Source organism: Bufo bufo, chromosome 8, assembly GCF_905171765.1.
Source record: "Bufo bufo chromosome 8, aBufBuf1.1, whole genome shotgun sequence".
Taxonomy (NCBI): Eukaryota; Metazoa; Chordata; class Amphibia; order Anura; family Bufonidae; genus Bufo; species Bufo bufo.
In genome coordinates this window covers 132,408,643-132,552,821 of record NC_053396.1, presented here as the reverse complement: position 1 = coordinate 132,552,821, position 144,179 = coordinate 132,408,643, and the positions used below count along the sequence as shown (strand labels likewise).

Below are 144,179 nucleotides of genomic sequence, written 5' to 3'. Positions count from 1 at the left end.
TGCAATAGTAGGGGGCGATAGTAGGGAAATTTATGGACAGTCCGTAAAAGAATGCAACTTTTTTCCTGTGTCCTTGAAAAAAAATTTTTTAGGTTGGTGGTTCTTGAAAGTATACCAATAAAACTTGGCCTGATACCGCAACAAAATCAGCAATTATGTGTCACGGATGTAGTAGGGGAGAACACCAAAAGACAACAAGAAGGAAGGGAAAAGACACTAGGCCTCACCGCTAGGGAAGGAAAAGGGTCATCACCTATAAAAGCCTGCTCCTGGCCCTAACTTCTATACGTATGGGCACCTCTCGATGGTAGAGATGCCCATACACAGGAACCTAGAAAACCCTGGTGGCCCTCGGATGCCCTAATGGTAATGACAGGGCAGAGACTACCCGCTCCTTCCCTGGAACCAGCGTCTCGCTGAGGCCTAGTAAACAAAGGTGGGGGGGGGGGAAATACAAAATACAACAAATGGAACACTTAACTTCTGAGGCTGATGGATGAACAGGACTTCAACTAGAACCACACTCCAGCTCTTCCAAAAACCAAATGAAGCTATCCAGAGCAAGGAGTGATGGGTAAAGTCAGACTAAATAGGGGGAGGTGAAGGTCACATGATCCACACCTGAACAGGAGGTGTGGACATACAAGCAACACACAGACAAAGTGAAACCAAAAGAGGCTGTCAGATCACTAATGTGCAGATAATCTTTCAGACCTTCTAAAACCTGACCGGTGTGACATTATGTCTGACTAGACACATACCTATGCCATAAATCAACCTATAAAAGAAGCTACCAGACCGCATGAAAATATAATGACAATATATTAAGCATGATTCAAAGAACAATACATAATAAAACAAACAAAACAAGTGCAGGGACAAGGCGACATCACCAGAGGAGAGCACACTGGCAACAATTCATACTGCTTCACATGATAGTAACAAAATAAAGTGCAATTGTGTCAATATGATAGATCATCAAGGCAGAATATATTACCCATGCTGTGCCTCCTCCGGGATGGCGCCAACCCCGACGCACGTTTCGGCGAAACTTCGTCTGGGAGTGGCGTCATCACCGCGAGACTTACATTAAATACCCCCACCAACCAATTCCAATGCTAGTTGCATTGGCGTGCCCACCTGGACCAAATATATCCAAATAACATCCGCTGAGCATTAATTACAGGTAAAGGACCTTTGGTGACGTCACTCTGGTCATCACATGATCCATCACATGATCTTTTACCATGGTGATGGATCATGTGATGACCGGAGTGACGTCACCAAAGGTCCTTTACCTGTAATTAATGCTCACCACAGGTCCTGTTCAGCAAAGGAGACAGAAGGAGATGCCGGGCTACGCGATCAAGTGGACTAAGGTGAGTTCAATTATTATTTATTTATTTTTTAACCCCTCCAGCGCTAGTTTACTATGCATTCTGTATTCAGAATGCTATTATTTTCCCTTATAACTATGTTATAAGGGGTGTAAGGGATCGCCTCTTATTCTGGGGTCATTCTCACAGATACGACTTTAGGACACCAGGTTTCAGGTCCAAACCGTGCATTTATTGTGCACACTCCAACCAATACAGGTTATCATGAAGTCGCAGCTTCACCTAACACATGTGACATCCACATAAAATAATAAACACTTGCCCGGCTGGGCTCTAACTAACACAGAGTTTCCTGACTCACCTAAGTCCTTGTTCACACCCTGTGAACACATGCGGCTTTCTCAGCCAATGTCCCACAGCCTCCTGGCTGTACAGAGCACAGTACGCCCACTGTCTCCAGTCCAGTGTCTCAGAACGCATGGGGAATAGTGGTCTCTCAGCCCTCCTGGTTTGGACCACACAGAGCCTCCAGGCCTCTGTCCACAGGCAACACACTCCCCCCTTGCTGACACTCTGGAAGGTGCTTTATGCCAGGCTGAGTGCTCCAGCTGGTCTCACCTGTGGTGGAACAGGGGTGTGGACCGCACTATTCACCCCTTCCTTGCCTCTAACCTGAGTGAGACCTGTCACTGTCTCACAGGGGAAATAATACAATCTACAGAACACCGATCCCAAGCCTGAACTTCTGTAAAGAAGTTCGGGTTTGGGTACCAAACATGCGCGATTTTTCTCATGCGAGTGCAAAACGCATTACAATGTTTTGCACTCGCGCGGAAAAATCTTGGATGTTCCTGCAACGCACCCGCACCTTTTCCCGCAACGCCCGTGTGAAGCCAGCCTAAAAGGTGGAAGGTGATTAATTACATGCATGACAACACCAATTAAACACATAATAATAAATATACACAACTTGATTAAAAACCATTAAAAACAATAAGCAAGTGCTAACCCAGGAAATGCTTACAGGAAGGACGGGAAGCCAGTGGACTCATTGAGTCCATTTGGGCGTAATGTATTCAATTTCCAAATCCATTTACATTCCAATTGAGCAAGTTTCTTTGATATGTTTCCACCACGAACATTTTTATGCAATCTATTCCCCGGACCTTCAAGCCTTTGGGATCACAGGCATAATGGATTTTGAAATGTCTGGCGATAGTTTTTTTTTTTTACGAAGCCTTTTCCTGGCGAAAACACGCGTCGAGGTACAGCTCTGTCCAGCTCTGTCCAGATATCCGGTGCTTCCACATGTTTATGGGTAATTGATGCATTCTTATGTTTACTGCTAGTGTCCTTATGTATTAGTTATTTTCTTATTATGCTACCGCTGCCGTGTCCTCGCTCTGCTTATACTTTATATTCGTGACCTAGCCTTGCTTTCTAACCACTGCAGGCTGGCCATCACTATTTTCATGGGCCGGTTTGACACGGTACTGGTGGCAGTTAATATTATGTACACTCTGGATATGCATCTAGCCATCTGTTATTTTGGGTAATTTTATATTAGACCCACCAGAGTGTGGTTTAGTATCCTTGGATTCTCTGGTTTGCTCCCCTGTCAGTACGGTGCATGTGAGGGTGGGGATTGTTGCCCCGATACACGGGGCGTCCCATCCTCCCATGACCTTGTGCCTTATGTCATTATATGTATATTTCATGTATTAATAAAACTACATATATTTTATATGAGTGTTTTCCTCATTCCTTTTGGGGCTATTGGTTTGTTTTTTTGGACCTAATGATACTTGGCAGCGTAATTATTATAAAGTATATATCATTTTTATTTATTCATTTTTATTTTTCATTCGTCATATTTTTTTTATTTTGTTATAAATTTTTATATTTTTCATTTTTTCCCCCATATATTTTTCTCCAATCATGTTTTTCACATATCACATGGTCATGATAATATAAATAAGTATTCATTCTCAATCATGTTCACGTATCATTTCACGCATCACACATAATTTTATACATTTATAGTATTCGTGCATTTTTTATATATATTTTTTTTTTATCTTTTTCACATGTCACTCTCACTTTGATTCATATAATTAAGCATTCATTTATTAATTTTGCACATCACGTCTACATATTTATATAGGGTACTTTCACACTTGCGTTGTTTGATTCCGACAGGCAGTTCAGTTGCCTGAACTGCCTGCCTGATCAGGAAAACTGTATGCAAACGCATGTCATTTGCAGACTGATCAGGATTCTGATCAGTCTGACAAATGCATTGCAATACCGGATCCGTTTCTTCCGGTGTCATCCGGAAAAATGGATCCGGTATTTATTATTTTTCACATTTTTAAAGGTCTGCGCATGCGCAGACCTGGAAACCGGGTCCGTTTTACCGGAACACTTGATACTGGATCCATCATTAATACATTTGAATGGAAATTAATGCTGGATCCGGCATTCAGGCAAGTGTTCCGGAATTTTGGTCGGAGAAAATACCGCAGCATGCTGCAGTATTTTCTCTGGCCAAATACCGTAAGAGGGACTGAACTGATGCATCCTGATGCATACTGAACGGAAGGCTCTCCATTCAGAATGCATTAGGATTAAACTGATCAGTTCTTTTCCGGTATTGAGCCCCTGTGACGGAACTCAATACCGGAAAAGAATAACGCTAGTGTGAAAGTACCCTAATCTTATATATTTTTATACAATCATGTTCACATTGGTAATGCGTTTTTTTCTGAAATTGATCATGGATGTTTTTTAGGTTGCTTATTTCATTAAGGTTCACTAATTTTGGTTGTGATGTGGTGTGTGTATAATGTACACTACTCCCTCTATTTAATTCTTCCTCTTTTTTCTTCCTTTTCTCTTTTTTTGTGCTGCAATGCAGGCCTGCCCATGCGCCATTTAATTTTTTTGATGCCGCTGACATCATCTCTGTAATCTTGCGGGATGTGTCGGGGCCATCATGTGACCTGGTGAAGATCACATGACTTGCTCTGTCACGTGATGCTTCACGTCACAAAGCAGTGGCCCGGGATGTTATTTTGATATTTGGTCTAGGTGTGCACGCCAATGCAACTAGCATTGGGATTGGCTGGTGGGTGTATTTAATGTAAGTCTCGCAGTGATGACGCCACCCCCAGACGAAGGTTCGCCGAAACGCCCGTCGGGGTTGGCGCCATCCCGGAGGAGGCACAGCATGGGTAATATGCCTTGACGATCTATCATATTGACACAATTGCACTTGCACTTTATTTTGTTACTATTATGTGAAGCAGTATGAATTGTTGCCAGTGTGCTCTCCTCTGGTGATGTCGCCTTGTTCCTGCACTTGTTTTGTTTGTTTTATTATGTATTGTCCTTTGAATCATGCTTAATATATTGTCATTATCTTTTGGTGGTTCTTGAGTAGATTATTTTGACGTTAATTACCATTGTTTTCCAGCTCCCAGTAAATGCCGGTATGTTTAGCTGTAGACGTGGATCACCTGCCGGCTCAATACGATTACAGCAAAACCAATCCATCCTTCATATAAGATAGGGCCAGGGGCAATCCATAGTACTCAGTATATTGGGCAGACTAGATGGGCAAAATGGTTCTTATCTGCCGACACATTCTATGTTTCTATGTACAGTTTTTATTTATTTTTATTACTCATAAACCTGACTTATTTTTAGTCTACACAGCTGTATGAGGGCTTGTTTTTTGCTGGACAAACTGTAATTTTTATTGTACCATTTTTGGGGTACATACAGCTTTTTGATCACTGTTATTCAACTTTTTAGGAGGGACAAGGTGACTACAAATGGCGAACTGCATGTTTTTTTTGCCCCCCCCCCCCCCTCACCCCCCATTATGGCTTATACTGTGCAGGAACAGTTTTTTTATATTTAAGTAATTGTCCGCTTTATCCTATCCACAAAACAAAAGAGAACGGAAATGGAAACAAAATACGTTTGTGTGCATGATCCCTAAAAGAGATCTATTAGGGTGAATGGAATTCAGAACACTCCCTGCTGATCTGTGCCTCATGCACAGCTTAGCAGGAAGCTTACTATGGCAGGCCTGGAACCTTCAGCAGCGCCCAGGCTGCCATGATAACTGATCAGAGGCCCGCAATTTCACTGCAGGGGCTCTAACTTCATAGATGTCAAAATCTCTGTTGAATGCAGTATCTGAGGGGTTAAGTGATCCGTTTCAGTGTGATCGTTGTTCCCCGTCATTGCGGTTGGGTACCTGCTTGGCAGCCCGCTCCATACAATATTCTGCGCATAATGTTAAAGAGTTAACAGGAGGCACATGGTATTATTATTTTAAACCTTCATGTGCCTCATTAATAATATCACCATCATTAACCCCATGTTGCCCATTAAATGAGGACATGATGGGGTCGCTTGCTATTAATATGAAGCACATGATGGAGGTACTAATAAAACCATGTACCGTCACATTAATATAGACACACAGCATGAGCCACATAAAACTGCATCTTTCTGGATGCTGAAAAGTTAAAGGACCTTTGATGATGTTATCATCAGGTGATTAGTAACAAGTGGATGTTATTGGTCACATGGCGGTGACATCATCAAAGGTCCTTTACCTTATGAGCATTCAGCATCACAAGGACGCCCTAAGTTTTCCTCTCCCCTGCCCTCCTATTCTCCTTCACTCCCTGACACTTTCCCATTGGGCCAAGTGTATTAGTTGGCATATGATAACACGGCAAGCCCGCTATGTTCTTTCATAGTGACTGACACTAAGCAGTGTAATGAAACAGCTTAGTATCGTAAAATGCCAATCCTGCCAATGCCAATCGAACCGGGTATCAAAGTATTGGAAAAGATTCGAGACTTCGGTACCCGGTGCAACCCTATTCAGGACACTTGCATGCAATAAACCCGCTGATGTTACACAGAATTCAGTATCCTCAGATGGTACAGTTCTCAAGGCTGCAGAGGTAATCATTAGTTGGTTGAAGCAGTTTTTCTTAGGGCTCATGCACACAAATGTATTTTATTTCCGTGTCTGTTCCGTTTCCGTATGTCCATATTTCCGTTCTGCAAAAAAATAGAACATGTCCTATTATTGTCCGCATTACAGACAAGGATAGTACTGTTCTATTAGGGGCCAGCTGTTCCGTTCCGCAAAATATGGAATGCACACGGACGTCATCCGTATTTTTTTGGGATCCTTTTTTGCGGACCGCAAAATACATACAGTCCTGTGCATAAGCCCTTACTCTGCACTTTACTAACTGACTTGTATCTTAGCTTCCAGATGTGGGGTGTAATACTTTAACCAAAAAGGGCATTTCTCTCTGCGGCAGGCATACACTTCTGCTATATTATTTCTACAGATTGCTAATCCACTCTTCCACCTTGGAATGTGGAAACATACACAGGTGAGCCAAACTGTGTGGATTGTACCAGGTCCAAGATGAGCTGGACTGACTTTCCTGTGCCTCCTTCTCTTAGCACTTGCTAGGCAGGGTTAACTTAGACCACACCGACTAGAGAAGGTGACTATCCATCCTCTTTTTGCTGGATATGTCCTCTTTTCAGGGCATAAAAAATCGTCCACCCAGAATTTACCAATTATTAAAATTGCCCAGGATTCTGAAGGGGATTGGTGGGCGAAGGGGTGGGGGGATGTTTGTGAGTAACTGCCAGGCGGGAATTACTTATGAGCAATTCCATTGTGGAGCACTCATTAGTACAGCCCCTTTAATGTTTGTGTAAGAAAGAAAAATACCTCTTCCACTTGAACGGGCTGACATTCACTGTGCACTGGAGGGAAAAAGACTGTGTTAAAGTGGAAGAGGTGAGTATTATTATTATTATTTTTTGGTCGCAGAAAATTGAAGGCACTATGGAGACACTTATGTATACTGAGGAAGTACTATTGGCGGCTTTTTTTATACTTGGAAACATTATTGGGGGGCATTTTATATACAGTGCACTATTGGCCCAGTAGTGCCCCCAGCATAAATTGCCCCTCAATGGTTCCCCCCTGTATATAAAATGGCCGCCCAATAGTATTTACAGGGGGCACTATTGAGGGGCATTTTAAAGAAATGGGAGGCATTTCAAGGGGACATAGATACTGGAGACAATATGGTGGCTATTATTTATAGTGGGGGATTGGCATGTTAAAAAAAAAAATTAAATTCATCTGTTTTTGAAACGACCATGACAAATGGAAGCAAAATGGTCAATAAACCGTTCCCTACCAGCGCTGGAGTGAAGTTAAATCTTGGCAATAATGTCAGTCACGGTCATTAAAGCCTTTAGATGCCTTGATGAAGTGAGATCACGGAATCTAAAGGGTGAAAAACCTGGATGCTTCCGGGCTTCTTACCAATATCCTCTGCAGCCAATGAGGATGCCGGTAATTGGTTTCAATACGCTGGGTCTCTCTGAAGAGACCAGGGGTATTGAAGCTTCAATTCTTATTTTGGCCTGCAGGTGGCAGACCAACATAAGAAATAAGCAATTCTGTACAACTCATGGGTCTAAAACACCCGTAAGGGTTCAGAATTAAAAAAATTAAAATAAAGGATTTTGTAGGCTCAAATACAAACTTCAAAATCATAAAAAAGTTTTAAAAAAAGTTAAAAAATATATAAAGAATTAAAAAAAGTTTAAATCACCCCCTTTCTGTAGAATAAAAAAATAAATACATATGCATCATTGCATACAAAAAAACGTCCGTACTATTAAAATCTAAAAAAAATTTCCAATACGGCGAATGACGTAACGGGGAAAAGGGTCAAAATGGCCAATTTGCCATTTTTCTATCACCTCTCTTACCCAAAAAATGTAATAAAATATGATCAAAAAGTCACACACACACACACCAAAATGATATCAATAAAAGCTACAGATTGTCCTGCAAAAAATGAGCCCCCACATAGCTCAGTAGATATAACTATAATAATGTTATGGGGGTCAGAATATGGTGATTTTTTTTTTTTTTTTCAAAGTTCACATTTATTTTTACACTATTTAGACATAAAAATCCTTTACATCTGTAGTATCGTTGTAATCGTACTGACCCAGAAAATGAAGGACACACGACAGTTTTGCCACAAAGGGAACGCTATTGGGAACAAAACCCAAAAACAGTGGAGGAATTGCATTTTTTTCCCAATCCCAATTGGAATTTTTCCACTTCTCACTACATTGTATACCATATTAAATGGTGGCATTAGAAAGTACAACTTGTCCCCCAAAAACATAAGCCCTCATACAGCTATGTGAATGGAAAAATAAAAAAGTTATGACTCAAGGAAGATAGGAAAGACAAATGAAGAGTTAAAACAGGCAAATGGCCAGAAAATAGATGCACACATGGATGCAGAATGGCCATGGAAAATGATATGAAGAAGTATATAAGGTTAGACTGATGTCCTGATAGGTGAAGTGCAAAGTGTAGCGGACTTTGTCCAAAGCACATGTACAAAATTTCCTCTGCACTCTTCAGGATATGATGCAATTAAACGCTCAATTTTTATTATGAAGTAAATTCCACATTCAATCCACAAAGCAATAATAGGTAGTAAAGATAATGTGACGAGATTCTGACATTACGGTTCGCTTGTGGACCTTGGTCACAGTCTCACCGAAAGGAAAAAGATGAGTAAGTAACAATCTAGCTAAATTAAATGTACATGGTTAGTATTACACCAGGATAAGGTAGTCAAAGGGACAGGTGTTAGATTTACACTGCTCACAAAAAGTTCGGGATATTTGGCTTGTGGGTGAAATTTTAGGATGAACCTAAAATGCACTCTAACCTTTACAGGTGAACTTAATGTGGCTTTCTCTAAACTTTTGAATACACATGTTCAACTGTTCAATGTGTTAGTACTTTTTGCACAACTTGCTGTTCTCTAGCAAGGAGCTTAACGGCAAAATTCACAACAGGTGTTCAATTGGTTTGGAATTGTACTGGTAATTGGAATTGGTATTTAAATAGTCCTCTTCATCATGCTGTTTACATTTTGAGATCATGAGACCAAGACGACTTAACAACTGATCAATTCGCTATTGCGAGGCTTCAAGTAGGATGTTCTCAGACGTAAGTGTCCACTGAGCTTACAGTGTCACAGAGTGTCATCAGCAGGTTGCAACAGAGATACAGAGAGACTGGAAGAGTCACAGAAAGGCATAGAAGTGGACATCCTTTGGACACATCCCACACTGATGACCGCTTTATTGTGAACAATGCCCTGCGGAATTCGATGATGAATACCACGCAACTCCAGGTAAATTTAAGGTAGGTGATAGGCACCAAAGTGTCATGTCAGACCATTCAAAATTGGTTACATCAGCGTGGTCTGCGTGCTAGATGACCTGCAAGGTCACCTGATCACAGGCGTCATCGTCTTGCATGGGCCAGGGAGCATCTACGCTGGACGAAGGACCAGTGGACCTCAGTGCTGTTCACTGATGAAAGTCGATTCATGCTGAGCAGAAATGATGGCTGCCAACGATGTTGGAGACATAGAAACATAGAATGTGTCGGCAGATAAGAACGATTTGGCCCATCTAGTCTGCCCAATATACTGAATACTATGAATAGCCTCTGGTCCTATCTTATATGAAGGATGGCCTTATGCCTATCCCATGCATGCTTAAACTCCTTCACTGTATTTGCAGCTACCACTTCTGCAGGAAGGCTATTCCATGCATCCACTACTCTCTCAGTAAAGTAATACTTCCTGATATTACTTTTAAACATTTGCCCCTCTAATTTAAAACTATGTCCTCTTGTAGCAGTTTTTCTTCTTTTAAATATTCTCTCCTCTTTTACCTTGGTGATTCCCTTTATGTATTTAAAAGTTTCTACCATATCCCCTCTGTCTCGTCTTTCTTCCAAGCTATACATGTTAGGCTTTGTTCACATCACCGTTCTGGCTTTCAGTTCTACTGCTCCGTCTAGGAGCAGGAGAACGGAAAGGACAGAAAAGGCACATAACTGACGCCAAACTGAGTCAAACGGACCCTAAGGACCCCATAGACTATTATGGGGTCCGTTATGTTTCCGCTCAGAAGATGATTTTTAAGCGGAGACAAAAGTTGTGCATGCAGGACTTTTGTCTCCGCTTAAAAATCATCTGAGCGGAAACATAACGGACCCCATTATAATCTATGGGGTCCTAAGGGCTCAGTTTGGCGTCAGTTATGTGCCTTTTCCGTCCTTTCCGTGCTCCTGCTCCTAAACGGAGAAGGAGAACAGAAAGGCTGAACGGTGATGTGAACGTAGCCTTAAGGACCTTTAATCTTTCCTGGTAAGTTTTATCCTGCAATCCATGTACCAGGTTAGTAGCTCTTCTCTGAACTCTCTCCAAAGTATTAATATCCTTCTAGAGATATGGTCTCCAGTACTGAGCACAATACTCCAAATGAGGTCTCACTAGTGCTCTGTAGAGCGGCATGAGCACCTCCCTCTTTCTACTGGTAATCTCCCTATACACCCAAGCATTCTGCTAGCACTTCCTGCTGCTCTATGACATTGTCTGCCTACCTTTAAGTCTTCTGAAATAATGACCCCTAAATCCCTTTCCTCAGATACTGAGGTTAGGACTGTATCACTGATTTTATATCCTGCTCTTCGGTTTTTACACCCCAGGTGCATTATCTTGCACTTATCAACATTAAATTTTAGTTGCCAGATTTTTGACCATTCCTCTAGTTTTCCTAAATCCTTTTACATTTGGTGTATCCCTCCAAGAATATCACGCCTGTTACAAATCTTTGTGTCGTCAGCAAAAAGACACACCTTCCCGGGGCGTGGCCAGCTATGCAGGAGTGAGGACGCGTGTGCTGCGAGCTCCTCCACAGCACCGGAGTTAATCCACCACCAGCGACCCCTTAACGATGGGCAAACTCCCTAAAAAGACCAGGACCCGCTCTGTGGCCCCCCTGACATCTTCACAGGGGGACATACCCAGGCTTTTTGCCAGACAGCCTGCAACACCGGGCCCCGACATGCCTGAGCGTGCCGAGCGCTTTCAAGATGGCGCCGCCGGCCCTGATTTAGCTCCGGTCACAGCGGTACTAGCAGAACCTGGATCTGGGGAGCGCTTACCGGATCGACGCAGAGCCCGGTCCGCATCTGTGCCGTCATTGAACAGCAGCCCCGACCAGGACCAGACGTCTCATACCCAGGAGGAAGAGGACACTGGACCGCACTTGGAGCCCCCATCTCCAGCCCAGGGGGAAGGCCTGACAGCAACCACGCTGTCTCTCTGCTGCCCGGCGATTCAGGTCAGTGAGGAGGAGTTCCCCCCGTTACAGAGGGCTCCTCAATCAGCTTCTCACCCGGCTGCCCGGGGTCATGGAACCCCCACCCAGCCTGCAACCTCACTGTGCCCAGGGGTGGGTCTCTCACTGGGTCCCCCTGGTCGGGCGCCCCAGCCAGCTTCATGAGACATTCTCTATCACAAGGGGACACTTCTTACTGGGGGCAGCCTGGAATGGCTAATAAAACGGCCCCAAAATCACCACAGGTTGTGGCCTCTTCCCCGTGCATGCTGCGGAAACCTCCCTCACCTCGGTCTCCTGAACCGTCCCTAGCGAACTCCCCGCACTGGTCCACAGGCTCGTCATGGGACGGGTCCCATCCACGCTGTGATGGCACTGCCTTATCAGGCGCACAGACCCTGGTCGCCCCTGCAGCGCCGGCCTCATGGGGCTCACCACCATTGCCCCAGAGATCTGTGTCTCACGCTCCTCTGTCTGATGAAGACTCTCGGCCACCCACCATGGCAGACTTGCGCAATCTGATGTGCTCGCTGCCCACCAAGGCAGACCTCTCTAGTTTTGCAGCTAATATTTTACAAGAATGTAAAAGAGAATTCACACAAGTGCGCTCTGAGATGGCCTTGATTGATACAAAGGTGGACACTGTTCAGCAGGAGCACGATTCCCTGTCTGCAGATGTGCAGGTATTGAAAGACAAACTACAATCCCATGATGCACAATTACATGCCTTGCAATATCATCTGGATGACGTCGAAAATAGAAGCCGTCGCAACAATATTTGGATCAGAAGCCTCTCTGAGTCAATCACACAGGCGATACTTCTTCCTACCATTGTAAAAATTTTCAATGACCTCCTGGGACGTCCGCCAAGCTCCAACATTGAAATCGACAGAGCCCACAGGGCATTGAGGCCTCCTAATCCTGACCCCTCAAAGCCAAGGGACGTTATCTGTAGAGTCCACTTCTATGCCATCAAGGATCAGATTCTGCTCAAAGCACGACAGATGTCGTCTCTGTCCTATGACGGCGTCCCCTTTATCTTGCTACAGGACTTATCCCGCTATACTTTAACCCAGCTTGCTGCTTTGCGCCCGCTTTTACACCTCCTCAAAGAGCGCAGTATCCCTTACCGCTGGGGCTTTCCCTTTGCACTACTTGCGGGCCCCAAGGATCAAGTCGTCACCCTGCGTTACCCTACAGATCTTCCCCACTTTCTGCAGCAGCTGGACTTGCCGCCGGTTGATCTGGGGCCATGGCCATCTCTTCTCCCACCTGCCTCTGAGTCGACGGGACGACAGCGTCCATCGCCTGCCAAAAAAGTATCCAGATCCCCTGCCCCGACCTCAAGAGGACGACGCCAGAAGGGACTAAGCTACCCTAGCCGCAGATCCCCGCCTCGCCTTATTACCCGAGGGGCTTCCTACTTAACCTGGCTGGGACTACCGAAGCTTTAGCTTACTGAATGTTGCTTATTGGCTCATAGTTGTTTGCCTATTCTCTTTATGTGTCTCTATGTTCCAAACCTGCTGGTGCTTATAAGTTTCTATTTGCATTCACCAGTGTTGTGGGGGGTGAGCTCTTGTTTGGCTGACTCTTTTTCCCCCAAATAAGTAGGGACTTTCCCTTGGGGTGTCTGCCCCAAGCGACAGCCTCTCTGGACCTTAGGGTCACCTAAAACCACTCCACCTTCCCTTTTCAGAGTTTGCTTCTTGTTTGTTTACCTCTAACAGTTTTTTCTTTTTGTTTTTTGTCGATCGTTTCCCCGTTCCTCCCTTGTGTTTCTCCTCCCTTCCCCTCTTCCCCTACAGCAATGGGGTCACTGAAGATTGCATCATTCAACGCGAAGGGTCTCAACACTCCCGAAAAAGGGCCCAGGTACTCCACCACTTCCATCGCCAAAAGGTACATGTTGTCTGTTTCCAAGAAACGCACTTTAAGGAAGGTAGCGCCCCGAACATACGGCATCGACACTACACAACCTGTCACTTTGCAAATAATGTGGTGAATAAGACTAAAGGAGTCGCCATAGCGATACAGCTAGACGCCTTTTAGACGTATCATACAAACGTATGGTTCAAATTTGCAGGAGTAAATTCTATGAATACGGGAATAAAAGTGAACGTATGTTGGCGAGGGCCCTAAGGGGAAGGCTGGCAGCTTCCCATATTCCCGCTATCAAAAACGCCCAGGATCGTATGGTCCACACAACCACTGATATTGCGGCTACCTTCCACTCCTTCTATTCAAAACTTTACAATCTGCCCCAAACATCCCCTCAAGTGGTGGGTGAGTCTCCCGGCTTACCGCTTCTACTCCCCAAGCTCTCTGCGCTTGACTCGGCCACTTTGGAGGCCCCATTCACAGAGACTGAACTCCATACGGTACTCAAGTCGCTCCCGGGTGGCAAGAGCCCGGGCCCTGATGGGTTTACGGCTAGGTTCTACAAGGCCTTCTCCTCCAACCTCTCCCCTATTATGCTCCGGGTCTTCAATGGAGTGTCTCCTGGGCTCCCCTTCCCGGCGCAGACCATGGAGGCGCATATTACGGTTATCCCGAAACCGGGAAAGGACCCGCACTTGTGTGCCAGCTACCGTCCTATCTCTCTTTTAAACGTTGATCTTAAGATCTTCGCCAAATTAATGGCGAACAGATTGAACACTTATCTGCCTTCCCTGGTTTGCGCTGATCAGGTTGGGTTTGTGCCGGGGAGGGAGGCCCGGGATAACACTCTTAAAACCCTGGACATCATCCACTATGCCAAATCTAAAAAGGTCCCCATGATGGTGCTTTCCCTAGACGCAGAAAAGGCCTTTGACCGGATATCTTGGCGAGCCATCCATGAGACCCTCTCACATATAGGCCTGGGTCCGATATTCCTGATAAAAGATCCTGAAACTGTACCAACATCCCACCGCTAGAGTTAAGGTAAATGGGGCCCTCTCCCCTCCCTTTCCAATCCATAATGGGACACGACAGGGCTGCCCACTGTCCCCCCTATTATACGTCCTAGTCATGGAACACCTGCTGGCCTCTATACGTGCCAACCCAGACATAACTGGAATAAAGATAGGATCACAGGAATATAAGTGTGCGGCGTTTGCTGGCGATCTCCTTCTCTACATAACCAACCCACGTATCTCTCTGCCATCCTTATTGCGGGAGATATCTAAATTTGGTGCTTGGTCCAATTTTAAGATTAATATGTCCAAGTCAGAGGCCCTAGATGTCACTTTGCCAAGCAACCTGACCCCCGCTCTTAAGGCCTCTTTTCCCTTTGCTTGGCCACCTAGAGGCATAACATATTTAGGGATTAAAGTGACAGCGGATCTTTCGCGACTTCATAAATTGAACTTTGCACCCCTCCTCCTACAGTTCCAAAAAGACCTAGACGGATGGCGCAAGCGAGACTTCTCTTGGTTTGGTAGGATTAGTATAATAAAGATGACCCTCTTGCCAAAACTACTGTACCTTTTGCAGACTATCCCTATCCACATCCCGTCCCCTTTTTGGTCCCAACTCCGCAGATCCTTCACGCAATTTGTATGGGCCCCAGGCCGACCGCGGATAAAATGGGAAATTATGACTCGCACCAAGGAAACAAGAGGAGTGGGTCTCCCTGATTGTTGACTATATTATCACTCTGCAGCCTATGCCCGACTGTTGGACCTGACGCGTACTGATACTTCCAAGTCGTGGGCGCAAATTGCAAAGGACACTTCATTGTGTTCGGTAGAAACCCTCCCATGGCTAGTGGGCTCTCCGCGCCCAGCGCTGTCGCATTTGTCCTTCTCTGCCCATCATACCCTTGCAACCTTAGCATCTATTGGTCGCCCAACCTCACTGATTGATCCTAAAGGCCCTATGGTACCAATCACTGATCACCCTAGATTCCCTCCAGGGCTCTCCCCTAAACACTTTCTTCAAGGCACAAGAACCCGTCCGATCAGGTTCTGCCAGGTTCTTACTGGTCCCGCACTTAAACCCTTGTCTCAGATTTTAGAGGCCCCGCTAACCCGTAATTCCTTTGAATACCTGCAGCTCCAACACTTTTACACCTCCCTAAGCAGAACCCACACTTTGGCCAGGAAACTCACTGAGTTTGAGCGGATGTGTGTCTCTCCCTCAGTGATCCCACACCCCATATCCTCGGTATACAAGCTACTGATACACCAGCGATCCTCATGCCTTCCTCCATATTGTCAGGCCTGGGAGCGGGATCTGGGGAATCAATATACCCCAGACCAGTGGAACAGGTGCTTCCTTCTAGCTCACAAATCAACGGTTTCGGCCAAAGCTCAGGAAACGAGCTACAAAATTATATCTAGATGGTACAGAGTACCAGCATTACTCCACAAATGGTTTCCGACGGTATCGGACCGTTGTTGGAGATGTCTTAAAGAGGAAGGCACGATGATTCATGTGTGGTGGAACTGTAGTGGCTTACGACCCTTCTGGAACTTCGTTCATAGAATAATCAAGGAAGTCACAGGTGTCCCCATCCAAAATTCTCCAGAAGCCCTCTTACTGTTCGACAGTGTCTTGAATGTCCCGGCATATAAGAAATCCCTCCTAAAGTACATGGTTCAGGCAGCAAAGGCAGTGATTCCCAGGCACTGGAAATCTTCCTCTCCCCCCTCGCCCGAGGAGTGGTTTGATGAAATTGCTTTGTATCAGAGGCTGGAAGACCTCATTAGTATTACACCCGCAGACACCGCACGATATGTGAAGGTATGGGGCCCCTGGGAAACCTTTCGCTCTTCAGCCGCATTTCGTGATGCGCAGGTCTAACCGTTTCAGCAGAAAATGTACCCTCCCCTACTCCTTTCCTTCCCTTTGCTCCCTTGTCCAATGTCTTGTTTGTCTATTTGTTTTTATAATTTGTATATCCGTCTAAATGTGTCTAATTCATATTCTTCCATGATTTGCATTGTGTATTGACGGGTGTGTTTTCCCACAACAGTTTTGTAGACATCATATTTGAACTGTTCACACTGTTTGAATCTACGTATGTCTCTATTTTTGGCTATATCCGAAAAATTTCAATAAAGCCTAAATGAGAAAAAAGACACACCTTCGCATCGAGGCCTTCTGCAATTTCACTGATAAAGATATTAAACAATATGGGTCCCAGAACAGATCCCTGAGGTACCCCACTGGTAACAAGACCATGGTCTGAATATACTCCAATGACTACAACCCTCTGTTGCCTGTCCCTCAGCCACTGCCTAATCCATTCAACAATATGGGAGTCCAAGCCCAAAGACTGCAATTTATTGATAAGCCTTCTATGTGGGACAGTATCAAAAGCCTTACTAATGTCTAGATTTAAAGTCAAAGAGAGCGCTATGCATCAGCCACTGTTGTCACCAGATGAGCTTTTGGAGGTGGTGGTGATGTTGCAGGGTGGGAAGGTGTGTCTAGTCAATACAGAACTGCCCTACACTTTGTGAATGGTACAGTGACATGCCCATACTACTTGAATAACATTATTAATACAGTAATTGTGCCTCTGCATGAACAACACACACCTAATTTCATCTTCATGGATGACAATGCCCCAGCTCATTGAGGTTGCATTATTAGGGAACAGCTGCTGGAGACTGGGGTACCTCAAATGGAGTGGCCTGCACTTTCTCCAGACCTGAATCCCATTGAAAACCTATGGGATCAGCTGAGTCATAGAAACATAGAATGTGTCGGCAGATAAGAACCATTTGGCCCATCCAGTCTGCCCAATATACTAAATACTATGGATAGCCCCTGGCCCTATCTTATATGAAGAATGGCCTTATGCCTATCCCATGCATGCTTAAACTCCTTCACTGTATTTGCAGCTACCACTTCTGCAGGAAGGCTATTCCATGCATCCACTACTCTCTCAGTAAAGTAATACTTCCTGATATTACTTTTAAACCTTTGCCCCTCTAATTTAAAACTATGTCCTCTTGTAGCAGTTTTTCTTCTTTTAAATATTCTCTCCTCTTTTACCTTGTTGATTCCCTTTATGTATTTAAAAGTTTCTATCATATCCCCTCTGTCTCTTCTTTCTTCCAAGCTATACATGTTAAGGTCCTTTAATCTTTCCTGGTAAGTTTTATCCTGCAATCCATGTACCAGTTTAGTAGCTCTTCTCTGAACTCTCGCCGTGTAGAGGCTCGTAACTCTGTACCCCAGAACCTCAATGACCTGAGGGCTGCCCTTCAAGAAGAGTGGGATGCCATGCGTCAGCAGACAATAAGTAGACTGGTGAAAATCAGGAGACGTCATTATCAAGCTGTAATTGATGCTCAAGGCCACATGACAAGTTATTGAGACATTTACATTTTTTTATAGGGGTGTACCCACCACTGTTGCTGGCTTTTCTTTTAATACATTGTTTTAGATGAGGAATTCACCATTTCATGCTTCTACTTAACTGTCCTACTTTAATGATATAATATCATTGGAGCGGGAACTTTTTAAGTTTTTTCCATAAATTTCACCCAAAAGCCTAATATCCCTAACATTTTGTGAGTAATGTATATTGGTAAAGCTATACAGTGGAGGCCTGTCTGGTGGTAGCGGGCATAATGTAAGCAGTTTAGATGATAACCATAATATGGTATAAATGATCAAAAGTGTGGAGTAAATAAATAAATGGTGGCATACTCATTAGACAACTTGTACAAAAAAATTTGAGTAATTAATAAACCACTAGATAAACAGTAGATTGAACATCAAAAGTTGCTTGTAAATATATGACCATGGAGGCTTTGGCGTTAATGGCTGAATGCAGTAAAAAGAAGATTGGGGGCAACCCCAGGAACCGGCTTGAAGAAGCTTACCAGGAGGAAGACGAGTAGAAGAAGTGGAGTGCCTGTGGAACAGCAGAGCAGGGAAATGGTGCATATAGTGCTGGAGTGATAGAGTTAGCGAGGCTTGGTGTTCATGGGTAGCCACTGCACCTGCATGACAAAGCTAGATTGTCACTTACTCATCTTTTTCCTTTCAGTGACTGATTGATTTCAGTGGAGTCCTGTTTTTTGACAGTCAATATTCACTGGCTGTTAAAAAATGACCATGTGAACATAGACTTTGATTGGATCCAAAAACTTTAACTGTTGTGTGAATTTAGCCTTAGGCTACTGACACACATCGCAGCTGTGCCTTATTTTTTGGTGCTGCAAAAAAAAAAGCAACCAACAAGTGTTTTTTCAAAAACATACCTGCATTTATGGTGTGCTTTCTTCCAGAAAAGGGAAAACTCACAGCAAAACTGAATAACATGAATTACAAACTACAGGGTGGGCCATTTATATGGATATACCTTAATAAAATGGGAATGGTTGGTGATATTAACTTCCTGTTTGTGGCACATTAGTATATGTGAGGGGGGGAACTTTTCAAGATGGGTGGTGACCATGGCGGCCATTTTGAAGTCGGCCATTTTGAATCCAACGTTTGTTTTTTCAATAGGAAGAGGGTCATGTGACACATCAAACTTATTGGGAATTTCACAAGAAAAACAATGGTGTGCTTGGTTTTAACGTAACTTTATGCTTTCATGAGTTATTTACAAGTTTCTGGCCACTTATAAAATGTGTTCAATGTGCTGCCCATTGTGTTGGATTGTCAATGCAACCCAATTCTCCCACTCTTCACACACTGATAGCAACACCGCAGGAGAAATGCTAGCACAGGCTTCCAGTATCCGTAGTTTCAGGTGCTGCACATCTCGTATCTTCACAGCATAGACAATTGCCTTCAGATGACCCCAAAGATAAAAGTCTAAGGGGGTCACTGGATATGCGAAATTGCTACATGATGATGTGTTTCCCTCTTTATGCACTGAAGCTGGCACGTTCCCTGAGTTTTTCCAGCAAAATGGTGCACCCACCACCACATTATGGGTGTCAGGTCCGAGCATTCCTAGATGAACAGTTTCCTGGAAAGTGGATTGGTCGTCGTGGGCCAGTTGAATGGCCCCCAAGGTCTCCCGATCTGACCCCCTTAGACTTATCTTTGGGGTCATCTGAAGGCAATTGTCTATGCTGTGAAGATACGAGATGTGCAGCACCTGAAACTACGGATACTGGAAGCCTGTGCTAGCATTTCTCCTGCGGTGTTGCTATCAGTGTGTGAAGAGTGGGAGAAGAGGGTTGCATTGACAATCCAACACAATGGGCAGCACATTGAACACATTTTATAAGTGGTCAGAAACTTGTAAATAACTCATGAAAGAATAAAGTTACATTAAAACCAAGCACACCATTGTTTTTCTTGTGAAATTCCCAATAAGTTTGATGTGTCACATGACCCTCTTCCTATTAAAAAAACAAAAGTTGGATTCAAAATGGCCGACTTCAAAATGGCCGCCATGGTCACCACCCATCTTAACAGTGACCTCCACAGTGCCCGCCCTTTAACATTGACCTCCACAGCGGCCTGCCCCCTTAACAGTAACATCCACAGCTTAACCCCTTAAGGACTTAGGACGTACCGGTACGCCATGTTTGCCGAGTCCTTAAGGACCCAGGGTGTACCGGTACGTCCTAAGTTTAAAACTAGATTGTAGCGCTGCGGGCGGTGATCGGAACAGGATGTCCGGGCATTCAGCGGGCATCCTGTCACAATGCCGGGGGGGTCCCGTGACCCCCCCGTGTCGGCGATCGCCACAAACCGCAGGTCAATTCAGACCTGCGGTTTGCGGCTTTTACCTTATGCGGTGGCGGTGATCGGAGGTGCCATCGGGTCCCCATGTGGCTGTAGGGGGGACCCGATGGTATGGAAGGAAGCGCGATGCCTTCCTTAGGCATCTGCGCTGCCTTCCGGTGACGAGCCTGTGATATCCAGCCCCCTGGATCTCACAGGCCGGAAGCTGTATGAGTAATACACACAGTATTACTCATACAGCCAATGCATTCCAATACAGAAGTATTGGAATGCATTGAAAAAGGGATAAGACCCCCAAAGGTTGAAGTCCCAAAGTGGGACAAAAAAGAAAATAAAAAAAAGTTGAAAAAATAAAGTTTTCCCCCCCAAAAATTGAAAGTTTTAAGTAAAAATAAACAAAAACATAATTTTCCCCAAATAAAGTTAAAAAAAATTGGTAAAAAATAGGGAGAAAAAATAAAGTTGACATATTAGGTATCGCCGAGTCCGTATCGACTGGCTCTATAAACATATCACATGACCTAACCCCTCAGATGAAGACCGTAAAAAATAAAAAATAAAAACTGTGCTAAATAAACAATTTTTTTGTCACCTTACATCACAAAAAGTACAACAGCAAGCGATCGAAAAGGCATTTGCCCACCAAAATAGTACCAATCTAACCGTTACCTCATCCCGCAAAAAATGAGCCCCTACCTGAGACAATGGGCCAAAATTTTTTAAAACTATGGCTCAGAATATGGAGACACTAAAACCACATTTTTATGGTTTCAAAAATGATATTATTGTGTAAAATTTACATAAATAAAAAAAGTATACATATTAGGTATCACCGCGTCCGTATCGACCGGCTCTATAAAAATATCACATGACCTAACCCCTCAGATGAACACCGTAAAAAATAAAAACTGTGCTAAATAAACCATTTTTTGTCACCTTACATCACAAAAAGTGTAATAGCAAGCGATCAAAAAGTCATATGCACCCCAAAATAGTGCCAATAAAACTGTCATCTCATCCCACAAAAATCATACCCTAACCAAGGTAATCGCCCAAAAACTGAAAAAATTATGGCTCTCAGACTATGGAAACACTAAAACATGATTTGTTTTGCTTTAAAAATGAAATCATTGTGTAAAACTTACATGACGGTGGTATTGGTTATCAGCCGTCCGACCCCTAACCATACCCCACTCTTTTTTCTCCAAACCCCGTATCCAACCCTCACCCATACCTCATCTCCAACATGCCCCAAAATGACACACGGACACCAGGCTTGGAATAAATCGGCCACAGCAGCCGTCTCTTATTAACATATAAACATAACATATAATAAATAACAATTCTCCCCCCCCCCCCGAGGGGAGGTCCTTGAAGCCCCCAAACAACCGCAAATACCCCACTGGGTGAGCCATCTTGCTTCCAGCCGTTGCCCTCCAGCTCAGAAGCACCACTGAATGGCCCCTTTTAAATCCATCACCACTGGGAGTCCAGCCCCAACCATGGAGCCCTCCCAGCATCCTCCTCTGTGAATCAGACCAACTTCAAGGACCTCCCCCCGCCACAGCCACCGTGACACAAAAAACTACCCCCCCCCCCTGCCCCAATACCCCGTAAACCTCCACCCCAACCCCTTAAATAAAGGGAGGGTGGGCGGGAGCTCTTTTCAGGATCTGACAAAATGGCCCCTGGTCTCCCCTCAGCTTCCCTATTTAACCCCTTAACCACACCCCTACACTTAAACCACCCAATCCCCCACTTCCACAGATTCCTTCTCCCATCCCCTCTAAACTCCACCTAACCTACTAACTGGGGTCTCCCTAAAGCAAACCCCCGTCATGATGCCCTCCCCTAAGGATGCGCCCCCAGTCCGGCCATGACTTTAAAAAAAAAAGTATACATATTAGGTATCTCAGCGTCCGTAATAACTTGCTCTATAAAAATATCACATGACCTAACCCCTCAGGTGAATACCGTAAAAAAATAAAAATAAAAACGGTGTAAAAAAAGCAATTTTTTGTCACCTTACATCACATCACATCACAACAATACTGCCACCCTATCCCGTAGTTTTTAAAATGGGGTCACTTTTTTGGAGTTTCTACTCTAGGGGTGCATCAGGGGGGCTTCAAATGGGACACGGTGTCAAAAAAAACAGTCCAGCAAAATCTGCCTTCCAAAAACCGTATGGCATTCCTTACCTTCTGCGCCCTGCCGTGTGCCCGTACAGCAGTTTACGACCACATATGGGGTGTTTCTGTAAACTACAGAATCAGGGCCATAAATATTGAGTTTTGTTTGGCTGTTAACCCTTGCTTTGTAACTGGAAAAAAATTATTAAAATGGAAAATCTGCCAAAAAAGCTAAATTTTTTAATTGTATCTCTATTTTCCATTAATTCTTGTGGAACACCAAAAGGGTTAACAAAGTTTGTAAAATCAGTTTTGAATACCTTGAGGGGTGTAGTTTCTTAGATGGGGTCACTTTTATGGAGTTTCTACTCTAGGGGTGCATCAGAGGGGCTTCAAATGGGACATGTTGTCAAAAAAAACAGTCCAGCAAAACCTGCCTTCCAAAAACCGTATGGCATTCCTTTCCTTCTGCGCCCTGCCGTGTGCCCGTACAGCAGTTTACGACCAAATATGGGGTGTTTCTGTAAACTACAGAATCAGGGCCATAAATATTGAGTTTTGTTTGGCTGTTAACCCTTGCTTTGTAACTGGAAAAAAATTATTAAAATGGAAAATCTGCCAAAAAAGTTAATTTTTTTAATTGTATCTCTATTTTCCATTAATTCTTGTGGAACACCAAAAGGGTTAACAAAGTTTGTAAAATCAGTTTTGAATACCTTGAGGGGTGTAGTTTATAGAATGGGGCCATTTTTGGGTGGTTTCTATTATGTAAGCCTCGCAAAGTGACTTCAGACCTGAACTGGTCCCTAAAAATTGGGTTTTTGAAAATTTCTGAAAATTTTCAAGATTTGCTTCTAAACTTCTAAGCCTTGTAACATCCCCTAAAAAAAAAATATCATTCCCAAAATGATCCAAACATGAAGTAGACATATGGGGAATGTAAAGTAATAACTATTTTTGGAGGTATTACTATCTATTATAGAAGTAGAGAAATTGAAACTTGGAAATTTGCAATTTTTTTACAAATTTTTGGTAAATTTGGTATTTTTTTATAAATAAAAATGATTTTTTTTTTACTTCATTTTACCAGTGTCATGAAGTACAATATGTGACGAAAAAACTATCTCAGAATGGCCTGGATAAGGCAAAGCGTTTTAAAGTTATCACCACTTAAAGTGACACTGGTCAGATTTGCAAAAAATGGCCAAGTCCTTAAGGCGAAATAGAGCTGAGTCCTTAAGGGGTTAAAAGAAAAGGGGTTTTGTGTGCAGGTTCTGAACGTTTTTCTTTTAAAAGCTGCAGTCCCAAAAACAGGGAGTAGGTCTGTTCTCCCTATAAAATCTGAACAGTACACAAAAAAGTATGGGTCCGCACTAAATGTCTCTTAGGTAGAGGATTGTTCACAAGCAGTTACTCTTCCAGAGGCCGTTCCTTTTTAATCCCAACCTCTTCAGTCACTGAACCAACCGGCAGCAGAAACCTTTTTTTGTCACTTCAAAAGGAAACAGATATAGTGCAGACCTGCAAGTATAAAACTTCTCTGTATTTTATTGTACTTACAAGATCATTTCTTGCAACATCACATATACAATAAGTATCTCTGCCCGACCCGGGTTTCGCTACCAGCTTCTTCTGGGGCATCACACAACATCCATAGCGCTCTCCCATTTAACAGTGACCTCCACAGTGGCCGCCCCTTTGTTAGTGACCTCCACAGTACCCTGTCTCCTTAACAGTGATTTACACAATAACCCTCCCCCTTAACAGTGACCTCCACAGAGCTCCATTACCTTAAAATGTGACCTCCACAACACCCTGCCCCCTTAACAGTGACCTCTACAGCACCCCGCCCATTAACACTGACCTCCATAGCGGACCGCCCCCTTAACTGTGACCTCCATCGTTTCCTACCCCCTTAACAGAGACCTCCACAGCGATCGCCCCTTTAACAGTGACCTCCACAGCATCCTGTCCCCTTAACAGTGACCTTCACAGCGACCTGCCCCTTTAACAGTGACCTCCACAGCATCCTGTCCCCTTAACAGTGACCTTCACAACAACCTGCCCCTTTAACAGTGACCGCCATAGTACTCCGTCTCCTTAACAGTGATTTCCACAACACCCCCCCTCCCCTTAACAGTGGCCTCTACAGCAATCTGCCCCTTAACACTGACCTCCATAGCGGACCGTCCCCTTAACTGTGACCTCCACAGCAGCCTGCCCTAGGGTGCCCAGAGGTCCGATTTAAGGATGGACAGTCTGGCTTTAAGACTTCCTGTCCTCCATCCGGCGCAGGGCCTGGACGGACACAGGGACGTGTCCTTTTGAACAGCTAACTCTAAGACAGCAGCACAGTGCTGTCTGAGCGTGAGCTGCAGGGAGAAAGTCACCCTCCCTCCCACCCCTGCAGCTGACAGAGGTTGATTTTTACCTACCTTCGGCTGCAGAGTGGGAGGGGACGTGGCCTAACCAGATCAAGGCTTAGCAGGACCTGGGGGTGGGGTTTTTAAGTCCGTCTTTTGAGGGTGGCCTGATCAGCTGCAGTTAACCCCTCAGGTGCCGCACCTGAGGGGTTAATTGCAGGGGATTACAGCTCCCTGTCATAGAGGTCTGGTGCTGGCTATGTGATATTGCTGCCGGCACCCAACTCTGCCAGCACCCCACTCCCAACACCCAAGTATTTGTATTAATAGATTACTTATCTTCATTGGTGGCGCAGTGGCCACAGCCCCTCCCCTCCTCCACCCCTCTCTCTCCCCATTGGTGCCTGCGGCAGCAGCAGCACAGAGGAAAGGGAGGGACTGCTTCTTTCTCTCCTGTGCTGCTGAAGGAACATGGAGCGCGCTGAGAGCAGCGCGCTCCATGCTTTCTGATACGAGGCTGCGGGGTAGCACAGCCTAATATTGGTAAATGGCAAATCCCGGTATCAAATCGATACCGTTACAAGAATATTGATTCGGTATCGATAATTCGATACCTGTTGCAACCCTAGTCCTCACCACTGACTATAGACTATATACTGTATGTGTTCTCACTACTGACTATATACTGTATGTGTTCTCACTACTGACTATAAACTATATACTGTATGTGCTCTCACTACTGACTATATACTATATACTGTATGTGTTCTCACTACTGACTATATACTGTATGTGTCCTCACTCCTGACTATATACTGTATGTGTCCTCACTACTCACTATATACTGTATGTGTCCTCACTACTCACTATATACTGTATACTGTATGTGTCCTCACTACTGCCTATATATTGTATGTGTCCTCACTACTGACTATATACTGTATGTGTCCTCACTACTGACTATATACTGTATGTGTTCTCACCACTGACTATATACTATATACTGTATGTGTCCTCACTACTGACTATATACTGTATGTGTCCTCACTACTGACTATATACTGTACGTGTCCCCACTACTGACTATATACTATATACTGTATGTGTCCTCACTACTGACTATATACTATATACTGTATGTGTCCTCACTACTGACTATATACTATATGTGTCCTCACTACTGACTATATACTATATACTGTATGTGTTCTTACTACTGACTATATACTGTATGTGTCCTCACTACTGACTATATACTGTATTTGTCCTCACTACTGACTATATACTATATACGTCCTCACTACTGACTATATACTGTATGTGTTCTCACTACTGACTATATACTGTATGTGTCCTCAAAACTGACTATATACTATCTACTGTATGTGTCCTCACTACTGACTATATACTATATACTGTATGTGTCCTCACTACTGACTATATACTATATGTGTCCTCACTACTGACTATATACTGTATGTGTCCTCACTACTGACTATATACTATATACTGTATGTGTCCTCACTACTGACTATATACTGTATGTGTCCTCACTACTGACTATATACTATATATGTCCTCACTACTGACTATATACTATATGTGTCCTCACTACTGACTATATACTGTATGTGTCCTCACTACTGACTATATACTGTATGTGTCCTCACTACTGACTATATACTGTATGTGTCCTCACTACTGACTATATACTATATACTATATGTGTCCTCACTACTGACTATATACTATATACTATATGTGTCCTCACTACTGACTATATACTATATACTGTATGTGTCCTCACTGCTGACTATATACTGTATGTGTCCTCACTACTGACTATATACTGTATGTGTCCTCACTACTGACTATATACTGTATGTGTCCTCACTACTGACTATATACTGTATGTGTCCTCACTACTGACTATATACTGTATGTGTCCTCACTACTGACTATATACTATATACGTCCTCACTACTGACTATATACTGTATGTGTCCTCACTACTGACTATATACTATATACGTCCTCACTACTGACTATATACTGTATGTGTCCTCAATACTGACTATATACTGTATGTGTCCTCACTGCTGACTATATACTATATACTGTATGTGTTCTCACTACTGACTATATACTATATACTGTACGTGTCCCCACTACTGACTATATACTATATACTGTATGTGTTCTCACCACTGACTATATACTATATACTGTATGTGTTCTCACCACTGACTATATACTATATACTGTATGTGTTCTCACCACTGACTATATACTATATACTGTATGTGTTCTCACCACTGACTATATACTATATACTGTATGTGTTCTCACCACTGACTATATACTATATACTGTATGTGTTCTCACCACTGACTATATACTATATACTGTATGTGTTCTCACCACTGACTATATACTATATACTTTATGTGTCCCCACTACTGACTATATACAGCATGCTGTAGACTTTAGATATAACTTACGACACTTCCTGGCAAAAGTTATAGTAAGTCCGGTGGTCCGCTTGAACTGCGCCCCTTTTAATGGCACTTCATAGAAAAGTGCTGAGAAGCTTAAATGTTGCAAATTATTGTTCACATATGGCATGCGTTATAATCGCACTTTTTTACGTCACTATTGTATTGTAAATACATTGATAAATGTCCCCCGCTGTGTCTGTGTACACAGAAAATGGGTGGTAGATTAGCAGGAATGGTGGGGGACCTGCAGTTCAGACCCCCATCATCTGTATTGATGGCCTAAAACAGCTGTTCTGAAACAACAACTTCCAGAATCCTCCGACAAGAAAAGCTGAATATGTGTGCATGCTGGGAGTTGTAGTTTCACAGCAGATGGATGCCAAAGGTTGAGGATCTGCTGCTTACAATGTCGATGTACGGCAATGCACGATGCAGTTTTGTTTAGTACATCGATGTGTCTTAGGCCGAGGTCACAAGGCGATCTTGGACACAACAAATGTTGTGCGACCAAGGACCGCGGTGTGGCAGTGCAGGGAAGTAGCTGGGGGAAGGAGGGGGGGAGCATTCTAAAATTTACTATGGGGCCGAGTCATTTCTAGATATGCCCCTGCAGCCAATAAGGAACCCAGACTTCTCTGCTACAGGACGGGGAAGGAGACGACAAGGGAACTTGAAGGACGGGGCAGAGCAAGAGAGAAACACAGAGGACAAGCCAACAGGGAAGTGGCGTCAGGCTGTGTACTGTATGTAGGGTGGCCAGATGTCCGGTTTTAGGCCGGACAGTCCGGCTTTCAGACTGCCTGTCCTCTGTCCGGCGCAGGGCCTGGACGGACACAGGGATGTCCTCCATTTCTTTCAGCAGCTCACGCTCAGATAGCAGCACTGCGCTGAGTGTGAGCTGCAGCAGCTGACCGAGGCTTCTCTCACCCCAGTCAGTCACTAGAGCCGCAGACATGGCTCCCTGTGGCTGACTGAGGGGAAGAGAAGCACCCCGGCTGCCCCCAGCAAACCTTCCCATCTGAAAGTTCTCTCCCCCACCCTTTTTTTGGGCTGGCGATGGGGCCGTGGCTTCACTGAGCAGGGTGGTTTAGCAATTTAGGGGCGTGGTCAGTGAGGTTCGGCTTTCTGGGGTGAAGCCAGTGGCCAACCTGACTTTATGTGTCACTAATGATGGTTGAACATCTGCCGGGACGGTTCGCGAACCGCAAGTTCGCGGCGGGTCCCATTCATTTTAATGGCAGGCAAACCTGAAAAACCTTCAACTCATATTTGCAGCCAAGAAATAATTACTAGAAGTGCACAAATAGTCCCACAACATGGACAGTGACATACCAGATGTATTATTCGAATTTGCGATCTCCATTCATAATTTATTTCAATGCGAAATATCGGCAATATAATTTTCGCATACGCGCATGCGCAAATGCACTATACAGTACCTAAATGCACTATAAAGAAAGTATATTGGTATATAACACCCCGCTTCAATCAGTTTTTTTGGGGGGGGGGGGGACTGGTATATCACACCAGTAGAAATGATTTGTTCCAATTACGCTTGTCCCTCTATATACCTGCAGTATCGCAGCAGAACCGCACACAACTGCAGCACAATACAAATGCACTATAATATACTTTCTAACATAGAAAGTATATTATAACATTGTACAAGGAAAGCAATCCATTAGAATATACATAAAGATAAAACGTAATGTTACTATAAGGGGTCCATTCACATGTCCGTAAGTGTTTTGCGGATCCACAAAACACGGACACCAGCAATGTGCATTCCGCAATTTGTGGACCGCACATCGCCAGCACTATAATAGAAAATGCCTAATCTTGTCTGCAATTGCGGACAAGAATAGGACATGTTCTATTTTTTTGCGGAAACGGAAGCACAGATGCGGAAGTGCGGATCCGCAAATTCGGATGTGGATCCGCAAATGCGGATGCGGACAGCACATTCCGGCCCCATTGAAAATTAATGGGCCTGCACCCATTCTGCAAAATTGCGGAACGGATGCGGACCCATTTTGCGGACGTGTGAATGGAAAAGATATCCCTCAAAATGAAAATTAATTAAATTATTAAAGTTAAAGAGGACCTTTCATCAGCATCAAGTATGTAAACTGAATATACATACATGGAGAGCGGCGCCCAGGGATCCCCCTGCATTTTACTGTTATCCCTGGGCACCGCTCCGTTCTCCGGTTACAGGCTCCGGTAAAGTCATAGTTAGGCTCCACCCATTTGAGCCTGCCGCGGTCTCCTTCTCCTATGCTGTAGCGCTGGCCAATCGCAGCGCTCAGCTCTTAGCCATGCTATGAGCTGAGCGCTGCGATTGGCCAGCGCTACAACATAGGAGAAAGAGACGCCGGCAGGCTCAAATGGGAGGAGCCTAACTATGACTTTACCGGAGCCTGTAACCGGAGAACGGAGCGGTGCCCAGGGATAATAGTAAGTGCAGGGGGATCCCTGGGCACCGCTCTCCATGTATGTATATTCAGTTTACATACTTGATGCTGATGAAAGGTCCTCTTTAAGCAAAAAGCATAGATGTGGTAGGCAATAACAAGTGCTCGGCGGCACTAAATCAGGTGCTCGGCGGCACCAAAACAGAAACCATATGTACTACCACAATCCGGGGGGTTCCAGTGCACATCCATGAATCCAGGAGGGAAAGCAAAAACCATCTATCCCTGGGCTAGATGATGATGTGGTATTGAAGGACAGGGTGGGCAAAGAACTGTCCCTGATATTGCCCTACAGGGGGGTGCTATTCTGGCCCTAATAGCCTAACCACAGACCACCCGCCCTGATAAGAGCGACTCCGTCCGGAACCTTACCCTATATACAAATGGCCCTAGTAAGCCCCTAGCCCCTAGGCCCCTGACTTCCAGGTGATCACTATATAGATCTATGTGTTTTTGACTCATTATAAAAGTATATTATAAGTATATCGCACCCCTCTGTGTATCACACATATCGATAGCGCACCTATACTAGTGCTTGAAATGACTTTTGTGGCCCTATTACCTAGCGTTTGGTGTCCCTAACAGCCTGTCCCTGCTCCACACAGCAACCTCTCCCTACACTGGCAAAACACTGAATGTAAAATGGCGGCCAGATCAGGTTTATTTATAAGGTAGTGTGTGTGTTCATGTGCTGAAATGTCTCAATTGGCTGTCCTGTACCACCTGATAGATGTGTCATGGGTCAAAGTTCTTCACAATGTAAAATAATATGGCGGGCGCAAATTTCTCCATATGTTCGCATGTTCGGCGAACCGCAAACACGCAAAGTTCGAAATGACCGCCGGGCGAACCGCAAGGCCATCTTTATGTGTCACCACTACTGACTATATACTGTACTATGTGTCCTCACTACTGACTATATACTGGATGTGTTCTTACTACTGACTGTATACTGTATATACTCTATGTGTCCTCACTACTGACTATATACTGTATGCTGTATGTGTTCTTACTACTGATTGTATACTGTATATACTCTATGTGTCCTCACTACTGACTATATACTGTATGCTGTATGTGTTCTTACTACTGATTGTATACTGTATATACTGTATGTGTCCTCACTACTGACTATATACTGTATGTGTCCTCACTACTGACTATATACTGTATGTGTCCTCACTACTGACTATATACTGTATACTGTATGTGAAACACAGAGAGAGAATGCACCAAACAGATATGCTACTGACTATACTGGGAAGTCATAAATGCAGGTATTAAAAGCTGAGACTTTCGCCAATATATTCCAGTCAGGAAAATATCGGAGCCCATCATGCACCACGTCACGGTGACCGTGACGTGGTGCATGATGGGCTCCGATATTTTCCTGACTGGAATATATTGGCGAAAGTCTCAGCTTTTAATACCTGCATTTATGACTTCTCAGTATAGTCAGTAGCATATCTGTTTGGTGCATTCTCTCTCTGTGTTTCATATGATTATTTGCTACATTCTGTGTAGTTTGCTCTTGTGGTGCATGTGGACCGCGCCGACATCCTCCATTGTATGCATATTTTGCTGGGGATAGTCGATTACTGCGGTCCGCATGCGGTGGGGCTGCTCCTCCAATGAAAGACACGCCACAGTGTTAGGGGCTGAGCAGCTCCTCCAGAATTGCCACTATATTTCTGTGTTTCTGTATACTGTATGTGTTCTTACTACTGACTGTATACTGTATATACTCTATGTGTCCTCACTGCTGACTATATACTGTATGTGTCCTCACTACTGACTATATACTGTATGTGTTCTCACTACTGACTATATACTGTATGTGTCCTCACTACTGACTATATACTGTATGTGTCCTCACTACTGACTATATACTATATACTGTATGTGTCCTCACTACTGACTATATACTGTATGTGTCCTCACTACTGACTATATACTGTATGTGTCCTCACTACTGACTATATACTCTATGTGTCCTCACTGCTGACTATATACTGTATGTGTCCTCACTACTGACTATATACTGTATGTGTCCTCACTACTGACTATATACTGTATGTGTCCTCACTACTGACTATATACTGTATGTGTCCTCACTACTGACTATATACTGTATGTGTCCTCACTACTGACTATATACTGTATACTCTGTGTCTTCACTACTGACTATATACTATATACTGTATGTGTTCTTACTACTGACTGTATACTGTATATACTCTATGTGTCCTCACTACTGACTATATACTGTATGTGTCCTCACTACTGACTATATACTGTATGTGTCCTCACTACTGACTATATACTGTATGTGTCCTCACTACTGACTATATACTGTATGTGTCCTCACTACTGACTATATACTGTATGTGTCCTCACTACTGACTATATACTGTATACTCTGTGTCTTCACTACTGACTATATACTATATACTGTATGTGTTCTTACTACTGACTGTATACTGTATATACTCTATGTGTCCTCACTACTGACTATATACTATATACTGTATGTGTCCTCACTACTGACTATATACTATATACTGTATGTTCAGAAAGTTGGACCGACACTCAAAACATTCCGAGAATTATGTGGAAACATACAAATTTATTATATGGTAAAACCGCAATGTACCTAGGCACTATACATCTAATTGATAAAATAATAATTGATACAAATATATAATTGATAAAAATTCATAAATTAAAACATCAATTGATCACTCTAAGTCGAATTCTACTTTGGTTCTCTATAGAAACGTGTCTGTATAGGTAGAAATCCTGGTGGCAGGTGCCATGTAATCAGTCTGTATGTATAGCAAACCTCTCAACTTTTATACTCTCTTCATCATTAATTGTTCACATCGGGTTTAGCATGTGTTGGTGATAATATTCGGTAATTAAGGATTTGTGGAGTGTCCGATTTTATATTCTTCATAGTTTCAAATATTATACCAAACATGTCTCATGCAGAGAGAAGGGTATATGACACATACAGTAAATACAACAGTTGTAGATTATTTATAATGGGTATAATATACAGTTCCTTATTCAGACGTTATTATCGCGTTATTCACGCTTCTCGATTTTATCTTTTACTCATTTCTGGGCTGATTTTCTTACAGTCTGCCAGCTCTATATTCACACTTCTCGATTTTATCTCTCCCTTATTTTTAGACTTGTGTCTTTTCATTCTAGCAGCACTATAGCTATATAGTTGGACATGTAGTTCTTCTGTTGTTATGTTTTAACATATAAGTATTTGGTCCCCTTGTGTGTTTTCAGCGGAGATCTTTCAAGAAATGTACAATTCTTCTAATCTCTAACAATTTAGATTTAAGTGCGTTTTCAGTGCGTTTTCTCAATATACCTGCGTTTTCTGTAGTATATGTGCAAAAAGTTTTTTACTGGTGCTCTATATATGGTGTTCTTTCAAAAGAAGTGGAATTGGTCTGTTTTATCCAATTTGCATCTGTGATACATTTGCAACTAAGGTGAAAAGAAATGTACCAAAGTGAGAAAGTGATATCTCTATAATTCTAGTGTATGTTTGAAAACTCCTTCCCTATTCATGTGTGACGGTGTCACTAATATAGTGATATTTTTAGACCCATAGTGGATTACTACCAGAAGGGATTAGGCAGTATCAGTGATCGTGTATAAAAAGTGTCTGCAGTGAGATATGTGTTGGACCAACGATTCAATTAAACCCAAAAATCTCTAAGTCTGAATTCAGACCTGCTGGGAGAAGGCTGCCAAAGTCATAGATTCTACTAGACTCGGCTTGGGGCATTCTCATAATATGATTGCCCCCTCTCTAGTGTACGTCTACCCTCTCAAGGGCCACAAAAAATGCCCCTGAAGTCACTATTATGTGAAATCTAAAAATGCTTCGATAAAGAATCTTTTTCCTTCTCCCAGCAGGTCTGAATTCAGACTAACAGCCGGTACTGACCTGAGCGCTCTGTATGCGCGATTCTCCGGGCGTCTGACATACGCGGCTCCGAAGTATGCGAACGCCCATTGTCGCGCGTTCCCGGAAGTCTATGTACGGGTACGCGCGACAAGACGCCCCAAAGAAGCTCCTGAACTTCTTGGGGCGTCGGGCGTTTTACAGCGTGATTGTACGCGCTGTAAAACGCCCAGGTGAGTACCATGCCGATAGGTAAGCATTGGTTTCTCCTTGTTGAGCGTTTTACAGCGCGTAGGAACGCGCTGTAAAACGCTCAGGTCTGGACCGGCCCTTAGAGATTTTTGGGTTTAATTGAATCATTGGTCCAACACATATCTCACTGCAGACACTTTATTTATACACGATCACTGATACTGCCTAATCCCTTATGGTAGTAATCCACTATGGGTCTAAAAATATCACTATATTTCAAACACACACTAGAATTATAGAGATATCACTTTCTCACTTTGGTACATTTCTTTTCACCTTAGTTGCAAATGAATCACAGATGCAAATTGGATAAAACAGACCAATTCCACTTCTTTTGAAAGAACACCATATATAGAGCACCAATAAAAAACTTTTTGCACATATACTACAGAAAACGCAGGTATATTGAGAAAACGCACTTAAATCTAAATTGTTAGAGATTAGAAGAATTGTACATTTCTTGAAAGATCTCCGCTGAAAACACACAAGGGGACCAAATACTTATATGTTAAAACATAACAGAAGAACTACATGTCCAACTATATAGCTATAGTGCTGCTAGAATGTAAAGACACAAGTCTAAAAATAAGGGAGAGATAAAATCGAGAAGTGTGAATATAGAGCTGGCAGACTGTAAGAAAATCAGCCCAGAAATGAGTAAAGGATAAAATCGAGAAGCGTGAATAACGCGATAATAACGTCTGAATAAGGAACTGTATATTATACCCATTATAAATAATCTACAACTGTTGTATTTAAAGTATGTGTCATATACCCTTCTCTCTGCATGAGACATGTTTGGTATAATATTTGAAACTATGAAGAATATAAAATCGGACACTCTACAAATCCTTAATTACCGAATATTATCACCAACACATGCTAAACCCGATGTGAACAATTAAGCACAGATGAAGAGAGTATAAAGGTTGAGAGGTTTGAGACCACAGGTGACCCACTGAGGAAGAGATAAGCTACCTCGAAACGCGTCTGGACGGAATACCTGTGCGTTAAATCCACTACACAATATACACTCACCTAAAGAATTATTAGGAACACCTGTTCTATTTCTCATTAATGCAATTATCTAGTCAACCAATCACATGGCAGTTGCTTCAATGCATTTAGGGGGGTGGTCCTGGTCAAGACAATCTCCTGAACTCCAAACTGAATGTCAGAATGGGAAAGAAAGGTGATTTAAGCAATTTTGAGCGTGGCATGGTTGTTGGTGCCAGACGGGCCGGTCTGAGTATTTCACAATCTGCTCAGTTACTGGGATTTTCACGCACAACCATTTCTAGGGTTTACAAAGAATGGTGTGAAAAGGGAAAAACATCCAGTATGCGGCAGTCCTGTGGGCAAAAATGCCTTGTGGATGCTAGAGGTCAGAGGAGAATGGGCCGACTGATTCAAGCTGATAGAAGAGCAACGTTGACTGAAATAACCACTCGTTACAACCGAGGTATGCAGCAAAGCATTTGTGAAGCCACAACACGCACAACCTTGAGGCGGATGGGCTACAACAGCAGAAGACCTCACCGGGTACCACTCATCTCCACTACAAATAGAAAAGACATTCAAATGGTAGAGTCCGAATTTGGCGTAAACAGAATTAGAACATGTATCCATCCTCTGATGGCTACTTCCAGCAGGATAATGCACCATGTCACAAAGCTCGAATCATTTCAAATTGGTTTCTTGAACATGACAATGAGTTCACTGTACTAAAATGGCCCCCACAGTCACCAGATCTCACCCAATAGAGCATCTTTGGGATGTGGTGGAACGGGAGCTTCGTGCCCTGGATGTGCATCCCTCAAATCTCCATCAACTGCAAGATGCTATCCTATCAATATGGGCCAACATTTCTAAAGAATGCTATCAGCACCTTGTTGAATCAATGCCACGTAGAATTAAGGCAGTTCTGAAGGCAAAAGGGGGTCCAACACCGTATTAGTATGGTGTTCCTAATAATTCTTTAGGTGAGTGTACATGGCCATGTACTAAACTTCACCGTCAAGAAGCAAAATATTGCTTTACTTACGAAACTTACAGACGGACCAAGTCTCGCGAGAATTGGGACGAGATCCCGAAAGACGCTGCAAAACGAAACTAAAATTGCTGGAGCGTGGTGGAGCTCTGGGACGCCACTGAAAGAACCTCTACACTGTCGTGCATTTTCATACGTATACAATATTATCTAATGACATTATAATCAAAATGAACGCTCATCTCATTGCCTTTAAGAATAAGACCAGCCTGAACCAAAGTTATATTATGTGGCTGAGGAAGCCAAGATGAGTTCATGGCAAGTTCAGTCTATATAAAAAAATAAAAAATTGTTAACATAAACGGACATTGTATTAAAAGTTATTGCTTAAGATATGAGACCATCTGTAAGGAGTATACCAACTCCCTAAAACATGTCTGTCTAGAGGGAACATGGTTACTTGATAAGGACTCATGTCCTTGGAGCACACCTGGTGTATGAGGTTCAATTTATATATTCATAATTATATATATATATCTCTGCATGGTATATTTAGTTTACAACATATGTTAATCAATAATTCATATAATGTGTTATCTATGTGTAACAATGTATATGTTATACCATGTATTTACCATTTAGAAGGTATTGTAGAAGATACAAAAACAAGTAAGTTTAAGTTAATTGGATTCCAAACAATAGTTATTCATGGATATAGATAAATGAAATATACAAGTTCCGATGCCAAGCATCAAAGCCGCTCAACCTATATTTCAAAAAGATAGGAGAAGACAGTCAACTCCAACAAGTCCAGGATATAGGTAATTAAAAGTGTAAGGAAAAGACCTTCCTCAGTGATTTATATGGAAAGGTCAAAGAGGTCCTGAGAACGTATTATTAGATATTTTATTTTAATGCTTAAAAGTTGTGATGTTCATCTACAGTACCGCAGTGCCATCTGGAGGCAGATGGGCAACATTATATTATTTCATTATTTGTCCTATACCATTTTAGGAGTTGAGATAACGTCATGAGGTTATTAGCATGCGATACACCCACCCTACCTGATTGGGAATCCATAATCTAAAGGGGATGATTCTTAGATAAGGGGGGGAATAATTACTCGTGTGCGGGGTAGCATGGAAAGGGTAGCAAGAGAAAAAAAAGAAAGCTAGAGAAAAGATCCATATATCCATTGATCCAGCTATTCATTCAAAGAAAAAAGAAAAACTTTACCAGAAGAAACTTGGATTATTCCTTTTGGATTACTAGGAAAGTTCTTCAGAACTGGTCCCATCTGAACTCTGTCTACCTTTGACCCGGTAACGTATATTTTGCCTACTACTCATGATATTAATAAGATATTTCTCTCGGTATATAGCCAAGAGTTCCCATATTGTGGGAATATATAGTGTTAGGTGCCTCCATAATGCTGATTATTCTCTTAGCAAAGATGCATATTGTTAATGGAAGATCTGACATTATTTGAAAAGAGGACCAAATCCTTGGGAAGTTATTTTCCTTAGTCTGATTGCCGAGTTGAATATTTTATCATATTAATATCATATATTTTTGATTGGTCATAGGAAAACAGAGTCAAGGGATAACAGTTATTTTCCTGTAAATCCGTGTTTTATTGTTATAGCCTGTTTGATAACAGAAGATCCTAAGTTTCTCTTGGTATATGAGTCAGTTTGTTAAAAGTATGACACTGGTTGTCATGAATCAATAAATCATACTGTGCTGATCAGATAGGGGTGTGTTCACACCACCGTGTGGTACATTTTGGATGTTACGTTGTAACTTCATCATTTGTTTTGCAGTTGTATTGTTTTTATATTCTTTGTTTTTATAATAAATGATTATATATTTTGCATATACAATTGTTCCTTTGTTTCACTGCTTGCACAAATCAAATTAAGATACTTGATAAAAAGAACTTAGAGGCGTTTTTTATGTCCGCCTGAAGGATAATATATTTTTATATTTTTTTTATTATCTCTTTTATATGAAGATTCTTTTTCATATAGAAGATATATGACAACACGCAAAAAGGTTTTTTGATCAGCGCAACGTATCGTGAGTACCAAATGTGTACATTATATTTTCTATAAAATGGGTGGAGCCTATTGACTCTGAAAGTTTGGGACTACGTAGGAATTGTGTCCTTCCACATAAAGACCAGAAGTCCTATATATATACGGACTGATTACATGGCACCTGCCACCGGGATTTCTACCTATACAGACACGTTTCTATAGAGAACCAAAGTAGAATTCGACTTAGAGTGATCAATTGATGTTTTAATTTATTAATTTTTATCAATTATATATTTGTATCAATTATTATTTTATCAATTAGATGTATAGTACCTAGGTACATTGCGGTTTTACCATATAATACATTTGTATGTTTCCACATAATTCTCGGAATGTTTTGAGTGCCGGTCCAACTTTCTGACTATACAATTGAGAACAAGGGGTGTTTCTTTTTGACCTGAGCACCAGTCGTGGTTATCCACAGTGAGCCACCTGTATACTGTACTCAGTATATACTGTATGTGTTTTCATTGCTGACTATATACTATGTTTCACCACCACTGACTATATACTGTAGGTGCCCTCACTACTGACTATATACTGTATGTGTCCTCACTACTGACTATATACTGTATGTGTCCTCACTACTGACTATATACTGTATGTGTCCTCACTACTGACTATATACTGTATGTGTCCTCACTACTGACTATATACTGTATGTGTCCTCACTACTGACTATACTGTATGTGTTCTCACTACTGACTATATCCTGTATGTGTCCTCACTACTGACTATATACTGTATGTGTCCTCACTACTGCCTATATACTATATACTGTATGTGTCCTCACTACTGACTATATACTGTATTTGTCCTCACTACTGACTATATACTGTATGTGTCCTCACTACAGACTATATACTGTATGTGTCCTCACTACTGACTATATACTGTATGTGTCCTCACTACTGACTATATACTGTATGTGTCCTCACTACTGACTATATACTGTATGTGTCCTCACTACTGACTATATACTATATACTGTATGTGTCCTCACTACTGACTATATACTGTATGTGTCCTCACTACAGACTATATACTGTATGTGTCCTCACTACTGACTATATACTGTATTTGTCCTCACTACTGACTATATACTGTATGTGTCCTCACTACTGACTATATACTGTATGTGTCCTCACTACTGACTATATACTGTATGTGTCCTCACTACTGACTATATACTGTATGTGTCCTCACTACTGACTATATACTGTATGTGTTCTCACTACTGACTATATACTATATCCTGTATGTGTCCTCACTACTGACTATACTGTATGTGTTCTCACTACTGACTATATCCTGTATGTGTCCTCACTACTGACTATATACTGTATACTGTATGTGTCCTCACTACTGCCTATATACTATATACTGTATGTGTCCTCACTACTGACTATATACTGTATTTGTCCTCACTACTGACTATATACTGTATGTGTCCTCACTACAGACTATATACTGTATGTGTCCTCACTACTGACTATATACTGTATGTGTCCTCACTACTGACTATATACTATATACTGTATGTGTCCTCACTACTGACTATATACTGTATGTGTCCTCACTACAGACTATATACTGTATGTGTCCTCACTACAGACTATATACTGTATGTGTCCTCACTACAGACTATATACTGTATGTGTCCTCACTACAGACTATATACTGTATGTGTCCTCACTACAGACTATATACTGTATTTGTCCTCACTACTGACTATATACTGTATGTGTCACCACTACTGACTATATACTATATGTGTCCTTACTACTGACTATATACTGTATGTGTCCTCACTACTGACTATATACTATATACTGTATGTGTCCTCACTACTGACTATATACTGTATGTGTCCTCACTACTGACTATATACTGTATGTGTCCTCACTACTGACTATATACTGTATGTGTCCTCACTACTGACTATATACTGTATGTGTCCTCACTACTGACTATATACTGTATGTGTCCTCACTACTGACTATATACTATATGTGTCCTCACTACTGACTATATACTATATACTGTATGTGTCCTCACTACTGACTATATACTATATACTGTATGTGTCCTCACTACTGACTATATACTATATCCTGTATGTGTCCTCACTACTGACTATATACTGTATGTGTCCTCACTACTGACTATATACTGTATGTGTCCTCACTACTGACTATATACTATATGTGTCCTCACTACTGACTATATACTATATACTGTATGTGTCCTCACTACTGACTATATACTATATACTGTATGTGTCCTCACTACTGACTATATACTATATACTGTATGTGTTCTCACTACTGACTATATACTGTATGTGTCACCACCACTGACTATATACTATATGTGTCCTCACTACTGACTATATACTATATGTGTCCTCACCACTGACTATATACTATATGTGTCCTTACTATTCACTATATACTGTATGTGTCCTCACTACTGACTATATACTATATGTGTCCTCACTACTGACTGTATACTGTATATACTGTATGTGTCCTCACTACTGACTATATACTGTGAACTCTATGTGTCCTCACTACTGACTATATACTGTATACTCTATGTGTCCTCACTACTGACTATATACTGTATACTCTATGTGTCCTCACTACTGACTTTCTACTATATACCTTATGTGTCCTCACTGCTGACTATATATTATATGTTTCACCACCACTGACTATATACTGTATATGTACTCAATACTGACTATATACTATATGTTTCCTCCTCACTACTGACTATATACTATATGTGTTCTCACTACTGACTATATACTATACTAGCTGAAGGACCCGGCTTTGCTTGGGTATATTTAATCTATTTCATTTAATGTTTGTGTGTGTCGTTAAAAGATATCAACACTATCCACTATAACAGTGACCTCCACAGCCCCCCACCCCTTAACACTGCCCCCCCCAGAGAGGTGATGGACCATGTGATTGGACCATGTGATGTGACATCACCACAGGTCCTTTAGCCGGCAGCTCATGATTAAAGAAGTAAGAAGAGATCGGCAACTACGCGATCAACAGGAGGAGGAGAGTTAATTTTTATTTATTTTTTTAACCCTCAATTGACCTTGTACTAAGCATTCTGTATTAAAGAATGCTATTATTTTCCCTTATAACCATGTTATAAGGGAAAACAATTACATCTACACAACCTTGAACCCAAACCTGAACTTCAGTGAGGAAGTTCGGGTCTGGGTACCACATTCAGTTTTTTATCACACGCATGCAAAACGCATTGCACTCGCGCGATAAAAACTGAACAACTGAACGCAATCGCAGTCAAAACTGACTGCAATTGGGTACCTACTCATGCGGGTTTGCCGCAGTACACCCGGGACGCATCCTGAACAAATCCGTCACGCCCGTGTGAACTCAGCCTTAGACAGCAGCACTGTCTGAGTGTGAGCTGCAGGGAGAAAGTCACCCTCCCTCCCACCTCTGCAGCTGACAGAAGTTGATTTTTACCTTCATTTTTTCAATCCCTGTCGGCTGAGGAGTGGAGGGGGCGTGGCCTAACCAGATCAGGGTGTGGCTTAGAGGGACCTAGAAGTTGATTTTTAACGTAATTTTTTCAATCTCAGTCGGCTGAGGAGTGGGAGGGGGCGTGTCCTTTTGAACAGCTCACTCTAAGTGTCCATTCACACATTCGTGGTGTATTGCGGATCCGCAATACACCCGGGCGACACCCCCATAGAACTGCCTGTTCTTGTCTTCAATTGCGGACAAGAATAGGACATGTTCTATTTTTTCCGGAGCTGCGGACCGGAAGATCGGGGTCGCGCTCCGGAAATGTGGATGCGGAGAGCACATAGTGTGCTCTCCACATCCATTCCTGCCCCACTGAGAATGAATGGGTCTGCACCCGTTCCCGATATTGCAGAACGGATGCGGACCCATTTGTGGACGTGTGAATGGACCCTAAGACAGCAGTACTGTGCTGTCTGAGTGTGAGCTGCAGGGAGTGTGAGCTGCAGGGAGAAAAAATCCCACCCCTGCAGCTGACAGAAGTTGATTTTTACCTTCATTTTTTCAATCCCCGTCGGCTCAGGAATGGAAAGGGGCGTGGCCTAACCACATCTGGTTGTGGCTTAGCGGGACCTAGAAGTTGATTTTTAACTTCATTTTTTAAATCTCAGTCGGCTGAGGAGTGGGAGGGGGCATGGCCTAACCAGATCGTGGGCGTGTCCTTTTGAACATCTCACTCTAAGACAGCAGCACTGTGCTGTCTGAGTGTAAGCTACAGGTAGAAAGTCACCCTCCCTCCCACCCCTGCAGCTGACAGAAGTTGATTTTTACCTTCATTTTTTCAATCCCCGTCGGCTCAGGAGTGGGAGAGGGCGTGGCCTAGTGGGAGCAATTATCCTGGTGACAGATTTCCTCCTTGTTATGGAAACCTGGAGTAAAACTGTGTATGTGGAGACTGGAGGACCTGTGAGCTTCTATTGGCTGATAAGGGTCATGTGACCAAGCTTCTATAGGCTAATGCATTTTTTTAGGAATATCTCAGGAACGGTACATCCTAGAGAGCTGAGACCTGGTCTAAAACCTTCTTGGACACCTGATGTACCTGTGTGCCAAATTGTGTGATTGTAAATGCGACGGTGCAGATTACTTTAGCGGACACACACACACACACTCAGCTTTATATATTAGATTACTGTATGTGTTCTCACTACTGACTGTATATTGTACGTGTCACCACTACTGACTATATAATATATACTGTATGTGTTTTCACTACTGACTATATACTGTATGTGTTTTCACTACTGACTATATACTATATACTGTATGTATTTTCACTACTGACTATATACTATATCCTGTATGTGCTCTCACTACTGACTGTATACTATATCCTGTATGTGTTCTCACTACTGACTATATACTGTATGTGTCCTCACTGCTGACTATATACTATATCCTGTATGTGTTCTCACTACTGACTATATACTGTATGTGTCCTCACTACTGACTATATACTATATACTGTATGTGTTCTCACTACTGACTATATACTGTATGTGTCCTCACTACTGACTATATACTATATATGTCCTCACTACTGACTATATACTATATCCTGTATGTGTTCTCACTACTGACTATATACTATATCCTGTATGTGTTCTCACTACTGACTATATACTGTATGTGTTCTCACTACTGACTATATACTGTATGTGTCCTCACTGCTGACTATATACTGTATGTGTCCTCACTACTGACTATATACTGTATGTGTTCTCACTACTGACTATATACTGTATGTGTTCTTACTACTGACTATATACTATATCCTGTATGTGTCCTCACTACTGACTATATACTGTATGTGTCCTCACTACTGACTATATACTATATCCTGTATGTGTTCTCACTACTGACTATATACTGTATGTGTTCTCACTACTGACTATATACTGTATGTGTCCTCACTACTGACTATATACTGTATGTGTCCTCACTACTGACTATATACTGTATGTGTCCTCACTACTGACTATATACTGTATGTGTTCTCACTACTGACTATATACTATATACTGTATGTGTCCTCACTACTGACTATATACTGTATGTGTTCTCACTACTGACTATATACTGTATGTGTTCTCACTACTGACTATATACTATATCCTGTATGTGTCCTCACTACTGACTATATACTATATACTGTATGTGTCCTCACTACAGACTATATCCTGTATGTGTCCTCACTACTGACTATATACTGTATGTGTTCTCACTACTGACTATATACTGTATGTGTCCTCACTACTGACTATATACTGTATGTGTCCTCACTACTGACTATATACTGTATGTGTCCTCAATACTGACTATATACTATCTACTGCAGGTGTCACCAATACTGACTATATGCTGTAGGTGTTCTCACTAGTGACTATATACTGTACGTGTTGTAAGGGATCGCTCTCACACAGTGGGTCGCAATCACAGATTTCTCCTCTGCCAATGGGGTTCAAGTCCAAATGGTGCTTTATTCTGGCACTTCAGCACCATCACACACATACACATAAACCAAAATAAATACCTGCCCGTCTGGGCTCTAGCTAATACAGAGGTCTTCTCCCTGATTTACCTAAAAAAAAACGCAGTTTACACACAGGGTCTCCGGCTCCAACCCTCTCTGTAGGGTCACTTACTCCCCAGTCATACACTGAGGGTTGTCTTATCCCTCCTTGATTATTGCCTAGCTGACCTCACCTATGATCTCCTCAGCTAAAGGTAATGCCTGTAATGGACTAGGGGTGTGGACTGAGAAACTCCCACTACCAACCTGTCTCCCAGTTAAACAAAACGATCTCCAGCAAGCTATGCCTTGCCAAAGCAGCACCATTTCTGGATTTCAGTTATCTCACCCAGCTAAACTGAACCACCAGGTAAAATACTCCCACCATACCTCTACTGTGCACTTTATCACAGTGTCCTGACTACATACTGTATGTATCCTCACTAGAGATGTTGCGAACATAACATTTTCCATTCGCGAACAATTTCCGCAAATGTTCGCGAACGGGCGAACCGGGCGAACCGCTATAGACTTCAATAGGCAGGCGAATTTTAAAACCCACAGGGACGCTTTCTGGCCACAATAGTGATGGAAAAGTTGTTTCAAGGGGACTAACACCTGGACTGTGGCATGTCGGAGGGGGATCCATGGCAAAACTCCCATGGAAAATTACGTAGTTGACGCAGAGTCGGGTTTTAATCCATAAAGGGCATAAATCACCTAACATTCCTAAATTGTTTGGAATAACGTGCTTTAAAACATCCAGTGTGTGTATACGATCGGGTATGATGTTGTATCGATCAGGTAGTGTAAGGGTTATGCCCGCTTCACAGTGACAGACCAAACTCTGACAGACCAAACTCCCCGTTTAACGCACACGAAAACAACCGCAAACAGTCCATTTGCACAACCGCAAACTCCCCATTTGCACAAGGTTGGATACCAAGCTAGCCATGTCCCGTTCCTTGTCCTCACTGATGTCATTGAAGGTCTCTTCCTCCACCCAGCCACGTACAACACCAAGGGTCCCCGAAAGGTGACAACAAGCCCCCTGGGACACCTGCTGTGGTTGGTCTTCCACCTCCTCAAAGCCACCTTCCTCCTCTGACTCTTCTTCAGACTCCTCTCTCTGCGTTGCCGCAGGTCCAGCAATCGACGATGACAAGGCTGCTTCTGGTGGTGATGGTGACCACAACTCTTCCTCTTCATGCTCATCTACGGCCTGATCCAGCACTCTTCGCAGGACACGCTCCAGAAAAAACACATATGGGATGAGGTCGATGATGTTGCCTTGGGTTTGACTGACCAGGTTTGTCACCTCCGCAAAAGGACGCATGAGCCTACAGCCATTGTGCATGAGCGTTCAGTAACGCAGCCAAAAAATACCCAGCTCCACAGAGGCTGTCCTCTTTTTTTTAAATTAAAAAAATCTTTTCTTACCAGTTAAATCTCTGTTTTGTCCCCTATCAGGGGCCGGTGTATGGAATAGATTTTAGGAATCGGGAGATGGAAAAAGATGGTTGGTCGGTCCTCTTACTTCCAATTTGGGGCACTGCGTGTGCGCCGTGCAATGTACTGTGCCACCCTATATGAGTGGTGTGTTAAGTAGTACTATTCCTATCAGTTTAATCCCTGTTACGTCCCCTATCAGGGGACATGTATCGAATAGATTTTAGACAACCGCAAAGAGTTGTCAATAGTTGACACACTCATGACATCAAATTTATTCCTTTTTATGCGTCAATCTTGGTGTAGTGATGACTGTGCTCATGCGCACGTTTGGGAGATTGCAGGCGATGGTGGTTTTTCAAAGCCTATGGTTGTGCTGAGGTAGTTCAGTGACAGTTAAGTGACCCAGAAAACAATGATTCTGCAGTGTGGGCCCATTGTTGGCCTAGTAGGCTTTAATAATCACCTTAGATGATCACAAAGAAAATTAATGTTTTTTCTATGCAAAATTATCCAGCCGATCGCTTTTGGTCTGTTCACAATGAAGCAACGACCTTATCATCTGGGGTGTGCCAACATTGTCAACACACTCATAGAGGTGATCGCTTCATTGTGATACACAAGCCCCTTCACCACAACAAGGTAACGATCACGAAGGGGAATTGACACATGTATGTGCCTTTTTTTTTTGTTTTGTTTTTGCAGCCACAGTGCAGCACCAGAGGCCAGAAAAATTAGGCATGTACACATGCCTGAAAAATTAGGCATTGTTGCAGCCGCTGCTGTAGCAGCGGCCGGAAAAATTGATGTTTTCCAGGCAGAAAGTGCACTAAAACATTGCAGCTTGAACCCTAGTTGGTGGCGGAGAAGTCACGCAAATCATCCGGCATGCAGAGATTAAATACAGCAGCGTGTGGACCATTTTTAGCCCAAGGCATCTCATCAGGCCTTTTTTAGTCAAATGCACCCCCCACTGTCAGTCCCTTCGGGATCCATGCCTCATTCATCTTAATAAAGGTGAGGTAATCTAGACTTTTTTGACCTAGGCGACTTCTCTTCTCAGTGACAATACCTCCTGCTGCGCTGAAGGTCCTTTCTGACAGGACACTTGAAGCGGGGCAGGCCAGAAGTTCTATCGCAAATTGGGATAGCTCAGGCAACAGGTTAAGCCTGCACACCCAGTAGTCAAGGGGTACATTGCTCCTCAGAGTGTCGATATCTGCAGTTAAGGCGAGGTAGTCTGCTACCTGTCGGTCGAGTCGTTCTCCGAGGGTGGACCCCGAAGGGCTGCGGCAATGCGTAGGACTTAAAAAGCTCTGCATGTCCTCCATCAACAACACGTCTGTAAAGCGTCCTGTCCTTGCCGGCGTGGTCGTGGTAGGAGGAGTATTACTTTCACCTCTTCCCCTGTTAGATTCCCGTTGTGCTGTGAAATCACCCTTATACGCTGTGTAAAGCATACTTTTTAACTTGTTTTGGAACTGCTGCATCCTTTCCGACTTCCGGTAATTCGGTAACATTTCAGCCACTTTCTGCTTATACCGGGGGTCTAGTAGCGTGGCCACCCAGTACAGGTTGTTCTCCTTAAGCCTTTTTATACGAGGGTCCCTCAACAGGCATGACAGCATGAAAGACCCCATTTGCACAAGGTTGGATGCCGAGCTACTCATGTCCCGTTTCTCATCCTCACTGATTTCATTGAAGGTCTGTTCTTCCCCCCCAGCCACGTACAACACCATGGGTACCAGATAGGTGACAACGAGCACCCTGGGATGCCTGCTGTGGTCGGTCTTCCTCCTACTCAAAGCCACATTCCTCCTCTGACTCCTATTCCTCAGACTCCTCTTCCAGCATTGCCGCAGGTCCAGCAAGCGATGATGATAAGGCTGTTTCTGGTGGTGATGGTGACCACAACTCTTCCTCTTCACGCTCATCTACGGCCTGATCCAGCACTCTTCGCAGGGCATGCTCCAGGAAGAAAACAAATGGGATGATGTCGCTGATGGTGCCTTCGGTGCGACTGACTAGGTTTGTCACCTCCTCAAAAGGACTCATGAGCCTACAGGCATTGCGCATGAGCGTCCAGTAATGTGGCAAAAAAATACCCAGCTCTGCAGAGGCTGTCCTAGCACCCCGGTTATACAAATACTCGTTGCCGGCTTTTTCTTGTTGGAGCAGGCGGTCAAACATTAGGAGTGTTGAATTCCAACGTGTCGGGCTGTCACTGGCATGTTGTTTCGCTGCTGAATATCGGAAAAGTGCGCCATGGCCGTGAAGGAACGCCTGAAATGGCCACACACCTTCCTGGCCTGCTTGAGGACGTCCTGTAAGCCTGGGTACTTATGCACAAAGCGTTGTACGATCAGATTCAACACATGTGCCATGCACTGCACATGTGTCAACTTGCCCAAATTCAATGCCGCCAATAAATTGCTTCTGTTGTCACACACCACTTTGCCGATCTCCAGTTGGTGCGGGGTCAGCCACTGATCCACCTGTGCGTTCAGGGCGGACAGGAGTGCTGGTCCGGTGTGACTCTCTGCTTTCAGGCAAGTCAACCCCAAGACGGCGTGACACTGTCGTATCCGGGATGTTGAATAGCCCCTGGGGAGCTGGGGGGGTGCAGTTGATGTGGAGCAAGACGCAGCAGCAGAAGAGGACTCAGCCGAGGAGGTTAGCAAAGAGGATGGAGTAGGAGGAGTAGAGGAGGTGGCAGCAGGCCTGCCTGCAAGTCGTGGTGGTGTCACCAACTCCTCTACAGAGCCACGCATTCCATGCTTGGCAGCCATCAGCAGGTTTACCCAATGCGCAGTGTGCGTGATATACCTGCCCTGACCGTGCTTTGCAGACCAGGTATCAGTGGTCAGATGGACCCTTGCCCCAACAATGTGTGCCAGACATGCCATGACTTCCTTTTCCACAATAGAGTACAGGTTGGTGATTGCCTTTTGTGAAAAAAAAATTCGGCCGGGTACCTTCCACTGCGGTGTCCATTTAGCTACAAATTGTTTGAAGGCCTCAGACTCCACCAGTTTGTATGCTAAAAGCTGGCGGGCTAAGAGTTCCGACAAGCCAGCTGTCAGACGCCGGGCAAGGGGGTGACTCTGTGACATTGGCTTCTTACGCTCAAACATTTCCTTGACAGACACCTGACTGTGGGCAGATGAGCAGGAACTGCTTAGGGTGAGAGGCGGAGTGGCGGGTGGTTGAGAGGGGGCAAGGAGGGGACAGCAGTGGTTGACGTGGCTGAAGATGCTGGACAAGGAGGAGGATGGTGGCTTTGAGTTTCTGTGCTGCTTGTACTCATCATGTGTTGATCCCATAGGCGTTTGTGATGTGAGATCATGTGCCTTCGCAAAGCAGTTGTACCTAGGTGGGTGTTGGACTTCCCACGACTCAGTTTCTTTCGGCACAGGTTGAAAATGGCATCGCTGTTATCAGAGGCAGACACACAAAAAAAATGCCACAGTGCTGAGCTTTGCAATGACGGCATTCTGGTGGTGGCAACAGCATGCGTTGATTGGCGTGCTGTCTGGCTGACCCCGGGTGCTGATACATGCTGTCTGACTGTGCCACTAGCTCCTTGCGATGACCTCCCCCTGCTTCCAACTCGTCTCGTCCTCCTCTCTGTCTCCCCATCTGAACTTTCCCCCTGTTCTTCTTCTCTTCGAGCGGGCACCCACGTGACATCCGCGGACACATCGTCATCATCATCCGCTTCACTTGTATCTGACAACTTAGCAAAGGAAGCAGCAGCGGGTACAACATCATCATCATCACACCGTACGTCCATGTGTGTAATGCTGCCTGACTGAGACATATCCCTGTTATCTACATCCTCTGGCAATAATGGTTGCGCATCACTCATTTCTTCCAACTGATGTGTAAATAACTCCTCTGACAGATCAAGTGAAGTGGCTGTGGTGCTAGTGTTGGTGGTGGCGGCGGGCAGGCGAGTGGTAACTTGAGAGGTGCCCGAAGCTGAGCTGGAGGAGGATGGTGCGTCAAGGTTCCGAGCAGAAGCAGAAGAAGATTGGGTGTCCTGTGTAAGCCAGTCAACTATGTCCTCAGAACTTTTCGAGTTCAGGGTACGTGGCCTCTGACCACTGGGCATTTTTCTAGGGCCAATGGAAATCACAGCACCACGACAATGACGGCCCCTGCGGGGCGGCCTGCCTCTGCCTATCATTTTTTTTTAGATTAGTGGTACTATGTGTGCAAGGTACTGTGCCATCCGATATGAGTGGTGGGCAGTGGGCACAGTACAGTCTGTGGGCCTGACACTCACTGGCAGGCAACTGCAATTATATTACAGAGAAAATATTAAATGACTTTTTTATCTGCAAGGTACTGTGCCACCCGATATGAGTGGTGGGCACTGGCAGTGGGCACAGTACAGTCAGTGGGCCTGACATACACTGGCAGGCAACTGCAATTATATTACAGATAAAAAATTAAATGACTTTTTTATCTGCAAGGTACTGTGCCACCCGATATGAGTGGTGGGCAGTGGGCACAGTACAATATGTGGGCCTGACACTCACTGGCAGGCAACTGCAATTATATTACAGAGAAAAAATTTAATGACTTTTTTATCTGCAAGGTACTGCGCCACGTGATATGAGTGGTGGGCAGTGGGCACAGTACAGTCAGTGGGCCTGACGCACACTGGCAGGCAACTGCAATTATATTACAGAGAAAAAATTTAATTACTTTTCTATCTGCAAGGTACTGTGCCACCCTATATGAGTGGTGGGCAGTGGGCACAGTACAGTAAGTGGGCCTGACACACACTGGCAGGCAACTGCAATTATATTACAGAGAAAAAAAATTATGACTTTTTTATCTGCAAGGTACTGTTGTCACCGCCTATGTTGTGTGCTGTGACACTGTTACTACACTTGCGGTTGCCCGTGGCAACGTGTTGCTGTTAGAGCATGCGGTGGCAGTGTCTCGGCCTTCTGGGTGATTGCCGTGACATGGTTGCCACGCATGCTGTTGCCGGCGGCAACGTGTAGCTTCCTATGCTTGTGTGTGCACTTCCCCTTTAAGTGGCTTCCTTCCCTTGTCTGGTGTTGGAAGGGTTAACTCCCTTCCTAGTGTTTTGTTAACACTGGGTTTATGTGTGTGGGTGTGGCTGATTGGGCTATTTAGCCTCTGCTGGATTCCTGAAGCTGGGGGGGTACTCCAGCCATGGTGTATGCTGGAGCTATCCTCCTGGTCTTCATTTTCCATCTGTCCAGTGAGGACCACCCTTGTGGTCATAGATGTTCTTATGGTGTCTCACGTTTATTGCAGCTATGGATGTCCTGGGTTCCTGTGTGGTTTGTGCTGTGTCCTTTTAATGTTGGTGTGGACACCAGCACTTGTGCATGGGTTCCAGTCAGTGTGTCTGTGGCAGGTAAGTGTGTTACTGGTTTCACTTACCTGCCATCTCCTTATAGCTGTATGTGTTCCCCTCTTCTTGCAGCTTGGCCGGTGGAGACTCCTGTTCGTCCGTGTTGTGGAGGAACAGGTCGTCTTACCCTGCTCCTAGTCCATGGATTTCCTGAGGGTTAGTAGGGCCCCGAGGTTCCGGAGTATGAGCCCTCCTACCATCTGGGTTGGCTCATACGGTTAGGAGTCAGGGTCAGAATTAGGGACGCATTAGGAGGTGACCGGACTTCCCTGATCCCGGCGTCCTGGCCTAGCAGCTACCCATTATCCCTTTGATACCGCACGGTGGGGGGTTTCCCCACTCCCTGCCGTGACAACTGTGCCACCCGATATGAGTGGTGTGCACACAGTACAGTCTGTGGGCCTGTGGCCTCTCACACATGGGCAGGCAACTGCAATATATATATATATATATATATATATATATATATATATATATATATATGAAGCAGACTGATGTACCCGCCCTAAAAAGGGCTTTTTGGGGTGCTGTCAGGACGCTGTCCTTACAGTAGATGAGTATTTGAGGACTGGAGTGGACACAGAACACTGGCCTAGCTAACGCTTTCCCTATTAAATCAGCTGCACTCTCCCTGCTCTAACACTGCAGCTTCAGAATGAATCTAAGATGGATGCTGTCCTTGCTTTTTGATAGGAGGTGGGAGGGTCTGGGAGGGAGGGTATGCTGCTGATTGGCTGGAATGTGTCTGCTGACTGTGAGGTACAGGGTCAAAGTTTGCTCAATGATGACGTATAGGGGGCGGACCGAACATCGCATATGTTCGCCCGCCGCCGCTGTTCGCGATGAATAGTTCGGGACATCTCTAATCCTCACTACTGACTATATCCTGTATGTGTCCTCACTACTGACTATATACTATATCCTGTATGTGTCCTTACTACTGACTATATACTATATACTGTATGTGTCCTCACTGCTGACTATATACTGTATGTGTCCTCACTGCTGACTATATACTGTATGTGTCCTCACTGCTGACTATATACTATATACTGTATGTGTTCTCACCACTGACTATATACTGTATGTGTCCTCACTGCTGACTATATACTATATACTGTATGTGTTCTCACCACTGACTATATACTGTATGTGTCCTCACTGCTGACTATATACTGTATGTGTTCTCACGACTGACTATATACTATATACTGTATGTGTCCTCACTACTGACTATACTGTATGTGTCCTCACTACTGACTATATACTGTATGTGTCCTCACTACTGACTATATACTATATACTGTATGTGTTCTCACCACTGACTATATACTATATACTGTATGTGTCCTCACTGCTGACTATAAACTATATACTGTATGTGTCCTCACTGCTGACTATATACTATATCCTGTATGTGTCCTCACTACTGACTATAAACTATATACTGTATGTGTCCTCACTACTGACTATATACTATATACTGTATGTGTCCTCACTGCTGACTATATACTGTATGTGTTCTCACGACTGACTATATACTATATACTGTATGTGTCCTCACTACTGACTATATACTGTATGTGTCCTCACTACTGACTATATACTGTATGTGTCCTCACTACTGACTATATACTGTATGTGTCCTCACTACTGACTATATACTGTATGTGTCCTCACTGCTGACTATATACTATATACTGTATGTGTTCTCACTGCTGACTATATACTGTATGTGTCCTCACTGCTGACTATATACTGTATGTGTCCTCACTGCTGACTATATACTGTATGTGTCCTCACTACTGACTATACTGTATGTGTCCTCAGTGCTGACTATATACTGTATGTGTCCTCACTACTGACTATATACTGTATGTGTCCTCACTGCTGACTATATACTATATACTGTATGTGTTCTCACTGCTGACTATATACTGTATGTGTCCTCACTGCTGACTATATACTATATACTGTATGTGTTCTCACTGCTGACTATATACTGTATGTGTCCTCACTGCTGACTATATACTGTATGTGTCCTCACTGCTGACTATATACTGTATGTGTCCTCACTACTGACTATACTGTATGTGTCCTCAGTGCTGACTATATACTGTATGTGTCCTCACTACTGACTATATACTATATACTGTATGTGTCCTCACTACTGACTATATACTGTATGTGTCCTCACTACTGACTATATACTGTATGTGTCCTCACTACTGACTATATACTATATACTGTATGTGTCCTCACAAGTTCTCAGTCAGTATGTCTTTGGAGTGTGGGAGGTTTGCTCACATGAACTAAATCCATATTGGAAAAATCCAACACTTATCCAATACATATTTGCAGAGGATTTGTAGTTTGTCATTCTGTAGATCCGGCTGTGAATTATCTCCATTCAGTGGAGCTAGTCCATGTATAGTCCTGTCCAGTTTTTAGATATTGATGACCTACCTTATCAGATCAGCTCTTCTCAGCAGCCACTAGCTCCATCGTAGAACAGCTCCATCCACTGTGTAGTGGCCATGCCAGGTTACTGCAGGTCAGCTCCTGCCGCACCTGTCCACATGGGTGGAGCCGTGCTTCAGGCAACGTCTTCTGTGTTTACTTCCAGCAGCCACTGAAAACAGCACTTGGGGGGGGTGCGAGGTGCTGGACCCTCACAACCCCTATAAGACAAATGTATTTGTTTAGACCCTTATATAGCACTGACATATTAACAATGCCTATCCTTGTCCACAAAACGGACAAGAATAGGAAATGCGGAACGGACATACGGATGCGGTTAGCACACAGTGTGCTGTCCGCATTTTCTACGAACCCATTGAAATGAATGGGTCCGCATCTAATCCGCAGATCAAAAATACAGTTGTGTGAATAGGGCCTCAGGTCCCTAACGGTGTGTTGCAAACACGGGGAGAACATACAAACTCCATGCAGATGTTATCCTTGGTCAGATTCAAACCTAGGAGCCAGCACTACAAGGCATCCGTTCTAACCCCGGAGCCGCCATGCTACATGATAGACATACCGCTCCTGAAACACATGGAAAGTACATACGGCCTCATTTATCAAAACTGTCTAACATAGCAACCAATCAGAGCTCGGCTTTCATTTCCTAAAACTGAAAGCTGACCTCTGATTGGTTGCTATGGGCAACCAAGACAGTTTAACCCCTTAGTAACCACTAATACTCCTTTTTACTGACGTAAACAACGGGGGTTTTAGCTAAACTGCTGGCTTTAATCAATCATTACATGTTCCCAAAATGGTGCATTACAAACTATAACTTATCCTACAAACAATAAGATCTCATACAAGTTCATTGATGAAAAAACAAAAAGAGTTATAGCTCATGGAATGCGAATAAAAGAAAAAAGTGTGTGTAGTCACTAAGGGGTTAAATGAGGCCAATAGTGGTAGGTTGCTCAACCACCTTTGCAGGGATGCCTGCGCTCTGTGAAACTACAACTCCCAGCATGCAAACACGCTCGGCTGTTCTCACAACTCCCATAGAAGTGAATGGGAAGTTGTAGATTCAGGACACCTGGAGTGCCGAAGGTCGCTGATCGCAGCTCTAGCGCCCCCTTCTGGTAATGACACAGCACTTTTGCATAAGACTTTCTTTCTGTGAACGGCTCAACAATGTATCGCTTTGAATGGATACGGAAGTTCTTCATTTTTCTCTACAAAGTATTCGAAAATATATTGTCTTACAGCAGAGGAAGTGACAACAAGCATCCTATGGACCCCGAACATGAAGAATGTAGGGAGAATAATGTCCAGCCTGGACGAGCAACACTCCGCAGAGGGGTAAGTGCAGCTCAGCTGTTCATGTGTTCTTGGATTTGAAATTTGGAGAAGGGATGGCGTGCGCTTGTATAGAAAAAAAACACCATATTGTGCGTAATGTTCCACATTTACACAATTATACCGTACGTTATATCTGTCCGGTGTCAACACTCAGCCTTGTGGGAGCTGCTGAACCAGTTTGTTTACAGCAGAGAGTGAGTAAACTGACACCTTCTACTGAAGGAGACATACCTGGAACTTACACAGTTATATGCAAGGGGGGTAGAGGGCCTCATGCACACAAACGTATTTTCAATCCGTGTCCGTTCCGTGTTTTCTTTTGCGGACCGTATATGGAACCATTTATTTCAATGGGTCAGCTTAGATTCCGTCATTTTGTTTGTCAGCTTACGGGCAGCAGGTCGTAGGGTTAACAGGTTGTTTTTTTTTTCGTTTTTTATTGTTGTTGTTTTGTGGTGTTGTTGTGTTGTTTGCAGTGGTCTACGCCATCTGCAACTTCAGCCAGTGCAGGCTCCTGCATGTCTGTGCCACATGTTTTAGGGCACATCCGGTCACGGTCTGCACATTGAAGCTGGCGTGACTGAGCCGGGTGAATGTGGAGGCACTAGACCAGCTGCTGCAGCTTCATCCGGTTCAGCCATTCCGTACATTCCTGGTGGAAGGGTTTCACGGGGGTTTCACACTGGGCTCATCAACCTGCCCCAGCAGACTCATGAATGCCCCAACTTGCAGTCGGCTTCTAAACATGCTGGTCTGGTGGATTCACTCTTGGCAGTTGCTCTGGACAAGGGTTTCATAATTGTCCTTTCCAGTCCCCTCCTTTCTGCACTTGGAGGGTGAGCCCGGTGGGGGTGGTGCAGGGAAAATATTCCAATAAATTTGTTTGATTCATGATTTGTCTGCTACACATTCTTCCCACGTTCCTAGTCCCAACTCGTTGATTCCGTCCGAGGAATTTTCCTTGAAGTATACTTCCGTAGACCAGGCTATCCAGGTCATTCTTCAGACAGGCATGGGGGCTTGGCTGTCCAAAGCAGATGTCTCTGATGCGTTCAAACTGCTGCCCATTAGCCCATCTCTCTGGCAGTGGCATGGCATCAAATGGAGAGATGCGTACTATTCCCCACCAAGTTGACGTTGGTTCCTAGAGCAGCCCCAGTCTGTTGACAGGTTAGCGCAGGCACTGGAATGGATTTTGTTGGAACAGGGTTGCCAGAATGTCATTCACTACCTGGATGATTTTCTGTTGATCGAAGAACCCTCACAGGCACCTGTTGACTTGCAGGTTCTCTTGCAGGTCTTCAAGGAGTTAAACATTCCAGTGGCCGAACACAAAACAGAAGGGCCTGCGCAGGTTGTCACGTTCTTGGGGATCTCTCTGGATTCACGTGCCATGTCAGCCAGTCTGCCACAAGACAAACTCGACATAATCAAATCAGGTGTCCGTTCCTTGCTCATGTCTCAGGTTTGCACCAAGAGAGAATTGCAGTCTCTGTTGGGCATGTTATACTTTGCCATGAGGATCATTCCTCAGGGTAGATCATTCATTTCAAGATTGCTAGTCTTATTACAACAGACCAGTGATTTGGACGCATCAGTGCATCTTAATGCGAACGCCCGAGCAGATCTGTTCATGTGGGACAGATTTCTCAGTGGGTGGAACGGCATTTCCATGGTTATTCCGAGGGCCACTTCTGATTCTCCACACGTATTTTCAGACGCGGCTGCCTCGGTAGGTTTCGCGGCCATATTTGGCTCACATTGGTGCGCCGGCTCATGGCCCACACACGTGCTACAGGTGCCGGGGTTTTCTCAGATGTCGGCATTGTTCGAGATCTCTCCTATCGTAGCAGCTGCTATAGTCTGGGGGCATAGGTGGTCGGGTCACACGGTGGTTTTCCACACTGACAACATGGCGACCGCAGAGATCATTAACAAGGGCAGATCTAAATCGTTACTCATCAGGTCTTTCATGCGTAGATTGACCTGGATAGCTCTGGGACAGGGGTTTCATTTTCATGCCCTGTTTTTGGACGGGGTCAGCAACGTTGCAGCTGATGCTTTATCTCGTTTTGATTTTCTCGCTTTTTCTTACAGAACCCAGAAGCAGACTCAGTGGGCACCCCGGTACCGGACTGGCGGCTGCTGGTCTTGGATTAGACTCTCTGATTGGGGTCGCCAGTTCACTCATTACCAAGTCTTTGTCGGCCAGTACGTTGCGGTCGTACCGCCGAGCGTGGGTGGTTTTTCGAACTTTAAGTTGGCATATCCTAGAGGTGACACAGGTCAGGTCAAGTATATGGTGGCTTTCGTGTCTTATTGTCATTCGGTATTGGCTTTATCCTACAACACCATTAGGCTATATTTGGCTGGGGTGCAGCATTTTTTTTGGCACTTCAAGAGCCAGACAGACCCTCTATATTTTCAGCTCACCCGATCAAGGCCATCCTCAGAGGCATTCAAAAAAGCCAGGTCACGGTCAAGTTGGTCCGTCGACCTATCAAGGGGGACACGTTTCATAGCCTGTCGGAAGTTCTCACATTGTCACCATTCGGAGTCCTTCCCAGCCTGGTGATCAAGGCGGCGATGTACTTGGCGTTTTACGGGTTTTTAAGACCAGGTGAAGTGACACAGGCCAGACAAGGGGCGGTGGCTCTCCGCAAGGGAGATTTAGTCAGGATGGGCAGTAACTCATTTGCAGTTGCCTCACAACAGAACAAGGCAGGTAGGTCCCGGCCATGTAGTTAAAGTTCTTCCAGACCACAAACGCATGGTGTCCAGTGACAGTCTTGGACAACCTCTTGCTGGCCCTCAGTCTTCACAGCCCCACCGACCCATTACTTCCATTCCCTGTTGGTCCACTGACGTCCAGCCAGTTCATCAAACATATTCGCATCCTGTTGACCAGTGTAGGATTGAATCCGGCTCAATTCTCGGGGCATTCTTTCCGCATCGGTGCGGCATCCGCAGCGTCCAGCATGGAGTCCCTGTGCATATCATTGAACACTTGGGGCGCTGGCGCTCGGGGTGCTTTGTACGGTATATCCCGGAGCCACAAGCGGAGCTGGTCCAAGCATTCAGTACATTGGCAGAGTAGCACCTCAGGCCAATCCTTCCCTCACTGGTGGGTTTTGCCCCCTTTTTCAGGCATACCGACCTAGTGAGGCCAAGGCACACCTCAGGCCAATTAGGTAGGGGGGTGGTGGTTGGGCATCTTCCAATCGTTTAGGTCCTGACCACAAGTGTTAAGGCTGGCCGCAGGCTAGCCTGGATTTGTGGGAGGGGCCGGTACCTGTCTTAAGCAGTCTGGCTCTCCCAGGCAGCACGTCGGCATTCGGACGTCCCCTGCCCACCCATTCCCATTCTTCATTCAGTCATTCAACCATCACATTCAGGGTATGCCCCCTTTTTCAGGCATACCGACCTAGTGAGGCCAAGGCACACCTCAGGCCAATTAGGTAGGGGGGTGGTGGTTGGGCATCTTCCAATCGTTTAGGTCCTGACCACAAAGTATTCATTGTAAGTATTATTATGTACAGATTAAAGTGTGATTAATGAATTAATGCAATCCTAGGAGCAGGGCCGGTGCAAGGATTTTTGCCGCCCTAGGCAAAGATCCATTTTGCCGCCCCCTCATGTCACTCGCTCACCGACAGAGACACACACACACACACACACTCACCCACAGACACACACACACACACACACACACACACTCACCCACAGACACACACACACACACTCACCCACAGACACACACACACTCACCCACAGACACACACACACTCACCCACAGACACACACACACTCACCCACAGATACACACACACTCACCCACAGACACACACACACACTCACTCACCCACAGACACACACACACTCACCCACAGACACACACACACACTCACCCACAGACACACACACACACACACACACACACACACTCACCCACAGACACACACACACACACACACACACACTCACCCACACACACACACTCACCCACAGACACACACACACACTCACCCACAGACACACACACACTCACTCACCCACAGACACACACACACACACTCACCCACAGACACACTCACCCACAGACACACACACACACACTCACCCACAGACACACACACACACACTCACCCACAGACACACACACACACACTCACCCACAGACACACACACACACTCACCCACAGACACACACACACACTCACCCACAGACACACACACACTCACCCACAGACACACACACACACACACACTCACCCACAGACACACACTCACACACTCACCCACAGACACACACTCACACACTCCCCGACAGACACACACACTCACACACTCCCCGACAGACACACACACTCACCCACCCACAGACACACACACTCACCCACCCACAGACACACACACTCACCCACCCACAGACACACACACTCACCCACCCACAGACACACACACTCACCCACCCACAGACACACACACTCACCCACCGACACACACACTCACCCACCCACAGACACACACACTCACCCACCCACAGACACACACTCTCACCCACAGACACACACGCTCTCACCCACACACTCTCACCCACAGACACACACTCTCACCCACAGACACACACGCTCTCACCCACACACTCTCACCCACAGACACACACGCTCTCACCCACAGACACACACGCTCTCACCCACACACTCTCACCCACAGACACACACACTCACCCACCCACAGACACACACACTCCCCCACAGACACACACTCACACACACTCACCGACAGACACACACACACACACCGACACACACACACTCACCGACAGACAGACAGACACAGACACCGACAGACACACACACAGTCACCAACAGACAGAGACACACACACATAGAGACACACACACACACACACACACACACACACAGTCACACAGTCACACACACACAGTCACCGACAGACACACACTCAGACACTCACTGAATGACGTACACATACAGTACAGACCAAAAGTTTGGAGACACCTTCTCATTCAAAAAGTTTTCTTTATTTTCATGACTATGAAAATTGTAGATTCACACTGAAGGCATCAAAACTATGAATTAACACATGTGGAGTTATATACATAACAAACAAGTGTGAAACAACTGAAAATATGTAATATTCTAGGTTCTTCAAAGTAGCCACCTTTTGCTTTGATTACTGCTTTGCACACTCTTGGCATTCTCTTGATGAGCTTCAAGAGGTAGTCCCCTGAAATGGTTTTCACTTCACAGGTGTGCCCTGTCAGGTTTAATAAGTGGGATTTCTTGCCTTATAAATGGGGTTGGGACCCTATGACGGATCTCAATACCGTAAAATATTAACGCTAGTGTGAAAGTAGCCTTAATCTCTCATCTTTCCTTAATTAATAATTGTCCTGGATGGTTTTTTTCCGGGAAGTCACGGGTAGGCTTTATTCACATGGTGCATTTCTTTTGTTGTTGATGAGTGTTACACATATTCACATATTGGAGAACCCAACAAAAAACAAAGAAGAGTAATCATGTGTGGGAACACTATACACCTCACCGAGAGGAAGCGAGGCGAAACGTACGTTGGGGTTCTGTGCCCTCTCTGGTTCCTGGTCTGTATATCTACTCACTTAGTGCTCCCTTTGTTCCCCCCCCCCCCTCTCTTTTCCATCAATTGTCGTTATGAGAGCCAATGTGCATGTTTAGAAGGATTACATCTGCATCCCTGTTGGATTAGATCTCTATTCCCCTTATTGATGCCAATATAATTGATGCTAAATCATATGGATGTTATGGACTTGGGTATTTGGGTCATAACAGGGATCCTATTGAGTATATTCACCCCTGTTGATAAAGTATTCATTGTAAGTATTATTATGTACAGATTAAAGTGTGATTAATGAATTAATGCAATCCTAGGAGCAGGGCCGGTGCAAGGATTTTTGCCGCCCTAGGCAAAGATCCATTTTGCCGCCCCCTCATGTCACTCGCTCACCGACAGAGACACACACACACACACACACACACTCACCCACAGACACACACACACACACACACTCACCCACAGACACACACACACTCACCCACAGATACACACACACACACACTCACCCACAGACACACACACACACACACTCACCCACAGACACACACACACACACACTCACCCACAGACACACACACACTCACCCACAGACACACACTCACCCACAGACACACACACACACACTCACCCACAGACACACACTCACCCACAGACACACACACACACACACTCACCCACAGACACACACACTCACTCACCCACAGACACACACTCACTCACTCACCCACAGACACACTCACTCACTCACCCACAGACACACACACTCACTCACCCACAGACACACACACACACACTCACCCACAGACACACACACACTCACCCACAGACACACACACTCACCCACCCACAGACACACACTCCCCCACAGACACACACTCACACACACTCACCGACAGACACACACACACACACACACACACACACACACACTCACCGACAGACAGACAGACAGACACAGACACCGACAGACACACACACAGTCACCAACAGACAGAGACACACACACATAGAGACACACACACACACACACACACACACAGTCACACAGTCACACACACACAGTCACCGACAGACACACACTCAGACACTCACTGAATGACGTACACATACAGTACAGACCAAAAGTTTGGAGACACCTTCTCATTCAAAGAGTTTTCTTTATTTTCATGACTATGAAAATTGTAGATTCACACTGAAGGCATCAAAACTATGAATTAACACATGTGGAGTTATATACATAACAAACAAGTGTGAAACAACTGAAAATATGTAATATTCTAGGTTCTTCAAAGTAGCCACCTTTTGCTTTGATTACTGCTTTGCACACTCTTGGCATTCTCTTGATGAGCTTCAAGAGGTAGTCCCCTGAAATGGTTTTCACTTCACAGGTGTGCCCTGTCAGGTTTAATAAGTGGGATTTCTTGCCTTATAAATGGGGTTGGGACCATCAGTGGCGTTGAGGAGAAGTCAGGTGGATACACAGATGATAGTCCTACTGAATAGACTGTTAGAATTTGTATTATGGCAAGAAAAAAGCAGCTAAGTAAAGAAAAACGAGTGGCCATCATTACTTTAAGAAATGACGGTCAGTCAGTCAGCCGAAAAATTGGGAAAACTTTGAAAGTAAGGGCTATTTGACCATGAAGGAGAGTGATGGGGTGCTGCGCCAGATGACCTGGCCTCCACAGTCACCGGACCTGAACCCAATCGAGATGGTTTGGGGTGAGCTGGACCGCAGAGTGAAGGCAAAAGGGCCAACAAGTGCTAAGCATCTCTCCTTCAAGACTGTTGGAAGACCATTTCAGGGGACTACCTCTTGAAGCTCATCAAGAGAATGCCAAGAGTGTGCAAAGCAGTAATCAAAGCAAAAGGTGGCTACTTTGAAGAACCTAGAATATGACATATTTTCAGTTGTTTCACACTTGTTTGTTATGTATATAATTCCACATGTGTTAATTCATAGTTTTGATGCCTTCATAGTCATGAAAATAAAGAAAACTCTTTGAATGAGAAGGTGTGTCCAAACTTTTGGTCTGTACTGTACACTCACTGACAGACACACATACACTCACTGACAGACATACACCTACCCACTAAAACACACACACAGAAACTCACTGACAAACACACAGACACTTACCAACCGACAGACATCCACACTCACTCACTGACATACAGACACTCAATGACAGACACACATACATTTACTGACAGAAAGACAGACCTACATACACTCACCTCACTGACATAAATACACAGGCAGACACTCACTCAGTCAAACACTTAAACACTCACCTCCCTGGGGTCCAGTGTGGTGCAGCTCCTCAGTCCTCCAGCGCGCCATTTAGTATGCGAGGGCCGGAATGACGTCATATTCCGGCATCACAGAGGGCGCACGAGGGAGGAGTGGGGAGCTGCTAGAACAGCCTCCCTTGCCGCCAGCCTCCTCTCCTCCGGTAATTTACTAGCAGAGCAGGCACCTGCCATCAGGGTAAGCAGATGCCTGCTCTGCCATATTTAAGAAGGACCTCCACCTCCTGGCCCCCCTGTAACGGCGCTGGGGGCGGCTCAAGAGCTGCTCGCCCAGGGCTGCAGCCCCAGTCAGGTATGTTGTTTTGATATAATGAAATAATGTATTTATACACTGCTCAAAAAAAATAAAGGGAACACAAAAATAACACATCCTAGATCTGAGTTAATTAAATATTCTTCTGAAATACTTTGTTCTTTACATAGTTGAATGTGCTGACAACAAAATCACACAAAAATTAAAAAATGGAAATCAAATTTTTCAACCTATGGAGGTCTGGATTTTGAGTCACACTCAAAATTAAAGTGGAAAAACACACTACAGGCTGATCCAACTTTGATGTAATGTCCTTAAAACAAGTCAAAATGAGGCTCAGTAGTGTGTCTGGCCTCCACGTGCCTGTATGACCTCCCTACAACGCCTGTGCATGCTCCTGATGAGGTGGCGGACGGTCTCCTGAGGGATCTTCTCCCAGACCTGGACTAAAGCATCTGCCAACTCCTGGACAGTCTGTGGTGCAACGTGACGTTGGTGGATAGAGCGAGACATAATGTCCCAGATGTGCTCAATTGGATTCAGGTCTGGGGAACAGGCGGGCCGGGCCATAGCATCAATGCCTTCGTCTTGCAGGAACTGCTGACACACTCCAGCCACATAAGGTCTAGCATTGTCTTGCATTAGGAGGAACCCAGGGCCAACCGCACCAGCATATGGTCTCACAAGGGGTCTGAGGATCTCATCTCGGTACCTAATGGCAGTCAGGCTACCTCTGGCGAGCGCATGGAGGGCTGTGCGACCCTCCAAAGAAATGCCACCCCACACCATTACTGACCCAATGCCAAACCGGTCATGCTGGAGGATGTTGCAGGCAGCAGAACGTTCTCCACGGCGTCTCAAGACTCTGTCACGTCTGTCACATGTGCTCAGTGTAAACCTGCTTTCATCTGTGAAGAGCACAGGGCGCCAGTGGCGAATTTGCCAATCTTGGTGTTCTTTGGCAAATGCCAAACGTCCTGCACGGTGATGGGCTGTAAGCACAACGCCCACCTGTGGACGTTGGGCCCTCATATCACCCTCATGGAGTCTGTTTCTGACCGTTTGAGCAGACACATGCACATTTGTGGCCTGCTGGAGGTCATTTTGCAGGGCTCTGGCAGTGCTCCTCCTGTTCCTCCTTGCACAAAGGCGGAGGTAGCGGTCCTGCTGCTAGGTTGTTGCCCTCCTACGGCCTCCTCCACGTCTCCTGATGTACTGGCCTGTCTCCTGGTAGCGCCTCCATGCTCTGGACACTACGCTAACAGACACAGCAAACCTTCTTGCCACAGCTCGCATTGATGTGCCATCCTGGATAAGCTGCACTACCTGAGCCACTTGTGTGGGTTGTAGACTCCGTCTTATGCTACCACTAAAGTGAAAGCACCGCCAGCATTCAAAAGTGACCAAAACATCAGCCAGGAAGCATAGGAACTGAGAAGTGGTCTGTGGTCATCACCTGCAGAACCACTCCTTTATTGGGGGTGTCTTGCTAATTGCCTATAATTTCCACCTGTTGTCTATCCCATTTGCACAACAGCATGTGAAATTGATTGTCACTCAGTGTTGCTTCCTAAGTGGACAGTTTGATTTCACAGAAGTGTGATTGACTTGGAGTTACATTGTGTTGTTTAAGTGTTCCCTTTATTTTTTTGAGCAGTGTATTACACATTCACATATTATTATACATTATTTCTGTGTAGGCACCACTCCTGCTTTTGGCTCACAATTAGAATTGAGCGAACTTGTGTTTCAATTTCAGCGTACAAGGTTCGGGTTATCTAAGAATTCCGTTATGGATTCCACTACCACGAAGCATAACTTATAGTCCGTGGTAGTGGAATCCATAATGGCATTCTTAGATAACCCGAACCTTGTACTAAGAACTTAAAACCACAAGTTTGCTCATCACTACTCACAATTACTGATCAAACACTGAGGGCTCATGCACACGTCTGTAGCTTTGGTCCACATCTGATCCGTATTTTTTGCTGATCGGATGTTGACCCATTCATCTCAATGGGACCACAAAAGATGCAGACATATCTGCATCCATAAGTCCGTTCCGCAGCCACACTAAAAAAATAGAACATGTGAATAGAACATTATTGCCCACTTTGCAGACAAGGATAGGACATTCCTGGACATGAAAAAAAAAAATGGTGGCAGGCTCTTGGCTGGTATCCATGTTTTGCGGACCGTAAAAATGGCAACAGCTGTGTGCATGAGCCCTGACTGTGTGAAAGCGGCCTATGGTCTTATTCACGCAGTACCAATACCAAGCACAGCCTCTATACAATGAACGGTGCTGTGATTGGTAACCTGCAAGAAGGCGCAGAGCTCGCCAGAGTCTCTTCAAACAGCTGATTCGTGACATTGCCGGATGTCTGAATGCCACCGATCAGCTATTGATGACCTGTTGTCACGGCTGAGGACTGAGGATGGGGAAAACCCTCAGCCGTGTGATGCCACGAGATGTTAGTGGCTGCTCGGCCAGGACCACAGAATTAGGGAGCAGGTCACCTCCTAACGCATCCCTAATCTGACCCTGACTCCTAGCTGCATGAGCCGACCTTGAAGGTAGGAGGGCTCATGCTCAGGAACCTCGGATCCCTAAACTAGGAGCTGGGTAGACCACCTGTTCCTCCTGGATGCGGAGAAACAGGAGTCTAAAACTGGCCGAGCTGCAAAGGGATATAAACATAAAACAGACTATGGATATGGCAGGAGAGTGAAAGACTTCCACCCCTACCTGCCACAGACACACTGACTGGATCCCTGGACACAAGTGCTGAAGTCCACACACAAACATAAAAGGACACAGCACACATAAACACACAGGAACCAGAACCATAGCTGCAATAATAACAGACACCACATAATAACATTTGTTTATGACCACAAGGGTGGCCCTCACTGGCAGATGGTATAAGGGACCAGGAGGGTGCCTCCAGCTTACAAACAAGGCTGGAGTACCCCCCCAGACATCAGGTCTCAACTGAGGCTATATAGCCCAAAATGGCCACACCCACACAGACACACCCAGTGTTCACACACACAGAAGGGAGTTAACCCTTCCTAGACCTGGCATGGGAAAACAGGCACATACAGGGGAAAGTGCACACATAATTAAACCCCAGTGCACACCAGACATACAAAAGACACACCTATCAAAGATAGGTTGCCAGGTGCAACCGCATGCACATTGCAGCAAGCTGCCAAGCACAAACATGTTGCCAGCGGCCCTCACCATGTGATTGACAGAAACCAAACCGCAGGCAACTGCATGCGGATCAGGAGTCACGACCATAACCATGGTCGTGACACCTGTCCTGAGGATAAGTCATCAATATTCTTTTCCTGGTAGACTCCCTAAATGGGACACAACAGCTACCACCATTGTACCTCGTCACACCAACGACTCCTTTCTCTATAGCACTAAGCTCAAGTGACAGGGCCAAGCAGTGGCGATGTGATCTCACCTGGCCCCGCTTTCTTGCCTGTGCGCCGGCGCTTCAGTAAATGTGGCATGTGCAAAACCACCCTAAGGCCCCTTTCCGACAAGCGAGTGTTACGCTCCGGACTCGCAGCTCAGCACCGATCCTGAACTTCCAGCACTGCCTGGGTCGCATATTTATGATGTTATGTAACTGAACCCAGACAAAACTGACTGAACTTGCTTGCAAAATGGTGTGAGTTTCACTGAACGCACCCTGAACACATCCAATCCGTATCGTTCGTGTGAAAGAGGCCTAAGGGTTACATAGCATCATAAATCAATATAATGCTATGCGACCCCGGCAGTGCTGGGAGTTCAGGACGGATGCTGCGCTGCGATTCCAGAGTGTGAAACCCGCTCGTCTGAAAGGGGCCTAAGGCTTGCAATGGCTGAAGTAAGTACTATGCAGCAGTAACAAGCATCGGGGCTGTACTGCCACCTCATGGGCTAGAAAGCAGGGTACGGGGAGATTACATCACCACTGCCTGGCCTTGTCACTCAAAGCTGGGGGGCAAAGCTAAGAGCAATATATTTGCATATATTTTTCTGTACCATATTGCGTGGAGCCAGTTGGTGAATCTACAGATAGGTCTCCTGAAGTGGGCTTCACTTCTTCCTCCTTGAGCTTCTTTAGCTTTACATGGTTACTGTTGTGTCTCTCCCATATCCGCCATGCTTAGGTGTGTTTCCCTAAACGTCAAAAGTCTCAGCTCTAATGCTAAGAGACATTGGTGCTTACTGATTTGCAGTCCTTGCGGGCAGACGTTGCCTTTCTCCAGGAGGCACACTTTTATGCTTCAGCTAATTTTAACTTTGCACACCAACATTTCCCCACCACATATTCTGCTTCCATGGGTAAGAAATGGGTGGGGGTGGCAATCCTGTCTGCATGTCGGTGCCCACTAGAGGTATCATCCTCCATCACTGACCCGGGGAGTATTATTCTGCAATGCACTTACCAGGGTTCCCTCTTACCTTATGTAATATCTACGCTCCTAAGGTGGGACAAATTGGTTTTCTGAGATGGGTTCTTGTGAAACTAGACAGATTGCCACCTGTCCCCCCTCCTTCCCTTCCTTGCTTTAAAGGGGTTCTCCAGGAATTAAAAAAAAATGAAAATACTTAAATATTATTTCATTATAAATATATTACCAAATACCTTTCATTAGTTACATATGATCCTGAATACAGTTTAATATGATCTTCAGTTGAATCTCTGTAGGAATGGAGTTCATTAGGAGACATGAAGTATAGAAAGGATAGTGGGGCGGTAGATAATGAGCAGCAGCACTTGTATGCAGTCTCCATTACCACAGCCTCACATTACCTGTCCTGTCCGTCCTCCCTGTACTTCATATCTCCTCATGAACTCCATTCCTACAGAGATTCAGCTGAAGAACTTATCGGCTATATTCAGGATCATAATCCCTGACAAGCAGAGCAGAGAGGAGGATGAGGCATCTCTTTAGCTAAGTGTTGTAAAGTAACTTATCCTGCTGTGTGATTAGGACAGGTTTTGTGTGTACTAATAGGACGGCAGACATTTTATTTCTTCTAATGATTGCTCGCTAGACAAAATGAACCATTATAGCTAATGAAATGTATTTGGGAATATATTTATACTAAATTAATATTTAAGTATTTTCATTTTCTTAATTCCCAGAGAACTTTAATATGTCCTTTTCTCTCCGAATGGATATGAATATCTACCTCTTCATTTTTGGTGTCCAGAGCTCAAACACATCTCTCAATGGCGTTCCGTCGACTTATCCGTTGTTATCATCTATATGATTTATGGAGGATTAATCACCCTACAGCTAAATCCTTTTCCTTCTAGTCACCTACCCATATTCTCATTCGAGAATTGATTACTTTTTTGGTAATGTCACTGCTTTGCGTTGGCTAGAGATGGCTGATATGGGGCAAATCACTTGGTCAGACCATGCCCCAGTCATTATTTCTTTGAAATCTGCTTTTACACATGTACGGAAATGCCACTGGAACATGAATGATAGTATGTTGCGCAGAACTATTTCAAAAACTTAGGTCCAAAGATAATATTGGTTCGGTTACCTCTCTGTTTGTCCTCTGGGAGGCACATAAAGCCGTGATCCAGGGAGAATGTATCGCTATAGGTTCACCTTTAAAAAATTATTCTGTTCCACCGACTGGGGACTTGTGGTCGGGGGTCAGAGATGTTGACTCAGGAGTATGGAGTACCTAACAGCCCTGTTGTCTGACAGGGTTGATCACTTCAATAAGGTTGTGGAAGAATGGGATGCTTATTAAACATTGTGTGCTAAGAGACAACCTACATATGAAATATAAAGCTAGCGGGATTAATACTCTCTCACACACAATCTGCTATAGTTTCTGGGGCTTCTTCGCCACACCACCTTGTCCCCCCGTCTCGTGTATGTATTGTTGTACCTACTGTAGTTATAACTGATTAATGGCTATGTAGACTTATCTGATGGGCTAAAGCTATGTGTAGCTATGTGTCCTCTTTCTCCTTTTTTACTTGTGCCTACATAACTTGTATGTTTGGATTTTGCTATTATAATTAATGGGTCTTTTTGTTGGACCTTTCTTTTTGTGTCTAAACAAATAAATAAAATAAAAATAAACAATTCAAAAAAATATATATGGGTGTCTACAGTATGATACCAGCTCCACAACTCTGGGGCTTCTCAGGCACTTGGTGAGATGGAACTCCACTTCCGACATTAAAACCGGATTCTTTATTTAAATGCGAGATACAAGCAGATAAAAACTTTCACACTTTTCGGGCTACTCTAGCCCTTTGTTAAAACCATTATAGAAATGTATTTAAGAAAGCACTGTAAGGATTTTAATTAAAAGCATATACACTGTTTACAGTCAATCTACCAAAAACACAACTGAGTTTAAGGGGTTTCCAACTGCAGGGATGATGTTAAAGGGAATCTGTCACCAGCGACCTCCCTATCAACCTGTTTGCATAGACACATCATTGTGGTTCTTGGGTGTGCAATGAGCCGGGGCGTGGTATGGTGGCCAATGATGCAGTGGGTCAGGATATGTGTATAAAAGTCTATGGTTTGTTCGTGACGCCAATTGCAGCTTGCGCAGGGTACTGTTGCAGGGCCCTTTAAGATGTTGTAACTCACGTACCAGGTGAGGAATGCCAGAGTGGGGATAATGTCTCTATGTAGTGTCAACGGTGTCTCCTACCTTGGTACGGCTGGACTCCTGGATCCTGGCTCACTTGCAATAAATTGAGTGTTGTTTGTAGGAGTAATTGAGGAACTTTGGTAACAGTAAATGAGATCCAGACTGATGATATAATCTAACTTGTCTTTACTGAATGCAGCATAAATCCGTATGAGATACAGTATTAGTCTTTAGGTCCCAGCAGGCTTCTGGCAATGTATGGCAGGGATCAATATCTCTTCTGATTCTATACTATATGCCTGGAGAATCTGGCAGGTATCTGTCTTCTGCTCTGTCTATCTTCTGCTTGGTGTGGGCCTGACTAGCTGAGGAGGAATTTGGCCTCTCCTGGTCTCTGGATAAGTTACTCACATTTCTGCTCGCAGGGAATGTTTCTTCCTGGAGATCTGTAGTTCTGGAGGTGCTGCTTGCTTTCTACCAGCACTGAGGCTGAGGGCTCAGTCTGGAGTTGGGGATCTTTGGTCTCAGCCGAGACAGATCCTGGCTTGGGATCCCTATTTCTGGGAGCTCCTACCAGCACAGCCTTCCCCTAGCCGGGGTGGCTGGCACACTAACTATACTTCCTTCTCCTCCCGATGAGACAGGACAATGAACTATTCCAGTCTAGATATACTAAACTGAACTAAGACCTGCTGAACACATTGCTGCCACCTGCTGGTGTACATGGAAATTACAGCAAACATATATATCAGGTTTAGAAAATGCACATAATGAAGAATGCAATGTTAGATTACACAAGATGACAATATACATACACTTAACAGGATGTAGCGGGGAGAAAGAGTTTAGTAACATAACTCTGGGATGTTACATTCCCCTTTACTTTAAGGTAAGCCGTCCTCGGCTTGTGCTTAGGAGGGTGAGAGAACCAGCTCTGGGTACCCAATAAATACAAAGTGCTGCGTGAATTACATATAAAGACATACATAGACAAAACATAAAACGGCTTTCCCCAGGTTCCTGCCCGATAGAGTAAGGTGTCCAACACACAGTTTCCTTCTCTTGGTATAACCAGGTAACCTAAATACTGCACAAAGCAAAACCTGTATGTTATTATGGCCATCAAACATCAAAGAAAGCATGGGGATGTCTTTACTCCGTAATCCCACCATTATGTAATGGAATGCCCACAAATGAAATGGTGGCTTTATCATGTATTCCCTTCCCTGCACCATAGCCTGAAGAAATTTGGCTTAAAGCACGATCACTATGATGACTGTGGGGTAGCTAAGTTGTGGCTCTAAGGCTTGAGGCGCCTTACCTTAGGCAAAAAGGCTCAGAAGGGGAGGTATTTATCGTCTCCGTATACTATTGGCAATGTCACAGGAGGAGGGTAGTACGGTCCCATGGATCTCCTGGAAATGAGACACCTCAGGATGGGAACAATCCCGAACATTTAACAAGCGGGAAGGAGCAGCCTAGGGCTTCTAACGATTCCCAAAGCAGCAGGGGTACCTGTGTAACTACTGGATCTGCCAAGACTTACCACTTGGTCCTACCCTGGGTACCTATGGGTATATATCAACGGGTGTAGGCCATTAGTTTTCAGCGTCCGTATGAAGACAGTCCGTATAAAGGGGGGAGAGAACAAGAGCTGTTAAATACGGCATACTTAGTAAATTGCTACATTTTAAGTTAAGTGCAATCATCACAATAAGTGCATTAAGTTCACATTGTGGCACCTAGGAGAGAATACAAATAGGCATGTTATCTTAAATGTTGCATAACAGGTAAACTGGAAAAATGAGTGCAAAAATATTATGCAAATATCAGTGTAACAATACGCTCAAATATCACTTGAGTCCTTTTTCTTGAAGCGCTTGACTGTGGACAGGAACAAACGTCCATAAGTCACTTGTAATCCACGGAAACAATAAAAATTAATTGTATTCCACACAAGGTAGTGGGTGATTTGCACAATGGGTAGTTTTCCTCACAGGAAAGTCTGGAAATCTTCCTCCTGGATCCCATGTTTGAGGAGGCAAAAGTTCTTCTTTAACCTGGGTGCTCCCAGCAGCTGTAACTCCAGCAGAAACTTCATCTGCAATCTGCTGGTGGCTTTCTGTGGAAGAAATTGGAATTGCAGGATCACCTTTTTCTGGAAAATCCTCTGTAAGCCTTGGCCTTTTTCTGGTAGGTGACAGATTCTCAGGACAGCAATAAAGGATAGACCCTTGGTCTTTCATAGCAAGAAGCTCTGGATTCTGTGGTGGTTCCGGAGTACATGGAGCAGTATCAGTGGATTCCTCCTTATCCTCACACACATCAGGGCAGTGCTCCTGTTTGATGGGTTCAGGCTGTACAGTAGCAGTAGTAGTAGTAGGCCCAGAGATTTCTGTAGCGGCAGTGATAATAGCCACAGACTGGCTCTTTTCTGGCTCTGCTACTCCAGTAGTCAGGGGCAACAGTGGTAAAATCCGCCTGGCAGATGGCCTGCTGCTGCCTACTGGAGGGCAGGGTCGTAGCTAGAAATGCATGGGCCCCATAGCAAAAAAAAATTATGGGCCCCCCCCCTCCTGTGCCATCCACAGATCCCCCTCCCCTAAATAGTGCCATCCACAGATCCCCCTCCCCTAAATAGTGCCATCAACAGATCCCCCTCCCCTAAATAGTGCCATACACAGATCCCCCCTCCCCTAAATAGTGCCATCCACAGATCCCCCCTCCCCTAAATAGTGCCATCCACAGATCCCCCCTCCCCTAAATAGTGCCATCCACAGATCCCCCCTCCCCTAAATAGTGCCATCCACAGATCCCCCCCTCCCCTAAATAGTGCCATCCACAGATCCCCCTCCCCTAAATAGTGCCATCCACAGATCCCCCCTCCCCTAAATAGTGCCATCCACAGATCCCCCTCCCCTAAATAGTGCCATCAACAGATCCCCCTCCCCTAAATAGTGCCATACACAGATCCCCCCTCCCCTAAATAGTGCCATCCACAGATCCCCCCTCCCCTAAATAGTGCCATCCACAGATCCCCCCTCCCCTAAATAGTGCCATCCACAGATCCCCCCTCCCCTAAATAGTGCCATCCACAGATCCCCCTCCCCTAAATAGTGCCATCCACAGATCCCCCCTCCCCTAAATAGTGCCATCCACAGTTCCCCCTCCCCTAAATAGTGCCATACACAGATCCCCCTCCCCTAAATAGTGCCATCAACAGATCACCCCTCCCCTAAATAGTGCCATCCACAGATCCCCCTCCCCTAAACAGTGCCATACACAGATCCCCCTCCCCTAAATAGTGCCATCAACAGATCACCCCTCCCCTAAATAGTGCCATCCACAGATCCCCCTCCCCTAAACAGTGCCATACACAGATCCCTCTCCCCTAAATAGTGCCATCCACAGATCCCTCTCCCCTAAATGGTGCCATCCACAGATCCCCCTCCCCTAAATAGTGCCATACACAGATCCCCCTCCCCTAAATAGTGCCATCAACAGATCCCCCCTCCCCTAAATAGTGCCATCCACAGATCCCCCCCTCCCCTAAATAGTGCCATCAACAGATCCCCCCTCCCCTAAATAGTGCCATCCACAGATCCCTCTCCCCTAAATAGTGCCATCCACAGATCCCTCTCCCCTAAATAGTGCCATCCACAGATCCCTCTCCCCTAAATAGTGCCATCCACAGATCCCCCCTCCCCTAAATAGTGCCATCCACAGATCCCTCTCCCCTAAATAGTGCCATCCACAGATCCCTCTCCCCTAAATAGTGCCATCCACAGATCCCTCTCCCCTAAATAGTGCCATCCACAGATCCCCCCTCCCCTAAATAGTGCCATCCACAGTGCCATCCACACTCCCCTAAATAGTGCCATACACAGATCCCCCTCCCCTGAACAGTGCCATCCACAGTATCAGGTGCCTCTCTCTCCCCCCCCCCCCCATGTGCCAGTATCAGGTGCCAACCCCCCCCCCCCCCCCAGGTGCCAGTATCAGGTCAGGTGCCAACCCCCCTCCCCCCATGTGCCAGTATCAAGTGCCCCCCCCCCCTCCCCCCATGGCAGTAACAGTCGGGTATTAAAAAAAAAAATAATAAACACTTCTACTTACCTCCATGTCAGCGATGCGATGCAGCCTCTTCCTGTGTCCCTCCCTGTATGTCCATATATGGAGTCACTGCTTGTATTTCAGAAAAGGTTTCTGCTGGGATTCGAACCCACGACCTTCTGTATCAGAGGCAGAGCACCTACCCTCAAGACCATAATAGCTGCCTTGCTGCTGACTTTTTTTTCAGTCAGTTGCAATGCCTTCTTTATGGCTGTGAGGGTTAATGCTTTGCCTCTGATACACTGATACATTGGAGGTTGTGGGTTCGAATCCCAGACACATCAGGAGACTTTAGTATATACAGTAAGATTAGAGCACATTAGCGAGGGAACATTAAGACCGCTGCTGTGAAGGGGCCCTGAACAGTAAGACATCGATATTTAACTAACTTGAAAATAAACTGTCGGGCCCCGAAGCAGCTGCTTCCCCGGTAGTTACGCCACCTCCTGGCTGCCTGTGTGTAGTGTCTGTGTGTGTTAATAAAAAAATAAATAAAATAAAAATAAAATTTGAATGCGGTCGGACGGGCCCCCTAGTGGCGTAGGGCCCCATAGCCACTGCTATGGTTGCTATGGCGATCCCTACGCCACTGCTGGAGGGACTGGGAGTCTTCTTCGCTGTTGTTGCAGCAGTTGAAAGTCTCTAGGGGCAATGACAATGGCCACAGGGCCATGGGCGTCCGCAGAAATTTTTCCAGGGGGGGGGGGTATAATTTTATTGACATTTAAACGGGCACGTGTATGAAGCCTAACTGCAGATATAAGAGGGTGGAACGGAACCCCGTTTGTGTACAGGGACTAAACTTTAAAATAGGAAGCCACCACAAAAGGAAAGACCAATTCTTATCATTTCACTTGAATGTCTATTAATTCTATATTATTTTTGCACCCTTTGTTATAGTCTTAGCAATATGTTAATTTGCATTTTGTCGCCAACAAATGAAATGTTGTGTTCTGTACCTGAACGCTTCCAGGCTTTTGTCATATGTAACTTACAAGCAGATGGTCTGCAGAATACCAGGCCTACCACCAGTATTACCGCCTGCCTGCCTGCCTGGTCACCCTGACCAGGCGGGCAGGCGGTATATGATTGAAGGGGCAATACTGCCTGGTATATGGACAGCAGAGATGGCATCCTCTGGGCAGTACTGTCTATGGTCATCCTTCACCAGCACCCTGACTGCCACCTGCTTGGCCTGGCTCTCATGGCACTTCACTGCCTGCTGCTTGGCTATCAGTGACTCACCCCACACCTAACACTCAGGGTCAGGGAGTGACTCAGTAGTCACACTGTGACACTATACAGTACTGTCTATGGTCAATTCATCCTTCAGAAGCTCCCTGACTGCCACCTGCTTGGCTATCAGTGAGTGACAGGATGAATTGACCATAGCCAGTACTGCCCAGAGAATGCCATATCTGCTGTCCATATAATACCAGTATTGCCCCTTCATATACCGCCTGGTCACCCCACACCTAACACTCAGGGAGTACTGTCATCAATAAAAACAATAATAGGTTTAATCGTGGCTGACCCACACATCTGGTTCATCAATCGGTCTGGAGATTTAATTTGTGGACGTTCATACAGAAGAAACTGTATATTGTGTGGCACAGTGTATGCTGTATGTGTATAACATAAATATATTTTACATGAAAACTTACAGTTACTTGGCCCTTGGGGATCTCGGACGCCACTTCCACACTTTGGCCGGGGGCTCGGCGGAGCTGATGGGTTTTATCCTAATGAGAAAGATTTCATAATAAGGATTTGGAGAAAAGGCAGAGGGATAGCAGAGCAGAGAGAGGCTGGTGCTGCTACTAGGGGGTCATACCATGGGGGAGTAATAAAGCCCACCATAATGCCCCCCCCCAGTAGTAATAATTCTCCTTATATTAGACAGTGCAAAAATACCCCCTTGTAATGCCCCCAGTTGAGCTAATGTCCCCATAGTGCCCCCATAATGTACCAGTATAAAATACCCCTATATAGTGCCCCCAGTAAATGCTGCATAGTGCTCCTCTCCCCCTTCCTCCTAGTGCCCCCATAATGTACCAGTATAAAATGCCCCATATATAGTGCCCCAGTAGATGCCCTCAGTGTCCCCCATAATTTGCAAGCATAAAATACCCCTTCTTAGTGCCCCCCGTAGATGACCCCATAGTATTCCTCTCCCCCTTCCCCATAGTACCCACCATAATGTGTCCCAGTATAAAATACTACTGTACAGAGCCCTCCATATAACATACCACTTCTTTGTAGCCTCGCCCTCAGTAGAAGCCCCTATAGTGCCCACCAATAATGTGTTGGCAAGAAGTGCCCCCATAGTGCCCCCCAATAATGTGCCAGTAAGAAGTGACCCCATAGTGCAACCTAATAATGTGCCAGTAAAAAGTGCCCCCAATGATGCCCCCCGGGCCCCGGCCTTAATGTTACATTTCTCCCCCTCCATGTCACGTCACATTATTTCTCCCCCTCTCCATCACGGCAGCACACTTCCCACCCGTGACCCTCCCCATGGCACATTTCTCCTCCTCAGGCTCGGGCCCCTCCATGGGCCAGTGTCAGCAGCACATCTCTCCCCCCCCTCCCCCCCCCCCCAGGCACATTTCTCCCACATCCCATGTCTGCCACTGGTCTGGCCCATGAGATGGAGTGGGAGAAATGTGCCGGGGGGGGGGGGGGGGGGGAGAGATGTGCTGCTGACACTGCCATCATCCACCATGTCTTTTTTAATAGTACTGGGTTAGTTGCGGCGCCAGGGAGCGCGTCTGCTCCTACCTGATGTCCGGTGCCTCCTGGTGGTGCGCGGGGGCCTCCGCGGTAGGTGACGTCATCGTGGCTGTCGCTGAAGCTGTAGTCTGCTCTGCAGGAATCGCGGCTTGCTTCTGGGCCGGGATGTCAGTCGCTGGGGCAGACGGTAAGATGGTTGGTGCGGTCGTCTCCTCCTGTGTCTTGAGAGGGGCGACATCTGCTTCCACGGGAGCGGGCTGGAGTGCGGTGACCATCTTGGCTTGTTGTTGGGAGGTATCCCCTGCCTCCGGACTTGCAGAACGGGTGGCCGCAGCTGTAGTGGCAGTGCTGGGTATCATTGGAGACACACGTTTCTCGCCAGGGGGTTCCTCTGTAAAAGGGTCATCATCCCCGAAGACGAGCTGGTCCCACTTGGGTTGCGGCACTCTCGACGTCATCTTCCTTGGCTCCTCTGTAACAATCAGTGCAGGACATGAGGGTGGAGCCCAGAGGGAGGAGTCTTCATTCCCTTGGCTCACAATAGAAAGTTCATGGTGGGCAGTCTTTAGTTTTCCCGCTTCTAGGGGGGTGTATTCGACATCTTTGCTAAGTTTTCCCGCTTCTGGGGGGCGTATTCGATAATTCCGCGCTCTTGAGAGGGCGTTCTTGACTTTTCGCGCTTCTGGGCATCAAGAAGAAGCGCCATTTTGCGAATATGGCGAATTAACCCTTTGACTGCTGGAGCGCATGTTTAGCGCTTTCTGGCACCGCAACAAGGCAATAAAGTCAATTTTCAGGATGTAACCCTGTGACCTGACTCTTGGGTGACGCATGACTTCTGAAGCCAGAACCGGATGTTGACATGGGGAGACCCAAGACCTGCAGAGCTGGCAGAGAAGTGATGGAGTTGGAACCCAGTGGAAGGGATCAGGTAAAGTATAATTATCACCATGGGTCTGGCCTCAGGGGCGGATTGGCTATAGACCCTACAGAGATATTTCTTGTTGGGCCAATTCCACAAGGGGCCACTCAGCACTCCTCTCTGCCACTCGTTGGTCACATAATGAGCTCTCAACAGTAATTAATGATGTGAAAATCAGGTACTTATGGATCTGGCCAGTGAACACACATGCCCTTCTGAATTCAACTGCTGTGGCACCCATCTCACCCCCTAAGCCCCCTGCTCCATATCTTAATCAAAGACAACTGGAGGAGGAGGACATAAAATGGCATCTATTGATGGCCACCACAGAGGGACATCTTTTGGGGCAGTATATTGTGCTGCACTTTCATATTTGGTTCTGCTGGGATGGTATTTTGCACTATTGTATTGTTGGCCACGACTACTTGTGTTGATCCACCTTCTGTTAAGTTGGACCCGCCTACAACATGAGGCCACTTTCAGATTTTGTTTTCCAGGGCTACTTTAAGTTCCCAGTTCGCCCCTGTCAGCCATGTTTGGGGATTTGTAGGAAAGATCCCCAGGAGTGAACAACCCTTTTAGGGTACATTCACACAACCGTATGAATGGGTCCGCATCTGTTTTGCAATTTTGCGTAACGGGTATGGACCCATTCATACAAGCAACAAAATCATACATGCAACAAATATAGAGAATGTACTCTTTTTGTCCACAATCATCAACAAGAATAGGCATTTTCTATATAGTGCTGGCTCTGTGCATTCCACAAAATGCGGAGTGCACACAGCTGGTATCCGTGTTTTGTGGATACGTAATTTGCGGACCGCAAAACATGGCACGGTTGTATGAATGTAGCCTTAATGTGATTGAGCTGAGACTGAAACTATAAACTGCTAGTGGTGCTTGGTCAATGAATACACAACCATGGGTGGTGCCCCGTTGTTTTGGGTTCTGCAGTAGGGTATATGTTTAGGCAGGGTCACATTAATACTGGGTGGCATCGACCTTTGCTGTGATACAGGCTGATGCTCTGGCATGGTATCCTCCTGTGGTATGTCAGTACAAGCTCTTTCACCTTCAGCCAAGGTGGGTGGTGGCTGCCATCCAGTCCCATTCTTGATGGAGGATAGATCTGGTGATGGAGCTGGCCAGGGGAGTTGCTGGATACCCTGAAGAGCATGTAGTGTAGTGTGGGCAGTGTGTGGGTGGATGTTATCTTGTTGGAACACCATGTCTTCAAGTAGATGGTTTGTAATGGTCTTGGCGTTCACTGCAGCCAATTTGCGATGCTGTGGGTGTCCTTTAAGATACAGTAGCTCTTCTGTTTTGACTGTCCAGAACCCTCTCTATGTGTGTGAGTTCCCCCCTCTGGCCACTGTCAACACCACCAATGCATTACATAAACTTCTGATCCATCTCTTTCCAAGGATCTTGGGACTTTGATCACTACATGTAACAGCCAACAGCACTGCCATATTTTAAAATAGGCTTTTTATCTTAAAGGAGTTATCACATCTTTGGGGGTTTGAGGCACCCCCTGTCGATCAGCTGTTTTAGGGAGAACCCCTGTAACTCCTTCTAGATGTTCTTTTTGTCATTTTCCAGCAGTGTAAAGGGTCCATTCACACGTCCGCAAAATGGGTCCGCATTCGTTCCGCAATTTTGCGGAACAGGTGCGGACCTATTCATTTTCAATGGGGCCGGAATGTGCTGGCCGCATCTGCTTTTGCGGATCCGGACTTCCGGATCTGCACTTCCATTCCGCAAAAAAATAGAACATGTCCTATTCTTGTCCACAATTGCAGACAAGAAAAGGCATTTTCTATCAGCGTGACGGCGATGTGTGGTCCGCAAAATGCGGAACGCACATTGCCAGTGTCCGTGTTTTGCGGATCCACAAAACACATACGGACGTGAGAATGGATCCTAATATTGAATCAATTTCTCAAAAGTTATTCAATGTATGAATCGGATTATTAATTTGTATGATATGTGTTTAAATAGGAAGGAGAAGACACCGTTGACTTTGGCTTGGCTGGTGACCTGAAAAAATCCTTGGATAAAGGTATTTTGTCTTTACTCTTAAAGCTTCCTTAACATTTCCATTTTTCTTATGTTTTATTGAGACAGGAAGATGATTCGAAAAATGATAATGATAATTTTATGAGATTAAAAGATGCAGTTCATTTTACAGTCTCTCCAAACCAAGGACCAATTCTGAGTCCCACTGTCGAATGGCCAGAATATTACACAGTTTATGATCATGTAGATGGGTTTAACCTTTATATCCCCAATGCAAAACTGTGTGCATGTCCCTTTTAACCACCTTAAGGACTCAGCCCTATTTCACCTTAAGGACTCGCAAATCTGACCAGTGTCACTTTAAGTGCTCATAACTTTAAAACGCTTTGACTTACCCAGGCCGTTCTGAGATTGTTTTTTCGTCACATATTGTACTTCATGACACTGCTAAAATTGGGTCAAATTTTTTTTATTTGCATAAAAAAATAAAAATTTTACCAAAAATTTTGAAAAATTAGCAAATTTCAAAGTTTCAGTTTCTCTACTTCTGTAATACATAGTAATACCCCCAAAAATTGTGATGACTTTATATTCCCCATATGTCTACTTCATGTTTGTAGCATTTTGGGAATGATATTTTATTTTTTGGGGATGTTACAAGGCTTAGAAGTTTAGAAGCAAATTTTGAAATTTTTCAGAAATCTTCAAAATCCCACTTTTTATGGACCAGTTCAGGTTTGAAGTCATATTGTGAGGCTTAGATAATAGAAACCTCCCAAAAATGACCCCATTCTAGAAACTAAACCCCTCAAGGTATTCAAAACTGTTTTTTCAAACTTGATTAACCCTTTAGGTCTTCCACAAGAGTTAATGGCAGATTGAGAAACAATTTAGAAATTTCAATTTTTTGGAAATTTTTCCAATATAATCAATTTTTTCCAGGAGTAAAACAAGGGTTAACTGCCAAACAAAACTCAAAATGGGTTGCCCTGATTCTGTAGTTTGCAGAAACACCCCATATGTGGTCGTAAACTACTGTTTGGCCAAACGGGAGCACATAGAAGGAGGGGAACACCATATGGGTTTTGGAAGGCAGATTTTGCAGGACTGGTTTTGTTTATACCATGTCCCATTTGAAGCCCCCTGTTGCACCCCTAGAATAGAAATTTCAAAAAAGTGACTCCATCTAAGAAAGTACACCCCTCAAGGTATTCAAAACTGTTAACCCTTTAGGTGTTCCACAAGAGTTAATGGCAGATGGAGAAACAATTTCGAAATTTCTATTTTTTGGAAAATTTTCCATTTTAACCCTTACTTTATTACTGGAAAAAATGCGTTAACAGCCAAACAAAACTCAAAATGGGTTTCCCTGATTCTGTAGTTTGCAGAAACACCCCATATGTGGTCGTAAACTACTATTTGGCTAAACGGCAGGACATAGAAGAAGGGGAACGTCATATGGTTTTTGGAAGGCAGATTTTGCTGGACTGGTTTATTTACACCATGTACCCTTTCAAGCCCCCCTGATGCACCCCTAGAGTAGAAACTCCATAAAAGTGACCCCATCTAGGAAACTACGGGATAAGGTGGTTGTTGTTTTGGGACTATTTTAGGGGTAAAAATGATTTTTGGTTGCTCTATATTAACAAAAAAAATAAATTCTAAAATTGTTTCTACATTCGCTATTTAGTTTTGTGGAACACCTAAAGGGTTAACATAGTTTGTAAAGTAACTTTTGAATACCTTGAGGGGTGTAGTTTCTTAGATGGGGTCACTTTTTTGGAGTTTCTAGTCTAGGCTACATCAGGGGGGGCTTCTAATGGGACATGGTGTCAAAAAAGAAACTGTCCATCAAAATCTGCCTTCCAGAAACCTTATGGAGTTCCCTTCGTTCTATGCCCTGCCGTGCGGCTATATAGCCATTTACGACCACATATGGGGTGTTTCTGCAAACTACAGAATCGAGGAAATAAATATTTAGTTTTGTTTGGCTGTTAACCCTTGCTTTATTACCGGCAAAAAGGATTCAAATGGAAATTTTGCCCAAAAATGGGTGTTTTGGCACCGTTTTTATTTTATATTTTTAGCACAATTCATCCGAGGCGTTTGGTCAAAAGTTATTTTTATAGCGACGACTTTTACGCACGCGACGATGCCCAATATGTATGGCTCTCAGACTTTGGAGACACTAAGCAGGCATCCTAAAACTGCGGCCCTCCAGATGTTGTAAAACTACAATTCCCACCATGCCCTGCTGATGGCTGTAGGTTGTCTGGGCATGCTGGGAGTTATAGTTTTACAACATCTGGAGGGCCGCAGTTTGAGGATGCCTGCACTAAAACTAATATTTTTTTCCGTGTCTCCAAAGTCTGAGAGTCATAGTTTTTTATGTTCTCTAGTGGACTGTTGGGGATTATAAAAATTTAGTACTCCATGGAAGTGTGATACTCCCTGAAGCAATCGATAACGCAGAGGCCCGGATGATCGGGGCACGTGTCGCACTGAGTGGTGGTGTCCTTCCGTATCCCCCTCTTGCGACACACTCTGCACTTTTTTTGGGTTCGTCCCTTCTTTCCAGTATGGGGGACCACACCTGGAAAGTGTTGGCCAGGGACGATCCGGGCGCCTCCAATTCCCGAGGTACTCCGGCCTGCTCTTTCCCGGTCCGAAAAGATCAGGTCTTTTAAGGACTGCCTCATAGAACTGGAGGAATGTCCCTGTGCTGCTAGTGCTTCGGGATAGTACAAAAGAGTTGTACATGGCAACCTGCACCAAGTAGACCGCAACTTTTTTGTACCATGCCCGGGTTTTGCGCATGGCGTTATATGGCTTGAGGACTTGATCAGAGAGATCAACTCCTCCCATATACCGATTGTAGTCGACGATACAATCGGGCTTGAGGACCGTTGCCGCGGTACCTCGCACAGGGACAGGGGTGGTGCTGTTACCGTGGATTGTGGACAGCATAAGGACATCCCTCTTGTCCTTATACCTGACCAGCAACAGGTTTCCACTGGTAAGTGCACGGGTCTCACCCCTGGGGATAGGTACCTGGAGGGGGTAGGCAGGGAGGCCGCGTTGATTTCTCCGCACGGTCCCACAAGCGAACGTGGATCTGGCGGCAAGGGACCTGAACAAGGGAATGCTGGTATAAAAGTTATCCACGTACAAATGGTAACCCTTATCCAGCAGTGGGTACATAAGGTCCCACACGAGTTTCCCGGTAACACCCAGAGTGGGGGCATTCTGGGGGTTGAATCCGGGAATCTCGCCCCTCGTACACACGAAATTTGTAAGTGTACCCTGAGGTACTCTAAAAAATTTTGCATAGCTTCACGCCAAACCTCGCCCGCTTTGTGGGAATATATTGGCGGAAAACGAGTCTCCCCTTGAACGCAACGAGAGACTCATCAACCGCGACCTCCTTTCCAGGTACGTAGGCCTGCTGAAATGTGGCCCCAAAGTGTTCGATGACCGGCCGTATCTTATACAGCCATTCATAGGCAGGATCACCTCGGGGTGGACATGCTGCATTATCGGAATAATGCAGACATTTCCGGATGGCCTCAAAACGGGGACGTGTCATGACCATACTGTGCAGTGGGGTCTGGTATAGGACGTCCCCACTCCGGTATTGCCTGACCCTGGGTTTTTGGACTAGACCCATATGCAGCACGAGGCCCCAAAATGTCCTCATCACGGCTGCACTGACCGGCGTCCAGCCACCGGGTCTAGCCAAAAATGAGCCTGGGTTTTGAGCGACGAACTGTTGGGCGTACAGATTCGTCTGCTCCACCATCAGATTCACCAGTGGGTTACTGAAAAAAAAACTAAAATAGTCAATTTCAGTAAACCCCACTGTGGGAATCTGGATTCCAGGATTGCCAGCAAAATCCGGAATCTCAGGCTCAAAGTCCACTGGGGGACACCAACTAAGTTCATCGGCAGGGGGCTCCGGTGGGCTTATTTGGTGGGCCGGGAAACCAGTACGAACCCCAGGGAGGCTCGTACTAGGGTGGGCCACAGGATCCCTAGCTAGTGGGGCCCCTGGCTCCGCCTGGCGGCGGCTCCGCCGCCTTGGGGGCTCATCGTCATCAGATGAGGATGAGGAGGATGCGGATGATAAAAGGAACGTGGGGTCATCCTCATCCTCACTGGGGCTCTCAGAGTCGCAGGCAATCTGGGCGTATGCCTCCTCGGCCGAGAACACCCGGCGGGCCATGGGTGTGTGCGTGTATGTGTGCGTGTGTGGAAAACTTTATTATATGTGCGTGTGTGTGGGGGCAACGGGTGTTGGCGTACTAAAAAAGGCCAAAAAAAAAAAGGGCAAGTGGGGTGATCAGCGGTGGGGTGGTGGGGTGGGCGATGCAATAACAGTGGACGGACGCTAAAAAGTGCCGGCCAGTCAGCCGAAAGAAAGTTTTGAATAAAAGTGCTTTTTTTTCCTAACTAACTTTTCCCTTCTTTCCCTGCCTAACGGTGCCTCTCCCTCACTGACCCTAACCTACCTGGGTGGCGATGGGTGCAGGAGGGTGATGGATAGCGATTAGGGGGGACTCAGGAGCTGGTGCTGGACGATGCTGCCGGGTGCTCGTGCAGAACAGGAAGAGGAGGGGAGAGAGGAGCGCAGGAAGTTTGAATCTCGCGCCTCTCTCCCCTGCACCAATCAGCACCCTGGACAGCAGTGTTCAGCACCAGGGCCAGCACCGCCTCTCCAAATCTTCGGACTGCGATTGGTGGTGTATAATTACGCCACCGATCGCAGTCTTTTTCCGGTTCATCGGGTCACAGGACACCCGAATGGACCGGAAACGCAGAAAACCGCAGGTCTGAATTGCGTCCTTAAGGGGTTAAGAAGTTTATTATTATCGTATGTTTATTTTCAATGTTATTTGCTCTATGTCTACCATGTTTTTTTGTGCAGCTGCATGAGAATCTCCAGTGGAAGATGGAGCAGGGTGGGTGGCAATCTGGTATTTTAAGGGCATCTGTCAGCAGATTTGTCCCTATGAAACTGGCTGACCTGTTACATGTGCACTTGGCAGCTGAAGGCATCTGTGTTGGTTCCATGTTCATATGTGCCTGCATTGACCTGCTATGCCCACTCTTAACAGTGCAGTATGGGCACTTCTGCTTCTGCTCTACAGCTGGGAGTGCCTTCCCTTCCGGGGCACCTGTGTTGCCAAAATGGCTGCACAGGTGGTATGTCAGCCAACCACTTGTGGGGCCCCCAGCATATGCTTGGTTTGTTGTGTGTTGGTCCACCACGGTCTAAAAATGGGGATACACGTAAAAGGTGTTGTGAGCCTATGGCATTTATCATGCAGAGAAAGTGAATACAAGGCACTTACTAATGTATTGTAATTGTCCATATTGCCTCCATTGGTGGCTTGACTCATTTTTCCATCACATCATACACTGCTCGTACCCAGGGGTTATGACCACCCTGCCATGCAGGTATGAGGTGGATGGAATGGGAGCTGCTGCCCGTGCATGCCTATGGGCAATCCCACGGTCCCGGCCACCAAAGAGGGCAGTGCTCTTTCTTATAGTGTGCAAGCACGACCACCACTGCTGCTAGATTGCAGGGTGGCCGTATCTTCTCGGGAAGAGCAGTGTATAATGCAATGGAAAAATGAATCCAGCCAGCAAAGGAGGCAATATGAACAATCACAATACATTAGTGAGTGCCTTGTTTTAACTTTGTCTACATGATAAATTTCATGTGCTGAAGTGAGACCACCCCTTTAAGTAACCCCATTCATTGGACAAATAAACAGAATTAATCGCCTGCAAAAAAAAGTATATAGTCTTTTGGTTTTGACATTCTTTTAACATGAAGATGGAACAACTTCCCCTTTTCTTATTACAAAAAGTCTACAGATATCTCAAAAAACATTCATTTGCACGGAAAAAAATCTTTTTACTGGGTTCCTGTAAACTGGCGGCATTATTTTTTTTGCAGAGCTTTGTGGTTGCCAGTCCTATAGGAACATTTCTTGTAGTCTGTCTTAGGTCATTAGATGTAAACTTTCCAGCAAGCGTCATGTTTGCCCATAAGGAATAGATGCTGCATTTACAGAGACACCGGGTAGATTGAAGGATGGATGTTGATCAGTAGACAGAGGTTAGCATCAGGATTTCTGATTTTAGCATCTCCACATTTTATTCAAATAACCAGATTTTATTCTACAAAAGTACAATTCGACAAAGAGAAATATAAATCGACTGCACTGCAGTAGGAAATAACTTTAACGGAAATGTGTCACCAACATTTTTTTCTGCCAGTTAAAACCAGATAGTAGCACATATCCTTGTTTGCTAATCTGTTTATATTTTCTGATTTGCAGATTTTTTATTCTATTTTCTGAACATGATTATGGGGGCGGCCATCTTGTCTAAACTGTTCTTTACAGCATTTAGAAAGCATTAAGAAAATTGCTTTACGGCAGCCACATGGGCCATAGACACAATGGTCTACCATCTAGAACCTCATTGACTTCTATGGGAGAGTTTTGTAGGCATGTGACCTGTGCAGAGGTCCTTGTACAAGGAAACAATAGATAAGCTCTGACAATCACCTATTGTGAATGGTGGATCATGTCTTATCTATACACAGAGGTGATATCATTACAGGCAGGATTAGAATGGCAGATAACTGCAGTAAAGTGATCTGTACAGACCTATTATTAGGCTAAGCGTTCAGTGCAAAAACTGCAGGATTTTATGTTTTTTTTGTTATAGATATTGACATGGAAAATTAAAATAACATCATCAAAAATTCTTTAAAAATGTGATTAAAACAATAGGGCATTTTTTGATGACACATTCCCTTTAAATCAAACACAGTGAGGTCTATTCGACCTTTTCAGGAGACAATGCAGCGACAATAGCAGGAATCATGTTTTAACGATGTGAGGGACTAGAATTAAACAGTGATGGTGGGACTAGGTGTCTGCAACTCTGCTGCTGTCAGTATCTCCAATGAGTAATTGGTCTGTTACAGATTTCATCTCCTGTGCTTGTCACAGCCTTGGAAACCTACTCAAAGGGCTAATCGGCCGCTCTTGCCAATGCCCTATTTGACCTCAACTGGAAACCATTAGAGCGCAATCCATGTGAGCAATGCAGCTCACAGATATCCCTGTGTCCTCATGCTACCGGTGCATAGGGACATTCTCCCTCAGTGTGAAATTGAATGGGACATGGTTGGATGTGTGTGGGGGTCATGGCAGGGAAGACATTTTTGTGAGGCAGAGAAAAGTAGTAAGTCTGGTCTACCCAAAAAAGAGGTATCTGGCTGTGACTGGATTTTCAGTCCTCAACATGTTGAATCATACATTGGTTGTTAACGCCATGCCAAGACCATTGGGCCGGAACAAGACATAATACTTCATTCTCTCACTTACACTTTTCAAAAAAGTGAAGCAGGCCTTACTAGTGAGGTGCTGACACCAGATGTCAGTGGGGTGCCGTTTTCACCATGGTAATCAGGTGCCGCTCAGGTCTTTCTCTGGCTACTCCAGTCTCATAGTTGATTCCTTTTGGGCTTATTTTAATATTCGTTCAGGAGATGAAAGATATGTTATTTATTTTTTTTGGGACTACAACCAAGGATGAGGTCTGGGTATTGCCATGTTCTGTCTGGTGATCTAGCTGAAGACGATTGATAGGTCCTGCTGTAAAGAACCAGAAAAATATTCTATAAGTATTTTCTTTGGTTGTCTCTGGACCAAATTTGGTCCTTGCCTTCAGGTAGGGACTTGATCACATATGTTGGAAAAATGCATTTCATTGATTGAAGAGCTCATTAGAAATAAGAGAGATGTCTAAGATTGTGATCATGATGAAGGCCACTGTTAATAGTGACTGCCCAGCTTACTTCATTATTTTTGTCGTTTTTTGTTTTTTTTTACAGTATCAGAAGCCATTTACAAGAAGTGTGTTGCAAATTGGCATAGTCCACCTGAGGAGTTACAAAATCAGCCGCTGTATAAAGAGATTAACTCTGGGATACAGAGTGTCTTTTTTAACATAAAGAGCAGGGCACGCCCCTTGGAAGAATATAAAATAATGATATCTGTGGCTTCTGGTTTGATTGCTCATTTTCAAAACAAGAGAAGAAATAAAGTAACTTACAGGTGAGAACAAAGAACAGGTTGTCATGTGTGTCTTGTCCTCCCCAATACTATGGTGGGAACCAGAAAACGTGCACAGACGATGCAATGTGAAGCCAAGCAGACTATACACAATGCATTTATACCAATTAGGAAAAAGGAATATAATGATAATGGGAAGGTTCCAGTAGGGCAGGGTGGAGGTATATGTGATGTATGTTCTGTTGTGGAAATTTTATTATGCAGACATTTTACTTTAGGATGTGGGTGTGTTTTTATAGATTGTCATCTGTCTCCCTGTGTCTGATTTAGCCAGGGAGCGCTCTAGCAGAGGGTACTTTGGCTGAATCGGGACCAGTGGTAAAACAGTCAGTATGAAAACCTTCCCGTGGGCTTGGAGACATATCTGCTTTTAAGACATGCATATCTCCCTTGTCTGTATACTAGTACCGTATACTGACAATAGCCATACAATGTCTCGCAGATAATTTCAAACCTATGGGAACCAGTAGAATGATCTTTATTAGATACTGATCACCTTTGAGCAGTATTGAATGAGGTCCATGCTGACAGTGATGGGGGGTGGGCGGCCACCTGGCTGATCGGACAATGGACATGACTCATCCTTCCTTATACAGGGATGGGGCGTGTGCATTGTCTGCCCAGCCACATTGATTGCCCCGCCCTGTCCTTTGACATCACTTCCTGCATGTTATCACTTCCTGTATCCTTGTCTTGGGCCAGCCCCTTTTAAATAAAAGTACAGGCTGGGCATGGAGAAGGAGGAGTTGCTCAGAATTTTCAACCAAGATGGTAACAAGTGTGTCGGTCTCTGAAGGGGGGACTCACCTTTTTCCTTACACGAACTTTGATGCGAGCTGATTACAACTATTAATATTTTCTACAACAGTTCAGACTCTGAGCAAGAAGGCAGCGATACTCAGAACAGCTGCAATGAAAAACACATTGAAGAAGCTGCACCACTTGTTCCTTTAAACAGCTATTTGGCAGGGGTGCTGAGAGCTAAATCCCCACTGATCTAATAATGATGGCTTGTCCTGAGGATAGGTCATCAATGATAAAAATCTGGATAACCACTTTAACCACCTAACTGTTTTGCCCGAGTCCAGCTTGGGCAGTGGCAAAAGTACTGCCAGAAAATGGAGGGGGGGGAGGGGCTGCTTTAACTGCTGATAACTCATGAATGGTAGCAGCTAGAAGCATGCAACTGGTCTTGTTTGAAAGCTGGCATACAAGACTAAAATGACAGCTAAAGTCCAAACAACAGAAATCACTGTTAAAAATGGAGTCGGGAATAATCGCGGGTAAAACCTTCTTTTACGTTCACTTTCAGCTGCATTCACTGCATCCCGATTTCTATCAGTGATATCTTCCCCTGTTCTGAACATATTGCTGTCATTCTGATACTGTATGAAAGCTTGGGATGTCAGCTTTCAAACAATACAAAGCCGCTATCTCTAGAGATATGAGCAGTAAAAGCAGTTGCCACCCCTCCCTGTCTGTCATGGACGTACCGAGACATACGGACGTCCCTGCGACAGTGAGTGGCAGGAGATCTTTGAGACTGGCAACACGTGGTTTCATTTGACATGTTTACCTTGTGGATCATAAGGCGTCTGTGTTGTTTCTGGTACTGGCCACACCCTTAACTTCAAAGTGTTGCTATTGTGGTCATTTAGCTTTTCCTATTTATAGTTGTCTCTCCCACAATGCTGTGCGGTTTATAGCTTTAGTTGGTCCTGTGGATAGATGGTGTTTGGATCTCGGCTGAGTTCCTGGTGCTGCCATAGCTTCTTGGAAGCTAAGTGTTACCTTTCCCTTTTGTATTTTATTTTGACTTCTCTGTGTGTTGCATTCTTCCTTTTGGAGGAACAGGTTGTCTCATTCCTGTCATTAGTACCAGGGTCATTTAGGGGTAGACTTTAGGTATTCCTCTGTTTGTACTCACCTACCTTTTGGGGTCTGTTCATACTGGTAGCCAGTCGGGTCTTTTGATAGGGTTTTCACTAGGATGTGTCCATTTTCCTTCCCTAGTTTTCAGGTCTTATTTCCTTTCCCCTTTCCCTCCTATGTTCAGTGTGGGGTTTCCCTCCCACATTAGAGCGTGACACTGTCAGTCTGGAGGAGAATTAGGGAGCAGCTGCAGAGCTGACAGGCTGCAGGAGGAAAGGAAAATAATAAAAAATATATAGAAATGTGGTATTCTAATCGGTGTATGGACCCTCATAATAAAATTACATAACTTTTATCACACAGTAAACACTGTAAATAAATTCCACAAAATAATGTAAAAATTGAATTTTTTTTCTTTCACACTAAAACTAAAATAATAAAAGTTTAAAATTAATGATGTCATTAAGGGGTTAAAATGTAATTGTGTCCACTGAGTTGTGCGTCAACAAGATTTATTGCAGACACATTAAAAATCTACAATAAAAAAAGTTACATTTTTGGGATGTATGTATGTATGTTCCGCGATCACTCAAAAACGCAACCATCGATTTCAACGAAACTTGGTATACACATCACATGACCTACATTAGCCAATAGAAGCCTGCAGGTCTTTCTCTTCATATCCCAACTGCCACACACAGTCACATGTCCCTTATCAGCCAACAGAAGCTCGCAGGCCCTTAGTCTCCACATACACACAGTTTTACACCAGGTTTCCATAACAACCCAGACATTTTTCTTCACTGCTGTAGGTCAGCTTTTTAAGGGGCAGGGTGCTGTAGGTGACACTGTTAAGGGAGCGGAGTGCTGTGGAGGTGACAGTTCAGGGGTCAGGTAGGGTGGCCATTCAGGCCACCATCAATAGATGGACTTAAAAACCCCGCCCCCAGGACCGCAAAGCCACGCCCCAATCTGATTAGGCCATGCCCTTCCACTCAGCAGCCATCAGGGATTGAAAAAATGAAGGTAAAAATCAACTTCTGTCAGCTTTAGGGGTGGGAGGGACGGTGACTTTCTCCCTGCAGCTCACGCTCAGACAGCACAGTGCTGCTGTCTGAGAGTGAGCTGTTCAAAAGGACATCCCTGCGTGAGATATTCCCAAAAAATGCATTAGCCAATAGAAGCCTAGTCACATGACCCTTATCAGCCAATAGAAGCTTGCAGGCCCTTAGTCTCCACATACACACAGTTTTACACCAGGTTTCCATAACAACCCAGTCATTTTTCTTCACTGCTGTAGGTCATCGTTAAAGGGGCAGGGCGCTGTAGATTATAATACTGTTCAGTCTTCAATCTTGTAAAAGAGAGCATTAAAATAGGCTAACCTGCAAGCATGTGATTTTCACATTTACACTTGGGTTAGAGGGGTTCTCTGGGGCTTTACCTAAAGTCATTCTTTCCGCTACCATGTGGAAACAACAGCATTTTAGCAGTACTTACTCAGAGAAACCCCTTTAATCACTAAGGCCCCTTTCACACAAGTGAGTTTTTCACGTGGGTGCAAGGCGTGATGTTAACGCATAACACCCGCACTGAATCCTGACCCATTCATTTCAATGGGTCTGTGTACAAGAGAGGTTTTTTTTTTTCACGCATCAGTTCTGCGTTGCATGAAAAACGCAGCATGTCCTATATTTTTCATTTTTCGTGCAGCCCTGGCCCCATAGAAGTGTGGTGAAAAACGCATCAAAACGCATTGCATCCACGCGGAAAAAACTGAACGCAATCGCAGACAAAACTGACCGAACTTTCTTGCAAAATGATGCGAGTTTCCATGAACACATCCCCAACGCACCCTGAGCTAATCCGTCACACTCGTGTAAAAAGGATATTTATCACAGCTAGTATAAATATGAAGTACAGTAGCAACCAGATTGTTTCTTTGATTTTTAAAAGGTCATTTAATTGTTGCTTTGGGCAACTTCTCTACTTTTCACTTGCACTAGCTTTGCTAAATCTCCCCCACTCTCTTCCTTCCCGGTCTTTTTGACTGATGAATGATGGTTATTCTTCATGCAAAGACTTAGGCTACATGGACACGACAGTGAAAAACGGACATGTGATGTACATTTTTTTTAAGGTCATCATACGTCTGTTTCAAGACCAATGGCAGTCTATGGGTTTTTTCACACTGCAGTTTTTTTGTCAGTGAAAAACGGACGTCAAAAAATATAGCATTCTTTATCTTGTCCGTTTTTCACTGACCGACTGCCCCGATACAATTGAATGTGTCTATTTTTAACGTCCGTTTCTCAGAAAGGCATCAGTGAAAAAATGTCAGTTAAAAATGTCCGTTTTTAACGGACGTTTTTTTCCACTGTTGTGTGCATGTAGCCTTAGGCTGCTTTCACGCAGTCAGTGATTTGGTCAGTATTTAATCAGTGATTTCCATCAGTGATTGTGCGCCAAAACCAGGAGTTGAGGCTACATAGAGATAAGGTGTCATGGAAAGATTTGTACCCGTTTGGTGTTTTTGACCTGCAGCTGGTTTTGGCCCCCAATCACTGATGGAAATCACTGATCAAACACTGATCGAGCACTGACTGTGTGAAAGCAGCCAGAAAGAAAAAAAGGTTATCCATTTAAGTTGGCATTTACCTAATGAAAATATCTGTTTTCACATTTACCAGATTTACAACACGTCAAACAGAAGTTGATTTTCTTAGAAAAAACATCAAGTGTCTCCTAGACTTTTGGCTGCCAGAACCAATGCAAAGATCCCAGCTTATTTATGTCTTCGTCAGTGAAATTCTGTCAGTAAATGGTGAGGAAAGTTTTCATTTTACACTTTAGGCCTTTTTCACACGTCTGTGATGATGACTGTGACAAGATGGTCAGTGTTTCATCCGCAAAGGTGTCTGTGAAGCGTACTTTTCTTGGTCCATGTTTTATCTTCCATGTGTCGTCCATATTCCATGTGCACTGCAAGGCTGAAAGCATCTCCTACCAAGGGTCTGTGAAAACCACTGACAGAACACAGATGCCTTCCATGTCCTGGTTTTCATCGCCCCAGACTTCAATGTCGTGTTCAGTCCACATCACTGACCAAAGTAGTGCATGTCTACGTCATTTTTCCACTGACCCAAGATCAGTGGAAAATCACTGATTTGTGAAAAAACACATTACAATCAATGGATATGTGTGCTGTCAGTGGAGAGCACAAGTCTGCATGCACACGGCCATATTTTTTGTGTTATACGCCTGTGTTTTCTTCTGAAAATATAGTAACTGATTTTAACTTTTTAAATTTATTTACACTATTTCTTTACAGTCTTAGAACCACTTATCACCAATTTTTCTGACTTCACATTTATAAATGAAGTAATAGTGGTGGCCCTGGACGATCAACCAGACACTCAGCAGAAGGAAGATTCCGGCAGATGTGATGAGAGGAATCAGGATAGTAACTGCAGTGGCCCAGAGGAATCTAATGCAAACACGGAAAGTGAGAAGACTATATCCAGGTAATAGTTGTAACTTGAGATGAGTGAATTTCATGTTATGAAATTCGTTCACGCTTTGTTTGGTGGTAAAAGCAGAATTGCGTTATGGATTCCGTTACCACGGGCCATAACGCAATTCTATGACGGGATGCATAGCGGAATACCTTTAGAGGCATTCCGTTATTCATTCCGTCATAATAGAAGGCCTGCATAACAGATCCGCCCCATTTCCGTTATGCAGGAGAGGACTCCTCTGCATAACGGAAACGGGACGGATCCGTTTTGCAGCCCATAGACTTCTATTATGATGGAATGAATAACGGATTGCCTCTAAAGGCGTTCCGTTATGCATTTCGTCATAGAACTGCGTTATGGTAACGGAATCCATAACGCAATTCTGCTTTTACCACCAAATGAAGCGTGAACGAATTTCAAAATATGAAATTCGCTCATCTCTAGATGTAACAATCAGCCTAATACCTGTATAACTACAGGGATACAGGGCACGTTGTGGGTATATACCATGTGTACTTTGACGGCTGTTAAAGGGGGTTGTCCCTCAATCAAATATTACAATTCTTTTTTTATATCACCCACTACTGAGAGACACAGGTAGGGGCTGGGAGTAGGAGGACACTACAGCCATCACTTACAGCAGGGTGGGGGTGGCTGTAGAGCTGTTCATTCTGGGACCACCCTTGGTGCACTGGCCGGACCAGCCTCCATGGCGTTCAAAGTTTAGTTTTACAGCACTCCAAGAGCAAGGACAGGGGGTATGTGTTACTTCCGGTCCCTACTTATGGCCGACTTCACATCACCGTTTTGCTTTCCATGCTCTGATCTTTCAGAAGAACAGGGAAAAAGAATGGATCCGTTATTTTGAGCATCAGTTATGGTCAGTTTCCATCAGTTTCTGTCAGAGATCAGTTATTTTTGACAGGAGAAAAATTACTTTTTTCAGGACTTTTTCTCCCCCTCAAAAATAGCTGATCTGAGACAGAAGTGACACAAACTGATCATAACTGATGTTTAAAATAACCGATCCATTTTTTTTTCTGTTCTTTTGATGGATCAAAGAATGGAAAGCTAAACGGTGATTAGAACTCAACCTGAGTCTGTTAGCAGTTTTGCATTGACAAAACTGCTGAAAGACTCCCTTTAACCCCTTAAGGACATATGACGTACCGGTACGGTATGTTTCCCAAGTCCTTAAGGACCTATGACGTACCGGTACATCATAACTTTAAAACTAGATTGCGGCGGTGGTTAATAGGAACAGGATGACCGCTGAAATAAAGGAAGGCATTGCGCTGCCTTCCGGTGACGAGCCTGTGAGATCCAGCCCCCTGGATCTCACAGGCCGGAAGCTCTATGAGTAATACACACAGAATTACTCATACAGCCAATGCATTCCAATACAGAAGTATTGGAATGCATTGTAAAGGATTAGACCCCCAAAAGTTCAAGTCTCAAAGTGGGACAAAAAATAAAGTGAAAAAAAGTTGAAAAATTAAAGTTTCAAGTAAAAATAAACAAAAACGTAATTTTCCCCAAATAAAGTAAAAAAAATTTGGTAATAAATAGGGGGGAAAAAAAAGTATACATATTAGGTATCGCCGCGTCCGTATCGACTGGCTCTATAAACATATCACATGACCTAACCCCTCAGATGAACACCGTAAAAAATTAAAAATTAAAACTCTGCTAAATAAACCATTTTTTTGTCACCTTACATTACAAAGTACAACAGCAAGCGATCAAAAAGGCGTTTGCCCACCAAAATAGTACCAATCTAACCGTCACCTCATCCCACAAAACATGAGCCCCTACCTGAGACAATCGCCCAAAAAATAAAAAAAATATGGCTCAGAATATGGAGACACTAAAACATCCTTTTTTTTGTTTTAAAAAAGCTGTTATTGTGTAAAACTTACATAAATAAAAAAAAGTATACATATTAGGTATCGCCGCGTCCGTATCGACCGGCTCTATAAAAATATCACATGACCTAACCCCTCAGGTGAACACTGTAAAAAATAAAAAATAAAAACTGTGCTAAATAAACAATTTTTTTGTCACCTTACATCACAAAAAGTGTAATAGCAAGCGATCAAAAAGTCACACGCACCCCAAAATAGTGCCAATAAAACCGTCATCTCATCCCGCAAAAATCATACCCTATCCAAGGTAATCGCCCAAAAACTGAAAAAAAATATGGCTCTCAGACTATGGAAACACTAAAACATGATTTTTTTTGGTTTCAAAAAAGAAATCATTGTGTAAAACTTACATAAAGAAAAAAAAAGTATACATATTAGGTATCGCCGCATCCGTGACAACCTGGTCTATAAAAATTTCACATGATCTAACCTGTAAGATGAATGTTGTAAATAACAAAAAATAAAAACGGTGCCAAAACAGCTATTTCTTGTTACCTTGCCTCACAAAAAGTGTAATATAGAGCAACCAAAAATTATATGTACCCTAAACTAGTACCAACAATACTGCCACCCTATCCTGTAGTTTCTAAAATGGGGTCACTTTTTTGGAGTTTCTACTCTAGGGGTGCATCAGGGGGGCTTCAAATGGGACATGGTGTCAAAAAACCAGTCCAGCAAAATCTGCCTTCCAAAAACCGTATGGCATTCCATTCCTTCTGCGTACAGCAATTTACGACCACATGGGGTGTTTCTGTAAACTACAGAATCAGGGCCATAAATATTGAGTTTTGTTTGGCTGTTAACCCTTGCTTTGTTACTGGGAAAAATGGATTAAAATGGAAAATTTGCCCAAAAATTGAAATTCTGAAACTTCATCTCCATTTGCCAATAACTCTTGTGGAACACCTAAAGGGTTAACGACATTTGTAAAATCTGTTTTGAATACCTTGAGGGGTGTAGTTTCTTAGATGGGGTCACTTTTATGGAGTTTCTACTCTAGGGGTGCATCAGGGGGGCTTCAAATGGGACATGGTGTCAAAAAAAAAACAATCCAGCAAAACCTGCCTTACAAAAACCGTATGGCATTCCTTTCCTTCTGCGCCCTGCCGTGTGCCCGTACAGCGGTTTACGACCACATGGGGTCTTTCTGTAAACTACATAATCAGGGCCATAAATATTGAGTTTGATTTGGCTGTTAACCCTTGCTTTGTAACTGGAAAAAAATTATTAAAATGGAAAATCTGCCAAAAAAGTTAAATTTTGAAATTGTATCTCTATTTTCCATTAATTCTTGTGGAACACCTAAAGGGTTAACAAAGTGACTTCAGACCTGAACTGGTCCCTAAAAATTGGGTTTTTGAAAATTTCGGAAAATTTACTTCTAAGCCTTGTAACATCCCCAAAAAATAAAATATCATTCCCAAAATGATCCAAACATGAAGTAGACATATGGGGAATGTAAAGTAATAACTATTTTTGGAGGTATTACTATGTATTATAGAAGTAGAGAAATTGAGACTTGGAAATTTGCAATTTTTAAATTTTTTTTGTAAATTTGGTATTTTTTTTATAAATAAAAATGAATTTTGTTGACTTCATTTTACCAGTGTCATGAAGTACAATATGTGATGAAAAAACAATCTCAGAATGGCCTGGATAAGTCAAAGCGTTTTAAAGTTATCAGCACTTAAAGTGACACTGGTCAGATTTCAAAAAATGGCCAAGTCCTTAAGGTGAAATAGGGCTGAGTCCTTAAGGGTTAAGCATGTATCTGATTTGGACACATACAAACTACAAATGTTATTTCCTTAATATACTTTATGTGGTAAAATCTTTCATTCTAATAAGTGGAGCAATGTTAACAGAGAGAAGGGCAGATGCAGGAAAAGCACATTCCACACAGCTTCTTGAACGCTTTCTCTTACGAGGTGGGAAACGTGACCTCACAGGCGTTGTCTATGACTCCTGACAGCAGTTAAACAGCTTATATATCTATGAGATCAGCATCTTCCTCTTAGTTCTATGTTCCTGTGAATTCATAGAAGACCTGACCGATGTACTTTAATATATTGCATCTGATAAATCTTCTATTCTGGGACACAGCAGTACAGACATCTTGGTCTTACTGGTTTGTTCTGTATTTATTCTAGAAAGAAAGAAAAGAAGCCGATTAGAAAGAAAATAAAAGGTAAAAGATCTCTTATATATACAATTGATATATACAAGTAATCGGTTATATAAGTATACATGAGGTCTCCTGTGATTTTTAAGTATGTATGCTTCCAAACAGTATCTAACATTAGATCTTCGCTCGAAGTTTAGAATGGCAGCCATTTTATTTCTCCTAATGATTGCTCCTCAGACAAAATGAACCATTATAACTAATGAAAGGTATTTGGGAATATATTTATAATAAAGTCATTTCATTTTCATAGTATTTTCATTTTCTTAATTCCCGGAGAACCCCTTTAAGGCCTGTATTACACCAACAGATTATCTGACACATTTTCTGACCAATCATTGGTCAGATGGCCAATAACACGCACAGATCTTTTGTTATACACACCAACTGTTGGTCTGATTTGACAGCTCTTGGTCAGATAATCTGTTGCTGTAATACAGGACTAAACAAAGAAAAGACATAAGTCTGTCATGACTCAAATCCTTTATAGTATTGATCTCCTCCTATGGAGCACAGAAATGTTAGAGAACCCGTCACAGCGAAATGCACTGCAGGTAGCATATTATAGAGCAGGAGGAGCTGAGCAGATTGATATATAGTTCTGTGGGTAAAAATTCAGCAAAATGTATAAATTAGTCATTTTAATCTCTCCTTTTTCTGACTTTGTACAGAGGGGCTGTTTTGTCAGTGATTAATAGCATTCCCTGTGCAAATATGTATACAGTCATTGATAGCTGTAGACAGGGGAGGTGTTATCAGTGTCTGATAGCATTCTCTGTGTAATTGTGTATATAGAGATAGCTGTCAGTCACTGATAGCTGTACACGGAGGAGGTGTTATTAGTGATTGATAGCATTCTCTGTGTAAAGGCTCATTTTACAAGAGTATATAATTGTGAGTTGAATGCTAGCAAATCATGGTGAACGATAATCGCGCAATGTGAATGTATACAGCGACTGAACGATTCTACTAAAAATGCTCATTCAACACCTGTGAAATCATTGATGAGAAGTAAATTGTCGTTAATAAATAGTGCTAATGTAAATGCGCATTGGGTGACCTTTGCACGATGACTAAAACTGTCTGAACACAGTCAATGATCATTGTTTAAAGGGAACCTGTCACCTGGATTTTGGGTATAGAGCTGAGCACATGGGTTGCTAGATCGCCGCTAGCACAATACCCAGTCCCCATAGCTCTGTGTGCTTTTATTGTGTCAAAAAAACGATTTTATAGATAAGTAAATGAACCTTAGATGAGTCATGTCTCCTCCGTGCTTCAGAGATGAGTCCAGCGTTCTCTGACTCTGAGCCCAGCCACGCTCGCTGTGAAGGAACCCAGCACCGCCCGCATCCTCCGAATCTCCTCCTTGCTCCTAGAGTGCCGTAATCTCGCGATGCGCGAGCTAGCGCATGCGCAGTTTGTTCCCTGAGGCTGATGCCAGCACAGGGAAGGAACACTATGCAGACACTGCGCATGCGCTAGCTCGTGCATCGCGAGATTACGGCGCTCTAACTTTGTGAAGCCGGGGAGCAAGGAGGAGATTCTGAGTATGCGGGGCGGTGCTGGGCTCCTTCACAGTGGTGGTGGCTGGGCTCTGGAAACAATAGTAACAGCTCCTTGGGCTTCTTACTTGCCTCATTTACATATATATAAAATTACGTACGTTTCCAAATTATAGAGGAAGTGACCCTACCACGACGTGGAGGAAACCGTATCCAGATGCTCCACCAGCGTGAAGCATATTGGATCCACCGGCTCGAGACGCTTGCCCCTAAAGGCCTCAATAAAGAATATTCATTGAGTAGTTTTATTTAAAGAATATATGTATACTATAACATGTTTGTATTTGGTTCTATGATTGATCATTGATGACTCAGACGCTGTAGTAGTGTATGAATGTAGATACATACTCTGCCGTGTTCTATTTGCTTTCTATTGATTGAGTTTCGTTTACACTGGGTTACATAGCAACATGACGCCGCGGTCAGGTGACTGATCATGTGGCTGGGGGCGTATGCCTTCAATCACAGTCACATGACTGCTCACATGACTAGGGGCGGGCTATTCAAAAGGTGTATTTAAATGGTGCATTGTATATGTTGTATTGAGCTATCATCACCTGTTATTTGATAAAGGCAAATTTCATGCCGAAACGCGCGTCACATGGGTGACGAATAAAGAAGTTTCTGTTCAGCTAAGAAAAAACGGAGTGCTGGTTTTTCTAATATATTTCTGGTAGGTCACTCATGTCATCAATTGCCTGGATGTTTATCTATTTGTCTAAATGAGCCTTAAGGCCTAGTCCACACTGCAATTGATAATGAAATATCACTGCACACTCAAAATTAGATGCAAGTGAAAATATTTTTTATTTTAAATATCCTCCAAATAAATTGGCAACAAGATGCCTAAGGTATATGTGACAAATGCGTCTGACAATTCGGTCAATTACAAGACGTTGGTCACAGAGTCACATAGGAGGAGGTGAGAAGATGGAGGAGGCCCCGTGGCACAGCATGGAGGCGCTGCAGGGAGAGGCGCATGGCGTCTGATAACGCCTCCTCGTGTACTTTATATTCCCTCTGAGAATAAGACGGTCTTCTTTTTCTTTATATTCCATTTTATTTAAGGATTATTTAAGAGTATGAGACCTAGAAAACCAGAAGCTAAGAATGTGTCTGTATTCCGGTCATGCACTAATGTCATGGAGAGCGATGCTTTACATTGTGATGGTGATGTTGCAGACATGGTAAGTAGGCAAAGCAGATATGTTTTTTCTGTAAGTATGTCTTTGCTTTGCATGTTCGGCCTTTTGAGAATACTAGTTGTGAGACTGTTGGCATTTTTGTATTAATTTTGTTTCATGCACTGGAGAAGTTCATCTTCAATTATGGATATCATAGAAATATTTCCTACTGGGGTAATAGGGAGAATTTTTCAGATTTTATAAATTTTGAATCAGAGCATTTTACAACCTCAATGCTAATCCAGAATATTCTAAATAAATTGGGGTACTTTCACAAGGGTCTCAATACCGGAAAAAAACGCATCAGTTTTGTCCTAATGCATTCTTATTGGAAAACAATCCGTTCAGTATGCATCAGGATGTCTTCCATTCCGTCCCTTGCACGATATTTGACCAGACAAAATACCGCAGCATGCTGCTGTATTTTTTTCCGCCCAAAATCCCGAAACAATACCGCACTTGCCGGATCTGGCATTAATTTCCATAGAGATGTATTAATGCTGGATCCGGTACCAAGTGTTCCAGAAATTGCCGCATTGCCGGACCCGGTTTACGGGTCTGCGCATGTGCCAGGACACAGGAGGAGCTATTTTTACTTTTGATCTTCTAAAAAAATTAAATACTGGATACGTTATTCCAGATGATACTGGATGAGACGGATCAGGTATTTCACTGGATCATCCGTCTAACGGTTTTCCGTTTGTACACGGCTTGCTAGATCCGGCAACGGAACTGCCTGCCGGAATTAAAAAACGCTAGTGTGAAAGTACCCTAAAATGGGCAAAGTTACATTTTACAAGGACACTAGCATCTTGGGCTGTGTTGGCGGCCCAATCCTCATTCCATGACCAGTAGCTCTGAAAGTAGTATCCATGCACATAATTTTGTACTGAGGTACTCTTTGTGTACATGGATCCTCCAGTTGATAGAAAATCCCTTTAAATATCTTGCCGTGTTGTTTTGACTTTTATGTCCTGGCAGCTGAGGTTGAAATAAGATCCTTCAAGATGTCCCCATATTACTTGTGGATAACTTTCATGGGTTTTATTACTAAAGGCCCCTTTACACTCCTAAATTTAGCAGACGATTGTCGGGAAGGAAGCATTCCTTCCCAACAATCGCCTGCTTGTCAGTGAAGGAGACCGCTGCAGCGATCTCCTCCACAGTATGGGAAGGAGCGATCGCTAATACAGAATCATTGTTTGCCAGCAGAAGAGCGTAATTGGACAGCATGATCTGCTGCAGGCAAATGATGATTTAGGTGACCGCACAAACAATCTTATTAACCGGTGATCGCAATCGGCAGCACCTTTACCACTTTCCTACAAACGCTTCTTTGCAATTATCTGGCCAATGCTCGGCCATTGTAAGGCAGCCTTAAGGGATAGTTTCCACAATAAACAATGCAATCCTGAAGACCCCCTCTGTTTCTCCATATTAGGTTATTTTAGCACTGCAGTCTCGCTAAGTGATGTATTGCTCATCTCTTCATTTCCAGGGCTCCTGTGATGATAGTGACGATGGTGAGATTTCTATGACCTCAATTATTGACACTTCACTTCACATGTGGCTACAGAATAATTGGACGGCCAAGATCTCTAAGGTATTAGACAAGTAAAGAAAATCTTGATGTAGTAACCATTGTCTTCTGTGTGTCTATTGGGTCCAATCCTAAGGGTAAGGCCACTTCAGGCATTCATGTGGCCATACCCTCAGACAGGGATGGACTGGGACAATAAAGTGGCCCTGGACTTCAGCCAGACCGGCCCACTTTATTTTTCCCAAACACACTCAAAAAAGGGGTTATGTCTCTTCAGCAAGTGGCATTTATCTTGTAGAGAAAGTTAATACAAGGCACTTACTAATGTATTGTGATTGTCCATATTGCTTCCTTTGCTGGCGGGAGTCATTTTTCCATCACATTATGCACTGCTCGTTTCCATGGTTTTGACCACCCTGTAATCCAGCAGCGGTGGTCATGCTTGCACACTATAGGAGTAGCCGGGATTGTGGGAGTGCACATAGTTTGGGGCTTTTTTCGACCACCAATGCTGGATTACAGGGAGGTCGTAACCATGATGACGAGCCATGTATAATGTGCTGGGAGACATTTTGTCTCTATGGCACTATCTGCCCTAATAGTGATACAGTGCCCACATAGAGCACGATAGTGCCCTCCTATTCACAGAAAAATAGCGCATTTGTACCCATATAGTACCTACCTAGGTGCATAGAAAGTGCCATACTTTGGCTCTATGTCGGCACTGTATGACTGTGGCCAAAGTACTGTAGGTTTTCACTTTAGGTAGGTACTGTATGGCACCATAAGCAAGAAATACACCATTTATCTGTGCATAACATGGCGCTATCTGAGCACTGTATGACCGTGGGAAGACCTGGGCATACTATGCTCAGATAAGTTGTGTATTTAGTGTCTACAGTGCCCACAAAGTGCCATATCATACCTACCTAGAGCTAAAACGTGGGCAGAAAGTGCCATACTTTGCCTATAATTATACTCTGTCTACACAAGTATGGCGCTTTCCGAGTATGGGTTCTATATGGCACTATGTGGGCACGACAGGCACTAAATGCGCCATTTATCTGTGGATAGTATGGCACTATCTGCCCACAATCATACAGTGCCCACATAGAACCAAATATCGCCGTACCGTACCCACACTATTATATGGCAGTGCCCAGAGCGCCATATGTTGACTATGTGGGCAGATAGTGCCCTACTATGCCCAGATAAATAGTGCCCTTAGTGACTGCAGTGCCACACTGTACCCACCTAGAGCCAATCTGTGCACAGAAAGTGCCATACTTTGTCCACAGTGACAAAGTGCCCTTTCTGTGCACAGTCTGGCACTGGCTCCAGGTAGGTATTCTACTACACGTGGGGGCACAGCGCTCATCTCTTTAGTAAAGAGTCTTTACTACCTTATTCAGCTCCCGCCTCCAGCCTCCAGTAACAAGTGCGGGCGGCAGCGCTCACTCACTGACGTCACGCGCCTGCGCCGCCTAGTGGGAGGAGCAGGCGTGTGACGTCAGTGAGTGAGCGCCGCCCCCACACTGCCTGCTGTTACTGGAGCTTTACCCCCCTGATGCCTGGCGGCCCTGGCCGGCCCATAATTCGATCGGCCCACCGGGATTCTCCCGGTACTCCCGATGGCCAGTCCATCGCTGCCCTCAGAGCGTTCCATAAATAGACATTTAAAGAGGAGTTGACTGGTCATTAATTAAATGGGGCAGGGGTGTCCAAAGATATTAAAATAGTAAACGCTAAAATGATCATGTTCTACAATGCTCAAAACACATGTTCCCAACTGTTGTCTACATCAGCACCACCATCAGGTGAGCCTCACAGCCAGGTGGGAAGCTGACGCAGGCACAGAGGGAATTTAGAACCTTTTGTTCTTTTAAGCCACCTGTCATATTTAATTAAAGGTCAGACAAACCCTTTAAGTGAGAAATATTTGCAAGAGTGAATTATGTATTTTAGCAGATTGTTGATGCCCTGGAGCAAGGGTACTTTGGAGTCTGGACGTCTGTGGACATTTACCCCTATAGGTACTATCCAAAGCCATCAACTCACTACTTTAGTGCTCTCTGGAGGGTTAAAGGGGTTGTATGCTATTGTAATATGCTGTGTTCTCTCCTCTGTTTACCCGCTCGCCATCAGCATTGCAGCAGTGAGCAGGTGTAATTACAACTAAGCCGTACCCATTAATTTCAATGGGACGGCTCCTTCCTCTATTATCCTATTAGGAAGTCGGGACTCTGCTGTTCTGATATTTATGACCTATCCTGAGGATTGTACTGCAAGAGAACTTAGACTAGAACTTTCAGAATCACAGGTGCATATCCATGAAGCAAACATAATTATAAAAAACACAATGGCCGCACACCATTATACATACAAACAATAGAGCTAAGATATGGGGGTCATTCTAAATAAAAGTGGTACAATACCGACTATAAATGAGTTAATGGAAGCTCTTTGCGCACATATTTGATCAAACATGTGTCAGGCCCATCTACCAGGCGTCAAGGTGGCTTCCGCAGATGGGTCCCTAACACTAACAGAACTGCCTGTCTTGGACTTACCCAAGCCTACAATATTCAGGGCAGTGTAGAGACCAGCTACATTTATACTCTGCTCAGAAGTCCCAGGCAGATTTTGTAGGCTTAAGTAAGTCCAAAGAGAGGGAGATTTAGTGTTAGGGCCCCATCTGCGGAAGCCACCTTGACGCCTGGTAGATGGGCCCGACACGTATGTGCGCTAAGAGCTTCCATTAACTCATTTATAGTCGGTATTGTACCACTTTTATTTCGAATGACCCCCATTTCTTAGCTCTATTGTTTGTATGTATAATGGTGTGCAGCCATTTTGTTTTTTAGAACTATCCTGAGGATTGGTCATCAATATTACAACTCCTTTAACTTGCACTATGATTTATGCCGTTTACATTGAGAGTACTTTCACACTTGCGGTAGAGGATTCCAGCAGGCAGTTTCGTTGCCGGAACTGCCTGCCAGATCCGTCAAAATGTATGCAAACTGATGGCATTTGTCAGACGGATCAGGATCCTGATCCGTATGACAAATGCATTGAAATGTCGGATCCGTCTCTCCCGTGTCATCCGGAAAAACGGATCCGGCATTTATTTTTTCACATTTTTTGTGGTCTGAGCATGCGTAGACCGCAATGCCGGATCCGCGCTTTGCCGGATCCGGTATTAATGCATTTCAATGGGAAAAAATGCAAGTGTTCCGGAATTTTGGACGGAGATAAAACCGCAGCATGCTGCGGTATTATCTCCGTCCTGAAAAGGCTAAAAGACTGAACTGAAGACATCCTGATGTATCCTGAACGGATTGCTCTCCATTCAGAATGCATGGGGATAAAACTGATCAGTTCTTTTCCGGTATAGAGCCCCTAGGACGGAACTCTATGCCGGAAAAGAATAACGCTAGTGTGAGAGTACCCTTTAACTGTTATATTGTTGAACTGCATTTTATGTGTTTATTGTAATATATCATATTCATTTGCACTGCTATTGCACTGCATTGTGAAACGGGTTAATGCATAGACACATAATACTGAGAGACTTTGGGACTTGCTCATTCATCGGGTGATCATGGCACCTTTAGGGCCAGTTTACAGGATTGATTTTGAAATGCATGCTTAAAAAATCTGCACGGAATACACATGTCTTTTTTCAGCGCAAAAAAAAGTGTTCACTTCAAATCAACACAGAATACGCATGTCTTTTTTTTCAGCGTGAAAAAAAGCGTTCACTTCTATACAAAGCTGAATTTTCAGCTTGAGGTTTTTGAAGCAGATTTAAAGGGTTTCTGTCATGGGAAAAATTGTTATGTATCTGGCTGATATTAGCGATGTGCTAATGTCAGAAGTACATAACAGCATGTTTGTTAACTCCCTGCCTGCCGCCGTTCTCTTAAAAAACAGACTTGTATAATATGCTAATGAAGCCTCTAAGTGCTATGAGGGCGTTGCTGCAGCACCTAGAGGCTCAGTCTACTTACCTTTTGGCACGCCCAGGTCCACTTGATTGACGTCCTTCACCACATCGTCCTCATAATCCCGCGCCTGCGCCGTCCCGTTTATTTTATTCGGCGCATGCGCATTGAGTGAAGAACGCTCAGCTGCTGCCAGGCGGGCCTGTCGGGGAGGCCTGTGACGTAATCGGCGCAGTGAGGAAAGCTGGCAGCAGCCAAGCGTCCTTCACTCACTGGGCCTGTGCCGAATACTAAACGGGACGGCGCAGGCGCGGGATTATGAGGACAATACGGATAAGAAGGACGTCAATCAAGTGCACGTGGGCGTGCCAAAAGGCGAGTAGACAGAGCCTCTGGGTGCTGTAGCAACGCCATCATAGCACCTAGAGGCTCATTAGCTTATTATAAAAGTCTGTTTTCGGCAGGCAGGGAGTTAACAAACATGCTGTTATGTACATATACATAACGATTTTTCCCAAGACAGAAACCCTTTAAAGCAGATCTGCGAAAAAAGTGAGTGAAAAACGCACAAAAATTCATGGACTTTTATAGAACTGTTTTATTCTGCTTCCTATTAATTTCAAAGGGAGATTCAGCCCCAAGATAGGGCATGCTGCTTCTTTTTTATACATATAAAAAAGAAGCAAGTGTTAATTTCCATTGAAATGAATGGTGGCTGTTTTTGAGACGTTTTTGGAGCTGATTTGAAGCTGATTTTGAGGCAGAAACGCTCCAAAATCAGCACAAAAAAAGCCCTGTGTGAACTGGCTCCTTCCCATTAATTGCCCTGATCACCAGGCTGTGTAAGGCAGCCTTAAAAATGTATTATGATGGTAAATATAAAAGTTGTTGTGCAACTTTTTACATTTATATGAAATCCGGAGTAAGTTGTAATGACGTATACAGACTCTTTGTTGATGTAATATTAACATATTATAACATATCAAATCTCTATGTTTCATCAGAGATTGGAAGAGGAAGATGAATATGAGATTTCTGTGTATGATGAGAGCACACCAGGCACTGTACTCTGGAATACTAAAAGACGTGATGAAGATTTTCAATTTATATTCAAGAAAATACATCAGGTAACATTGTTATCCTCTATGATTATGTACAGTGCCTTGCAAAAGTACTCACCACCATTGACTTTTTTCATATTTTGTTACATATTTTGTTACATTACAGCCTTAAGTTCAATGTTTTGTTAATCTGAATTTTGTGTGATGGATCAGAACACAATAGTCTAAGTTGGTGAAGTGAAAATGAGAAAAATATATAAATAAAATAATTTAGAAATAGAAAACAGAAAATTGGCATGTGCGTATGTATACACCCTGGTGCAACTAATTTACCTTCAGAAGTCACATATTAGTGAAATGATGTCCACCTGTGTGCAATCTAAGTGTCACATGATCTGTCATTTCATATACACACTTTTTTTGAAAGGCGCAAGAGGCATCACTAACCAAATACTGCCATGAAGACCAAGGAACTCTCCAAACAAGTAAGGGACAATGTTGTTGAGAAGTACAAGTCAGTGTTGGGTTTAAAAAAATATCCAAAATCTTTGATGATCCCCAGGATCACCATCAAATCTATCATAACCAAATGGGAAGAACATGGCACAACAGTAAACCTGCCAAGAGACGGCTGCCCACCAAAACTCACGGAGCGGGCAAGGAGGGCATTAATCAGAAAGGCAGCACAGATACCTAAGGTAACCCTGGAGGAGCTGCATAGTTCTACAGCAGAGACTGGAGTATCTGTACATAGGACGACAATAGGCCGTATGCTCCATAGAGTTATGCTTTATGGCAGAGTGGCCAGAAGAAAGCCATTACTTTCAGAAAAAAACAAAAAGGCACGTTGTGAGTTTGCGGAAAGGCATGTGGGAGACTTCCAAAATGTATGGAGGAAGGTGCTCTGGTCTGATGAGACTAAAATTGAACTTTTCGGCCATCAAAGAAAACGCTATGTCTGGCGCAAACCCAGCACATCACATCACCCAAAGAACACCAACCATGTTTTTCAGCAGCCGGGACTGGGAAACTGGCCAGAGTTGAGGGAAAGATGGATGGTGCTAAATACAGGGATATTCTTGAGCAAAACCTGTACCACTCTGTGCGTGATCTGAGGCTAGGATGAAGGTTCACCCTACAGCAGGACAATGACCCCAAACCCACTGCTATAGCAACAGTTGAGTGGTTTAAGGGGAAACATGTAAATGCGTTGGAATGGCCTAGTCAAAGCCCAGATCTCAATCCAATAGAAAATCTGTGGTCAGACCTAAAGATTGCCGTTCACAAGTGTAAACCATCTAACTTTAAGGAGCTGGAGCAGTTTTGCAAGGAGGAATGGGCAAAAATCCCAGTGGTAAGATGTGGCAACTGCTCATAGAGACTTATCCAAAGCGAATTGGAGCTGTGATTGCCGCAAAAGGTGGCTCTACAAAGTATTGACTTTAGGGGGGTGAATAGTTATGCACATTGACTTTTACTGTTATTTTGTTCTATTTGTTGTTTGCTTCACAATAAAAAAAAAACATCTTCAAAATTGTTGGCATGTTCTGTAAATTAAATGATGCAAATCCTCAAACAATCCATGTTAATTCCAGGTTGTGAGGCACCAAAATACAAAAAAAGTCAAGGGGGGGGGGGGTGAATACTTTTGCAACGCACTGTATTGCATGTACTGTCAGTGGAAGACTACTTGCCTATAGGAGTCTATGTGCTTGACTAGATACCGCACCTGACTCATGGATAACTGTATAAAACTGTAGGAAAAATGAGGTTAGAAAGGGAAAAAAAAAAGATTCAGCTGTTTCTGGAAAAGCTGTGTGCCAACCAGTATGGCCACCATTATACCTTTCAAGGTGGTTGTCATTTGCTTTCTCGGTTTCCTAGAAAGGCTGTTTTTCACGCAGCCACAATACAGCTGAATTTTAGCGTCTGTATTTATTTATTTTTTGTAAATTCTTTATTTAGCATTTTCAATTTTCAGTTATCAAAGCCATGGCAAGCCATGGAGCAAATATTAACAAAAGTTCACACAGAAAAAGTGAACATGTAGCAGAGAACAAATGGTCAGGTAGAAAATCACCGAACCCAGAATAAGAAAATCTGAACCACAGACAGATGAATCAAGGTAAAAGGGAAGAGGGGACAGGGATGAGAAAAGCAAAGAAGGGGAAGGGAAGGGGGAAGTGGGAGAATTAGCAAAGGACCACGCACTCACACACGAGATAAGAGCGCCTTACAATCAGCGGAGTCGTAAAATTCCAACCAGTGGCTCCAGGTCTTGGTAAACCTCTTCTCAGAATGTCTCAATGTCGAGGTGAGGTCTTCCATTCTCATGGTCTCCTGGACTTTGTTAATCCACATGGCTACTGAGGGAGCCGATGGGTGCCTCCAGAGACCCGGGATACAGGCCCTTGCGGCGTTGACCAGATGTCTTATCACAGAACGTTTATAAGTAGAGAGAGGAATCTCGCACTGATGGAGCAGGAAGAAAGCAGGTGTCTTAGGAAGGGTGTACGAGGTGAATTTAGACATTATCAACCACACTGAGTCCCAGTAACTCGAGAGATGTGGGCAGCTCCAGAACGTGTGCAGAATAGTGCCTCGCTCAGAGCCACAACGCCAACATAAAGGCGAGACCGTCGGGAAAATTGAGTTAAGTCTAGTAGGAACCCTATACCATCGGGACATAACTTTGAAACCAGCTTCTTGGACATTGCTGGCAATTGACGTTTTGTGGATGCATGTATACAACCTCTGCCTTTGATCCGAGGACAACTCTATATCTAAATCTGCTTCCCATTGAGTGATATAGTTGGGGAGCGTCTGTATTATGGTCACAAGTCTCAGGCCACCATACTTCTACGGAATAAAACTTAGATCATCATAGATTCTACAGTGACGTGAGTCTGGTTCAGTTAAACTGTGGATACACGTGTAGGTAAATACACATATTATGGATATGGATGAAGAATTATTGTTTTCAAGTGGGCTCATTTGCAACATACATTTATGACATTTCAATATACACTACCTGTCCAAAAAAAAAAGTCACCACCAAAAAAAAAATATATATATATTCTCAATGGGGTTAAGGTCTGGACTCTGTGGTGGCCAATCCATGTGTGAAAATGATGTCTCATGCTCCCCGAACCGCTCTTTCACAATTTGAGCCTGATGAATCCTGGCATTGTCATTGGAATATGCCCGTGCCATCAGGGAAGAAAAAAATCCATTGATGAATAACCTGGTCATTCAGTATGTTCAGGTAGTCAGCTGACCTCATTCTTGGAGCACATACTGTTGCTGAACCTAGACCTGACCAACTGCAGCAACCCCAGATCATAGCACTGCCACCACAGGCTGGTACAGGAGGCACGACGTGTGCATCACTTCAACTGCCTCTCTTCTTATTCTGATGCGCCCATCACTCGAACAGGGTAAATCTGGACTCATCAGACCACATGAGCTTCTTCTATTGCCCCAGAGTCCAATCTTTATGCTCCCTAGAAAATTGAAGCCTTTTTTTCTGGTTTGCCTCACTGATTAGTGGTTTTCTTACGGCTACACAGCTGTTCAGTCCCAATCCCTTGAGTTCCCTTCGCATTGTGCGTGTGGAAATGCTCTTACTTTCACTATTAAACATAGCCCTGAGTTCTACTGTTGTTGTTTTTTAAATTTGATTTCACCAAACGTTTAAGTGATCGCCGATCACAATCATTCAGGATTTTTTTCCCGCCACATTTCTTTCTCGAATACGATGGGTCCCCAATATCCTTACAGTTTTTAATAATGCGTTGGACAGTTCTTAACCCAATTTTAGTAGTTTCTGCAATCTCCTTAGATGTTTTCTCTGCTTGATGCATGCCAATGATTTGACCTTTCTCAAACAGACTAACATCTTTTCCATGACCTTTGCACCAGTTGGGGTTAAATAACTTGTTGCCAACTGAAAGATAATCGCCCATGCAGTAATTATCCAATAGAAGGCTCATAACTATTTGCTTAGTTAAATCCAGGTGGCAACTTTTTTTTTTGGACAGGCAGCGTATATCATAAATGTCAGCGGTGGTCCAAACACTGGAATCCTCACATTTACTAATACAAAAGGGCTGAGGAGCTCTTCTATACAATGCCCCTTCAGTTCCTGTTGGGTGCACTCAGCTTCTCTCTGGAGATGCCTGGCCGTGACCCATGTCCAGCATATCTATACACCTGAGCGCCGACTCATTGACATCGGCGCTCAGTTCCCCCCTGCTCGTTGTCATGGGGAGGAAGAATGCCGGCCACGCTGTGGAGGCGTGCGTGACGTGGTCCTCCCCGCCCCCTTGCTACTATGGAGAGGAGGACGCCCTCGCTCCTCCTCATGAACGGGATGCCGGCAGCGCTGCAGGAAGAGAGAGAGCGTCACCGGCTCCCTGTTACACAAAGGGTCAAAGGTGTATGGTACTATTAATCAGTTGGGGTCCCAGGCATATGTATGTGGTGGAAAAACCTCTGTATAGTCAGCAAATTTGTTGTTTAAAAGGATGCATAATAATTACAAAATATATTCATAATGGCACTCGACATGGCATAAATAACGTAAGTTACTGGAGTGTATAGTATATGTATAATGTGCAATTTTTTATATTTTTAAAAAAATCTCAATTTCATACAGTCAACTACAGGAGGACAAAGTGATGCTGACAAACAAACTTTCCACCCAATAAACAAGGCTTCAGATGAGTCTATAAATGTGAGTCACTGGAATGTAATGTTGGTTATTATGGGTGTATATATAATTGGAGTCAAATTAAGGGTTCCTGGTCCTCAATGCAAAATTTATAGGATAGGTCATCAATATCAGATTCGTTGGAGTCTGACACCCACAACCACTATGATCAGCTGTTAGCGGCCGGTGTGGTTCTGGAATGACACAGTACATGGAGCCAAAACACCACAGCTCTGTACATGGATATGGATAGGTCATCAATATTTTAGTCCCAGAAAACCAAAGATTGAGTAAGCCAGGATGATGTATAAGGACTACAATTCATAGAAAGAAGAAAGAGAGAGGCAAAGGTTGACAGTGTAGACAGGGGTTGTGTCATATTGGCGTTTGGTGGCATATCACTAGTATAGGCCATCAAAGTCAGATAGGTTTTAGTACCATCTCTGAGACCTGCACCCATAGCTAAAAGATGGCCCAGAAAGTGAAAGAAAGCGCCCAGTGCATGAGCGGCGTGTTCTCCATTCATTTCTGTAGGAGTTCCTAAAAATGCTGAGCCCTAGAAGACCCATAGAAATAAATGGAGGGCACACCACTCAAGTGCTGCCAATGCTCTATTCACTTCTATGGGACTGCCAGAAATAGCCAGCACTCGGCTATTTTAGAAGCGCATCCCAGAGGTGAGACCAGCACCTATCTGACGTTGGTGGCATATCCTTGTGTTATGCCACTAATGTCTCAGATGAGACAACCCTCTTAAGAGGATTGAAAAATAAGAGAATGAACTGGAAGTATGATTTGAAATCTGCATTATGGTAGTAAGAGTATTTACCCCCGTAATAGCTATGGCCAGTGTGACTGGTGTATTAGAATAAGATTTGTGCTGTCCTTTGCTCAGCAATAGGTCTCTATTTCATAGATCTATGGTATCTTGATGCTGTTCTCTTACTTTTCTTATTTAACATGTGTAAAACCTTTTATACTTTTTTTTTTTACTTTCTTTTTAAGATACTGTTGAACCTGATTAAAGCACACGAAGACAGAGAAGTTGTGTTTTTCTTCTCCCCCTTCGAGTATGAAGATAATGTTGGCAGTGATGTGAGTAGATTATCATATTATGTTATGTGATGGGCCCATGAGCAGAATGCAGTCAGAGTTTAGCTTTACAGTAGACAGGAGCCAAAGATTTCAGTTGATTTCAAATTGTGTTGATGTGAAGTTCTTGTATACAGGTCCTTCTCAAAAAATTAGCATATTGTGATAAAGTTCATTATTTTCTGTAATGTACTGATAAACATTAGACTTTCATATATTTTAGATTCATTACACACAACTGAAGTAGTTCAAGCCTTTTCTTGTTTTAATATTGATGATTTTGGCATACAGCTCATGAAAACCCAAAATTCCTATCTCAAAAAATTAGCATATTTCATCCAACCAATAAAGGAAAAGTGTTTTCAATACAAAAAAAGTCAACCTTCAAATAATTAAGTTCAGTTATGCACTCAATACTTGGTCGGGAATCCTTTTGCATCATTTAAGTCTCTGGAACTAAGATGCAAAACCAGGTACAGCCCATGGGCAAGACTGGGGCTATTTCTAATCCTAAACAATATCGTTAAAGTGCACCTGTCACATTAAGGCTGGGTTCACACGGGCGTTGCGGGAAAAGGTGCGGGTGCGTTGCGGGAACATGCACGATTTTTCAGCGCGAGTGCAAAACATTGTAATGCGTTTTGCACGCGCGTGAGAAAAATCGGCATGTTTGGTACCCAAACCCAAACTTCTTCACAGAAGTTCGGGTTTGGGATCAGGGTTGTGTAGATTGTATTATTTTCCCTTATAACATGGTTATAAGGGAAAATAATAGCATTCTTAATACAGAATGCATAGTACAATAGCGCTGGAGGGGTTAAAAAAAATATTTAACTCCCCTTAATCCACTTGCTCGCGCAGCCAGCATCTCTTCTGTCTTCTTCTTTGCTGTGTACAGGAAAAGGACCTGTGGTGACGTCACTCCGGTCATCACATGGTCCATCACATTGGTACCCTGTACCCTGTTCAATGTGCTGTGCCAGAATTTAGCCAAGCATGAGGGAAGCACAGGCAGGAGCAGTGATGTGTGCTCCAGCCTGTGCTATTGACCGTGGCATCCAGGGCTGGCTCCAGGTTCATGTGGGCCCTTGGGCGATAGTCTCAGTGGGCCCCCCTTACACAGTGATAACTCTCTGAGTACATATAATATAGTAGATATCACCTGCAGTCCTGTGTAACACAAATAACACAGTGATGGCTATCCGAGTATAGAAAATGTAGTAGTGTTACCTGCAGTCCTATGTAAAACCACAGATAACACACACACACACACACACACACACACACACACTGGAACAGACACATACATATGGACAGACACTTATGCGATGGTGAGATTGTCAACCAACTTCTATCTAATGTGTGTGGCCACCTTTAGGGGACATTAAAAGGAAATTCCACCTTTAGTTATGCTCCAACCTTTTGTTGCCTTCTAATATGACTCCCACTGATTCCCAGTACTGAGGGGACATGGACTGGGGTTTAAAAAGGAATTATTAACATGTACCAGAAGGTGGTCTAAACTGTAACCCATTAGGAACTGGCTAGACTTTAGTATGGAGTCTAAGCAATGCCTTAGACACACACATAGACACACACACACAGGGGCACACACATACACAGGGGCGTGCACACACACACATACACAGGGACAGACACACACACAGGGACAGACACACACACAGGGACAGACACACACACAGGGACAGACACACACACAGGGACAGACACACACACAGGGGCAGACACATACACAGGGGCGTGCACACACACACATACACAGGGACAGACACACACACAGGGGCGTGCACACACACACACAGGGACAGACACACACACAGGGACAGACACACACACAGGGGCACACATACACAGGGACAGAGACACACACACACACACAGGGGCACACATACACAGGGACAGACACATACACAGGGGCGTGCACACACACACACAGGGACAGACACACACACAGGGACAGACACACACACAGGGGCACACATACACAGGGACAGACACATACACAGGGGCACACATACACAGGGACAGACACACACACAGGGGCAGACACACACAGGGGCAAACACACACACAGGGGCAGACACACACACAGGGGCAGACACACACACAGGGGCAGACACACACAGGGGCACACATACACAGGGGCAGACACACACACAGGGGCACACATACAGAGGGACAGACACGCACACAGGGGCACACAGACACACACACACATCTAAGCCTCACCACATTCTAGCCTGGCTCTTCTCCTTCCATGAACACAGCTCTCTGCTCCTCCCCCACTGGTTACATGGGCGGATGACATCAGGAAGGTCCTTTAGCCCGGTAGGAAAGTCCATCTACCCTGTTCTGAGTCCTGGGGCCGCCCACCCCAGCAGTGCACATGGCAAAAATTGTCTGCATTGCTGGGGTAAGCTGCCCTAGAATTCAGAACAGGCAGTTTAATGAAGACCAGGACACAGCTGCAGGAGTGGGCAGGCACTTGCCGCTGGCCCTGGTTGCATCTAAAGGGTTAAATGGCCCATATCAGCGATTCTGCCAATCGTATGAGAGCTGAGCTCCTGCTCTTCGCTGCCCGGGAGACCCATGCAGTGTTTATTCTAGGCCGCCGTAAAAACAAAGCGTTCTAGGATAATCCCCATTAATAACCGCCGTAGAAACATGTACAGCAATAGTACAGCATTGCACATGAACAAAAATAACAAGAATGGGAATAAGTACTCTTTGTATTACAGTTACCCTGCAGTGTATTCTTTTTTATGACAAGTTTGGCTTATAAGCACACTATATGCCCAGCTTTAGAAATAAGATGCCATTGTCTCAGACCACTCTTATTTATTAAAATCATAGGAGGAAGATCAGTTCAGCACAGATGATGAATCCTCTGGAGACTCTAGTAGGTCTAGTAATTGTGGAATTGGATTTAGAACTTACAACATACAAAATGAAGAGGAAAAAAACAATAGAGGTTTGGATTTAATAACTAGATAACTGCTAAAGTGCTGCTTGAAACCTTCAGAATTTTCTATATTTCTGTTTAAATTTGACTTAAAACTACATCAGATTTTTACACAAGTTCTAAAAGTAGATAAATATAAACAAATCAAATAATTGCGTCAAACACATTAGACTTTTATTTATTGAGGAAAATGATTCAATATCACGTCTGTAAGTGGCAAAAGTATGTGAACCTTTAAGATTAGCAGATCATTTGAAGGTGAAATTAGAGTCAGGTCTTTTCAAACAATGTAAAGACAATTAGTTGTGAGTGGGCAACCTGTTTTATCAAAAAAACAGGGATCTATCTGATCTTTGCAACCCATGTTTGTGGAAGTGCATCATGGCATGAACAAAGGAGATTTCTGAGATTCTCAGAAGAAAGATTTTCGTTAATCATCAGGCTGGAAAAGGTTCCAAAACCATCTTTAAAGAGTTTGGACTCCACTAATCCTCAGTCAAACAGATTATGTACAAATGTGAAGTCCAGATTCCTGTAAAGGGGGAATACCAGAGAACCTCCAGGATAACGCCCTTAGGTTTAGCCCAAAGTCAAACTGGTTGGTTAGCACAGTGGGTCCACACCCACAGCCCGTTATACCCTCCCCATGAGTGGTCGACCAACAAACAGTACTCCAGCAGCAAGGCATGTAATAGTCAGCAAGGGCACAAAGGAAACTAAGGTAACCTCTACGTACCATAATTAAAGGCCTTTCTCACATTATTTAGTGTTGATGGTAATGACTCCACTATCAGGAGGATACTAAACAACCATGGTCTAAACAGCAGACTTTCAAGGAGAAAGCCTCCTCTATCCAAAAAGATCATCGCTGTCCTGCAGTTTGCTAAAAATCATCTGGACAAACCAGAAGGTTACTGGAACACTATTTTGTGGATGGATGAGACCGAAGTAGAACTTTTTGGTTTACATGGGGAGCGCTACGTTTGGAGAAAGGAAAACACTGCATTCCAGCTTAAAACATCACGCCATCTGTGGATATGGTGGTGGTAGTATCATGGTTTGGGCCCGTTTTGCTGCATTTGGACCAGGGCGGCTTGCTATCATTGATGGAACAATGAATTCTGAATTATACCAGGAAATTCTAAAGGAAAATGTCAGGACATCTGTCCGTGAGCTGATTTTCAAGGTCGTACGGCAAAGATCCAAAGCACACGAGTCTTTCTACCAAAGAATAGTTAAAGAAGAATAAAGTTAAAGGGGAAGATTTTTTAGGTGTAAGGTGTAAGGAAAATGGCAACCAATTCGATTTATCCTTTAGTTTTCCAAAAATGAAAGGAGGAATCTGATTGGTTGCTATGGGCAACTAAACCAGTTTTCTTCCAAAGTTTTGGAATAACAAAGGCAAAGTACAGACCTTAATCCAATATAAATGTTGTGGAAGAGCTGAAGAGAGAAGTAAATGAGAGAAAACACCAACATAACAGAATTGAGGTTCTGTATAGAGGAATGGGCTAAAATCCCTAAAAGCCGATGTACAGAACTAATCAGTAGTTACTGGAAACTTTTAGTTGCCGTTATTGCTGCACAAGGGGGTCACACCAGATACGGAAAGCAAAGGTTCACATATTTTTGCCACTCACAGTCATGTGATATTGGATCATTTTCCACTTATGCATCCCTGACTCTCCGTTACTCCCTTCTGATTCTTTTTCTTCTTTCAAATTAATTACCTCCCTGTTTCTGGACCAGGGTAAGCATTACCAGTGTCAGCCTTCAGGTCTCCCAGACACCCACCATAATAGTATAGATTTTTTGATGGTGTATGAGATGTCAAGATGATCTCAGTCACCTCAACATTTATGTAGAACATGGCTGGAAGAGAGCTGTTTTTCATACATTGTTTGTCCAGATATTCCATATATTGATTAGTATGTAAATAGAAAAAATCTGTGAAACCCTGGGCAAAAACTGAAATTACAGCTATAGCCTGGAAAGAAAGACCTCACATCTGCCGATTGGAGGATCCATGAGTGTCTTCAGTTAGGCCACTCTTGCAACTTGGCTGTACTGTCAGATCCTGGTGGTTGTCATGAACAGACTAAGAACCTGTAGGATGCAGGGGCGTTGTTAGGTTAAAACATTCGGGGCCTGGGCCCCTGATGTTTTGTCCCAGGCCCTGAATGTCCTGCCTGCCAACTAGATACAACTGTATTGCTGTCCTCAGGATGGCAATACAATTGAATCTAATACACTGTAAGATCTGAAGGATCTGTGGTGACATCACAGGTCATGTGACCAGCAAAACAGACAGTGATTGGGAAGGACTTGCAATGATGTCACCATCATGTGACCAGTGCAGGAGAGGACGGCAGTGAAGAGAAGTACTGGGAGAAGCTGTGGTAAGGTCTGCTACATGAGGAGAGGTAAGTAAAGGGAGAGGCAGAGCAATGCTGGGAGTTGTGGTTATTTAACTGGGACTGTAGGTTAGGGCTGAAGAGAGGGATGTTATTTACATGGAACTGTATGTTGGAGGGGGCTGTGAGAGGGAGTAATGTTATTTAAATGGGACTGTATGTTGAAGGTGGCTGATTGGGGGGATTATAATATTTACATGGGACTGAATGTTGAGGGGATGATGTTTACATGAGATTGCATTAGAGCAGAAACGATTACTCGATTTAATCGAGTAATTCGACACAAAAAAATTCTCAATGCAAATTTTTTTGCATCGAGGATTCATTTGTGTCATGTGACCACAGAGCGGGAGTGAAGCGCTTGCTATTACTTCCTGCTCCGTGGTCACCCGCCGGCCCGCACCGCACTGCACTTTCTTCCTGACACATCATCAGGTCATAGTGCACGTAAGCGCGCACTATGACCCGACACTGTGTGACGTCAGGACGTCAGTGCAGCGGGCTAAGAAGAAGATGGAGGAGCTGTGGAGCGGCGCCCTTACAGGAAAGGTAAGCACTGTCGTTGGGGATATGGCTAGGAGGGGGAGTTGGTTACTAACATAGTACCTAAGGCCGAAAAAAGACATTTGTCCATCCAGTTCAGCCTGTCATCCTGCAAGTTGATCCAGAGGAAGGCAAAAAAAACTGTGAGGTAGAAGCCAAATTTCCCCACTTTAGGGGAATAAAAAATTCCTTCCCGGCTTCAATCAGGCAATCAGAATAACTCCCTGGATCAACGACCCCTCTCTAGTAGCTATAGCCTGTAATATTATTACGCTCCAGAAATACATCCAGGCCCCTCTTGAACTCTTTTAGTGAATTCACCATCACCACCTCCTCAGGCAGAGAGTTCCATAGTCTCACTGCTCTTACCGTAAAGAATCCTCTTCTATGTTTGTATACAAACCTTCTTTCCTCCAGACGCAGAGGATGTCCCCTCGTCACAGGTGGCACTGTAGGGCAGTTGGTAGTACTGGGGGGCAAGCTGGTGGCAGTTGGCACTAGGGGGCAAGCTGGTGGCACTAGGGGGCAAGCTGGTGGCACTGGGGGCATTTGGGGGTGCAAGCTGGTGGCACTGGGAGCAGTTGGTGGCACTGGGGGACAAGCTGGGGGCAGCTGGTGGCAGCTGATGGCACTGGGGTGGCAGCTGGTAGCACTGAGGGGGCAGCTGGTGGCACTGAGGGGGCAGCTGATGACACTGGGATGAGGAAGAGCTGAAGGCACTGGGGGAACGGAGCTCATGGCACTGGGTGGAACTGATGCACTTGGGCTGATCGCACAGGGGGGAACGGGGAGTCTGTCACTACAATTTGCCCTTATAGACCGCTTACATAGCACTGTAGCATAACTATAGATCAGTCAAATGGTACCTTTGTCTTTTTGTTTGGAGGTTCACCAGGGGCAAAAACAGAGTTTTATTCATATGTAAATGAGGGCTCGCAAGTGCCCAGGGGCGGCGTTCGGGCTGTAAGTGCCCAGGCCGCTCTGCCTTCTTCTCACATAACCCCTCCCCAGCCTGTTGCTTGGCCCGCCCTGTAAGCCTCTTACGTCATTCAGTGTACTGGCCAATATCCCGCCGGCGCATGCGCACTGTGATGACCATTGTGGGCAGCAGCATCATTCCATGCAGTGCGCATGCGCGGGCGGGATATCGCCAGTACACTGGATGACGCAAGAGGCTTACAGGGCGGGCCAAGCAACAGGCTGGGAGGGGTTATGTGAGAAGAAGGAAGAGCGGCCTGGGCACTTACAGCCCGAACGCCGCCCCTGGGCACTTGCGAGCCCTCATTTACATATGAATAAAATTCTGTTTTTGCCCCTGGTGAACATCCAAACAAAAAGACAAAGGTACCATTTGACTGATCTATAGTTATGCTACAGTGCTATGTAAGTGGTCTATAAGGGCAAATTGTGGTGACAGACTCCCTTTAATACTAGAGGGCTCTTCTACTAATAGAGGCACTCTTGGGGAGCATTATCACGGTTGGGGCCACTGTAGGGGGCGGTATTACTAATGGGGGCACTGTTGGGGAGCATCATCATTGTAGGGGGCAGTATTACTAATGAGGGCATTCTAGAAGGGAATTACTATTGGTGGGACTATGAGGAGCACTATTACTATGGGGGCTCTCATTTTCCTTCAGGATAGTTGGGAGGTATTGGGGAGCACAGTGGGCAGCAGGATAACACTGTGGGGACTCCAGGTTGGTGGAAGATGATAGAAATGTGAGGAAGCTAAGACGTCTGTGTGTCACACTCTGCAGAGATGAGGCGCGGCTGAAAGAAGTTGTACGGACAAAATGGAGAAGATGATGACAGAGAAGATCTATATCGGAGGAGACGTCACCTGGGAGGCCCCGGATGTGAGAAGTATGTGCTGCTGTATAGCAAGTACAGCAAAATGCGGTGTGTGTGTGTGTGTGTGTGTGTATGCGACTTAGAGAACTGGCCATATTAATTGGGGCTTGGACCCCGGCAGTGGCGTCTCTAGCTTTCAAATTTTGGGGGGGCACACTGGGGGCCAGGACAAAAGTAGGGGGGGGCAGCTATAACAATGATACATTTACACAAGTACGCTTAGAAATGCTACAATACTGTACCCAATACCTAAAACCGCAACAGGGAAGAAAAGTCCAGCTCTCTGTGGATGACACTTTTATAGAGAGGGGGATCTGTGGATGACATTGCTATGGGGGGGGATCTGTGGATGCCACATACCGTATATAGCATCTTATGCTATATGTGTCATCCCCATTTCCCCCTCCATAACAGTGTCATCCACAGATCTCCCTCCCTGCCTCTCACAGGAGTGTACATATATAAAATAAACATATTTCACATGAACACTTACAGTTACTTGGCTTGGCCCTTGGGGATCTCGGACGCCACTTCCACACTTTGGCCGGGGGCTCGGCGGAGCTGATGTTGTGTTTTATCCTAATGAAAAAGATTTCATAATAAGGATTTGGAGAAGGGGCAGAGGGATAGCAGAGCAGGGAGAGGCTGGTGCTGCTACTAGGGGGTCATATCATGGGGGAGTAATAAAGCCCACCATAATGCCCCCCAGTAGAAATAATTCTCCTTATAATGTGCAAAACATACCCCCTTATGCCCCCAGTTGAGCTAATGTCCCCCATAATGTGCCAGTATAAAATACCCCCATATAGTGCCCCAGTAAATGCCTCCATAGTGCTCCTCTCCCCCCTCCCTGCTAGTGCCCCCCATAATGTACCAGTATAAAATGCCCTATATATCGTGCCCCAGTAGATGCCCTCAGTGTCCCCCATAATTTGCAAGTATAAAATACCCCTTCTTAGTGCCCCCCGTAGATGACTCCATAGTACTCCTGTCTCCCCTTCTCCATAGTACCCACCATAATGTGTACCAGTATAAAATGCTACTGTACAGAGCCCCCATATAAAACACCCCTTCTTTGTGGCCTCAGTAGATGCCCCTATAGTGCCCACCAATAATGTGCCAGTAATAAGTGCCCTCAATAACGTGCCACTGCCAGTAACAAGAGCCCCCCAATGTGCCAGTAATAAGCCCCCATCACGTGCCAGTAATAAGCCCCCCATCACGTGCCAGTAATAAGCCCCCCATCACGTGCCAGTAATAAGCCCCCCAATGTGCCAGTAATAAGCCCCCCCATCACGTGCCAGTAATAAGCCCCCCATTACGTGCTAGTAATAAGCCCCCCCATTACGTGCTAGTAATAAGCCCCCCCATTACGTGCCAGTAATAAGCCCCCCCATTACGTGCCAGTAATAAGCCCCCCATCACGTGCCAGTAATAAGCCCCCCATTACGTGCTAGTAATAAGCCCCCCCATTACGTGCTAGTAATAAGCCCCCCCATTACGTGCCAGTAATAAGCCCCCCCATTACGTGCCAGTATTAAGCCCCCCCATTACGTGCCAGTATTAAGCCCCCCCATCATGTGCCAGTATTAAGCCCCCCCATGTTCCAGGATTCAGCCCCCCCATCATGTGCCAGTATTAAGTCCCCCCCATCATGTGCCAGTATTAAGTCCCCCCCATCATGTGCCAGTATTAAGTCCCCCCCATCATCATGTGCCAGTATTAAGTCCCCCCCATCATCATGTGCCAGTATTAAGTCCCCCCCATCATCATGTGCCAGTATTAAGTCCCCCCCATCATCATGTGCCAGTATTAAGTCCCCCCCATCATCATGTGCCAGTATTAAGTCCCCCCCATCATCATGTGCCAGTATTAAGTCCCCCCCATCATCATGTGCCAGTATTAAGTCCTCTCCCATCATCATGTGCCAGTATTAAGTCCCCCCCATCATCATGTGCCAGTATTAAGTCCCCCCCATCATCATGTGCCAGTATTAAGTCCCCCATCATCATGTGCCAGTATTAAGTCCCCCCCCATCATCATGTGCCAGTATTAAGTCCCCCCCATCATCATGTGCCAGTATTAAGTCCCCCCCCCATCATCATGTGCCAGTATTAAGTCCCCCCCCATCATCATGTGCCAGTATTAAGTCCCCCCCCATCATCATGTGCCAGTATTAAGTCCCCCCCCATCATCATGTGCCAGTATTAAGTCCCCCCATCATCATGTGCCAGTATTAAGTCCCCCCCATCATGTGCCAGTATTAAGTCCCCCCCCATTGTAATAAGCCCCCCCAATGTGCCAGTAACACTATTGTAAAAAAAACACTTATACTTACCTCAGTGTCAGCGATGCGATGCAGACTCTTCCTGTGTCCCGCGCTGTAAGGCTCAGGCGGCGCGATGACGTCATCGCTCCGCCTGCGTCGGCCTCTGATAGGCTGCCGGCCTAGTGCCTGCAGCCTATCAGAGGAAGGGGAAGGGACACGCCTCTCCCTCCCCTGCACCTCCGCTGGCACAGGCAGGTTACAATGGAGATGAGCGCAATGGAAGCGCTCATCTCCCTGTGCCCGGCGGCGGCGGCACACTTAGAGGGGGGGGCACTTTAGTTGGGGGGGCACAGCATGATGTAGGGGGGGCCGTGGCCCCCTCTGGCCCCCCCCCCCCTGGCGACGCCACTGGACCCCGGATCTTTTGAGACCCTAGCAACGCCCCTGGTAGTGTGCAATTCCTTTTTCTGCTTCCCCTGTAGGTAATGATAACTTCTGCTTGGGAACTGTATGTGCAATCAGGCTACATAAATGGCCGGCCAGAGCAGGCATCTGGATCCACCTCATAAGGAATCACAAAGATGAGACCTTGAGGCTAGGGTGAAGTCCTCAAATCCAGACCGTAGCTACATCAACAGCTTTTACCTGTAGTCTCAATGGTTCTTAAGAAAACCATTGCAGAAAAAAATATACAGTAGATGTTACAAAAGAATTGTAATAACCCAACTAATGTCCTACTTTTCTACAGTTGCAGATAAAAACTCTTTATCCAATGACCTCCAGGACACCTCCAGTGTTAGTGCTAACAGAAATAAGGTGAATTTTATCTTTTTTTAAAGTTAAAATAATAGCCAGTTTCATTTCATTGTGCATAGGAAAGAAACCTATGATACATTGTTCAGAGGCGGGGGAGGGAAGGCACAGCAGGCAACATCGGACTCATTTCTCTCCAAAAGTACTGACTGCCGTCACATGAGTGACAGACCACTGAAATCAGCGGGTCCAGGACTACACTATGCTGCCCTCAGCGAGGACCACATACAGGAACTGACAGGTTCCCTATCCAGCTGAACTAAAATAAAAAGCTTCTGTGTCTTTATTCAACAGTCTAATGAATTCACCGGAGACTCTTATGACAAGGAAAGTAAGTCCAAGGAATGTCATCAACCAGACGGCATTCGTGCGCTACGGCGAAGGAAAAAATGTAAGTATTTTCTTGCTTGGTGGCTTATTGTGTCCCAGTATGAGCAAGAAATCTAAAGATCTTCTCCAGCCAAAAAGCATGAACTAGAGAAGCATTTTTTAAAAGAGATAATTGCTGTTGGGGTATTTGCGCACAGTGGATTTTCTATGCATATTTTGGTTGCCTATTCTGCATAAAAATCTGTAGAAAAACTCTGTGTATAATACAATTATTGGTCTGTAAAGGGCCTTTAGAGCTGTTTGGGCACCACTTGTGTTCTCCTGAGGTCAGGCAGATGGGGAATAGCACCATTGCTTGGTTCCTGCCTAAAGTGGCCTGTAATGTACAGAACACAGGTATTACAGCAATTGTCAGTTTAGTACTGCTGGAGAACCTTATTAAAGGGGTTATCCCATGATTAATGTAAAAAATTAAAATCCGATATCATATAGTATATGACAGTCTCTTTCTAACACATGTAGAACCAGCCCTGCACCTCACATAGATCCAGAAACCTCCCCATGCATTGCCCTAATTGCACCGCTAGATTTATTTCAAGCTGGCAGCTTGGGGGGGGGGGGTCCTTTCTACTGCAGCTGGTGGTAGTTGAAGGATAGAACTGAGCATGTGCTTCCATTTCAGTGAGCAGGACAGAGAAATTAGAAAAAGAGCAAACAGCAGGTGGCGCTATACAGATAGATTTCAGTGAATAACTCGGTGGTTATACTAAATTTTTTATTACATGCAATTACAAAAATATTCAGATCCAGGTGCTTGTTTGAAAATGAAAACCTTTGAAAAACTGCCCGTGACCTTTCACTCTGTCTCTTTCACTGTATTAACTTCTCATATTTTTTCACAGATAAAAAAGGTTCTCCTAATGAGCTAGAGGACCTGCCGAGCACCAGTGTAGCAAGAGATGAGGTAGGTTAGGATGTATGGTCAATTTTGCCCCATTTGTAGAGGTGCTGTCAAGCAAGGCCATCCTCTTTTCTAATTGAAGCTATCGGGGGAATCAGCTGATTTTTGTAGACCCGGCACATATTTGCCAAATGGTTCCCTAATTAGTTTTCGCAATTCTTTAACAGCATTTACCAAGTGAAAATACAGATATGAGAACAGAATTTCCCATCGTTGGACAGCGACCACCCAAAATGATGGATTCTGCCAGCTTGATTTCACAAAAGATGGCTCAGAAAGGCCTAGATTTGACTGGCCAGAACATTGCACAGACCACAGAACAACAGAAGCAGAAACTGCAGGAGACTCTGCTTGAAGTCCTGTATCAATTAATTGATGAGGTTTTGGCAGGTACATGGCATTGAAATTGTCCTTACATATTTTACATACAGGACATGTAGAGGCAAATTTCAGCATGCAGAAGTTTTCCAACAGAAATAATTTAATGCACCCTTTATACAGAGCTCACTCTGCTTAGAATGTGTCTCATGGCATATGCCTAAAACATCAAGGGACACACATATTTAAAGTTTTTTTTCTCAGGACTTTCTTATTGATGGTCCTTCCTTAAAGATAACCTGTCATCAACTTTATCCTGACCTCACTGAGGGCAGCATAACATAGTGACAGAAATGCTGATGTCAGCGGTGTGTCACTCATGAGCTAAAAGTAAGTGGTTGCCGAGAACCAGCATCATATTCATTGCAGCCCAGGCCTTGAAAAGAATCAAATCTACCTGAGAAGAGTCCTGGTTATTCATACTCTCCTGCTCATCTGCTGATGATTGGCAGTTCTCTCCTAGACAGAGAGAGGGAGAAAACTAGGTAGAAGACTGTCAGTCATCAGCAGGTGAGCAGGAATTCATGGATAACCATGACTCTTCTCGGGTGCCCGGGACTCTTTTCCAGGCCCAGTCTGCAATGATTGTGATGTTGGTTCTCGGCAACCACTTACTTTTAACTTCTAAATGACAGACCGCTGAAATCAACTCACCTGTCTCTACTTTATTCTGCCGTTAGTATGGACAGCATAAAGTTGATGACAGGTTCCCTTTGAAGGGTTTTCGGGATTTTGATATTGATTGCCTATCTTGTCGCAATGTAGCATAGCTTATTGCTACATGTAAATGCAGCTTTCACCACATGTAACAAGCGGGTAGTTATCTGAAACAAACTGTTTATTCTTCATAATTGCCTGCTGTTTTGGCCAGTATAAAGGGGCTTTTAATCTGCTCATGAGAAGCAGATACTTGCTAACACTGGTGCACCATGTGAGCAGTACGTCTCCTCTGGTGCATGCACCAGATATGACACCCTGCTGATGATCTGGTATATGCTAAAAATGCTGACAAGTCTGTCCAAGTAGAAAAAGGGCAAAAAAAATTCATAAATGAATCTCATCACAAATCTGGGGCTCCATCCATCTTTCCAGACATATATGTTGGAAAAAGTGCCACAGAGGCTGTGCAAATATGGCTTCTGACCAAGATGCCATATATGTCCGGGAATCTAACTGGTCACACTGTTAACATTTCTACAATTTATACTCGTGTTGCTGGTGGAATTTCATAGAGTATGCCATTATTAATAACCCTGATACACAATTATTACATATTTCAGGTGGAAGTTCAAGAGTTTGTTTCCTGCACAGTATTGGGTAAGCAAATTCATCATTGTCTATAGGACTATCAGTGCATCTACACACTTTTCAGTGGAAAAAATACAAGAAGGACCATCAGCATCTTCCTTTCCAAATACACAGTACTGTCAACTGTGAAATACAGATCAATCCGATCTATGCAGTGAGTCGGACACCTCCTAAATCCGTTTAAAAGTATGCATACCTCCATGTAGGGTAGGTGTTCAGAAAATCCAGTCCTTTAGTCCTCAGAAATATTTTTCATTTTCATGCAAATATTTTCAGTCCCCCGTGTTTCCCCTGTGTCATTGCTACTGGCTCTAAAACCTCAGGGACTGTCGGTGAAATAAGAGGCGGAACTGGGGGGCATTATGGCGGTGCTTCCACAGTACACGCAAGACCTTATTGGTATAACAATAAAAAGAAGCATTTCTCAGGATTAGAGGACCAGGTTTTTACAAGAAATACAGGGAGTGCAGAATTATTAGGCAAGTTGTATTTTTGAGGATTAATTTTATTATTGAACAACAACCATGTTCTCAATGAACCCAAAAAACTCATTAATATCAAAGCTGAATATTTTTGGAAGTAGTTTTTAGTTTGTTTTTAGTTTTAGCTATTTTAGGGGGATATCTGTGTGTGCAGGTGACTATTACTGTGCATAATTATTAGGCAACTTAACAAAAAACAAATATATACCCATTTCAATTATTTATTTTTACCAGTGAAACCAATATAACATCTCAACATTCACAAATATACATTTCTGACCTTCAAAAACAAAACAAAAACTAATCAGTGACCAATATAGCCACCTTTCTTTGCAAGGACACTCAAAAGCCTGCCATCCATGGATTCTGTCAGTGTTTTGATCTGTTCACCATCAACATTGCGTGCAGCAGCAACCACAGCCTCCCAGACACTGTTCAGAGAGGTGTACTGTTTTCCCTCCTTGTAAATCTCACATTTGATGATGGACCACAGGTTCTCAATGGGGTTCAGATCAGGTGAATAAGGAGGCCATGTCATTAGATTTTCTTCTTTTATACCCTTTCTTGCCAGCCACGCTGTGGAGTACTTGGACGCGTGTGATGGAGCATTGTCCTGCATGAAAATCATGTTTTTCTTGAAGGATGCAGACTTCTTCCTGTACCACTGCTTGAAGAAGGTGTCTTCCAGAAACTGGCAGTAGGACTGGGAATTGAGCTTGACTCCATCCTCAACCCGAAAAGGCCCCACAAGCTCATCTTTGATGATACCAGCCCAAACCAGTACTCCACCTCCACCTTGCTGGCGTCTGAGTCGGACTGGAGCTCTCTGCCCTTTACCAATCCAGCCACGGGCCCATCCATCTGGCCCATCAAGACTCACTCTCATTTCATCAGTCCATAAAACCTTAGAAAAATCAGTCTTGAGATATTTCTTGGCCCAGTCTTGACGTTTCAGCTTGTGTGTCTTGTTCAGTGGTGGTCGTCTTTCAGCCTTTCTTACCTTGGCCATGTCTCTGAGTATTGCACACCTTGTGCTTTTGGGCACTCCAGTGATGTTGCAGCTCTGAAATATGGCCAAACTGGTGGCAAGTGGCATCTTGGCAGCTGCAAGCTTGACTTTTCTCAGTTCATGGGCAGTTATTTTGCGCCTTGGTTTTTCCACACGCTTCTTGCGACCCTGTTGACTATTTTGAATGAAACGCTTGATTGTTCGATGATCACGCTTCAGAAGCTTTGCAATTTTAAGAGTGCTGCATCCCTCTGCAAGATATCTCACTATTTTTGACTTTTCTGAGCCTGTCAAGTCCTTCTTTTGACCCATTTTGCCAAAGGAAAGGAAGTTGCCTAATAATTATGCACACCTGATATAGGGTGTTGATATCATTAGACCACACCCCTTCTCATTACAGAGATGCACATCACCTAATATGCTTAATTGGTAGTAGGCTTTCGAGCCTATACAGCTTGGAGTAAGACAACATGCATAAAGAGGATGATGTGGTCAAAATACTCATTTGCCTAATAATTCTGCACACAGTGTATATGGTTATATTTCAGGGCATATCACATAGGACAATTACCTAAAACTTAACTTTTAATAAATACACACATAAAAAGGCTACATAAGGAGCAGTCATCTCGCTTTGTGGAGTCCTCTCATCCCTGTTATTGGACACATGGTTGGTCCAATGGGGTTCTCCATATCAACTCTCTATCTGTAAGGATCCTATATGTACTACGGGACCTGGGACTACGTTATCTTTATATACAAAATAGGGTATTAAAGGACACAATAGGATTAGGTACGGGGACAGAGTGTACTTACCATTTAAGAACATCTCTCGACTGAGACAGAATAAAGGAAAGCCTAGGGACAGTTTCCTTTAGGCACATTTTTTCCCATGGTCTCAGCCATTTTTCATCCTTGGTCATTGACACCTAATTCATAGGTGCCGTATGTATGTATATATATATATATATATATATATATATATATATATATAGCAATTTAATGACCGTTTTGCACTCTGGGATTTATCGCGGCTCTTTATGGAGGCTTTTTATGTGTGTATTTATTAAAAGTTAAGTTTTAGTTAATTATCCTCTGTGATATGAATTGATAGCATTGCCTAGTAGATTACCATTGCGCTCAGTGATTTCAGGGCATCTACCCTACATTGTGTTATGCTTACATTGAAACAATTTTGGAGGTTACTCCCTTCAAAGAGGTATTCCAGTAATAAAGAGTTATCCCTTGTACACTAGACAGAGGATAACTGTTACCTTGATGTTGATTAGATCAGTCTAGGGTCCCCTGTTTGAATGGAGCAGTGGTCGAGCATGCTCAGTGCTTCTCCATTCAAACTCCAGATAGCTGAGAGATGCAGAGAGAGGAGTCCTGGAGTCCTCTGCATGATGTGTACACTCATGTGTTCTCCTGTGAGTTGCATGGGCAGTTTGCAGGTGCACGATTGGAATTCTGCATCCTTTTTACTACTAACTCTTTACTGTAGTTTATAGGGGTGGTCGAAGGTGACAGTCTCTTTAAACTGTAATTCCTGTCCAGTAATCTGCATATATCTATAGTTAACTCAGTTCCTAACTAAATTTCTACTAGTGTTGATTGCGAATATTTTAATCGCAAATTTTTATTGTGAATATCGGCACTTCGAGAATTCATGAAGATTCAAAATATTGTGCTATATCTTCGTAATCGCGAATATTCTAGATTTTTTTTCATCAGTACCCTCCCTGCTTCTTGCTTGTGGGCCAATGAGAAGGCTGCAATATCTTTGTCTGAGCTTAGCAACATCCCTAGCAACCAATAGGAAAGTTGCCTACCCCTTACTATATAAGAAACTCTTGGCTCATAGATACAGTATAGAAATATTATACGCTCATGCTTGAGATACTTAAGATATTAATGTTTCTCTTAAGTGACTGGTACTTTTCCATATTTTTGCTTTCTCCCCCTCATTCCCTTCCTCCCACCCTCACTTTCCCTCTTACCCTACCCTCTCTACCGTTACCCTTTCTCATACCCAACCTTTTACTTTATAGTTCTACTTTATAAAATGTTTTAGTTTATGTAACATTTTATGCTACCATACGAATGTGGAAGTGTAAACCTGATCTTTATCTCTTGTTTATGTAACAGTTGGAGTGAATTAACTCTGACGCATGTATTTCATGCACTTTCCTAAAATAAAGAAAATTTATAAGAAACTCCCCAGCAGCCATTTTCTACAGTTTTTTAGCAGTTCTGAGAGAAGAGAGCAGTGACATTGCAGTGCTCTGTGCTTTCATCTGGATCCTATTCCTTATTCAATTACATTAGATAGTTAGCTCATATATATAATACAGATAGTTAGTGGGCACTGCATATAAAACTATTGTTCTCCGATGCAGGTGAAATCAAAAACAGTGTCGTAATGTAAAATTACTTGCAGTGATCAGGAGTTCTTCCTCAGTCACAAAAGTTGCTGCCAACCATTTTCTCCAGTCTCAGAAAACTGCTCATCACTAATTTTTACCACTCCGTAAATTACATTTCTTATCTTTTGAAGCTTTCTGAAGAATCTGAGTAAATCTATACTAAGCAGCATACCAAACATATATGCAGAGGAACATATTATCTGGTACTTGGATCAAGTTGCTGAACTTCTAACTTCTGAAGTACGCCCACTAGAGCTGACACCAGATGCTCTACAGTCTAAGGCATTAGATCTCCTAAAAAATAAAGTCCAAGGTACGTTGCATCAGGAATATGGGTTAAAGATTAATATCCCCCCCCCCCCCCCCCCCCGGATTAACATACTTACATTTTCACCTTCAGTCAAGAGAAATTCTTAGTTATATTAATTCATGGAAAGATTAATCTAAATGGTTTTGTCAAGCTCTTGAGTGTCCTTTCTGCTTAGTTATGCAGCAACACGGGAAGGCATGTTGGGCATTTTGGTTCTCTGCCAGTTTCCTAAAAAGAGACTAATAATAACTAATAATATCATACCTTGACAGTAGAGGATAAGTCAAGGACTAATAATTAATTTTCTTTAATTTGGTGATGAGGAGCTTTATAATGAATCTTTGGTGATCCTAATAATTGAACTCTTGCAGGACTGCTGAATCCTTTTGTCAAGTTCTTTGTCAAGAAGGAGATTATGAAGAATTTGAAGACATCCCACCAGGCTCTGAAAGACCCATTGGCAAACAAAGAGACTATATATGTGAGTAACTTTACATACAGTACTAGAAACAGATGTAATGTGCATGGTTTATTTACAGCCCTGGGTCACAACTTTTTATAAACTTTGCTCTCAAATTGGCTCATTATATGGAATATATCTAAAACTCTACCACAGACCATGTTATATACTTAAATATCAGATAAAAGCATTTAATTCAGTAGCTCTCTTCACATAAACAACTATGACATGTTTAACTGTGGATAGGGCTCATCAAAAAAGGACCTGTCACTTCTTATGGCTCCTTTACACTGCTCCAAGGAGAAAACAATTGATAGAAAGGCATGTATGCATGACATTATCGCTTGAAGTCTAGGTAGTTTTGTGACTTATTACTATTCTTTGGCTGTAAAACTTCTGATGTCAGTAGGAGATAAAAAGGTGTTTTGTTTGGAAACGTATGGGCACCTGAGCCCTGAAGGACAGGGCTCAGTGCCACCTCCAATCAGCCAAAAAAATTTGACCAACTGGTAGGCGCCAAACCCATATAGGCGAGTAGTGATACTATGAAGATAAGTAGTGCAAATAGAAAAAGTAAGATATGAGAGAGTGGATAGGTCAAGGGGCTAACAAAGAAAACCCCAATGTCTCAATCTAATTGTAAATCAAGTATATAGGTTCAGATGGATACAAGTTGAATGAAACAACGTATAAACATAGATATAAGTAAATAGGTCCAAGTTAGTGGAGATTTCTTAAGTAAAAACAAACCAGCCTATAATGTGTACATATGCAACGAACTAGACCGAGGCTAGGGGTCTCTTCCACAGGTGTTATGTGAGTTCTTAGAGTCTTTGTCGTGACGCCAGTTGCATTTCAGCAATGGGGGACCCCTATGTAGAAGGCGATGGTGGAACCCAGTGCATGAATTCCTGAGTGGTATAAGGGTTGCCTATAGTGTCCTTTAGGTGCGGCTTTAGCACTTGTCACAGTGCTCCTACCTGAAGATCCCGGAACCCCTGGCGTAGTCGTCCGAAGCAGTGCAAATAGGGTGAACAGTTGAAGATTGAGTAGAATAAATGGAGTTGAGACTTGTATTAAAGTTGAAAACAGCTTTACTTGATTTAAATTGCATCAGAGAACAATCTTCCAACTTTACCTTGGTCACCAGCATACTTTGGTTTAACTTTTGGCAGGCAAACACTATCAGGTCTGCTACATCTGTACTCCCTCAGCTCCGCTATGTTAGCTGGATTAAATAGGAACTTTTCCTCTTCTGCTGTAAACTGCAACTTAGCTTTCGGAAGTCTGACTTTGGTCTTTCTCTTTATCTGTATCTTTCTATTTATCTTGATCTATATCCAGGGAATCTCTCCTACTGGCTCTGAAGCTCTCTACTTCTCTTTCTTTGACCTAGCAGAGCAGACAGTGCTCTGCTGGTTGGAACACAGCCTTCCCCTTACAGGGGGTAAGCTACTAACAACGTCTCCCCAAGATGGGGTAGGCTAGACTGCCTTCTGCAGGCTCGTCCAGGAGGAACGAGGGCCTGCTGCTTCCCCTTACAGGGGTTAAGCTACTCTCTCCTTCACTAACATTGAACTCCTCCCTCTTTAGAGAGGGCTGGAAAAGACTAGAAGGTCCCACTCCAGGGAAACTAGCTCTGCCAAGATTGCTGCCATCTGCTGGTAGACCAAGCACATTAAATAGAAACAGTCGTTTGTAAGGAAATATACATACACATTATGCAGGATATAACAATGAAAATATATACGATGACACAGGATCTACCACAAAAGATAGTAGAGGCTACAAAAAGGTGGTAATGCCACTCTGGGGCGTTACATATATTAGTAAGAGCCCAATAAAATATGTGTGGTATACAACACAAGGCTCAACCATACAATTCAGGTGATATAGTATACATATAATATGTGTAAAAAGCACTCACTTTACTGGGGAGGTTGTCTGTCGGATAACCTCAAGACACCTTCAGACAGATCCTCCCTGGCCGGGTTCGCTTCAGGAGTGGTATAAATGACAGAAGCAAGAGGTCCAGCTTCTGTTCATAAATCCTTTACTTTCATTATTTTCACACATTGAAAGTTATTATAATATGGTGATGAATGATCTAAAAGAAGCTTTCGGGGTTTATAGTAACACCAATAAAAGATCTATGACGAGATTACACATCACGCCCAATCTTACTATAGGAAAAAAATAGCTTTGAAAAACCTAACCCAAAACAAAAAGATTGTAATTAAAAGTGTTGATAAGGGGGTGGTGTAGTGATCCTGGATTCAGATTTATATCTAGCTGAATCACAGAGAATACTCTCAGACCAAGAATTTTATCGAATCATTATTTAGAACCCCACTAACAGTTTAAAAAAAAACTCCTCTTTGAACTGGTAGAGGCGGGTTTTGAGATAGGTATTTTAGATAAAAAAGAAAGAATTCCTGAAAGTGTTACATCCATCCATTTAACGCTTTTACTTCCTGCCTAAGATTCACAAATCCCTGACCCAACCACCTATGATTTCTGGTATTAACTGTTTAATATACAATCTTTCAGCATATGTCAACTTTCACTTACAAAGATATGTCCCAAAACTTCCTTCTTATCTCAGGGATACTTCTCACCTCATCCAACTATTAGAATCATTCCAATGGGAAGAGAATTCTATATGGGTGACTTTAGATGTAACATCCCTATATAGTAATATTGAACACGATCTGGGTATTCTAGCAGTATCAGAAATCCTGACAAGAGACCCTTTAACTCCTGATTCACAAAAAGAATTTCTTATCAAAGCAATTGATTTTATCCTCAAACACAATTACTTTACCTTCAACAGTATTTTTTTTTATCCAGACTAAAGGTACAGCCCTGGGCACTAAATTTGCCCCATTATATGCCAATCTATTCATGGGTATATTTGAAGAGAGATTTGGATTACTTTCTCATCCTAATATAAAATTCTACCGGAGATATATAGACGACATTATTATGATCTGACAAGGAGGAATAGAAGAACTGAACCTCTTCACTAAAGCACTTAATACCAACAAGTGGAAAATAGCTTTCAGTTCAGAATACAATTCTAAAGAAGCATTTTTTCGGGACCTACATCTCACCATATGTCATAAGAAAATTGTAAACAAAACTCATTTTAAAAACGTCGATGCCAACAGTTATCTTGATTTTAACAGTTATTACCTTAAAAAATGAAAACGGAATATTCCATTTAGCCAAATGAAGAGAATTAGGAGAAACTGCTCTAACGATAATGACCTAAAAAAAACTACTTAAAAACTTGAACAGCAGATTTAAAGACAAAGGCTATCCAAAAGGCCTTTTACAGAAATCTACAAAAAAGTTCTTAAAATTACTCAGCAAGAGAGCCTGCTACCTAAAAAAGAAAAACAGGCAGGCAACCCATTAAAAAATACACGATATTTAAGTTTTATAAAAACATTTAATTCTAAACACACCTTGATTAGAAAAACATTAGAGAAACATTGGCCAGTTCTGCAAAAAGATCCAATACTAGGCTAAACCATTCCCCCAGCTCCGACGATTATTTTTTCGCCGAGCCAAGACCATCGAAAACATCTTAGCACCTTCTTGCCCAAATTTAAATCCAATACTGACAACCCAATTGCCTTAGAAAAAGAATCAGGATCCTTTAGGTGCCAGAACAGAAGATGCAAATGTTGCATCATGATTACCCATAACACTAAAACAATCACCGTCCCCCCAAATAATGAAATTGTTATAATCAAACAAAAAATCGATTGTGGCACCTCGAACGTTATATACCTGTTACAAAGCCCCTGTGATTCTCTCTATATAGGACGCACCTCTCAAACGTTGCGTGAGAGAATGAATGAGCATCATTCGAACATTTCCAGAAAAGTGATGACACATAGCGTCTCACGTCATTTTGCTTCAGCCCACGAGGGTGATCCCTCTTCCCTGAGAGTTACCCCCATTGAATGGGTCCCCCAGTCACACCAAACATTGTGCCAATAGAAAATGTTTTGGATTTTTCGTTTGAACACGCTTATACCATTCGGTCTAAATGAATCCCTGGAACACAATAACTATTGAGATTTTTGCTTTGTATATCCAGTTCTATCCGTATTCCCAAAAAAGGCTCAGATGTCCGTTCATCAATACTAAGGCTCTCAGTTTTATTTTTGAAGTCTACTATTCAGCATATGTATATCCATTTTTACGTATTTTTTGCTATCCATATGTTCTTTTATCATTATTACCTATTTTTACCCAGTCATGCTCTTTTTGATATACAGTCAGGTCCATAAATATTGGGACATCGACTCAATTCTAACATTTTTGGCTCTATACACCACCACAATGGATTTGAAATTAAATGAACAAGATGTGCTTTAACTGAAGACTGTCAGCTTTAATTTGAGGTATTTACATCCAAATCAGGTGAACGGTGTAGGAATTACAACAGTTTGCATATGTGCCTCCCACTTGTTAAGGGACCAAAAGTAATGGGACAATTAGCTTCTCAGCTGTTCCATGGCCAGGTGTGTGTTATTCCCTCATTATCCCAATTAACTCTGGACCTTTTATCTGCTCATTGTAACTTCAAATGTGCTATTTGCATTTGAAATCTGTTGCTGTCAACTCCCAAGATGAGATCCAAAGAGCTGTCACTATCAGTGAAGCAAGCCATCATTAGGCTGAAAAAAAAAAAAAAAACCCATCAGAGAGATAGCAAAAACATTAGGCGTGGCCAAAACAACTGTTTGGAACATTCTTAAAAAGAAGGAATGCACCGGTGAGCTCAGCAACACCAAAAGACCCGGAAGACCACGGAAAACAACTGTGGTGGATGACCGAAGAATTCTTTTCCTGGTGAAGAAAACACTCTTTACAACAGTTGGCCAGATCAAGAACACTCTCCAGGAGGTAGGTGTATGTGTGTCGAAGTCAACAATCAAGAGAAGACTTCACCAGAGTGAATACAGAGGGTTCACCACAAGATGTAAACCATTGGTGAGCCTCAAAAACAGGAAGGCCAGATTAGAGTTTGCCAAACGACATCTAAAAAAGCCTTCACAGTTCTGGAACAACATCCTATGGACAGATGAGGCCAAGATCAACTTGTACCTGAGTTATGGGAAGAGAAGAGTATGTAGAAGGAAAGGAACTGCTCATGATCTGAAGTGTTTCGGGCAATATTATCTGCTCATATTCAGCCAAATGCTTCAGAACTTATTGGACGGCGCTTCACAGTGTAGATAGACAATGTCCCAAAGCATACTGCAAAAGCAACCAAAGAGTTTTTTAAGGGAAAGAAGTTGAATGTTATGCAATGGCCAAGTCAATCACCTGACCTGAATCCGATTGAGCATGCATTTCACTTGCTGAAGACAAAACTGAAGGGAAAATGCCCCAAGAACAAGCAGGAACTGAAGACAGTTGCAGTAGAGGCCTGGCAGAGCATCACCAGGGATGAAACCCAGCGTCTGGTGATGTCTATGCGTTCCAGACTTCAGGCTGTAATTGACTGCAAAGGATTTGCAACCAAGTATTAATAGGTGAAAGTTTGATTTAGGATTATTATTATTATGTCCCATTACTTTTGGTCCCTTAACAAGTGGGAGGCACATATGCAAACTGTTGTAATTCCTACACCATTCACCTGATTTGGATGTAAATACCCTCAAATTAAAGCTGACAGTCTGCAGTTAAAGCACATCTTTTTTGTTTCATTTCAAATCCATTGTGGTGGTGTACAGAGCCAAAAATGTTAGAATTGTGTCGATGTCCCAATATTTATGGACCTGACTGTAGACGAATATCACTCTTTTTATGGATTTTAGCTATGTATTTATAGCCACTTATTTATTTTATTTGATCCAGAACTCTAGTTACATATGTATTTTTAGTCTTGGTTTACCAAAATTTTCATAGTCACAAATTTTCTATTATCAAGGATATACAGATTTATTATTGTATTTTATATATTGTTGGTTATCACCAATCATATATATCATGTGGAGTCTACACATGACTACTTTTTTTTTTTTCCCCTTTTGTGTCCCTCTTTCATTTTTTAATATAGTATCTGGCCTGGAAGATTAGAGTCCTTTTAATCCTAGGCCTCTGTAACATTTATGGAGCAATATTTACACTCCACTTCACCATCCCCTCAAAGGAATCTGCGATATCGGAAAGGGCCTATTGCGTTCCACTTTGGAAAGCAGGAGCCATTTCCGATTCCTCCGCTTCCCACCTTTTTTTTTTTTTCTATTACATACCTCCGATACCGGAAGTGTTCACTGCATTCCACCCTAGAGCGCATGAAACGCTTTCAGTTTGTCTGTCTTTGTAAGCGCCCTTTATATTTTATTCTTTTATATACATCTTTACATCACTCCTGAAGAAGGGGGCTTATTGTTCTGAACCCCCGAAACGCGGTGAGTGCCGTGTGTTTTATGAAAAAAAAAAAGGATTTAGGACCAGAAGCTGGACCTCTTGCTGCCGTCATTTATACCACTCCTGAAGCGAACCCGGCCGGGGAGGCTCTGTCTGAAGGTGTCTTAAGGTTATCCGACAGACAACCTCCCCAGTAAAGTGAGTGCTTTTTACACATATTATATGTATACTATACCACCTGAATTGTATGGATGAGCCTTGTGTTGGATACGTATTTCCTAATATTTTATTGGGCTCTTACTTATATGTACATATATACATGTATGTATACTTGATTTACAATTAGATTGAGACATTGGGGTATTCTTTGTTAGCCCCTTGACCTATCCACTCTCTCATATCTTACTTTTCCTATTGGCACTACTGATCTTCATAGTACCACTACTCGCCTATATGGGTTTGGCTCCTACCTGTTGGTCTAATTTTTTTGGCTAATTGGAGGTGGCACTGAGCCCTGTCCTTCAGGGCTCAGGTACCCATCTGTTTCCAGCCAAAACACCTTTTTATCTCCTACTGATGTACAGGTTTTATACCGTACTCTGACCACCTGTGCTGCCTACCATCATCCGGCCTTCTTTCCTTTTTTCCTTTACTCTTTTCTGGCCCCACCAACTTGGCGCCCCTCTGTTCTCATTTTATATTTTGAGAGCTCTCAAAATATATTGCATTAACCCCCATTATTATTTTTTGAAACTTCTGATGTCACCAGCGTTGTGGCAGACAGTTGGAGGCATCTTGTTCTCTGCACTTCTTTCTTCATACATGTAATGTGAGGAATTAGTTGCTGGTCCAGAATATGGCGGTGTAGGCAGAGAGAGCACAGGCCACAGGCCTTGGATGCAGTGTAACAAGAAGAGGGTACGGTACACTTAAATACTAAACAAGAGCTTGGTACAGGAGGTTTAGGATGCCAGTCAACGTGGTGGTATTTCAGTAATCGCTCTGTTTCTAGCCACAATTCTCGGTGCTTGCTCTCTGATAACCACAGCTTCCAATGAAACCGGTGACTTCTGTTAGGTCCTCTTTTTCACCACACTCCTGCAACGTACACCTCGGAACGCTGGGCCACACCGCTTAGTTTCTCTTCCAGATGGAAAAATCTGGAAATCACTAGATCACTCCCAGAGCCCAGCCAATTGGGCCACACCATCAAAAATGATGTAGTGTCCAACCAGTGCTCTGGAGTAGTAACCCACCCCACATTAACTGGCTGAAATCTTTTAACCCTAAGTTGGCTGGCTTCCTTCTCCCCTACCATTACAATATAAAAGTCTATTCTAGGGGTTGTCCTATGATTAATGTAAATGAAAATAAGACATGACAATCTCCTCTAACAAAACTAGAACCAGCCCTGTACCTGGATCCAGAGATCTCCCAGATTTTATTTCAAGCTGGCAGCTTGGGAGGTGTTTCCTTTCTTCGGAGCATGTCCTTACTCAAGGGATGTGACTTTTTTGCTACAACTCTCGCCCTGTAAGTGTTACAGCTTTTAACAGAAGATATGGCTGGTGGCAGTTGATGATGGAACGGAACATGTGCAACCACCTTTGCGAGGTGGACAAAGAGATTAGTAATACAAAAAACAGCAGGTGGCGCTAGACAGATACATTTTATTGAATAACTCAGCGGCCATACTAAGTTTATATTTACATCCAATTACCAAAGTACTCAGATCTAGGTTTAAAATTTTTTGAATATTTTTGTGGGACCAGCCCTTTAACATATATACTTATCTACCCATCAGCAACCCAGATTACATTCCCACACCTTTACATACAGAAGTCAATAATTACAAGCTAGGTTGGGGCATAAAAGACTATTACCAGTACACATCACCTCCTGCTTGGCCGCCCTATTTCCATTTAGGCACTGCTTATTGGAGCATGCTAGCTGTATGACATTAGTACATGAAGACACAGGACATACTTTTATGTTTTGCTGTGCTATAAGTTTCATACATGTTCATTGACTTTACATTGTGTTTTTTTCCTCTATTTTCAGGGGCTTCTAGAGGATCTTACAAAGATAATCACTAATGAAGACAGAACTTTAAATCCCTAAAAACACATTGAGTGGAAGCATTCTATAAAGTTTTCCTGAAGTTATAAGACACTCCTTGGAATACCTTGTGGACGTCACAGCTGACTAAACAGTTTACATTTCATGTTTACATGCAATAATGTGATAAGGCGTTATTGTTGATCATGGCAATAAATGCAATATGCCAGCGGGGCACACCTGACTATTTTGCAGACATACAGGACAAAGTCTGTTTTAGGGACAGATACATATTTAGTACTAATTTATGGGTGTAAAGAAATAAAACTTTTATATTGCCAAAGATTCTTTGTTTTTGCTTGTGTTAGCTTAAAAGTCGCTAAACCCATCCATATTGACAGTGAAGTCTATCCCCATTGAAATAAACATGGCATACTTGTGTGTTTATAGTGGAGTTTGCAAAAATGGCTAAGTGGCTAAAAGAGTGTTCGGTCAATAGCTGACTCATGTGTATGGCCGGCTTAAAGGGGTTGTCCAGGAATAAATATTTTTTCCTGATGTCCGTATCCTTCCTCTGCTAGGGAAAAAATTATACTTGTTCCACGCTGGCTTCTGAGTGTCCATCTTCTGGTCCGTGGCTTACTTCCTCCCCAGCATGGAAAGGGTTCATTCACACGTCTGCAATTTTTTTCCAGATCCGTTCCGGATTTGGCGGACCCCATTCATTTTCAATGGGGCCGGAACGCAATTCCGTTCCCGAAAAAAATAGAACATGTCCTATTCTTGTCCGCAATTGCGGACAAGAAAAGGCATTTTCTATCATATTCCCAGAGATGTGCGGTCCACAAATTGCGGAACGCACATTACCAATGTCCGTGTTTTGCGGATCCGAATTTGCAGGCCGCAAAACACCTACGGACGTGTGAATGGACCATTATAGTCACCTGCTCCATTGCAGCTAATGACTGGATTGAGTAGTCACACAATTTTTCTTTTAGCATTTCTTTTTTTGCAGCCATGCTACCTCTCACTGCTCAGCCACCGATACAGGTCAATTACACAAATATGAAAATATGTTAATAACATAAGAAGCTTCTATGGGTTTGTTCACATCTGCATGGAGGCACCGTTCGGGGCCTCGTCACAGATTCCATAAAAAACTGTGGCGAGAAAAGTACTGGACTTTTTTCTCTCTCTGCTAAAAAAGCAGAATCTTGAATGAAAACCAAACGGACCTCATTATAGTCAAAGGGATCTCTTTTTTGCTTTGTTCTGGTCAGTTATGTCCTGAATTCAGAATTTCCGTAGTTCTGGTCCTATAAAGGAGAAGAACAATGGAAACAACAACGCTGATCAGATAAGTAGGGTTGCTTTTTTCAATTTAACAAGTGGGACTCTCTTCCTGAGACACCTGCACAACTTGCATTGGCAGCAAGAAATATTTCTTGGCTTGCGTTTCCTCTAAAAAGCAACTTCTAAACTGAAAAGTCCAGAGAAGCTGTATTTCACTGAGAAAAAGTAGTGACTGGACTTACCGTAACTGATTGATAGTGAATTCCACCTAAAAATATCTTCTAACACAGCAGAGTGACACATCAGAAAATGCTATTTATGGAGGTCCCTAAACTCAGGTCCCAGCCAGTCCTAAAATTAAAGGGATTTCTAGAGCCATGAAAGAAAATGTGTCATCAGCGTACTGTAGCTTGGCGATATATGGAAATCTAAATGCCTTAAAGGAAATGTGTCACCAATTTTTTTTCTACCAGTTAAAACCAGATAGTGATACATATCCCTTTTTTCTAATGTTTTTATTTTCTGATTACAGATTTCTTGTTTAGAAAGCATTAAGAAAATTGCGTTACAGCAGCCCCATGGTACATAGACACAATGGTCAGGAGGGGACTTCGTTGACTTCTATGGGAGAGTTTTCTAGGCATGCTCTGTGCCCTGTGTAGTGGTCCTTGTACAAGGAAGGACTAGATAAGCTCTGACATCTGTGAATGATGGATCCTGTCTTCTCTATACACAAAGGTGATATAATTACAGGCAGGTTAGAATGACAGCAGGTAACTGCAGTAAAGTGATCTGTACAGACCAAGAAGGAGCGCCTATTAGGCTTAATGGCCAGGGGTGCACCGCCAATGAGGCGAGGTGAGGCGATTGCCTCAGGCAGCACCAGGTAGAGAGAAGTGGGGGGCAGCGGAAAGGCCTTGGGCAATGAGTGCTTACATTGTGGAAGTGTTCATCTGCATATTCAACTGTATTACTGTTCTCAGGAGAGTGATACAGTTAAATGCTGCGACAGGGCATGCGAGCAATGTCTCGCTGCCCTACCGTTTGCTCTAATAGGATTTAGTCCTAGTAACTGGATGAATCACTATGAGGACATTGGGGGCTCCAAAAAGGGGCATTTTTGTACAGGAACACATTGTTAGGGGGCGACTATGGGGGCATTTATTCTACTGGGAACACTAAAAGGGGGTAATTTTTTGCACTGGCACATGTTATAAGGGAGCATGTTTTGCACTAGAACATATAAGGGACCATTTTGGTACTGTCACACATTATAAGGCCGAATGCACACGGCCGTTGATCTATACCAGTGTATTACTGTACTGTGGCGGCAGCAGGGAGCGCACGGCGTCATAGCAACCAATGACGCCGTGCGCTCCTGCTCTCAGCAGGAAACCAGGCCGCGGCACCACGGACCGCTCACGGCCGTGTGCATTCGGCCTTAGGGAGTATTTTTTTTACAACTACACATTATAGGGGGAATTAGTACTAATGGGGCATTATTGTTGGCTTTATTACTAGTGGGGGAATACGAGGAACATGATTACTAGTATGGGTACTATGAAGCATTATTACTACTGGGGCAAAATAAGGGACATTATTACTATTAGAGGCACTGTTACCACATAGTGTACTTTGCCAGGGAATTATTACTATTTGAGGACTTGTTACAGTAGGGGGCACCCTGGCACAGTATCAGATTAGCACAATTATTTTTGGAGGACACTGTTTACAGCCCTATAAGTGTCAGGGGCAGTATTTGCTGGGCACTGTTATTTTGTAGGGTGCTGTGTGCCAATAATTATTAAAGGGAGCACTATCGGGGTGGTACTAGTAATATTAGGGGGACTGTTTCTGTGGTTTAGTATTGGGGAGCACAGTTGGTATAGTATAAGGGGTGGCAGGATGGGGTGCTCAGAAAGTGGGGAGGAGGAAAGAAAAGTAGGAAACTAAGATGTCTGTGTGCCAAACTCTGTAAAGACAAGTAATGGCTGAAAAAAATCATCATGCCGGTCTGGTCTAAATGGAGAAGATAAGAAAAGGGAACATCTACATGAGAGGAGGCATCACTGGATGTAAGAGATATGGATGTGGTGCTATATTAACCTGTATGTTTTGTAGCACTATATGTAATGTTTTCCAAGTATGGCTTTAATAGTAGGGCTGGAGGGAAGGGATTAGGTTGAGAATTTGCCATGGTGGGGGGGGGGGGGGGGATCAAAAGGTAGCAGAAAGGTTAGATGCACCTCTGTTATATTTAAAAATATGTTAAACATAAAAACATGATTTAAACAGTAGGTCACTTTCTGATTACACGCTCCCTTTAAGAAACATAGCACTCAACAGTGTCCTTCATTTTAGCAGCCAGTGGCTGTCCTAGTACATGAAGCTCTATTGAAGCTTTTGTTTATATATGTGTATCTGTACTTTTTAACATTAGTGCCCCTTTAATAACTACTTAAACTTGGTGAGACAGTTACCCTTTGCACTAGCAAATTTACCATGTGATCTTTGATTGATAAGAGCATGGGAATGACAGGAGAACTGCAGAACAAACCGGTCACAGAGGCCAGTCTGAACCAGCTGACGTCTTACCTAACGTTGACAGTCATTCCTGTGATCAAACAAGGGCTTTTCTGCTGACAGTCTCTGGCCCATCAGAACACAGAGGAAACAAAAGCAAGTCAAAAATAAATTTTTATGATTAATCTCTACATATACGGCTACTTTTACACAGTCAATATTTGGTTAGTATTTTTCATCAGTGTTTGCAAGCCAAAACCATAGGTTAGGGGGGATTTATCATGAGGGGAATATCTCAAGTCTGTGTTGAAGTATTTTATACGACATTTATCAATGTTGTTTGATAAACTTGTCTTATCCTTAACTCCTTAAGGACACAGCCTTATTTCACCTTAAAGGGCTTCTGTCACCCCCCAAAAGTCATTTCTCTTTTTTGGGCTCATTAAAATCCTCTAAAACATAACTTTTACTATCATTGGTTAAAATAATACCCCATCTTAATATGTATGTTAGGCTACGTCAAATAAATAGACAAGGCCTTACTTTGGACGTATCCGGATAATGCAGTCCGATATATAGAAAAATTTCTGGCAACTTAGTTAGATGACTGTGGACCTGGCCAAACGATAAGAGAGAGGTGGTGGATAAGGGGAAGGGAACAATATCCCTAATAAATCCCTCAATGTACCCCTGCCTACAGGCGGAGCACCCGCCCCGAAAGGGGCGACCCCACCTCTCGGTGGCTAAGCCCTCGCTGTCGCCTAATGTTACCCTGCCTGTAAGGATTGATGATGTTCGTCCCTTCTTTAGCAGTTTGTACCGACGCGTTTCCCCAGACGTTGTAAAGACTGGTTCATCAGGGGACTCAGGATCGGTCGCTCCTTCCTCAGGGCGCCTGCGCCGGGTGTAGATGTGACATCATCGGCGCAGGCGCACTGAGGAAGGAGCGGCCGAGCGAGCGTCCTCCTCTCAGTGCACCTGCGCCGACTGAAGACCGGTACGGCGCAGGCGCGAGATTTAGAACGCAGACAGGGCCAGCCAGAGGAGGAGAGCGTTCGCTGGCCCTGTCAATCAACAAGAGGAGGGGGCGTTTATTTGAAAGGAGGATGCGGCAGCTACCAGCAAGTAACCGCCCTACTTGCTGGTAGCCAGGTAATTTACATATTATAAAAGTGTGTTTTTTAAAGAAACTAGACAACAGAA

General features: G+C 43.9%; 1 protein-coding gene across 1 annotated transcript; it reads left to right on the top strand.

The window, feature by feature from the left end:
- The first annotated feature begins 27,911 nt into the window (after positions 1–27,911).
- On the top strand, positions 27,912–139,505 carry LOC120977640. The gene is made up of 21 exons (XM_040405655.1): positions 27,912–28,000; positions 54,693–54,786; positions 79,393–79,453; positions 87,329–87,551; positions 92,132–92,265; positions 92,773–92,965; positions 97,035–97,072; positions 99,700–99,818; positions 101,314–101,418; positions 106,307–106,429; positions 111,021–111,098; positions 112,080–112,169; positions 115,041–115,086; positions 122,978–123,045; positions 123,337–123,433; positions 124,275–124,336; positions 124,501–124,723; positions 125,992–126,028; positions 130,068–130,249; positions 130,618–130,727; positions 139,164–139,505. The coding sequence occupies exons 2-21, from the start codon at positions 54,718–54,720 to the stop codon at positions 139,221–139,223; spliced, it is 2,118 nt and encodes a 705-aa protein (XP_040261589.1). The 5' UTR covers positions 27,912–28,000; positions 54,693–54,717; the 3' UTR covers positions 139,224–139,505.
- The last annotated feature ends 4,674 nt before the right edge of the window (positions 139,506–144,179 follow it).

What these genes read in the sequence shown, in the direction of transcription:
- LOC120977640 (XM_040405655.1), top strand. Translation starts at nt 54,718, where the DNA reads ATGGACCCCGAACATGAAGAATGTAGGGAGAATAATGTCCAGCCTGGA. An exon ending in GAGCAACACTCCGCAGAGGG is followed by an intron (nt 54,787 to 79,392) that starts GTAAGTGCAGCT and finishes GTGTTTAAATAG; the next exon opens with GAAGGAGAAGACACCGTTGA. An exon ending in AAGATAATGTTGGCAGTGAT is followed by an intron (nt 112,170 to 115,040) that starts GTGAGTAGATTA and finishes TTAAAATCATAG; the next exon opens with GAGGAAGATCAGTTCAGCAC.